The sequence below is a fragment of the Theropithecus gelada genome, chromosome 16 (genome assembly GCF_003255815.1).
Source record: "Theropithecus gelada isolate Dixy chromosome 16, Tgel_1.0, whole genome shotgun sequence".
NCBI classification, from domain to species: domain Eukaryota; kingdom Metazoa; phylum Chordata; class Mammalia; order Primates; family Cercopithecidae; genus Theropithecus; species Theropithecus gelada.
This window is the reverse complement of record NC_037684.1, coordinates 34,134,053-34,247,579: the sequence shown is the minus strand read 5'-3', so window position 1 is coordinate 34,247,579 and position 113,527 is coordinate 34,134,053. Positions and strand designations below refer to the sequence as shown.

The window sequence follows — 113,527 nt, the reverse complement described above, 5'->3', positions numbered from 1 at the left end:
TTTTTTGAGACGGAGTCTCGCTCTGTAGCCCAGGCTGGAGTGCAGTGGCCGGATCTCTGCTCACTGCAAGCTCCGCCTCCCGGGTTCACGCCATTCTCCGGCCTCAGCCTCCCGAGTAGCTGGGACTACAGGCGCCCGCCATCTCGCCCGGCTATTTTTTGTATTTCTTAGTAGAGACGGGGTTTCACTGTGTTCGCCAGGATGGTCTCGATCTCCTGACCTCGTGATCCGCCCATCTCGGCCTCCCAAAGTGCTGGGATTACAGGCTTGAGCCACCGCGCCCGGCCTTTTTTTTTTTTTTTTTTCTTTTCTGAGACAGAGTCTCGCCCTGTCACCCAGACTGGAGCGCAGTGGTGCGATCTCAGCTCACTGCAACCTCCGTCTTCCAGGTTCAAGCGATTCTCCTCCTGAGTAGCTGGGATTACAGAGGACCACCACGCCTGGCTAATTTTTTTGTATTTTTAATAGAGACAGGGTTTCAACATGTTGGCCAGGCTGGTCTCAAACTCCTGACCCCAAGTGATCCGCCTGACTCAGCCTCCTAAAGTTCTGGGATTACAGACGTGAGCCACTGTGCCTGGCCTCCTCACTGTTTTCTGACCAGGAATGGCCCACTCTGCTCTGCAGAGCCTCACCTCCTCTCCTACTCCCTTCCCTCCTCTCACTGTGTACAACACCCTGTCACCCCACCAGGCCAGGCATGTCCTGGTCAGGTGCTGGGGCACAGGGAATTTCTGTAATTTCTGTCTGCATTCTATTCACATTCATCACAAAAGTAGGAAGGCATTTCTTCTGGGGGAAACACACTTTGTGTAGAAAAGATAAGATCTCTCTCTGGCTGGCATGGTGGCTCACACCTGTAATCTCAGCACTTCAGAATTTTGAGGCAGGGGGATCACCTGAGGCCAGGAGTTTGAGACCAGCCTGGGCAACACAGCGAGACCCTGTCTCTACAAAATACAGAAAAACTAGCTGGGCGTGGTGGTGCACACTTGTAGTCCCAGCTACTGGGGAGACTGATGCAGGAGGATCACTTGAGCCGAGGAGTTCGAGGCTGTAGTAAGCCATGCTTGCACCACTGCACTCCAGCCTGGGCAACAGAGTGAGATCCTGTCTCTTCACAAAACAAAACAACTCTCTCTTACACATACACACACAGAAACAGCAAACACTTAAAGTCAAAAAATTCTAATTCTCTACAAATGGGATGTGTGTTCAACACAAAAGGCAAAATGCCAATGCACATTAGCTCCAGCTAAGGTTCCCCCAGGAATCACCCTGGCTAAGAGAAGGCCCAAATCACCATGGGTGGGAGGAGCTGTCCTCCACACAGAGGGGCTGATGACATCATGGAGCACCTTTATGGGGACACTCAGGCTGTGAATGAAATAAAGAACGCTTTTATAGGTGCGTACCCACGATGAATAAGATAAGGTGGCGTACATTTATTTGGGTAGAGAGTGGCTAATCAGGTAGTGAAGAACTCCACTAATTTCCTCAACTCTGCTCTAAGTAAGGTAGTAAGGGACCCTATTTACTGGGGCACTCAGAGTGGCCATTATTATTACTTTTTGAGACAGAGTCTTGCTCTGCCACCCAGGCTGGAGTGCAATGGTGCCGTCTCGGCTCACCGCAACCTCTGCCTCCCGGGTTCAAGCGATTCTCCTGCCTCAGCCTCCCGAGTAGCTGGGACTATAGGTGCATGCCACCACACCTGGCTAATTTTTGTATTTTTAGTAGAGACAGAGTTTCACTATGTTGGCCAGGCTAGTCGCGAATTCCTGACCACGTGATTTGCCCGCCTCTACCTCCCAAAGTGCTGAGATTACAGGCGGGAGCCACTGCGCCCGGCCAGTGGCCATTATTAATAATAATAATTAACATTTATTGAGCCCTGACTATGTGCCAGTTGCCATGTAAAGCACTTTACATAGAATACATCCTTTAATTTGCCAAAGAACCCAATTTGACGGATGATGACATGGGCTCAGAGAGGCTAAGTGACTTGTCTAAAGTCACACAGCTAGGAAATGGTGGCACTGAGATGGCAAATAAAGCAGTGAGGGCTGAGGGAGGTGGCTCACACCTGCAAATCCAGCATTTTGAGAGGCTGAGGCAGGAGGATCACTTGAGCTCAGATGTTCAAAACCAGCCTGACCAAGAGAGCAAGACCTTGTTTCTACTAAAATTTAAAAAAAAAAAAAAAAAAAAATTAGCTGGGCATGGTGGTGCCCACCTGTAGTCCCAGTTACTTGAGAGGCTGAGTTGGGAGGATTGCTTGAGCCCAGGAGGTCGAGGCTGCAGTGAGCCAAGATCGAGCCATTTTACTCCAGCCTGGGCAACAGAGCGAGACCCTGTCTAAAATAAAAACAAAAATAAATGAGGGGAGACATTTACCAGGACAGGGTTTGTAGGGAGCATGTTCACGGAGGGCTAAGGAGGAAGGGAAGGAAGCACTCAGGTCCTGCTCTGCTGCTCTGGTTGCTGTCGGGGTTAACAACCCCGCAAATTCAAATGCTGGGCTCCCGCCTATCATTCTTTTTACTTTTGAATGTTGGTGCAGATATTCCTCACTGACGGTCCATTTCTTGGGCCAGACAAGGCTGGGGACCAGAGAATTCAAGGTGGCAGAGGGTTAACGAGACCTCTCCCAAGACAACACGCCTAGCAGATGTTGACAAATGTGGGCAAGAGTTCCCGAGCGAGAGGCCAGGGTAGATGACACACATTCCCAGCACCTTCCAGTCTGCAAAGCATTTCCCCACACAGCTTCGCTACAAATCCTCTCAACAGCCCTCAGAGTAGAGATGCCGGCTCCACTTTACCAATGACAGACTGCCATCAGCATCCCATGCTATCGCTACTTTGCCGCTCCGTCCAGACCCCACCCTCTGGAGATAACCAGTTTATTCCAGCAGAGTGCATTTATGCGGCACCTGCTGTGTGTTCTTCACTGAACTAGGCACGACGGGGAGATAACCAAGGCAGTGTCACGCGGTGAAATCTAACAGACAGGCCATGTTCGTAGGGAACAGCAGGAGGTTAGCAAGGGGACAGCCAGCTTATAAACTCTCTGGTGGGAGGGGCGCAGGGGAGAGCAAGTGAAGGAGGACATAGAACAGGAGTGGGGGTGGATAAACCACAAGACCTCAGGGAACTGTGCCCTGAGAGAAAAGGAAGAAGATGGGCATTTCTGGGACATTGATGTCACATAAAACTCTAAAACCCAAGGGACCAAGAAGGAAGGAGGCCAGGGCCTGAGGTCCTGCTGATGAGCTTCGATCTTACCAGCGGTGAAGAGGGGTCACCATCTGTGGGGCTGAAAGAAGCCCAGTCCCTATGTGCAGGCTGGACCCCCCGACAGGACCTGTCAGAGCTGGAAGGAGCCTTGGGGGTCTTCTGACCCAGCCTGCATATTGTACAGGGCTCAGAACTAAGGCCGTCTCACTGGGCTAAGGAGCCAAAGAATGTAGCGAGCTCTGAGAAGGGCTCTTCAAGGCTCAGGCTCTCCTTTGTTTGCAGAACACACTGTACCACCGTGGAGAGGATAAAAATCTAAAATTCAGCACCTTAACCCATTCTCACACCACACTTTCAACAGTCCTATTGGTCTGTAGATGCCTGGGAATTCCCTCCTTTTCCCAGGTCAGGAAGATCTCAACCTCCTTCTACCAGCTTCCCAGGACTTTTTTCTTTTCTCTTTCTTTCCTTTCCTTTTTTTTTTTTCTTTTTTGACAGATTCTTGCTCTGTCGCCCAGGCTGGAGTGCAGAGGTGTGATTTCAGCTCACTGCAACCTCCACCTCCCAGGTTCAAGTGATTCTTGTGCCTCAGCCTCCCAAGTAGCTGGAATTATAAGCACCCACAACCATGCCTGGCTAATTTTTGTATTTTTAGTAGAGACAGGGTTTCACCATGTTGGCCAGGCTGGTCTTGAACTCCTGACCTTAGGTGATCCGCCTGCCTCAGCCTCCCAAAGTGCTGGGATTACAGGTGTAAGCCACCATGCCAGGCCATTCCCAGGACACTTCTGAGACACCTGGTGGGAATTCTTCCCTGCTTACCTCACCTGTGTCCCTCTGAGCCACCATTTTGGCCCTCATTTCCTGCCCTCGGGGGCTGGAGCTGTTCCCTGCCAGGAATGAAGCTCCAGCCTTGTCTGTTCCCCCATAAACACCCTCTGGAATGTGTATCCTAAAACTCCTACCCCACACCAGCGCGTTTGGCCCCTCTACCAACACCCGATGTCTCACTTCCCTGGTGTGGCCAGCAGTGTGGAAAGCAGACAGCTGACTCTGTGACTTCTGGGGCTCCCGTCCGAGGTGGGGAAGAACAGAAGAGCCGGCCTCTGAGGTCTGAGAAGACCTGCCGGCACGTGGGCAAAGGGATGACAGCAAATTCTTCTCCAGTGACCCTCAGTCCCTGATGCCCTGTCTAACCCTCTCAGATGTGAAGCTATGAGCCCTCAGGAACATGTGGCTACCTCTAACCCAGCTCACTTGCCTGGTTAAAAGCAACCGCGGGTGTCCAGCCTGCAAACATTTCCCAGTGCACAGGGCCCTGTGCAAGGGGCAGTGGGTGACGACACCAAGCCCAGTTCCAGGAGTGCCCTGCTGTTCTGCGGCACTGTTGACTCACAAGCAATTCTGTGGCTGTGCAGCCTCAAAGCCAGCCCCACCCGGGGATCTTTGTCTTCCTGGGTCTATCATGAAGGTGGTGGTAACCCCCAGGCCTCTCAGATAACTCCTTCTCCTTCACTTGTGCACTCTTGCTCTCTGTCTCTGTCTCTCTCTCTCACACACACACACATGCGCACACACACACACACACACGTGCGCATACATGTTAAATCCAACCCTGCAGTCCCATGGATTTCCATTTTGTTGAGATGAATAGAGGATTAAAAAAAAGGAACTGATCAGGTTGTCGGCAGGGTAATTATCAGTAAAAAGAAACAGAGGAGCTGTCCCATCCGCAGGTGGTAGGTGGCAGGGGGTAGGTCGCACCCTCCACGCCTGCAGGCCAGGGCTTTGTGATCTGGCTGACCTGAATCCTCATCTTATTGCTACCACCCATTACCACATCTCCTTAGGAGGACTAACAACTTCCTAATGAGGAAAATTCACCCACTTCAAAGAGGCTGTGGGGAGGAATAATGGAAATGATGTAGCTAAAGCTCTTATCACAGTCCCTGGCACGTAGTAGGTGCACAATAAATAGTGGTTGCCATTGTCATAGTGTTAATAAAGACCAATGACACCCTCTGTGCCAGGCACTGTTTGTGTGCTTGCCGCATATTAACTCTGTAATAATTCCTTTAGGAAGGTATGTTATCATCACCCCTCTCTCGGTGGGGAAACTGAGGCAGAGATTGGCCCACATTACCCAGCTAATTAGGGGCACATCTGGTCTGGCTCCAGAGGCTGAAGACTTAACCACAGTGTTCTCCTGCCCCTCTCAGAAGGAATCGGATGAGAGATCCCATCTGTATGTCTCACTCGGGGCACACAGAGAGGCAAGTGCAACTTGGTTCCTGCCCCGCAGGGGCTCCCAGCCTCAATGGGTGACAGATCCTAAAAAACGCAACTACAGGAGGCCTAAGACAAGAGAGTGATTCACCGGCCAGACAGCCCGGTGTCCCCTGGTGCAAGATGAGCGGTGCCTGATCAGTCCCTGGTTCCTGACTGCTGCATAGGAGAGGGGGCTCAGCTGGATGGATGACTGAGTGGCTGACTGCTTCATTCATTCATTCATTCCTGAGTGCATTGGTTCATTCCTTCAACGCAAGCCCCTCCAGAAAGGATGGTCTGGACTGAACGGGTTCACACAGGATGATTACAACAGAAGTCAGAGGACTCTCAGCTCGGTTACCGAGGAAAGTAAGACCACAAAACCAAACTGACTAAAATAGGCAGAAGACTCTTCTCGATCCCATCTTCCAAGTGGGTAATCGTTGTTACTTGTTGGGGGAAAAGGGCTCCGAGGTTAAATACTTTTGGAAAACAAGTTAAACAAATAAAAACGGGTCACACTGGCAGGGCCTCTCAGTGCTGCGACTATGCTAATGAGCTGCTAATATTCAAATGAGCACAGTAAACACCAAGAGGCTCCAAGTTGCCTGTGGCGATTCCTAAATTTATTTGACTCCAGAAGCCTTTCTCAACAGGATTATGTGGGGCTGATGTTATAAGAAACATACTATCTGATGTCCTGCTCTGGCCCAAAAGCTGTCTGGAAAAGCTGTTCCAAAAAGCTGGGAGAGAGTGGAAGTGAGGCTGGGAGGACTCCCAGGAAGATGGCAGCTCCAGGCTGGGTTTTGAAAAATCCTGGGAAGTTCAGGGCCAGGTGGAGGAGGCAAAGGAAAGAGTTTTCCAGTAGGGAACAGGGTCCTGAGAGAAAGATGGTAAAGGCCCAAGGCAGTGGAGTCCTCAGGAGTGGGCTTGCCCCAGGTGGGAAGGAGGGCCTTGGGCTATGGGAAGAGCAATCGCAAAGATGAGAGCACAGATGGACACAAGCTCTTTGGAAAATAATTTGGCATCATCTTGTGAAGTCGAACATTCACGCATCCTGCAACCTAAAGTTCCACGCCTAGGCAGGTACCTCCATGAACACCTTTCCCTGCTGTGCACAGCGAGACGCACATTCATGGCCAGGAGACAAAATAGATAAACTGCATATTCTAATGATGGACTATTATGCCACTGTGAGCATGTGAGAACTACAGCAAGATCCAGGAACAGTCTGAAACTTAGAAACACAAGGCAGAGAGAGAAGAGCTCAACATAGAGGACCACATACAGTATAACACCATTTTTATAATGCTAAAAATATGCAAAATAAAACATTTCATTTAGGCATTATTACCTGGGAAAATCAGTTTTTTTGCTTGTTTTTTTGTTGTTGTTTTTTTGAGACGGGGTCTTGCTCTGTCGCCCAGGCTGGAGTGCAGTGGCGTGATCTCGGCAACCTCTGCCTCCTGGATTCAAGCGATTCTCCTGACTCAGCCTCCCAAGTAGCTGGGACCACAGCCGTGTGCCACCATGCCCAGCTAATTTTTGTATTTTTTAGTAGAGATAGGGTTTCACCATGTTGGCCAGGCTGGTCTCAAACTCCTGACCTCAGGTGATCCTCCCGCCTTGGCCTCCCAAAGTGCTGGGATCACAGGCATGAGCCACCATGCCCAGCCAAAAACCAGTATTTTTAAGTAATGGAATAAATATGTAAAATTCGCCGGGCGCGGTGGCTCAAGCCTGTAATCCCAGCACTTTGGGAGGCTGAGACGGGCGGATCACAAGGTCAGGAGATCGAGACCATCCTGGCTAACACGGTGAAACCCCGTCTCTACTAAAAAATACAAAAAAAAAAAAACTAGCCGGGCGAGGTGGCGGGCGCCTGTGGTCCCAGCTACTCCGGAGGCTGAGGCAGGAGAATGGTGTAAACCCGGAAGGCGGAGCTTGCAGTGAGCTGAGATCTGGCCACTGCACTCCAGCCTGGGTGACAGAGCCAGACTCAGTCTCAAAAGAAAAAAAAAAAAAAATGTAAAATTCAGGATGTGGTCACATCTGGAGGGAGACGGGGAATGGGCTGAGGAGGACCTACAGATAGACACAATGGCCTAGTCACGGTCTGGTCCTTCAGGGATATGGTGAGGCTCAGGTTTTCATTCTGTTATCATACCTAATACATATGATTGCTCTCTTGTATATGTCAAGTATTATGTAATAAAAATATTTTTTATCAGCTTGCAGGAGAACGGCTGGTATCTGCTTAGGCTTGTGCCAGCCGTACCATTGGCACATCAGCCGTTCTTCACCATGAATTCCTTCTCAGAGTTTAGCAGCCCTCTCTCACCTAAAGGTTGGATGCACATAGTGACTGCCAACCCTGGATCAGCCTGCATCCCACCCAGGCCTCCAGCACTTCCAGCCACACTTACTCACTGTGCTTAGCAGGGCTTACACAGTCAGTGCCTCAACCATTAACTAGGGTGATACTAAACCTACACAGACCACTCCTTGGAACCCCCATAAAAACCCCTGATAGGCCAGGCTCAGTGGCTCACGCCTGTAATCCCAGCACTTTGGGAGGCCGAGGCGGGTGGATCACAAGGTCAGGAGATCGACACCATCCTGGCTAACATGGTGAAACCCCATCTCTACTAAAAATACAAAAAATTAGCCAGGCATGGTGGTGCGCGCCTACAGTCCCAGCTACTCAGGAGGCTGAGACAGGAGAATAGCTTGAACCCGGGAGGCGGAGGTTGCAGGGAGTCAAGATCACACCACTGCACTCCAGCCTGGCAACAGAGTGAGACTCCAAAAAAAAAAAAAAATCCCTGATAACTAACCACATTTAATTCACCCTTCCCCTTCCTGAGAACTGGAGGCCTTTGTGAGTATTCTGGCCAAACAGGATACCAGAACACAAGGTCATGCCAGAGTCTGTGTTGCCTTTTGTCCACCGAGTCACAGACTTCTGCCACATGCCTCCTCACCTGCTTCTTTCTTCAGATAGGCTTACTCGTTGGGACAAACCAGCGTAAAGTGTGTGGGATTCCCTGAAGCCAGCCTTTTCTGTTTTGGAAGGAATTCAGATCTTTCTGCCCTAAAGAAGCCTGGCCTGGGATAGAATATTTTTATAACCCTGCTACATTAAATGACCTGTAGAACATCCTTAATTGCTCACCTTCATCTCAGTTTCTATTATTTCTACTTTATTATTTCTACTTTTTTTTTTTTTTTTTTTTTTTTTTTTTGAGATGGAGTCTCACTCTGCTGCCCAGGCTGGAGTGCAGTGGTGTGATCTTGGCTCACTGCAACCTCCGCCTCCCAGGTTCAAGCAATTCTCCCACCTCAGCCTCCTGAGTAGCTGGGATTACAGGTGCCCGCCACCATGCCTGGCTAATTTTTGTATTTTTAGTAGAGACAGCGTTTCACCATGTTGGCCAGGCTGGTCTCGAACTCCTGACCTCAAATTATCTGTCTGCCTTGGCCTCCCAAAAGGTAGGGATTACAGGCATGAACCACTGCGCCTGGCCAGTTTCTGTCTATTATTTCATTTCAACCTCACAACCACCTTGAGATCATATTTTTTATCCCCATTATACAGAGGAAGAGACTGAGACTCAGATTTTTAAAAAACCACCCAAAGCAAAGTTCTAGAGCTATGAGGTGGACATCTGGGATTTACACCACAGGTGCTTCTGTCACAGAGCCTACCCTCTTTCTGGAGTGCTATGTTGCCTCCCCTCACCAAGGTGAGATGCCCAGAGCTGGACTTCCTGGGAGACCACAGAGCGAGGGGAGTGCCCTCCCAGAGGGTGGGGACCAGCTGAGCCTGGACTACAACCTGCTTGGGAAGGAGTCTGATTCCTGGGCCAAGTGCTAACAGAATTCCTATTTATTTATTTATTTATTGGAGATGGAGTCTCACTCTGTCACCCAGGCTGGAGTGCAGTGGCACAATCTCGGCTCACTGCAACCTCCGCCTTCCAGGTTCAAGCGATTCTCCTGCCTTAGTCTCCCGAGTAGCTGGGATTACAGGCACATGCCACCACACCCAGCTCATTTTTGTATTTTTAGTAGAGATGGGATTTTGCCGTGTTGGCCAGGCTGGTCTCGAACTCCTGACCTCAGGTGATCTGCCCACCTCGGCCTCCCAAAGTGCTGGGATTACAAGTGTGAGCCACCATGTCTGGTCTGATAACAGAATTCCTAACCGTGCTCCTGCAACAATCAGGATGATGTGTGAGGCTCGCTAGTGATGCAGAGGCCTACAGAGCAGAATCCCTGCCCTCAGGGGCTGACTCTTGCACTGGGAAGACAAGACAGATGCACATGAAGAGGTATCTGAGAATACAGGAAAATACACAACAAGTATCAGCTGGTCTTCCTGGCAGAGCATCACAGAGGCAATGAGAATCCAGCTGGAGCAGGGAGACAAGAGTCTGGGACCAGCAGGTGACTCTCAACAGTATCCTTTCATCCCACAACCTGTCTTTGAGGATCCACTGTGTGCCCTGTGCTATGTTTGGTGGTGTGGGTTGAAAGATGATGGAGACCCGGTCCTGCCCACAGGTGACTTACAGTCTAGTCCATGAAATAGATGTGCTCAGAAGGGGCTTTGCTGGGGCCGCGGTGCTGAGGGAAGGCTGCACAGAGGAAGTGATGCCTGAACTATGATTTCAAGACTGAACAGGGGTTTGTAGTCATCCCAAGAGAAGGCAGGGGGTAGCGCAGAGGCACGGAGAAGTGAGATGCACACAAGAACAACACAGACTGTAACACAAAATTAATGTCAGCAAAATGTGTGGCTAACTCACTGAGTACACACCTGACCCTGTGCTAGTCTCACATGTGTTATATCCTTTCATCCTCACACTAGCCCTCATTATCCCCATTTTACAGAGAGAAAACCGAGGCTCGGAGAGGTTAAGTCCATCCAGATAAAAAGGCAGAACCTTTTTATCTGAGTCCAGGACTGCTGTACGCAGGCCCACGTGCTTACCCATGTTGGGGCTGGGAGAGGAGCGGGTGCAGGGTGGCAGGGGCCAGGCTGAGGAGTGTACAACGATACAGTCATATCTGCTGCTGCTGCACTCCTAATTAGACTGTTTAAAAATGACCAAAGTGGCCGGGCGCGGTGGTTCACGCCTGTAATGCCAGCACTTTGGGAGGTTGAAGTAGGCATATCACCTAAGGTCAGGAGCTGGAGACCAGCCTGGCCAACATGGTGAAAGCCCGTCTCTACTAAAAATACAAAAATTAGTCGGGCATGGTGGCGGGTGCCTGTAATTCCAGCCACTTAGGAGGCTGAGGCAGGAGAATTGCTTGAACCTGGGACGTGGAGGCTGCAGTGAGCCATGATTGCGCCATTGCACTCCAGCCTGGGCAACAGAGCGAGACTCCATCTTGAAAAACAAATTAGGCCGGGCGCGGTGGCTCAAGCCTGTAATCCCAGCACTTCGGGAGGCCGAGGCGGGTGGATCACGAGGTCAGGAGATCGAGACCATCCTGGCTAACATGGTGAAACCCCGTCTCTACTAAAAATACAAAAAACTAGCCGGGCGTGGTGGTGGGCGCCTGTAGTCCCAGCTACTCGGAGGCTGAGGCAGGAGAATGGCGTGAACCCGGGAGGCGGAGCTTGCAGTGAGCCGAGATCGCACCACTGCACTCCAAGCCTGGGCGACAGAGCGAGACTCTGTCTCAAAAAAAAAAAAAAAAAAAGAAAAACAAATTAAATTAAATTAAATTAAATTAAAATAAGACTGACTAAACTGATCAGAAAAGAAGATCCTTTGGGGCTGAGAAAGGCTAAAACATGGTCCAAGTTTAACAAAAAGGGACTTGGAGGTAAGTGACCACAGCTGTGAGGGAGGGCAGTGCCACTGTGGGTCTGCCGAGGGAGGGATGGAGACGATGCAGCCACGTTAGAGGAGGCAAGCCTTCTTCCCGATGCTGTGCCGGTTGGACCCTGGTGGAACCATTTCCCCGCCACGCCCTAGGGACTCACTGCAGCACGGATCCTGCCTGGAGTGAGACCACGCAATGAAGCCTCATCCACCATGTGCCCAGTACTGAAAAGTTTCATGCCAGGTTCACAAACTGTTAAACGTAAGATATTCTATCCAGCTCATTAAGCTGTACACTGACAGGTTGTGTGCTCGCCTGTACGCATGTTTGTGATATTGTAAAATATATATTTGGTCTTCGACCTAGTTTCCCAGCGTACAACTCCTAAAATCCTTAGAATCTCCAAAGTGATGTCTTTTTGTATGCTAATGAGCTGATGGAGAGCTGGCAGCCCCTAGGGAGCTTCAGGATGGGGGCTGGTTACCCCAAAATACCCAGGCAGGATTAAAGGGTTGGACTTTCTTTTCTTTTCTTTTTTTTTTTTTTTTTAACGGAGTTTGACTCTGTCTCCCTGGCTGGAGTGCAGTGGTGTGATCTCAGCTCACTGCAACCTCCGCCTCCTGGGTTCAAGTGATTCTCCTGCCTCAGCCTCCCCAGTAACTGGGATTACAGGCGCCTGCCACCACGCCCAGCTAATTTTTTTGTATTTTTAGTAGAGATGGGGTTTCACCATGTTGGTCAGGCTGGTCTCGAACTCCTGATCTCAGGTGATCCACCTGCCTCGGCCTCCCAAAGTGCTGCGATTACAGGTGTGAGCCACCACGCCAGGCCAAGATTAGAGGGTTGGACTTTCAACCCCAACCCCAACCCCATCCTTCGGGAAGGGGAGAGGGGCTGAAGGTTAAGTTGATCACTAGTGGCCAATAGTTTAATCAATGATACCTATGGAATGAAGCCCCCATACAAACCCAAAAGGACAGGGTTCAAGTGCTTCCGGATAGTTGAACACATGGAGGTTCCTGGAAGGTGGCGTGCCTGGGGAAGGCATGGAAGCTCAGTGCAGCTTCTCCCAGACCTCGCCCTCTGCACCTCTTCATCTGTATCCTTTATAATAAACCAGTAAACCAGTAATATCCTTTATAATAAACCAGTAAACGTGTGTTCCTGTGTTCTGCGAGCCACTCTAGCAAATTAATGGAGCCCAAGGAGGGAGTCATGGGAACTCTGATTTATAGCAAGTCAGTCAGGACCACACGTAAAGCAGCCTGGGGCGTGGGATTGACACTGGAAGTGGGGGGCTGTCCTGGGGACTAAGACCTCAACCTGTGGGATTAGATACTATGTCCAGGTGGAGAGCGTCAGAATTGAATTAGATTGGAGGACGCTGACTGACGGCAGCCACAGAATTGACGGCTTGCTTGGTATGTGCACGCATTTGGTCACAGAAGTCTTCTGTACTGATTATTGCAGGGTGAAAGCAGAGAAAAGACAGTTTTCATCTTTTCCTATACTTTCATTAAAAAGTTAATCATTCGGCCAGGCGCAGCGGCTCACAGCTGTAATCCCAGCACTTTGGGAGGCCCAGGCAGGTGGATCATCTGAGCTCAGGAGTTTGAGACCAGCCTTGCCAACATGGCAAAACCTTGTCTCTACTAAAAATACAAAACTTAGCCAGGTGTGGCGGCACACGCCTGTGATTCCAGCTACTTAGGAGGCTGAGGCAGGAGAATTGCTTGAACCTGGGAGGCGAGGTTATAGTGAGCCGAGATCAGGTCACTGCAATCCAGCCTGGGCAACAGTGTAAGACTATGTCTTAAAAAAAAAAAAAAAAAAAAAAAAAAGTTAAACAATCATTCTATCCTCCTATCTTGGCAAAAACCGTATTTGCTACCTAGAGGACTAGATTGTCCCATAAAGTTCACGCTAGACAGTGGTGACCTGGGAGATCCAGCCCTGAGCCTGCAGCCTGCCCATCCCTTCTGCATCCCACACTGGACGCCCCAGCCACACCCTCAAACTCCAGCCACAGTCCTTGCAAATGAATCTCCCTGGACCAGCCCTTCGCCACCAGCAGTGTGGCCTGCCCTGGCAGGATGAGCCCCAGGCAGAGGCCTGCAGGGCCCGGAAGCAGGCTCACGGCTGTCTGGGCCAGAAACCCCAGGAGCCTAAATTCTCATGATGCGGCTGAAGAGGGTGGGCATGGGCTGTAGGTGGGCATTTCTCCCTGAGGACCCAGCATGCCTTCTCCTTTCAGGTAAAGCGTGTTTTCCCTTATGTCCTGGCTGTGAGGAAACGCAGGGGAAGCTCCATTCTTAAAGCTCCATCCTTGCACCCGCATTGACCTTGACTTGCATATTTGTCTTCTCCTTGACCTTGATCCTGCTCTTCTGTTTTTGTTATTTATTTTTATTTTTTGAGATGGAGTCTCACTCTGTTGCCCAGGCTGGAGTGCAGTGGTGTGATCTCGGCTCACTGCAACTTCCACCTCCTGAGTTCAAGCAATTCTTCTGCCTCAGCCTCCTGAGTAGCTGGGATTACAGGCATGCATCACTATGCCCAGCTAATTTTTGTTTTTTTAGTAGAGACAGGGTTTCACCATGTTGGCCAGGCTGGTCTCGAACTCCTGACCTCAAGTGATCTGCCTGCCTCGGCCTCCCAAAGTGCTGGGATTACAGGTGCAAGCCACCACAACTAGCCTGTTTTTATTTTGTTATTTAATTTGATGTATTTTCCGTCATAAGCCTCTTGAGGGCAGGCATACTGGATTCCAGACTCCCTGCCCTATGGGGAAGGGAAACGCTGTAAGACACCAGAGGGAAGCTTCTAAATCAGAGAACTGGGGGCAGGCCTCCTCTTTCCCTGATTTAAAGGCAATTATGTGGCTATAGGACTTGCAGGAAGTTGTAGAAAAGCAGGTGAGAGATCAGAAGAGGGAGAACAAGTAGTTAAAGGTGAGTAGAGGATGGGTTGCCTGGGAGAAATTGTTCTAGGGAAGGAATGAGAGTTGAAGCCAGCTGGACTTCCTGGGTCAACTGGGGACTTAGAGAACTTTTCTTACAAGAGGTTTGCAAAATGCACCAATCAGTGCTCTGTAAGAATGCACGAATCAGTGCTCTGTAGCTAGCTAGAGGTTTGTAAAATGGACCAATCAGCACTCTGTAAAATGGACCAATCAGCAGGACGGGGTGGGGGGACAAAAAGGGAATAAAAGCTGCACCCCACCCCACCCCCCAGCAGTAGAAACCTGCTTGTGTCTCCTTCCATGCTGTGGAAGTTTTGTTCTTCCGCTCTTCACAATAACTCTTGCTGTTGCTCACCCTTGGGGTCCTTAAGAGCTGTAACACTCACTGCGAGACCACAAACCCACCGGAAGGAACCAACTCCAGACAGGAAAATTCAGAGATGAGACAAACCCTGGTCCTCAAGTGCAAACTGGAACCATAACCCTGGAATCCCAGCACTTTGGGTGGTTGAGGCAGGAGGATTGTTTGAGCCCAGGAGTTCAAGCAAGAGTAATGTAAGGAGATGCCATCTCTACAAAAAAAAAAAAAAAAAAAAAAAAAGCCAGGCACCGTGGCTCACGCCTGTAATCCCAGCACTTTGGGAGGTCGAGGTGGGCGGGTCACCTGAGGTCAGGAGTTCAGGACCAGCCTGGCCAACATGGTGAAACTCCATCTCTATTAAAAATACAAAAATTAGCCAGGCGTGGTGGCAGGTGGCTATAATCCCAGCTATGTGGGAGGCTGAGGCAGGAGAATCGTTTGAACCCAGGAGGTGGAGGTTGCAGTGAGCTAAGATCTTGCCATTGCACTCCAGACTGGGCGATAAGAGTGAAAACTCTGTCTCAAAAATAAATAAAAATAAAAATTAAAAAAATTAGCCACATACAGTGCTTGCCTGTAGTCTTAGCGATTTGGCAAGCTAAGGCAGGAGGATCACTTGACCCCAGGAGGTTGAGGCTACAGTGGGCTGTGATTGTACCACTGTACTCCAGCCTGGGCAACAGAACAAGATCCTGTCTCAAACCAAACCAAACTGAAACTTGACAGTGATATTCACATCCTCAGGAACAAAACCTGGGTCTGGATTAAGGAAAGACTGAAGCCAGATCTAAGGAAGAACTTCCTGGTTGTGGTGTGGTGTCACTGAAGGGCCTGGCTTTAGGCAGTTTGTCTCTTGTTTAGTGCTCTGGGGTTTACCACTCATGGAGCCTTGGGCAACGGAATGGTGCCTCAGGGCCTTAGTTTCTCATCTGTAGAATGGGGATAACTAGAGTCTCTGCCTCCTGGGGTTGTCGGGAGGATGAGCTAATGTGTGTGCTTTGTTTCCTCAATATATGTGATACCTGGGACATCATAAGCGAGGAATTACTAGCTGCCACTGGAGCCTGCCCACTTGCTTCTGAGCTCCTTACAGCTCCCGGTTGGGTCCTGTGAGTCTCAGTTTTCTTTTATTCTTTTTTTTTTTTTTTTTTTTTTTGAGACAGAGTTTCACTTTTATTGCCCAGGCTGGAGTGCAATGGCCAGATCTCAGCTCACCGCAACTTCCGCCTCTCGGTTGAAGCAATTCTCCTGTCTCAGCCTCCGCAGTAGCTGGGATTAGAGGCACGTGCCACCACATCCGGCTAATTTTGTATTTTTAGTAGAGATGGGGTGTCTCTATGTTGGCCAGGCTGGTCTCGAACTCCTGACCTCAGGTGATCCACCCTCCTTGACCTCCCAAAGTGCTGGGATTACAGGCATGAGCGACCGCACCCTGCTGAGCCTCAGTTTTCTCACAGGTAACTTGGGGATGAAGAGGCTGCTTTCCTGAGGCTGCTTTAGCTTCCAGGACAAGGCAGAGGTCACAGACTCCATCCTTACTGGTAGCAGAGAAGGGCTCCGGAATCCCCTAGAGAAGCTTCAGTTAAGATGGAGGACTACCCAGCCTGAGGCTAGACATTCTCTCCCCTGAAGTCAGGGGCTGGGTGGGGTGACATGCAGATGTGCTGCCCAAGGGCAGAAGCGGAGGGGAGGGGAGAGCCAGTCTGAGTTGTGAGGACACTTCGCTGGATGAATGGGGAGATCCCTGGCCAGTCACTCCCCTCTGCGTCTCCTTGGGGTTCCATCTGCAGACTGGGGCTTGGCCCTCACTAAGGCTGCTGGGGACGGGACCAGCTCCGTTGGAGAGAGGGTGGGTGCCACCTGGGCACTCCGTCACCTGTGGAAAGGTGGCAATAGCACTGTGGGCTTTCAAGGCAAGGGAGGGTGGGAGGAACCAGACTTGAAGGGAGCCAGGGGAAGGGGTGGACACAGTCATTGGCCAGGAACAAGAGACAGTCCCTAGAGGAAGATTAGGAACCAACCTCAGCTTTAGAATGGAGAAGATCATGAAGGAAAGAAAAGAGGCGACTTCTCTGAAGACAAGCTTTTTGTAGACTTGGGGAAAAGCTGACAGTAAAGAAACAGCAAGAAGGCTGGTCATGGTGGCTTATGCCTGTCATCCCAGCACTTTGGGAGGCCGAGGCAGGTGGATCACTTGAGGTCAGGAGTTTGATACCAGCCTGACCAACATGGTGAAACCCTATCTCTACTGAAAATACAAAATTAGCTGGGCGTGGTGGCGCGTGCCTGTAATCCCAGGTACTTGGGAGGCTGAGGCAGGAGAATTGCTTGAACCTGGGAGGTGGAACTTGCAGTGAGCCGAGGTCACACTACTGCACTCCAGCCTGGGCAACAAGAGCGAAACTCTGTCTCTAAATAAATAAATAAATAGAAAAAAAAAGAAACAGAAGTGGACTGGAATTCTCACAACTCAAAACTATCCAGTCAGGACCAACTCCCTCCCAGAGCAATGTTTATTTTGCTTTTTAATTCGCATGTGCCTTGCTTCCTTCCAGAAAGGATTTGAAGAGGTTGACAGCAAATGTGTATCCTAAAGACAAGTCTTTATTGAGGATCCACTATGCCCAGGCCAGGTACAAAGACTCCAACATGCCTGCCCTCAAGAGGCTGATGACGGAAAACACATCAGATTCAATAACAAAATGAAAACGGAAGAGCAGGATCAGGGTCAAGGTCCACCCGGGTGCAAGGATGGGGCTTCAGGTGGACCTCTAAGTTTTCTCACAGCCAGGACATAAAGGGAAGCGTGCTTTATCGGAAAGGAGAAAGCATGCTGGCTCCTCGGGGAGAAATAAAGCTGAAGGTCGAATTGTAAAAGTGAAATGAACAATTGGCTGTGTCAGAGATACCAACACAAGAATTGCACTAGGGCAAGAAAGAAGATTCTGCCCGACTGCTTTCTGGCACTTATGTGATGGAGACCAGATGCAAAGCAGCAAAAAGGACTAAGTAGAAGGAAAGAGCTTAGTGCTGGAAGGAATCTGAGAGGTCATTTACGCTATCCTTTCGGTTTCGCAGATGAGGAAACTGAGGCCCAGGAGGCAGTGATTTGATCAAGGTCGCCCCTTACCCATCCCAGGGGCAACAAAATGCTCACATGGCCACTGCTGTCAGCAACTGTGCAGTCCCAGCTTAAAGACAGTCTGATGACTTGTGGAAAGGTGGCCAGTGAGGAGGGCACATCCCCAAATAAGAGACTTCCCAGACGTTCACAGATAGTATCTATAAGCCCAAAGTATCAGCCTTTGAGTGGAAGGTCAAGTGTAAACTTGCCTCAAAACCATCCTTTGGCGAACAAAGTAGAATATGAACAAGCACATTTTTATGCCAGTAACAAGTCCACAACCGAGCTTGAATGGTGGTAGAAGGAAAAAGGGCTTTAGGTCCACCAGGATGTGGGCTCGGCTTCCCACGCCATACCCAGGCTGCACTATGGGACTCCCTATCAATAAACTGGCAAGAATTAGACTCAGATAGATCATGGCGTCTGTATGGGGACCAGCACGTAGCACACGGTCAACAAACATATTAACCTGTTCCTGGATAGAGAAACAACTTCCGCCAATTGCAATCTTAAAATTAACGACTTAGACACTTAAGCATGGTGTGAGCTGGTGAGCGTGGAGGGGGAAATAGTACACGAATAGGAAACGTTTGCAAATGGAACTGGGATTTAAAAAAAAAGAAAAGAAACCCAGGGGAATTGACACTGGGAGAAAAGGCTCATCTCCGCTTCTGGGACAGCAGCCTGCTCTGGTCGAGGGGCCCGTCCATCTTGGGAGACCCTCTAAGGACCCTTCATAGTTCAGGGCTACGTGACCTAAGCCAAGTGGGGTCCAAGCTAAGCAGCGCAGAGCAGACTGACCCCTGCTCAACAGGCCCCGGGTTGGGCTGCCTTTTAAAGTCAGAGAGAGGAGGTGGAAGTATTTCAATGAACAAGCAAAAACGTGAGTACTCCAGTTGAAGAGGGATGTTGGGGGGAGGTTTGTGAAAGGTACAACTGCGCAGGTGGACAGAAGCAAAATCATAGGGAGCCTCAGTGCCAGATAGGAAGAGGGGAGCCATGGGAGGTTTTAGAGCAGGGGAGTGGCACCCTCAGCAGTCCGCCTTGTGAAGATGATTGGTGGGAGCTGGAGAGGAGGCGGGATGCCTGCTCACTCACGGCACAAGCCCCTATTTGCATTACTAATGAGATTGGTTTTCCTTGCTGGCCCAGCTGGCTCTGGCAGATAAGTGGGACTCTGTGCCCAGGGGCAGGTTTTCCAGAAAGGTCTTCCAGACAGACCTGGGTGCTTGGTCCTTTTGCTCCCATCCCCCTCCCCAACACACATGTACACACACTCAGTCCTCCCAGTTTTTCCAGCCGAGCTGGAGGGAAAGGCTTGTGCCCATCTCCTAGTTTGCTAGGCCTTACCCAGGCCATTAGGATTCCCTGATGACTACAGGCCTCAGCAGAGCCCCTTCCAGCTGGCGGCCCTTTGCCCTTGCCCCCCTCACCTCCACCTACATCTTCCCATGTGTCCCTGGTTGGAAATCTCACTCTGGGTCTGGCCGGTGGTTTTTGCATTAGGCCAGGAGGATAACCAAGCCCCATGGCCTGAGCTGTGAACCTGGGCATGCCCCGTGACCAGTTGGCCTCAGACCTGAGGCCTCTGTGCCCTCTCCCGGGGGCTCTCCATTGAGAATCAGGACCCCTACAGGAAGGAGCTGAGGACTCCCCTGTCCAGCCCCGCTTCTTCCTCTGCTGGAAATATCAGCTCCTCAAGCTCAGAGGCTCAGGGTTCATTCTTAGCACTGTCTGAGCAGGGTGTAGCTCTTATTCCTCTTTTCTTTCTTTCTTTTTTGTTTTTTTGAGACAGAATCTCGGTCTTGTTGCCCAGGCTGGAGTGCAGTGGTGCAATCTCGGCTCACTGCAACCTCCGCCTCCCAGGTTCAAGTGATTCTCCTGCCTCAGCCTCCCGAGTAGCTGGGATTACAGGCACCCACCACCATGCCCAGCTAATCTTTTGTATTTTTAGTAGAGACAGGGTTTCACTATGTTGGCCAGGCTGGTCTGGAACTCCTGACCTCAGGTGATCCACCCCCCTCAGCCTCCCAAAGTGCTGGGATTACAGCCACCACACCCAGCCTTCTTATTCCTCTTTTCTAGGACTCACAATGATAGTTAACTTCTCTGGAAAGAACCTGACACTTCCCAAAGTGCTTTCACAAAGAGTATTCCACCTGAAGTTCTTCACGGCCCTGCAAGCAGGCAGGGCAGGTGGTTGTGTTATTATCATCATCCAATTTGCAGATGAGAAAACTGAAGGAGGGAGGAGACTCATCGACGGTATGACAGCTCTTTGTGTGTAGAGTTTAGGGCTCTGCACGCCCGACCCTTCCCTGAGATCAGCTTTCAGTGACCACCCTCTCCACCAGGCACAGATGGAATAGCTGGGCCACCTGAACGTGGAACACAGCCTGCAGGACTGCAATCTCGGAGCTGGAAGTCCTTGGCCGGCAGCTTACCCAACTCTCCTATTTACTGAGACTCAGAACAGTTAAGGGAGTTGCCTAATATCAAGATGGTGGCAGAGCCAGGTCTCAGGTGCCCTAACTCCCTGCCTGGAAGCCGACCACCTCCTCACACTGGCCCCTCTCACCCCAGAGCCCGCTCCGGCGTCTCCTTCATTCCCTAGATGTATGGGTGTGCCTGACATTTCTGGAATTCACTCCACACACATAATGAGGCCATTTTGAGAAGGCCCGCCTCAGGGGGAACCAGAGAGCTGTCTAGTGTCCCCATCCTGACCCCTGCCAACTCCTCCCGGCTGTACAAGCCAGGCTGCAAACAGATAAATCGACACTACTGGCTTCGGCAAGCCTACCCCTGCTCGCCCTACACCTTTCCAGCCTGAAGAACTAGCAGTGAGGGATTTGGGATTCACCGCTGCCATGCAGGGAACGAAGCGGCCTCAGGTGTCATCAGGCGGGTTGCTGCATGGGTCAGTATTAATGTGGCAAATGCTGATGTCAACTTAGCAGGTATGGAAACAGAATGGGGGCTCCTATCAATGGCGTGGAAGTGATTGTAGCTGCACCCAGTGGCATTGGTGTGACTCTCTGAGATATTAGTTTGACATGAGGGTATGGGGCTGTGCCTGCTGGCAGAACTGTTGTGCACCTGGGGTAGCCGCTGTACTCACGAGAGATAGGCTGCCTAACGCTGAAGAACCGGGTTTCAGCCTCTGAGCGCGGGACCTTCTCTCCAGCCGCCGTGGCCCACTGAGACCCGAGCGACAGAAAAGGAGCAAACGGGCAGGCAGGCCCTCCCAGGCAGCAGCAGGACAGGGTGCCCGAAGGAGAGTGTGGAGTTGCCACTCAAAAGATTCTAGAAACTCTGGTCGGGTGCGGTGGCTCACGCCTGTAATCCCAGCAGTTTGGGAAGCCGAGGCAGGTGGATTACCTGAGGTCAGGAGTTCGAGACCAGCCTGGCCAACATGGTGAAACCCCATCTCTGCTAAAAAATACAAAAATTAGCCAGGCATCGTAGCGCGCACCTGTAATCCCAGCTACTTGGGAGGCTGAGGCAGGAGAATCGCTTGAACTCGGGAGGCAGAGGTTGCAGTGAGCCAAGGTTGTGCCACTGCACTCCAGCCTGGGCAACAGAGCAAGACTCTGTCTCAAACAAAAAGAAACTCAATAAACTCAACTCTGCCCAGGTGCCTTAGCTATTTCCCTGCCCAGAAGCAGGCAGGAGACCGAGTGCTCCTTCCCAGAAGGCCCGTTTTCCAGCGTGTCACCGTCCAGTCTCCCTTGCAGAAGTCCTGGGAGATGGGATCCGGCCTCTTCCCTCTCTTCCCACCTTCTCCACTCCCAGAAGCTATTCCTGCACTCCTGGCATAGCCTCTCATTGAGAGCAGGGAATTCCCTCCCTGGCAGCAGGATAAAGAAGGACCCTGCTTGGAGCTGGGACAGCCAAAGGGAAAGGGCCTGGACGGGGAGGAGGTAGAAGTCTGGCCCCTGCTGCCCCCCGCCCACATACCTCCACCCCCTTACCCCCGCCCCAAGAATGTAATTAAGCAGCAGCTTCTGCCAGGAGCCAAGCTTTCTGCCTTCCGACTATAAATCACCTTCTGAATCATCTCTCAGCTCCTAGAGAAGGAACTTCTGCTCAGGCTGCTCCAGGCGGCCCTGGTGCCACTCCCCCTGGGAAGCCTGCCTCCCTCACCCCTCCTGTGCCCAGCCCCCTGGCTCTAGGTCCTAGCAAGAGTCTGGCAGACTCTGGGGGTCGGGGAAGGATGAGGGGACACTCCAGTAACCTTCTCTACCCTGCCCGCCCCTTCCTGGGCAGGCAAAGAGCTGCAGTGAGGTTAGCCTAGCCCAGCGCCCTCAACTTAAGAATAAAGCTACAGCACTGTGGGGCAAGCAGGCAAAAAGAAGAAAAGGGGAAAACAGAGCCAGGTGTGGCAAATCTGGGAGGGCTTCTTGGAAAAGGCAAGTTTGGCTCCAGGGCTTCAGTGAGCCAATAGCTTGCAGATAGGAGGTGAAAACGGCTAACATCGATATATTTCCTGTACGCAAGGTATCATTCTAAGAAGTATTCACTGAATCATTTTTGAAACCCTATGAAATAGAGGCAATCATTACACTCATTTTACAGATGAGGAAACTGAGGCTTGTAGAGGTTAACTTGCCCTAGGTTACCCAGGTAGTACATGAAAAAGCCAGATGTGAATGCAGACGGCCTGGCTCCAGAAGAGTGGGAGGGTTTGGGGCGAGGTTTGGAAGTGCAAGCAGGTTGGCTTGGCGGGAGTAGGGCAGCCAGCTCTTTGGGATTTAGGTCAGATGGAGTCACAGAAAGAAAGGGGTGGACTGTCTAATACAGGCCCGGAATGTGTGCCATGGAGTGTCATGCTTCACAGCAATGAAGCCAGAACCTGTCATAGCCCTGTGACTCTGAGAGGCAGAAGAGACCCCTCCATATGGTTGACGAAAATGAAGCCCAGAAGGAGGCAGGGACTTGAATGAAGCCCAGAGAAGGGAAGGGACTCATCCTAGGCCAAGGGTCCATTGGTATTGAACTTGGAATTCAGACCTAGGTCTCTCCAACACCCCACTCTCACCATTTTCCAGCATACAGGATAACATGGATGTACAGATGTCACCTCAGGATGGCTCTTTGCAGGGGGTGTGGGTGGGGCTAGGCATGCCTCGTCCCTGCGTTAGGAATGAGGGGTGGAGGATGTCTTGCCCTCCTTGGCAGCTGGAGAAGGTTTCTGTGGCTCCCATCAGGGTGGGTGGAAAAGGTTCTGCTCAACTCCTGGCTCATCACATTCTGAGACCAAAAAAATTTCCTTTTTCCCACTTCTTTTTCCCTTGAAGGGTCTGTTAGCTGCATCCTCCTGTGAGATAAGTCACCTTTCCTGTGCCATCCCCTGGTTTCTTGTCTCCTGCCCAGACTGAGGAGAGACTTCTTCCAATTCTACATCTGCCCAAGTACCATTCATGTTTATTAGCATTAAGTTCTGTAGTGAATAGAATGAGAGATGCTTGCTGGGCTGAGTCCATTCTTTGGAGATTGCTAACCAGAGCCCTCTCTGCCTCAGTTTCTCCACCTTTGTCAGTGACTGAGCATGTACCCAGATGCCAGAGTGTGGGCTCTGGTAGGGCTTGGCTGGGTTTGCCACTGGTGAAGCTGCAGCAAGTACCTCCTAAAGAACTTGGCACCAAAGTCCAGCTCCTGCCTCTTTTGACCTCCTCGCCAAAGGTCTTCCCACCAGGCCAGGATTAATTGCAGGGCAGACATCATAGACCCAAGCCCTCAGATTCCCTGGGGTGGAGGTGGGGGTGATACTCAGACTCCACCCATCACTCACCTCCTGGCCCCGGAGCTGTGGATAAAATGCTCTGAGAGTCTAGAACTTTCCCTGAGAGCGTCCCCTTCCCCCATGCCGTCCCCACACATATTAAAGCAGGTTCTTCTAAGGACATAACTCAGCTCAGGCTCTTGGTATTATTATAACGTTTGACCTGTTTTTTTCTTTTTAAGCCAAATGTGATCCTATCAGAAGAATACCAACAGATCAGCCACCAATTTTGCTCCCTCTGGACTCCGAAGCCCCACCCATGACGGGGGCGGGGTGAGCAGGGGGGCTGTTAACTCACTTCCAAGAGACCTGGACTAATTTCCCCGCCATATCCCCCCAGGGAAAGGTCTGCCCTGGAAGGGAGACCACCCGGTTAAAGCCTGGCCATCCGATCTGGTATCTGCCCATCTGTCTGTCTGTCTGTCTGTGGGATCAACAGCCTCCAGCTAGCTCAGCTCCTCACCAGCCCCAGCCAGCCCAGCCCCAGTGAGCTGTAATTCCTGCCTGTTACAAGTGTTAACACCTGGCCTGGGGCCTTCCTCCCCCGCAGTCTCCAGGTGCCTCCCTGAGCCCAGCCCACTGACCCCCACGGGGTTTGACTGAACATGTTCACAGGCCTCTGAAAGGCGGGTGGAGGTGGGAGTGGGTGGGAGAGGCAGCAGGACATGTGACAGATGGGGAAACTAAGGTAGGTCCTAGGCAGGTGCTCGAGTGGAAGGATGGGTCCCAGGACGATGAGAACTCAGGTGTCCTATTTCCCAGGTCACTGCCCTTGTCCTCTGCAAAACACTTTCACCCAAGCTGTGAGGCAGGGCAGTCTGGGGACCCCTGGGTGAAGTGTAAGGAAGCAGACCCAGATGGGTGGCCACTGGTCCTCAGTCACACAGCGGCAGGGTGAGCTCCTGATCTCCAGCAGGCCCCCTCCATCTGCGTGTCCACCGCTGGAATGTAGCAGGTGCTGGGCTAGGCCCTAATAATATAGGTTCATCCCCCCACCCCACGCCCCCAAGAAGGAGAAGACAGACAAGTTTCTCCAGCAGGAGCTAACTGGGACTGACAAGGGGAATTCGAGAAATCAGTGCTGCTGTTTCCTGTCCCGGCTCTGTCACTACCTGGAGAACATCTCTTCCTCCCAGGGACGTCAGTTTGAGGCCCCTTAGAGCTGTCCCTTCTGGTCAACCTTCTCTCAGGACTGGGGTCTGAGCGGTGCGGGCTCAGGGTGTCGTGCTTGAGGGTCCGCATGGATGGAAATCCCAGCTACATGACTTCCCCTGTAAATCCTTCCTGGGGAATGAGTGAGCTGGGTGGTCCAAAGAGGGCAGGCCAGGATGGGCTTAGATGCTCAAAGTGCTGGAATCTGACTGCCTGGCGGGGGCTAGGTTGGGGAGTGGGGGCAGAAATGGAATCAGGAAGCAGAGGCCCTGATCTACCTACAGCCCCAGCCCTAGCCCTGAGAAGGTGACTCACCCTCCACCCCAGCTCCAAGACCAAAGGAAAACAACCTCAGAGAGAAGGGCCAGTGACTCTAGCGCCTGGACAGACAGGACAAGCTGGTGTCAAGGAATCCTGTGCCCCTGCCTCTCTAGCGTGCCATCCCTGGCCAGCTGTGCCCCCTGAAGCCACCTTGTGAGACTTTTGCTTCCTGTTGGACCTTCCCTCCGGGCCCATGGCTGCCCACCAGACACCCAAGCTCAGGTGTCATTCATACCCACAGGTAGATGTCTGCAAACATATTCACAGCCATTCAGCCCCAGGCCCAGCACCTGGGGACAGGATCACAGGCAGACTCAGACACAGCCCTCACACAGCTATGGACTTGAGTATCGCTCTCCTCCTTACAAGCACAATCAGGTCATGGCCATGAGCACTGATATTCACGCACAAAGACATCTGTGGGGCTTTCCTCACACTGTCATGAAGGCATGCGCGCGCACGTATACACACACACACACACACACACACACACACACTCACTCACATGCCCAGTCATGAACACAGTCAAGCCCAGCGTCACAAGCAGACACAGGCTCTGACCTTTACATGGGCAAAGATACTTCTAGACTTCTCTGTCTCTTACACATGTACATACACACATCACAGCATCAGCCACTTGCTAACACTTGTGTGCAGAGACACAGCACAACCTGTCATGGGCCATGGATTCCCCAACACACCCACACGATTTCATATCCACAGTAGCCCAGTTGCGGGCACAAACACTTTTGCACATACAGACACACTAGTGTATAGAAAACACCTCTCGGGGTCATAGACCCAGAACACATACACACACACAACACACACCCATACATCTCTCTCCTCGGCCTAGACAAAGCAGCATTCCTGTCCCCCACCAAATTCCCAAACAAGCCATGTGTCTAGCATTATGTTAGGGCCAATGTCTTGACCTTCCAGGTTTCCCCAGCGTTTCCTCCTATTGGGTAACCCCTATCTAGATGGTCCCCAAGACACCATCTAACACCAGAATCTCCACCGACTGGAAGAGTGCCCTCTTCTAGCTCATAGGGCTGGAGAGCCTGGGCTCTCTTCCTCAGTCCCTGCCACCTATGGGCTGCCAAGCCTTTCCTTCCTACCCTCCCCCAACCCGCCAGAGTCCCTGCGAAGGCAAGGCAAAAAACGGCATGGCCTTGGCCGGAGAATGGGAAGAGGGGCAGGAATGGCCGGGTGAGGCTAGACTGGTGTTGGCAGCAGTCTTTCCCCAGACTGGCCGAACCTCCTTCCTGAGGTCCCTGGCTGCCCTGGCCACCCCATGGACCTCTTTATGTGCTGGAAGCCTCAGGTGAGCCCAGCCCCACGGAAAAGTGTGGGTTGGGCAGAAGAAAGACTTCCCCTTGGCTGGCTGTCCTGGGAGCAACTCCTAGTACCCTCTAAACAGAGACCGTTGGCCATGTCCCCACCCTCTCTCCCAGGGGCCCCAAACACCCAGACACAAATGCTACCACCCCCAAACAACTGGAAGACTCGGGGTGTGGCCCCCAAATCTCGCTGTCTCTGCTCCTCCTACCCTAGGCTCTGGGTTGGTGAAAGGCAGGGAGTCTGGGGACCTGCAGGCAGTACCGCACCATGGTGGCACTTCTCTCTGACTTTCACCCCAGGGGCCACAGCCCATTTCTCACTCACAGATCCCAAATTCTTCCTCCTCACCTCCCACCCCCAGGCCGAGGCTCTCCTGCATCCAGGAGGGGAAGATTCTTTAATTAAAGTTTTCCGGAATGCAGAGGGCTGGAGACTGGGGAGAGGCGGGGTGTAATTTAGAGAACTGGTTTCAGTGTCTTCCCCTCTGGCCCCTGGGACCTGCAGAGGGTGGGAGAGCGGCGATGGGGCCGCTCTGAAAACAAGGGGACTCCTGGAGCTGGGGCTCCCAAAGGGATGTTTATTCCTCACCCCGGCCCCCCAGACACGCACAGCCCCCCAAGCACTGCGCCCGGCTTCCCAGCCTTATTTACTAAAATGTCTTTTGTATCCGCATTTCTCAGGGACGGAATTCTCCTTTCCCTCTCCCTTTCTCCTCGGTCCTCGGTTTTCCAAAAGGAACAAATGTGACATGGAGAATTGGATTTTTGGTCAAAGAATAACAAGCCTACCCCTCCCAGACAACCCATTTTCAAGGAACCCCCCTTTTGCCAGGGTGGACAAGCAAGAAATGAATAAAATCCGAATTCAATGGCATCCCGGATCAGCAAATACCATATTCACTTCAGAGGCTCAAGATGAATCTAGAGCAGTGGGGAGAATCTGATGAAATACCCCCACCCACTCCCCTGCCCCGGGAGGAGCCCTGAAGCCTTTGGGGTCTGAAATAGGAAGGCAAAGGGGGGTTATTGTGGGGGAATCTCTTGATGGAGGCGCCGGCAGAGGTGGGGTGGCAGTGAAGGAACAGGATGGTTTTGCCCATGAAGACCCCAAAATGGAGAAGAGGAGTGGCTGGGCCCCAGGGACAGTGCTGGATTTCCAGAAACCCAACTGCAAGCAAACGGGGGGTCTTCGGGGGCCTCTAGATTGGGACGGGCAGAGGGTTAGGATCTAAGAATAAGAAACCTTCTGAGATGGGAAAGTCCTCCAGCCCCTGCAGCGGGGAGCAGGGAAAATGGTGATTATCAGAGGAGCCAGGAGTTGGATTCTGAAGGCGACACCAGCAGAAAATCCAGGAGGGGTAGGTGGGTGGGGGGCTGGAGGGAGGCGAGGAGAGGAGCCCCAGCCCTGCCGCGGCCCACCCCCGGCCGGCGCCCCCACCTTCCCCGGACGCGGCGGAGAAACCGGGCCGCGGGCAGACAAGAGGCGAGTCTTACCACCAAATTGGGTAGCCAGCGAGGACCCTGGTGCCACCGAGCAGGAGGCCGAGGAGCAGCCCGAGCAGGTGGGGCTCCATTAGAAGCGGCGCCGAGGAGGAAGTTTGCCCGCGACCATGAAGAGGGGGAGCGACGCCCCCAATAGTTGGAACAAAGTCCACTTGAGATTGGAAATGACTTTCGGGCTTGTCAGAAGCGCACCTCCACCCGCAGCCGCCCCCCTCCCGAGCCCAGCGCGGAGCAGCCGGGTTTGAGGATGTCAGCGAGCAGCCAATCAGCGCCCGCGGCCTAAGGTAAGAGATGAGTCTGTAGTTCAGCCTGTCAATCACGCGCCCCTCCCGCCCGGCCCACAACTCGGGCTCCGGGAAGGGCATCGCCCAGCAAACTTGGGCAAAGCCCGCGCCCCGGACGCCGCGGGGCTTCGGGAGGATGCGGTGGGCCGGACCCTCTGCTACCGCCGCGGCCCCCCGCTGGCCAGGGTTAGGGCGCGGGGGTTCTGACCCGGGCGTTCACATGGCGAGGGCTTGGCGTGGGCATGAACGGGTGGCTCCTCTGCTGGCGGGGACTGTGACCCGTTGGGACGTGGGCCCGCGAGGAATCGAGGGTAGAAAGCACAGGGATGTTTCCAGAAGCCCCTCTCGGGCAGGCCAGGATCAGGGGGTCGGGGAACGCACCCCCTCCCAGCTTCCAGCCTCCCGAGTCCGCCTGCCCGCCGGCCTCTAGTCGTGGCCGCGGGAGGTCGCTTCCCGGGTGTCCGAGGAACGTGCGGAAAAGTCCGCTGAGGCTCGAAGGTCTGGCTGCGGGCGGCGCCGGGGTACGGAGCCGAGTGTCATTTGAGTCTTTTGTCAGGGATCAGATCGGTATCGGGACCTCCTGCTGCCTTTGCATTTCCTGCAACTGACACCAGCGGCCAGTCGCATTTCCTGCTCTCGGAGTCGGGTCACTTTCTCCTCCTTGAGGGGTTCAGGCCCGACCTCTGGCCAGGGTCGGAGGCACGACCCACAGCCTCACTGGGATTCTTGGTTGGACCATCAGGGACCGGTGAAATGCGCAGCTCTGGCCGAGGGCAGCCCAGGTCCTTGGAGGACCTTGCTGCCCTCCGGAGCGCCCCTCACTGCCTGACTGTCCCGCCTGAGACCCCGGTTCTGCTGATAGGGAGCTCCAGACTGGGGTTTGACGATAGAGGCTCTAGCCCTGTGCGGACACCAAATGCTTCCAGATACCCACCCCTCCCCACAGGAAAGGAGTCCTTCCAGGCCCCCTCCGGGCTTGCTTCCTCTCCTCTCCCTCTCCAGAGCGAGGAATTAGGTCTCAGCCCTGGGTGGTATTGACATCGTGGTCAGGCTTTGGGGACTCACGCCCGGTCACCTGGGTGCCTTCCCCTAGGCCCCCTCCCAGACCACCTGAGGCACCAGGGCTCTGCGCAGCCCGCGTCTGGGGTGAAGGAAGCACTGCCGGTGGGGAGCAGGGACCCCTGTGTAGGGAACTGTGGCATAAAGAGCAGAGAATGAGCCGACCCGAGTCCCACAGAGGCCTGGAACGGCGGGCGTTCCACGAGGTGGGGGTCACGGCTGGAGGAAGTCTCATGCCAGGAGGCCAGACATTCTTGGCCTTTGATCTGAGCCCCCGTACCCACAGCTCGAACCTGCTGCCTCTTCTGGTCGCCGAGCCCTCTCCGCACGCGGCTGCTGCCGGCACAGGGAGCGCGGGGAAATGGCCCCGGGGGCACCAAGGGTCGGGAGAGCCGCCTGGGCTTGTCACGGCTTCTGCTGCGTTCCTAGCCCAGTGCTGGACTGGAGGGAGTGGGAGGGGTGGTTGAAAGAGAGGAGGGAAGGGGAGGAAAAGGAGAGACCGAGAGGAGGAGGAGAGAGAGAGGCGCTCAGAGATGAGAGAGATGCTGAGACAGAAACCAAGAAAAGGGTGGCGGGGGAGGCTGAGCCACCGGCCTGGGGAAGAAAGGGGCAGGGGTGAGGCGGAGAGGACCAAGGAGCTGCAAGGCGAAGAAAAATCGTGAACCTGCCCAGGAGTGGTGAACCTGGTGGGGGCTGAAGAGATGGGGATCCCTAGAGATGCTCCTCATGGCGGGGCTGATTCTGGGGCACCCTGTTTCTGATTCACCTGGAAAGGGGATTGCCATTGTCATGAATGCAGAGCCTCAGGAACAAGGCTCTGGGAGTGGAGAGCTTTCCACATACATCCCTCTTGGATGGAGGCCTGCTAGGTCCTACCTGGAGTCCTGTCCCACCCACAGGGCTCCCAGGTGGCTTTCTAATCAGAGGTGCCTGCTGGAGTCCTGCCCAAGTGCTCGGGAGTTCCAGAGCCCCATGACAGGCATGCTGAGAGCTGGAGAGGGCTACCTTCCCTGGCCAGTCAGACACCACTGTGGATGCAGTGTGGTGGGGCGACAGGGCCTGGACTTGATGGCCTCTTGGGGTCATTGCTGGGCCGCAAGACTCCACAGGTGCCAATGCCGTGAGGTGGGGGCAAAAGATCCGGGGCTGTCGGTGGGGGTGTGTGTTGGCTGAGATATGCCCAGCCAGCATCCTGGGTGCTGTGAGCAAGACAATCATTCCCTGAGGGGCCCTGTGTATCTGAATGCCTCCTCCAGGCAGCCTGGAGCACTCAGAGACCCAGGTCATGTGCATCAGGTGGGAAACAAGTGGGTTGTAGGGTGGAATCCAGGAGCTGGCCATGTGCACCTGGGAAGTGACAGAGGAGAGGACTGGAGCCTATCAGTGGCCCTGCGAGGTGCCCTAGAGAATGGAGGTGTGTGTGGGGATTTCCCCCACCTGAAAGCTCATCAGAGGAGAGGAGTCTGAGCCCGTTCCTTTTCGCCAGGTGTCCTTCCTTCAACACAGGTTTAATTTCCTTCCTCCTGCAAGCTTTGCGCTGCCGCCGGTGGAAATGCAGGAATGGTTTCTGTCAGAGGAGGGCGGGTGCCCCTGACCACACGTCACAGATAGAAACACCCTCTCTCTAACAGGTACCCCAAGCCCCAGGGTGGTTTCACTTGGTGGAGAAAGGGTTAAATTCACTCCAAGACCAGGGAGGGTGGCCGGGGTGGAGGCAACAGCCAGTGGACTAGGAGGCCATCGCCCTGAATGGAAGGGTGGTCTCTTGGAAGAGGGCAGAAGAGGCAACAAGGGCCAGGGACGTGGGGACATAGGGTGGCACATGGGAAGCACTTTTTGTTGTGTGTGTGAATGTGTGGGACATTAGACCTGGGAAGGGGACCCCAGCCCCAGCCCAACCCCTCTCTCTAGTTGGCCCTGAGGTTCCTTTTGATGTGTACGCCCCTGGGCTCAGAGTCCTCCGCTGTGTATTCAGCGAGGCTCCACTGGACCCCCTGCAGAGGCACCGTGTAGACAAAGACTCCAGCGGCCAGGCCCCTGCCCGCCCTCATGCGGCTACCCATCTGTCGCGGGGAGGGAGGAGGAAATCTCTGATCCAGGCACTGTGCAATTCATTTTTGCTTGAAACAGGTATTGGGGCTGCCAGGCGGAGTCAGGAGCCAGACCAACCTGGGGGGATAAAGGGAGAGGAGAAGTCATTGCAGCGGGGAAGCAGGCGGGGAAGTGCCAAGGGCCAAAGGCCTGACACCACAGGGCTTATGGAGGAACAGTGCGAAGGGAGCACATAGGGGGCTCCAAGGCCTCTGACCTGGAGAGGAGGGCGTTTAACTTTCTCCTAGGAGCTGTAGGAACCGCAGAGTGGTTTTAGGCGAGCTCCCTAGAGGCCACTGGAAGGCTGGACAGCAGAGCCTGGAAGCAGGAAGGCCCTAGCCGGGGTGGCGGGCGCAGGAGTAAATCTGATTTCTTTCTATTGCCCAGCTCAGTTTGCTGGCATAGAGGCTGCATCCTGGAAATGCAGGAAGCCCCTGACCTGCACCGGGTAAGCGCAGAGTAGGTAAGCACCAGGTGTTAATCTAACACACAAAGGAGCGCAGGTGCACGCGGAGGTCGGCTCAGAGACCAGCGGCGCGGGCGCGCCCCCTGGCGGCAGTGCTGATAGCAAGGCGGGAGGTCAGCAGGCGAGGAAGGGGTCCCGCCTGGTCCCACTCCGTTTCCTGCGGGCCCAGCATACTCAGTCGTTGCTGGTGAGCAGCCCGGATTTCGGAGGATCTTGGTTAAGTAGGTGTCCTCCTGAGTGAATGCCCTTAATCTACCTCGCAATCCCGGAGCTTTGCTGGGGATAAAGGGTGCCATGGCTTCAGGCTCCCCTCTCCTCCCCAGACAGGCGGAGGGCGAGCGGGCCCAGGTGATACCGGTCCAGGGCTCACTGGGGCACCGCCAGATCCACCCTGTGGATGCCTCCCCCTTTTGCTGACATATGGGAGGCTGCCACCAGCAGGTCTTCCTGGACCCCGAGATCACAGGGGCCGCTGTGGGCACGTGAGAGGTTCTCCCTGTGGCAGTAGTTCCTCCTGTCTTAGCTCTAGCTCCCCAGAGCATTTAATTTTATGTATTTGTATGTATGTATGTGTGTGTGTGTGTATGTGTATATATACACACATATATGTATATATATACATGCATATATATACGTGTGTGTGTATATATATACACACATAGAGAGAGAGAGAGAGAGGTGGAGTTTCGTTCTTGTTGCCCAGGCTGTAGTGCAATGGCATGGTCTCAACTCACTGCAACCCCTGCCTCTCAGGTTCAAGCGATTCTCCTGTCTCAGCCTCCCAAGCAGCTGGGATTACATGTACCTGCCACCACGCCTGACTAATTTTTTGTATTTTTAGTAGAGACAGGGTTTCACCATGTTGGCCAGGCTGGTCTCAAACTCCTGACCTATATTTTTAAGACAGAGTCTCACTGTGTCACCCAGGCTGGAGTGCAGTGGTGCAATCTCGGCTCACTGCACCCTCCACCTCCCCATATTCAAGTGATTCTCCTGCCTCAGTCGCTCAAGTTGCTGGGATTACAAGCATGCACCACCCTATCCAGCTAATTTGTGTTTTTTTGGGAGAGACGGGGTTTCACCATGTTAGCCAAGCTGGTCTTGAACTCCCGACCTCAAGTGACCCTCCCGTCTTGGTCTCCCAAAGTGCTGGGATTACAGGTGCAAGCCACCATGCCCGGCCTCCCCAGAGCATTTTGGAAAGCGATTTGGGGTGAAAGTCCTTTAGGAGGGAGGGAATGGGGTGGGGTGAGGCACTGGTCAGTTGCCTGTCATCTCTGAGCCCCCTGCTTCAGTTGTGGCTTGGAGATAACACTTTCCACCTCGTAGGGAGCTGTCAGCGTTAAATGAGAATGGTGCTGATGGAATGCCAGACCGCGGATGGTGAATACGAAATACTGGGTTTCTTTCTTCTCTTGAGGCGTGGAATAAGCCTCTCCCTCAGGTCTCTCCTCCTGCCCCGGTCAGTGTCCGCTAAGCAGTCCCCTTTCAGGAGCTCAGGAGCCCTCTCCAGAAGGATTTATCCAGGAAAATGTCTGATGTCCCCTTCCGAGACCCACTTCAAAATATCCACTTCAGAGAGGTCCCTCCAGACCCCTCGCCACTCCCCAGCCCTGTCCTGTTAGGCTTCTTATTCAGCTTTATTTTCCAGCATAGCCCTGACACTGATGTGATTAATATGTGATTACACATATTATTATTTTTTTGAGACGGTGTCTTGCTCTGTCGCCCAGGCTGGAGTGCAGTGGCGCAATCTCGGCTCACTGCAACATCCACCTCCTGGGTTCAAGCGATTATCTTGCCTCAGCCTCCCAAGCAGCTGGGGTTACAGGCTCCCACCACCATGCCTGGCTAATTTTTGTATTTTTAGTAGAGACATGTTGGCCAGGCTGGTCTTGAACTCCTGACCTCAGGTGGTCCGCCCACCTCGGCCTCTCAAAGTGCTGGGATTACAGGCGTAAGCCCCCGTGCCCGGCTGATTATACATATCACATCTTCAGTTGCTTGCATATGTTGTCCGTCTCCAACTGTAAAATCTCCACAAAGAAACTCCCTCCATGAGACTGCTGAACCCCCAGTGGTGTGGGGTCCAGCACTTAGCAGCCCCTCAAAAACACTGTTGATGATGGGCCCAGAAGAGACGGAACAGGCAGGGCTGAGGTCTCAGATGGAAGGGCCACTGACTCAAGTCTGGGCTCCCTCAGGGTCCTCAGTGCCCCTATCTTGAGTGGCCCTAGCCCCTACAACTCCAGCCCACCCCAGCTACCCAGGTCTGTTGCTTGATTCCTGTGTCCCCTTCATAGGACCCTGTGCTGCCTCCAGTGGGATGAGATTAAGGGTGGGCAGCCTGTTGGGAAATCACTGCCACATGGGGGCATCTGGGGCTTGGTGGCCCCTCGTGCTGCCCCTCCAGCTGTGTGCCACACCTCTCTCTCCTTCCCTTTCTTTCTCCTCTTCAGCCTCCCTCCATGCCCCTTTATTCTGCCTTTGCCTCAGAACCCTGAGCCCCATCCCTGGACATGGCTGGCCTGCCTGAGCCTTTTGGGGCTCTAACCCAAGGCCAGCTCCTGGCATGGGTGTGATCCTGCCTGAGGAGTTAGAGCCAGACCTCTGTGTGTGGCTGCCATGGTTTCTCTCAGTCACCTGGAACTAGAGCTCCTGGGTTTTCCTTCCACTCCCCTGTGTATGGGACATAAGCAGGGAGGGAAGGGGAGAGAGTCCTGGTCGCAACCCAAGAGGGGCTTGGAGCCATCTTTGGTCTCTTCTGTCTCCAACCTTAGTCACGATGGGCCCCCACCTTCCACCTGGGCTCTGAGGGTGGAAAGTGTCTGTATTTTTCATCGCAGACGTTGACTGCATGCCTGCTGTGGACAAGGCTCCACAAGGAATGGGACTACCCTCAAGGAGCCTGCCTTCTTCCTTATAACCCAGAGCCGGCTGATGAACACAGTAGGTGCTCTGTGAATTTGACCTGGTCCATTTTTTCAATGCATCTTCATGGAGCAACTCTGTGTGCAGCTGCCCCTTGGCAGCTGAGCACTGATGGGCAAAAGCAGCCCAGGTTTTGGCCTGCAAGGAATTTGCCATCTGCTGGGGACAGTCATTCATCAGAGGACCCAATACGTAAATGTTTGCTTAAAAAACAAAACCAGGCAGGGCGTGGTGGCTCATGCCTATAATCCCAGCATTTTGGGAGGCCAAGGCGGGTGGATCACCTGAGGTCAGGGGTTTGAAACCAGCCTGGTCAACATTGCAAAACCCTGTCTCTACTAAAAATACAAAATTAGCCGGGCCTCGTGGTGCACGCCTGAAATCCCAGCTACTTGGGAGGCTGAGGCAGGAGAATCACTGGAACCTGTGAGGCAGAGGTTACAGTGAGCCGAGATCATGCCATTGTACTCCAGCTTTGGCAACAAGAGCGAAACTCTGTTTCAAGAAAACAAAACAAAACAGAGGTGTGGAAGTTCTTTCCATCTCAGGGGTCTTGCGGGGAAGACTTTTGTGGGGGCACATTAGGGAGACAAAATAGAACAAGCCTGATAATATTCTTGGAGATGGTGAAGAAATTTCTATTGAGGTCCTGGCTTGCACCTTCCAGAACTCTGCCAACTAACAACCTTCTCCACAGACTAATATGACCAGTAGTGGTCATTGCTGGGACCTCAGGGTGGCCAGCTATGAGCCCTGAGTCCTGGGAGCCTAATCACATGGATGGAGGCCCAGTGGGCTGGGAATGGGGTCACAGCTGCCTCACTGGCAGGGGCCTAGGCACAGCTGGCACAGATGTGGGAGGGCCCTTGGGCAAACCAGGGCCATCTGCCTGGCATTGCCCACATCCCAGCAGGACCCACCTCCTATGCACCTTCGTCTTGGCTTCCAGGTAAGGCCTGAATGGGGATTCACATGTCTGGCTGGGAAATCCTCTCTGAGTGGTTGCCTTAGAGCCCAGGTCTACCACAACCCCAGTGAATCCCAGCTCTGCCTCTTACTATGTGACACTGAGCATATTATGTAACCTCTCTGTACCTGCTTCAACTGCAAAATGGGTATAATAACACTTGTCTCAAAAGACGATTGCCTGTTCAGCAGAGTGATAGCTGCTGTGTTTGAAATGGCACCTGGGACGTGTAAAATGACCAGTGAGCATCCACTCCTCCCTCTGTGGCAATCAGCTGCTTTTTTTTTTTTTTTTTTTTTTTTTTGAGACGGAGTCTTGCTCTATCACCCAGGCTGGAGTGATCCCAGCTCACTGCAACCTTTGCCTCCTGGGTTCAAGTGATTCTTCTGCCTCAGTCCTCCTAGCTGGGACTACAGATGCAAGCTACCACGCCTGACTAATTTTGGTATTTTTAGTAGAGACGGAATTTCACCATGTTGGCCAGGCTGGTCTTGAACTGCTGACCTCAAATGATCCGCCCACCTCAGCCTCCCGGAGTGTTGGGATTACAGGCATGAGCCACCGTGCCCAGCCTCAGCTGCTGTTTTTGAACTTCTGGAAGACAAAGGCTTCTGTTAAGCTTTGGTGTAGCTCACACTGCTGGTGGTGCCTTCCTCCAGGATGGCAGAGGCCCCCAGTTTGTTCTGGTCTTCACCCCTCTCCTACCTTACTCAGAGATAAATCGTGACTGATCTAAGCCAGTCTTGGGGACCCATTCTGCTTGCCAGGGACTGGCCTAAACTGGGTGACATGAGCCTGAGGGAGGTCTGCTGAAGGGTGCAAGAGGGTTTCTGGGAAGAGTTTTGGGGGCTCTTAAAATGACACACAGTAAGAAATATCTTTTACCTGCTTTTGGACATTGTTGTTTTGGGTTGGGATACCTGGAGCTGCGGCAACCATTCTGTGACTATGAGGAAAGTTGCCTAAAGATGAAGCTGACTGGCAGAGGAAGACAGAGCAAAGAGAGAGAAACAAACTCCATTTCTGACATCATTGCTGAGACATTAACTGCCTTCAGAAGAGTCCTGCTTTGGAACTTCTTGTGATATGAAATAATACATTTTCCTTGTTGGTTAGCCCACTTGAGGCTGTTACTTGTAGTCAAAGGCCTCCTAACTGATATCTGTATCCTCCTCACCCATCATGTCCAGTGTAGGGTAGTTGCATTAAATGTTGAGATTAACTTACAAGGTGAGTTGCTTTTACTTAAGGTTAGGTGAGTGTTAGGATTTCTTTTACTTTTCTCTTTTTTGAGACAGAAATTTCTTTTTCTTTTTCTTTTCTTTTCTCTCTTTTTTTTTCTTTTCCTTTCTTTTTTTTTTAGGATTTCTTTTTATTTTCTCTTTTTTTTGAGACAGAGTCTCACTCTGTCACTCAGGCTGGAGTGCAGCAGCACAATTTTGGCTCACGGCAACCTCCATCTCCCAGGGTCTAACGATCCTCTCACCTCAGCTTCCCGAGGAGCTGGGACTACAGGCATATACCACCACACCAAGCTAATTTTTTAAAATTTTTGGTAGAGATGGGGTTTCATCATGTTGCCCAGCCAGGGTGGTCTTGAACTGAGCTCAAGTGATCCAACCACCTCAGCCTCCCACAGTGCTGGGATTACAGGCATGAGTCACCACACCTTGCCAGGGCTTCTTTTTCTTGATTTGAGGGTTTAGTCTAGGTGGGGGTGAGATTGCAACTGGAGCCTGGAGCTGGGAGCCTCATTCTGAGATGACTTCTCGGGAAAAAGGAAACAACAAAAGTCAGGGTGTAGGGCTAAAGTGAGGTTTAAGATGCATCCAGAATATAGTTCTGCCCAGGTTGGACATGGTGGCTCATGCCTGTATTTCCAGCACTTTGGGAGGCCAAGGCAGGCAGATCGCTTTGAGCTCAGGAGTTCGAGACCAGACTGGGCAACTTGGTGAAACCCCATCTCTACAAAAAAAAAAAAAAGCCAGGTGTTGGTGGCTTGTGCCTGTAGTCCCAGCTTACACAGGAGGCTGAGGCTGAAGAATTGCTTGAACCCAAGAGGCAGAGGTTGCAGTGAGCCACTGCACTCCAACCTGTGTAACAGAGTGAGACCCCATCTCAAAAAGAAAACAAACAAACAAAAAGAATGCAGTTCTGCCCAGCACTGCCTCTGCATTTTCCTTAAGAGGCTGCAACTTGGCTGCTGATGGGTTTGAGGTACATGAAAATGTTTTGGAATTAGTGGTGAAGGTTCCACAACTTATGCTACTGAATTGTCCACTTTAAAATGGTGATTTTTTTATGGTGTGCAAATTTTATTTATTTATTTATTTATTTATTTATTTAATTTTATTTTTTTTTTTGAGGTAGAGTTTCACTCTTGTCACCCAGGCTGGAGTGCAATGGAGCAATCTTGGCCCACCGTAACCTCAGCCTCCTGGATTCAAGCAATTTTCCTGCCTCAGCCTCCCTAGTAGCTGGGACTACAGACATGAGTCACTATGCCTGGCTCTTTTTGTTGTTGTTGTTGAGATGGAGATTTACTCTTGTTGCCAGGCTGGAGTGCAATGGTGCAATCTCGGCTTACCGCATCCTCTGCCTCCCAGGTTCAGGTGATTCTCCTGCCTCAGCCACCCGAGTAGCTGGGATTACAGGCATGTGCCACCACACCCGGCTAATTTTGTATTTTTAGTAGAGATGGAGTTTTACCATGTTGCCAAGGTTGATCTCAAACTCCTGATCTCAGGTCATCCACCCGCCTGGGCCTCCTAAAGTGCTGGGATTATTGTGTAAGCCACTGCGCCTGGCCTCAATTTTTTAAAAAGAGAAAAAGCAGCAGCCCAGCCACCTGCCTCCTGCAGTCTTCCCTCTGCCCGTCATTCTCAGGGTGTCTGGGAGCCATTCTCGGGCTCCCTGGGTGTGTGTTGGGGGTGGACGGGCGCAGCCCCACCAGCCGTGCCACATGGGGGCACTTCCTAAAGTCTCTGCTGGGAGGGGCTGGTGGAAGGCTTGCCTGGGGACACTGGGACTCACTCTTTCACCTGAGGGGACGGTTAGCTCCTAAGGTCTGGTCCTCACTGGCCAATAGCCTCAGGTTGGGGTGGGAGTTGGGGGTGGGGGCAAAGTAATGCTGTGGTGGGGCTGGGGGAGCATGGACTCTGTCATCAGACAGAACAAGTTCACATCCTGGCTCCCTGCTGCTGAGCTGTGACTTAGGGCACGTTATCTAGATCTCTCTGTGGCCGCTTCTTATCTGGCAAATGGGTATACTAATTCCACCCTTGGCAGGTTTAAATGGCATAATTTACCAAAAAGCTCAGGGCATCTAGTAGATAACACAGGCTGACTTCCTAAGACCTGTTATTATCATGAGACCCAACATAATGGCAGAATCCTGACCAGGCTGTCTTAGTGATTGAGGACTGATGGTGACGAGATGTTCCCAGCTCTCCTGCTTTTCTCAGACTGCTCAAAAGCCTTCCTCCCCTCATCCTCATCACCCACCCCTGCCTTGGCCTACCACAGCCTCCCCACCCCCACCCCCAGCCTTTTGCTATGCACATCAGAAAGTGTGGTAATGTGGGAAATCATATTTCCTTTCTTTTTTTTGAGACAAGGTCTCGCTCTGTCACCCAGGCTACAGTGCCATGGCACAAACATGGCTCACTGCAGCCTTGACCTCCTGGGCTCAAGTGATCCTCCCACCTCAGCCTCCTGAGTGGCTGGGACCACAGACATGCACCACCGCACCTGCTAACTTTTTATTATTTGTAGAGATAGTGTCTTCTTCCTACGTTGCCCAGGCTGATCTCCAACTCCTGGGCTCAGGAGATCCTCCCCTCTCAAAGTGCTGGAATTACAGGCATGAGCCACCACGCCTGGCCAGAAATCATATTTTCTGAATCCCAAATCAGAGTACATGGCATAACCAAAATATTTGTTCTTTTACTTTATTTTATTTTTTCTCCAGAATTTAAGAAAATCCGAAATGTAGTTTGGTCAAAGGTTGGACTTTTGGGAACATTTTGATGGCTAGTGTTGATATTTATCACAGCTAGAGAGGGCCGGAGGTGCTCCAGAAGGTGAGGCATGGGTTAAATCACTTTGAATCACACGGGGAGAAAGCTCATGTATTCACACCCCCTGTTCCATTCTCCTTCACTCCTCCTGAGGATCCTCAAAGAGAAAGTCTGTTTGGTCCTAATATGACTTCAGCACCTCTCCAACACTTGCTAAGATCCTTTTCTAATAAAGAGAGAAAGTCACACATTCAGAGCCTTTGCAGGGCCATAATGTCTGGTTAGAATGAAATCTCATTGTTGAAAATGAGTAAATCTAAAGTCTCCTTTTCAGTTGATGTTATTAAGAACAATGCACATCAGTGTAAAGAAAAGTGTTCAGAAAATAGCAGAACAGGTCGCATGCAGCTACAGAGTGGAGGTGGCATGGAAATCCCTGGAGTCTGGAAAACACCGGAACACGGGACAGCAGAGCTGTGGGCTTGCAGTCAGGGTGCCCTGCAAGTGCCAGTCTGTGTAGTCAGAGCATCTTGGTTGGCCAGAGACCCTGTGGGTGAGCGAGGCTAGAGCTGGCAGAACCCCAGAGCTGCACCTGGAAGCCACCTGGCTATGAGCTGAGATGACCCCCAGTGTCTGCTCTGCCTCAAGGTTCCGGATAGGCCATCTGGGGTGGCCCATCCAGCCTTAAGAGTGGGTTGGATGACAGAGGAGCCCAGCACTAGGCCCCTGTGACTCAGATACTGACGTTGGAGGTAGAGGTGGAGGAGGAAGCGTAACTGTCTTCCAGTTGTCCAGAAAGACTGGGCAAGGTCCTGGGTCACCTCTCTGTTCTAGGCCCGTCAGAGGCTTTCTTCAGGGTCTGGGAGAAGACGGGGGAGCCCCGGAGTGGTGGGATCAAGTTCAGACACCCCTGAGCACTGCTCTTGAGTCAGGCAGGTCAGGCCCAAAAGGTGCGTGGGCCTCAGGGAGCCACTTGTTCCCCTCCGGTTCCCGTCCAGTGAAGAGCAGCAGAGGAGGGGACTGGGAAACCAGGGTTCCAGCTTCAGCTTTCTCCTGACTGACTGTGTGTCCCTGGACAAGGCACTCACCCCCTCTGGGTCTCAGTGTCCCTCCAGGTTGAAACTGCCAAATGAGTTCTTTGGGTTCTGTAGGCATTGATTGGATGCTCTGCCTCCCCGTGATCCCTGAGGCCAACACCCTTTCTGTTCCTGTCCCCTTTCAGGGCAGAGCAGGACACGTGTGCCAGAGCTGGCTGCAGGCCTCTGGCTACCCCAGCCTTCAGCAGAGGCTTGTCCTCCTAGGTGAAGGGCTGTCCATGCCCAGCCTCGTGAGGCCTGCATGGTTTTGGGCAGTGCCCAGTGGCACTATTGGCAGGCTCCAGGCACTAAAGGAAGAGGCCAAGACCCTGAAAGATGGGGGAGGAAGACAGGGAAGGAAGAGGTGCCTGCAGAGAGGGTGCCGGTGGCTGCCCCTCACGAATGTGCCAAAGGTTGCCAACTTGAGTTTAAGCCTTGGTTCCAGAACACAAAGGCCCCTCTCTGGGGGCCTTAACCCCTCGGAGCCCCCACCCCTGGGCTGGCTGAGCTGCCCCAAGGGAACTAGTCCCAGAAGGGCCTGGTTGTTGGCTGCGAAGTGGCTGGGAGGGAAGTTTTAATGATACACAACACAAGACACAGGGGGGAAAAGAGAGAGGGGGTGGTGGAGGAGAGAAGGGAGGCTGGGGGGAGAAAGAAAGGCCTCCTGCCAGGCGTGTTGCCAGGAGACGGCCAGGCAGCCAGAATCAGCCCTGCTCTTTTCACAGTTGGCTTTAAGCACCGAGAGAAAGCCCGGGCCATAAAGGGGGACATGTGTTGCTGGGTGTGTAAGGCTAGCCTCTGCAGTTAGGGGAGCCCCTGCCCCCGCCCCTGCCGCTGCACCGAGAGAGCCCCTTGCGCCCCCAGCCCTGCCCCCGCGCCTGGGGGTTATGGATGAACGATAGAGCTGCCGAGCAATGGAAAAGGCAGGGGTGGCCCTGGTCTTCCAATGTCGCAGTCACTTTGGGGGTGAAACTCACCAGCTGGGGCCCCAGGGAGCTGGCAGGGGCTGGCAGGGCGGGGAGGCCTGGGATTCCAACATGGCATGTCCACAGAAAAGTATTCCTATTGGCTCAGGACGGCCCATCCAGGTGGGGGCTGGGGGTGGGGGTGTCTGCATTTCTAGGAATCCTCAACAGGGCACTCAGAAGGGAGCTGACAAGTCCCAGAAACCTGCATTCTGGCTCCTGGTTCTTGTCACGGATGCCATAGTGGGAACAGCCCCCTTTAGGCTGCACCTTGGCACTTGGGTACTGTCCCTGCAGCGCAGTGACCGCTGTGTCCCTGAAGAGTCCACCACACAGCCAGGAAAGAGCAGAAAGAGGGGGAGGGTTGTTGACAAAACAAGGACTCAAGGATCCTAGGCCCTGGCTGCCTATCCAGAGAGATGTCAGTTGAAGAGTGACATGGTACTCTCAATACAGAGGACGTCAGCAAACGGGGAAGCAGCGTGTACGTGGAAGCTGGGCCTAAGCCCTGACGGTTCAAGTGAGCTCCCTGGGTGATGGCTCCTTCCATGTGTTCTTACATCCCACTGGAAGCAAGCTGCAATTTCTGTTGCTTCTTGTATCAATTGCATGAAAGGAAGGGCAGTTTCTTTTGATCCTCTGGCATGCCAAGGCCTGAGTGCCAGTCCTGGGAGCCTTACCAGCCCTCTAGGAAGAATCAGAGGCGAGTGTTAGGGAGGAAGGGACAGCCAACACACCCCGATTCCCCACCTGGTCACCTGGCCGCCTGACTTCTCTTTGAGCTTTCGGAGGCACTGCTGGAGGCCGACCTGAGCTCAAACTCAAACCCCAGTCTCCTGCTCGGTGTGGTGGGCAGCCCTGCTTCCCCGGCTCACGGAGTGAATGAGAGTGTGTGTGAGCCAGTTCTGAACAAAATCAGGAAATCACTGTGTCTTCCAAGAAATCTTTGACTCTGTGCCTATGTGTGCACTGAGCTGTCTCCCAAGTGAGTGAGCGTCCTGGAAAACAGGCCTCCCTGGGGAAGAAGTGAGCCAGCCTGCCTGCTGGAAACGGCTGGGGGCTCCTGATCCAGAGGCTTACTTTTCCTCCAACTTCCTTCACCTCTTTTTTCTGGCTGGAGTGTGTGGTTCTGCTAGTTCTGGAGTCTTTCCTGTCCCCATTCTGGACCATGTCCCACCCCAGGTATCAAGAATGGCTCATACCTGTAATCCCAGCATCTTGGGAGGCTGAGGCAGGAGGATCACTTGAGGCCAAGAGTTTGAGACCAACCTGGGCAGCATAGTGAGACCCTGTCTCTGCAAAAAATTTAAAACTAAGCCAGGTGTGGTGGCATGTGTCTGCAATCTCCGCTACTCGGGAGGCTGAGGGGAGAGGATCGCTTGAGCCCAGGGATTTGAGGCGGCAGTGAGCTAGGATGGCACCACTACACTCAAGCCTGGTTGATGGAGTGAGACTCTGTTTCAAAAAATAAAAAAAGAAAATGACTTACTTCCAGAGGGGCCGAATCTCCATGAGGTGGTAACCAAAAGGGTAGATTTGCCGACCCTTAGGGGGAAGTGGTGTCCCGGGCAGTGACTGGAGAAGCAGGTGGTGCCTGGGTCTGACTGCAGGAGGGAGGCCTTCCGGGTTCTGCCTCCGGGAGAGGGCAGGCTGCTGGGGAGGGTGCGCATTAGGAGATGGAGAGATAGGCCACCAAGGAGCCCACTAGGGCACCGGGCAAGTTCTGCTAGGCCCGCCGAGGCATGGCTGGGCTTTACAACAGGGGGTACGGAGCTCCTTGAGTGGAAAGCTCCTCTCGCTGGCTTGCCCCTGATTTCATCCCAAGAACGGTCAACTCTAGCAAGCACATATACCTGCTGGGCTGTAGGCAAAGGCTCAATCCGGTCCCTGAGGCTGGGCACAGGCTTGGTCCTTCTCGCCTGTCCTCCCCTTCCCTGTCCTCTGTCATACCCCTCCCCCATGCAGGGGAACCAGTTTTAACCCGGAAGGCTCCCTGTGCCCTCTCACAACTCAGCACCCCTGTTATTCCTTCAGAACCCCTGGCCAGCTCCCAAGGGCTTCTTCCCCCCCACCCTCATATACTCTTAGAGTCTGTGGCTTCTGTTTCTCTAGCTTGTTCAGGGAAGAGTCCCTGGAGGCCCACCTTACTGCCAGAAGCACTCCAAAAAATGGCCTCCCCCAGGCAGCACCAAACTCCCCAGATTGACCCTCAGTCTCCCTTCTTCTTCTTCTTTTTTTTGGAGACAGGATCTTGCTCTGTTGTCTAGGCTGCGGTGCAGTAGTGCCATCAGCGCTCACCGTAGCCTCCATCTCCTGGGCTCAAGTGATCCTACCACCTCAGCCTCCTGAGTAGCTGGCACTACAGGCACACACCACCACACCTGGCTAATTTTTTTGATTTTTAGTAGACAGATGAGGTCTTGCCATGTTTTCCAGGCTGGTCTCAAACTCCTGAGCTCGAGCAATGCTCCCACCTTGGCCTACCAAAATGTTGGGATTAAGGCATGAGCCACCTCACCCAGCTCAGTCTCCCTTATTCTTAATGAGGGGACCATGAGTTAATCTCTCAGGTCCACCCTCACCTCCTCCAGGAGGCCTCCCTAATTTACACCCCTCCCTCTTTGTGCCTTCTAGCTTCTCATCAGTGTTGTCATTCCTGACCTAGAGTGGCCTTCAGCAGTTGCCAAGATTTGTCCCCAAAGCTCAGGGCTGGTGGTCAGGTGGGTTAGGGATGAGTTGTCAGGGGTTGGGAGAGTACCTCTCCTAATGCAATGAGGAACAGATCCAGCTGGGTTGGAGGGAAGGGAGGAGGGCCTGGGCCCCCTTAGCCCCCTTCACTCCTCACCTCTGCACCCCTGCCTAGACTCTTGACCAGGAAGTTGAGCTAAAGGAGAGTGGAGACAGGAGACAGGGCCCTTCTCTCTGGGATAGGACTCTCCCCATGGGGCTCTTCAGAGGTGGGGCCCCTGGGAGTCCCTGGACCTTAAAGGTATTGTGCCCACACATTCTGGATGGGGCCTGCGAAGATGGTCAGGGTCATAGTGCCACCTGCTGGGGCTCCCGGGAACAACAGCTGGAGAGACGCTGACATACGTGTGTGTGTGTGTGTGTGTGTGTGTGTGTGTGTGTGTGTGTGTGTCTCTCTCTCTCTCTCTCTCTCTCTCGGTTGTGGTGGTGGTGGGGTAATTAATAACACCTCACCACAGATCTTAAAATTCACCTGATATTGAACCCTCACCCCCTTTCCAAGGAAGCAGCCAAAAGAGCGCAGAGGAAATGATACTGGAATTCAACTGGGGCTCCCAGGGAAAGCCAGGGCCACAGGGACGTGATTGCATGCCTTGGAACTAGTGTTTTTTGAACTTCATTCACAAAGCCTGGTTTCTAGGGATGGTTTATCTTTTCATGGACCTAGAAGGAAAGTGGAGATTGTTCTTTGTGCTTCTATGTGAAATGGGGTTTCAAGGGCAAAAAACAAATAAGCACTTTGGATATCTTTGTGTTTTATTACATTGATAAGAGGAAGAAAAGCATGTTACATTGTAAATGTCGATGATTAGAAACAGTCCAAGGTGATCATTGTAATGTCAATTTCTGAAGCAGATGGGAGAAATAAGTAGGATAATGAAATGAATAAGCACGGTGCCTCTCACTTGCTAAATACTCTGCATGTTGGGAAATTCATTGATAAAATGAAACCCACTGTAGAGAAAGTGATTGGCCTTCTTGGCAAGCCAGGCTGGAGGTGAGCAGGGTTGGCCAGGGTCATGGGGTGATGTCTTGGTTGGAAGCCACCAGGTGCCCTGTGTCCTGCTGAGACACAAGTATGCTGCTCAGTAACTCCCTGGGATTATCTTTAAAAAGCTAGATGTGTGAATAAAGAATTTGGGGGATTACATTTTTGGTTTGTAAATGAAACCTTTGCTTTAGGAAGAACGCAGCATAGGACCCTTGCAAGTATTTCTTTTTTCTTTTTCTTTTTTTTTTGAGACAGAGTCTCGCTCTGTCACCTAGGCTGGAGTGCAGTGGCGCGATCTCGGCTCACTGCAACCTCCACCTCCCGGTTCTAAGCAATTCTCCTGCCTCAGCCTCCCAAGTAGCTGGGACTACAGGTGCCCACCACCACGCCTGGCTAATTTTTGTATTTTTAGTAGAGATGGGGTTTCACCATGTTGGCCAGACTGGTCTTGATCTCTTGACCTCATGATCTGCCCGCCTTGGCCTCCCAAAGTGCTGGGATTACAGGCATGAGCCACCGTGCCTGGCTGCACCTTGCAAGTATTTCACATGACATTTGTTTTGCCCCCTTCATCCCTTTACTTATATAACCAAACTCCACCTGCAGTGACAAGGCTGGCCTGATAACCTACTCATGTAGCCAAATGCAGATGCTTCTTAGGCAGAATTTGGAGAATAAATGGGAGAATATTTGGGGGGCTGAAGAGTGGGACTGATGTTGGGGAATCAGCAAGCACCAGGCCACCATCTTGGTGTATGACATTTGTTTCCCCATCGAATCCTCACTAGAACCCTACACAAGAGCTGCCGCTTCCACCCTCGTTTTACAAATAAGGGACTTGTGGCCCAAGCAGGCTGTGTGACCTGTCTGAGGTCAGAGTCCTGATAAAGGCTAGAACTGGGATGTGAACCCAGAGAATCTGGGGTGACTCCAAAGGGCTGAGGCTGGGAACATAGGAAGGTGGTGATGCCCCTGCTGGGAATGTGCCTGGGGGAAGGTTTGGAGGGATGGCTCATGGTCAGTGGGATTTAGTTTCCCACTCACCAGGCAGAGGACTGACCTGGTATGTGCTTTCAGGGCTGACATGCACAATTGTGCATGTTGTGCACTGCAAAAGGTTACCCCACATATGAGGACACTGTGCACATCACAGCCATATTTGCAGTGACTGTTTTCTGACAGTTGGAAATAAAGTGCCTGGAAGAGGAGGGACCTCTTTCTAAATCACTTAGAGGGGCTTCATGGGTGGGCGGCCTTTTCCACATGTATATCACCATCTTCCTCCACCCAAGGGAGTGAGCAGGTACTGGGGCAACTTCAGTCCATTGCTCCAACCCCTGTGTTGAGGGGGCGGAGGAAACTTTTGCATTTTCTGCTCCCTCCTCACTTCTCCCAGAGGTCATGGGAGGAGCAACAGACAGCAAAAGCCTTCTCTGTGTCACTGGCCCTGCTGTTTTTTTTCTCTCTGAGGCATCTGGATGAAGATTCAGGCTCTTGCCATCCCTGCAGGAACAGGATTGCATAAGTGGGGAGGGAAGGAAGGAGAAGAGAGGAAGAGTCCAGTGGGTCAGCAGGTCAGAAGAGATAGAACAGGGACTGCCTTAAAAAAAGAAAATCATAGACCAAGTGTGGTGGCTCATGCTTGTAATCCCAAGTCTTTGGAAGGCCAAGGCAGGAGGATCACCTGAACCCAGGAGTTCAAGACCAGCCTAGGGAACATACTGAGACCCCATTTTACAAAAAATGAAAACATTAGCCAGGCATGGTGGTACTTGCCTGTAATCCCAGCTTCTCAGGAGGCTAAGGCAGGAGGATCGCTTGAGCCTAGGAGGTCAAGGCTGTAGTGAGCCATGATGGTGCCACTGCACTCCAGCCTGGGCAACAGAGCGAGACCCTGTCTCAAAGTAAATAAATTAATTTAAAAAATTAAAAATAAAATGTAAAAAGTACATATACACACACATCCACTTATATGTAAAATGTCATAGATCATTTGGGTTGTTGTAACAAGCATGTAAGTATATCAAGTATATCAGCCTTCAAGCAGATGCAGTCCATAAAAATCTGGGTTTACAAAAACAGATAGTTTGGCATAGAGGCCTGGGCAGAGAGAGGGGATTAGTCACCATATAAAATGGTTTCCAGGGAGTCGTTTTCTTTTCTAAATAATTTTGTTTTGTTTTTTGAGATGAGTCTCACTCTGTCGCCCAGGCTGGAGTGCAGTGGAGTGATCTCGGCTCACTGCAACCTCCACCTCCCGAGTTCAAGCCATTCTCCTGCCTCAGCCTCCTGAATAGCTGGGATTACAGGTGCCCACCACACCCAGCTAATTTTTGTATTTTTAGTAGAGACAGGCTTTCACCATGTTGGCCAGGCTGGTCTCGAACTCCTGACCTCAGGTGATTCACTTGCCTCGGCCTCCCAAAATGCTGGGATTACAGGTGTGAGCCACCGCACCTGGCCTCTAAATAATTTTTTTTTTTTTTTTTTTTTTTTTTGAGGCAGAGTCTTGCTTTGTTGCCCAGGCTGGAGTGCAGTGGCCGGATCTCAGCTCACTGCAAGCTCCGCCTCCCGGGTTCACGCCATTCTCCTGCCTCAGCCTCCTGAGTAGCTGGGACTACAGGCACCCGCCACCTTGCCCGGCTGGTTTTTTGTATTTTTTAGTAGAGACAGGGTTTCACTGTGTCAGCCAGGATGGTCTCGATCTCCTGACCTTGTGATCCGCCCGTCTCGGCCTCCCAGAGTGCTGGGATTACAGGCTTGAGCCACCGCGCCTGGCGCCTCTAAAGAATTTTAAGTGAATTTCCAAGAGTTTCAAATATGATTGTTACGTTTATGGAATGCTTATTCTATTAGCTCTGAGCTCATGCTAGTATGTCTGTGGCATGTGACCCAGCATACACTCTGTCCTTGTGGCCACTGCCAATGGGCTAGCTGTGGGTACCTGACCCTTGGCACCCTTAGCCCTGGGCGGGTCCAGCTAGCACTGGTGTGGTGTCCCCTTTGTTCTCAGACACTTGCATCAGGAGGTATGGCAGATGCCACTGGGCCCCAAAGCCGTATGACTGTAGCACAACACAGGCATCAAGGCAGCCATTACTGCCATGAACCGGCTGTAAATTCTTGATATATATAAAATATATGTATATATTTTTTATTATACCTTAAGTTCTAGGGTACATGTGCACAATGTGCAGGTTTGTTACATAGGTATACATGTGCCATGTTGATGTGCTGCACCCATCAACTTATCATTTACACTAGGCATTTCTCCCAGTGCTCTCCCTCCCCCAGTCCCCCAGCCTCCAAGAGGCCCCGGTGTGTGATGTTCCCTGCCCGTGTCCATGTGTTCTGATTGTTCAGTTCCCACCTATGAGAACATGCAGTGTTTGGTTTTCTGTCCTTGTGATAGTTTGCTGAGAATGATGGTTTCCAGCTTCATCCATGTCCCTGCAAAGGACATGAACTCATCCTTTTCATGGCTGCATAGTATTCCATGGTGTATATGTGCCACATTTTCTTTTCTTTTCTTTTCTTTTTTTCTTTTTTTTGATATGGAGTCTCACTCTGTCACCAAGGCTGGAGTACAGGGGCATGATCTCGGCTCACTGCAAGCTCTGCCTCCCGGGTTCATGCCATTCTCCTGCCTCAGCCTCCTGAGTAGCTGGGACTATAGGTGCCTGCCACCATGCCCAGCTAATTTTTTATATTTTTAGCGGAGATGGGGTTTCACCGTGTTAGCCAGGATAGTCTTGATCTCCTGACCCCGTGATCCGCCCGCCTCGGCCTCCCAAAGCGCTGGGATTATAGGCATGAGCCACCATGCCCGGCCCATTTTCTTAATCCAGTCTATCATTGATGGACATTTGGGTTGGTTCCAAGTCCTTGCTATTGCGAATAGTACCACGATAAACATACGTGTGCATGTGTCTTTATAGTAGCATGATTTATAATCCTTTGGGTATATACTCAGCAATGAGATTGCTGGGTCAAATGGTATTTCTAGTTCTAGATCCTTGAGGAATCGCCACACTGTCTTTCACAATGGTTGAACTAATTTACACTCCCACCAACAGTGTAAAAGCATTCCTATTTCTCCTCATCCTCTCCAGCATCTGTTGTTTCCTGACTTTTTAATGATCGCCATTCTAACTGGCATGAGCTGGTATCTCATTGTGGTTTTGATTTGCATTTCTCTGATGACCAGTGATGATAAGCACTTCTTCATGTCTGTTGGCTGCATAAATGTCTTCTTTTGAGAAGTATCTGTTCATATCCTTTGCCCACATTTTGATGGGGTTGTTTATTTCTTGTAAATTTGTTCAAGTTCTTTGTAGATTCTGGATATTAGCCCTTTGCAGGCTGTAAATTCTAAGCCTCAGGAAGTGGGTGTGAGTAGAAGTGGAGGAAGAAAGCAGCCGGTTCTGTTTTCCAACTGCATTCTCCTTTCCTGTGCCCCTGTGTAATCACCATGGAACCCCTTTCCCGAGGCTACTTCCAACAGGAGGCAGAGGGTGGGAGAATTCAGGTCAGAAGGCTCATCCCTAGGAAAGAGGGTGCCGACAGACAAGTCTCCTTGGAGGCCTGACAAATCAAATTTACCATTTATTGAGCACCTACTATGTGCCAGGAACACTACACACAAGATTTCATTTAATCTTCACAAGCAGCCCAAAGAGCAGCTTTCTCCCTATGTACATTCGGAGAAACGGAGGCTCTGAGAGATTGTAAGGGACTTTCCCAAGGTCACTCAGCCAGGAAGGAAAGCCAAAAGGCCAGCCTAGGTATCCTGGCAGTCCAGGACCAGAGACACTGCTGCGAGGCTTCCCAGTGGGAAGAAGAAAAGTCAGGCATCAATATTCATCCCCGAGTGAGAGTTAAGAGTTCAGCCCTGTCCCAGGCACCTCTGGGCGGGAGGGTGGAGAATCCGAAAGAAAGAGGCCCCTCCCTGGTCCTCAAGGTCGTGCCAACAGGCCAACTAAGCCATGTTCCAAATTGAGAGTGGGTTAAGCAACAGGGCTTCGGAGAAGGGAGTGCCGGGGGCTGCAATGCCAGAGGGTTCCTTGAGGAGACGGGGCTGGTGGGGTGTTTAGGGGCTGGCTGGGAGCAGGACCGGGAGGAAAGGACCCCCTGGACTCGGGAGTGCGGGGTAGATGGAGGCAGGGGAGATGGAGGCTCTGCAGTGTGAGGCAGGTGGACGGGGAAGCCCGCATCCAGCTGAGAGACCTTGAGCAACCACGTCCTCCTCTGAGCTCCGCGTTTGCCGTGTGCAAAGTGAAGGGGTAGGCCGACCTCGCAGGGCCCTTCTTGCTCTCCTCTGCGGTGTGTGGGGGGGTCTCTGGTCCGCGGGAGGACAGCCCCTGCTGCGCCGAGCGTCCTCCAACGTCCGCGGCCACCGCAAGCAGCGCTGACCGGCAGGGGGCGCTCCTGCAGAAGGCTGGCGGCGGTGGCGCCATCGGAACGGCCTGGGCTGGCCTGGGGACCCGGGAGGCCTCCCCCTCCATCCCTCCCGGTCCGCTCCCACCACTTGCCTTCTGACACCGCCCCTTCCCACTCCATGTTCTGGGATTATAGGCTTGGGAAGTTGCTGGTATCTAGGTCCTTGGGCAGGTCACTTCGCCTCTCTGTGCCTCAGTTTCTTCAGGCACAAACTGGGTTGTGTGAGGAAGAGATGAGTTATTGGTCAGGAGAGCCTTCCAGCCGCAGGTGAGGTAGATACACCACTGTTGCACGCCCCAATATCATTCCCAGGGCAGGGGCTGCGGCTCTACCACCTCAGGGTTACAGTTTGCTTTAAATATTTATTTATTTGTTTTGTTTGTTTTTTCAGACAGGGTCTCCCTCTGTCGCCCAGGCTGGAGTGCAGTGGCGCGATCACGGCTCACTGCAGCCTCAAACTCCTGAGCTCAAACCATCCTCCTGCCTCAGCCTTCTGAGTAGCTGGGACCAGAGGTGCATACCACCATGCCCAGCTATTAAATTTTTTTGTAGAGATGGGATCTTGCTATGGTGCCCCAGGCTGGTCTCGAACTCCTGGGCTCAAGCAATCCTCCTGTCTCAGTCTCCCAAAGTGCTGGGATTACAGGCGTGAGCCACGGTACCCTGCTTTGAACTTTTATTCAAACTCCTTTCATGCAAAGATAGAAATAATTCCTGGATCCCACAGATGGCCTGGCATGGTGAGTGATGCTCAAAACGTAGCTGTGGAATGATTAGTTTTTTGAAATCATCTGGACAGAAGCTAATAGAAAATCAGACAGTGCACCTCTTCTGAATCACACCAGAAGATGTCCACATTCATCTTCACATTTCTCACCACTGTTCTGTGACGAAGACAGACAGTTTGTATCCATTTTATGGATGAGGAAACCGAGGTCGCAGAGGAAGCCAGAGACAAGATTTTAAGTTAGGACCCAGAGTTCTCTTCATGCAACCTCAGGTAAATGATCCTGTTGTTGCCAGTGACTCCTATTGGAGACATGTGGTATTGCAACCAGGCCACATTAGACACTGAAGGCCCCTCATGAGGAAGAAGATGGGCACATCCTGGGTGACAAGATCAGAGAGGAAGAAACTAGGGTAGATATTAATATTGGAGCTGGGGGGGATGAAAATGATATTTCAGAATCAATAGCAGATTGGAAAGGCTTAGCTAGCTTAAAAAACGTTCCCTATTCTTTTTTTTTTTTTTTTTTTTGGAGAGGGAGTCTCACTCTGTCACCCAGGCTGGAGTGCAGTGGCATGATCTCGGCTCACTGCAAGCTCCCCCTCCCTGGTTCACACCATTCTCCCACCTCAGCCTCCCGAGTTGCTGGGACTACGCCACCATGCCTGGCTGATTTTTTTGTATTTTTAGCAGAGGCAGGGTTTCCCCATGTTAGCCAGGATGGTCTCGATCTCCTGACTTCTTGATGCGCCCGCCTTGGCCTCCCAAAGTGCTGGGATTACAGGCGTGAGCCACTGCACCTGGTAAAACATTCTCTATCCTTAAGCTCCCAACACTTTTTCAACCTCCTCTCACACCAAAGTAGACCTTAATATAGCAAAGGCATGCTTTCTTGGGTGAACCCATATAATTATAATGACAGCCAGTGGGAGAACTTGGGTTCTTTTCAAACATTTGTGTGGCTAATTAGGAGGGACTATTCCATCCGTTAAAGTGAAGAAAGAAGGACTGAAAAAAAAATCACTCTGCAAAATCTAGCTCAAACATTGTTGCATCTCAGTCGCTATTGTCTTAGCTACCTGTTACCTGGAACAATGAATTGATTGTCCTCTTTCCTGGGTTCCTGCCTTATTTGGTACTTTCTTCTCTTTACTGCTGCACAGTGGTTAAATATGTGTCTTTGGTACCAGCTCCCTGGGTTCTAATCCCGGTTCTAAGCTTACTAGCTGGCCAATTACTTGACTTCTCTGTGCCCATTTCCTCATTTGTAAAATGTTGTGAAGATTAAATGGGTTAGCAGTTTTATAGGACTTAGAACAATGCCTGGTGCAATGTAAGTGCTCAATAACTAGTTCACACTTATATAGAAATGTCAGAATGCTCTCTGTATTTATTTGTCTTTCCCAACAAACTGTGTGCTCCTCAAGGACAAGAACTGACTTCATTATCTCTTACTCCAGGGTTTAGCACCAGATGCTTATTCAAAGTATGTTAAATTGAATATTATATATTCATACTTTATCATTATGTTTTCTAAGACAGGGTTCTTGCTGTGTTGCACAGGCTAGAGTGCAGTGGTGGCGTCATGGCTGACTGCAGTCTCAACTTGCCATGCTCAAGCAATCCTCCCATCTCAGCCTCCAGGGTAGCTGGGACTACAGGCAGGTGCTACAATGCCTGACAAACGTTTTTTTCTTTTTTGTATTAGCAGGGTCTCACTGTGTTGCCGAGGCTGGTCTTGAACTCCTGGCCTCAAGCAATCCTCCTGCCTCAGTCTTCCAGAATGCTAGGATTATAAGCATAAGCCACTGTATCCAGCCTTATACTTTATATAAAATGGAAAATAAGCAGTGAGGTGGAGTTAGCCACTTTTTTTTTTTTTTTTTTTTTAATAAGTTAACACTCAGCTCACTGCTTCCCAGAGATAAACCAAGGTTCGAGTCTCTCTTTTGTTTAAAGAAAAACATCTGGCTGGGCCACTGCAGTCCTACCCTGAGTTCAGGAAAACACGCTGTGGTCCAACTGTCTACTAGTCAGGACATGGTTAATGAGCACTTCCTGCAAACTTATTTGTACCTGCAGTTCTGATAATATGACCTGGAGGAAATGGTCTGGTGGTGGCTGACTCCTAAAACTAACTGCAAAGGAATTGCATTCCTCCAGGCACCTACGAACTTCAAGATGGGACCCCTTTCCTCTCATCCTTCCTTTTAGAGAGCAAGAACTAACCCAGATGAAAACAAACTAAAAAATGTTGAGAATGCCTCTGTGCAGACCCAAATCTATAGGATTTTATTTATAGTAAATTATGGCATTATTTTTTTAACTTCTTTTCCCTAAGAAAGTTGTTTTCTTGCCTCCCTCCTTCCCTTCCTTCCTTCCTTTCTTCTTTTCTTTTCTTTTCTTTTCTTTTTTTTTTTTTGGAGATGGAGTTTTGCTCTTGTTGCCCCAGGGCTAGAATGCAATAGTGGGATCTCTGCTCACTGCAACCTCTGCCTCCCAGGTGCAAGCGATTCTCCTGCCTCAGCCTCCCGAGTAGCCGGGACTACAGGCATGCACTACCACCCCTGGCTAATTTTTTGTATTTTTAGTGGAGACGGGGTTTCACCATGTTGACCAGTCTGGTCTGGAACTCCTGACCTCAGATGATCCACTTGCCTTGGCCTCCCAAAGTGCTTGGATTACAGGTGTAAGCCACAGTGCCTGGCCTCCTTCCTCCTTCTTTTGAGCAGTATCCATAGCTGTGCCCTGTGTGGAACCCTTTTCTGTTGTAAAACACCCCAGTGTAGAGTCTTTCGCTAGTGCTTTGCCCTTAGGGGACTTCACAGTGGTTGAAGACAGAATGGCCTGATGCTCCGTGCCACCTGCCCAGCCATCTCCTGGTCTCCAGGTCAGCTCACTGTGTTCTATGCTCCTAAAAGTGGTAACCAGGGCTGGGGTGGGGATTATATTCATGCTGAGCCCAGTGCCCAAGCAGAGCTTGGACATATATGTCACCTGTGGGGACAGGTGAGTCCACTTATGGGGACAATGTAGTGAGTTATCTGAATTTTTTTTTTTTTGAGACAGAGTCTTGCTCTGTCACCCTGGCTAGAGTGCAGTGGTGCAATCTTGGCTCACTGCAACCTCTGCCTCCCGGGTTCAAACGATTTTCCTTAGCCTCCTGAGTAGCTGGGACTACAAGGTGCCCGCCACCACACCTGGCTAATTTTTGTATTTTTAGTAGAGATGGGTTTCACCATCTTGGCCAGGCTGGTCTCAAACTCCTGACCTCGTGATCCAACCACCTCGGCCTCCCAAAGTGCAGGGATTACAGGCGTGAGCCACAGTGCCGGCCTTTTTTTTTTTTTTTGAGGTCAAGTCTCGCTCTGTCCCCCAGGCTGGAGTGCAGTGGTGCGATGTCCGCTCACTGCAAACTCCGCCTCCTGAGTTCAAGTGATTCTCCTGCTTCAGTCTTCTGAGTAGCTGGGATTACAGGCGCCTGCCACCATGCCCAGCTAATTTTTGTATTTTTAGTAGAGATGGGGTTTCACCATGTTGGCCAGGGTGATCTCAGGTGATCCTGATCTCAGGTGATCCACCCACTTTAGCCTCCCAAAGTGTTGGGATTACAGGCATGAGCCACCACGCCTGATCATGTTATCTGAAATTGAGATTTCCCCTTCAAGTCACTACTTACTTACCTATAACTGCTAGACAGAACTGGACTGCTCAAAGCACTCCTGCTAGTTTCAACCATGTCAGTACAGATGGCTCATCCTGTCTCTCATGAACATTATAAAATCTGGGGCAGTGTTTGTAGCCATCGATAAGTCAGGTCAGACCTTCCAGGGTCCAATGTTTATTCATTCAGTTATTCATTCATTAATTCAGTTATTTAACAATCTTTTTACTGTGGGCTGAAACTCAGTACCACTATGGGAGGATGTGTGGGATAGAAAAGAAACAGGGGACAGGGTCTCAGATCTTGAGGTGTCTACAATCTACACATAGCAGGGATCCTAATCTCCCAAACTCAAGGACAGTGTATATCAACATAGGCACTGGAACAAAGTACAGCTGTGCCAATAAAGGTTGTAGAACCAACGTGGTGAGTGGGCAGAGGCAGGAGTCGTCAGTCAAGGTGGGGTTCCAGCAGAAAGCCAGCTGCCCTTGGCCACAGAAGCATGGCTGGGTGGGGGGACACCAAAGGGCTGCTTCTCTGCATTCAGCCTGCCTTGACTGAACTCAAAGATGCTGCTGGATCAAGGGCTGGAGAATGGCCTTGGACAGGCAAGGGGCAAGAGAAGGTCAGTCCCACACTCTCCCCACAAGACAATTCAAAGTGTTCTGTGAGGAAGAAGAAGGAGGGAGGGAGGAATGAAAGTGAGAAGGCCTCAAACTGGAAGTGCCATGAGGAGTGGTGAGCTCTGCCAGCTCTGGAGTGAGCGCCCCAAGATAGGACAGGGGCGCTTCCTGCAGAAGGACAGATGAGTGAAGGTCACAGAGGACTCCAGTCCGGAAATACTGCCTTGCGCCTCCCAAATACCTTTCCTGCAAATGCTTGAAGTTCCACCATTGGAGATTCATTGTTATGTATTTGTCTCCTCCCGACTTTCAGTAATTTTTTTCATTATGTCAAACGTGCTTGTCATAGAAAACTAGGAAAATGCAAGGAGGATAAAACTGCTTCTTACCCACACTCCCAACCTCCAAGGCAGCCACTGTTAACATTTTGGTGTCCTTCTCTGCCCCCTTTTCTGTCATGTTCAGGCATGGCTGTGAGTTCCCTGGAAGGAATTCTGAAGCCCACTTTTCCCCATTCAGCTTCAGTCCTATTTCAGTCTGGTGTTCCAGAAAAATCAAGTCTCCCATCCAGTGAGAGCCAGTGAGTTCTATGACCTTGAGGAAGTCATTCATCTTTCTGGACTTTAGTGTCCTCATCTGTATGATGGGGAAAATCATGACCCACACATTACCTCGCACTGCTCCAGAGTCAATGCTAGTGGAATGTTGCAAGGGCATTGCCAATACAGTTCAAATATGTGGGGCTAGGACTGATGGGAGTGGTCAGGACAGAGCCAGTTATCATAAGGCTATGGCAAGAAGGCCAGGTCACAGGGAGGATGGTGAAGGACAGGGAGAGGGACAGGTGAGCCCACACCCACACCAGTCCTGTCTGGGCTCCCCAGGACCAGCCCTCCTGGGCAGCTGTGTCTCCGGTCATCATGGGCACCTTCCCTCAGAGCTGCTGGGGCATCATCTGTTCCACTTCCTGTTGGTTCCAGAGTTCATTTCCAGTGCAGTTTGAGGGGATTAGAGGAGAGAGCCAGCCTGGAAAACTGCATTTCCACTTAGGAGGCACAGGAGATCTGGAGCCAACCAAAGACAGATGGTTCCTGAGGGTTTGCTTCAGGCAGGGTGGGCTGGCCCGAGAGCAGGTGCCAGGAAGAAGAAGGAGAGGTCTGCAGACATCCTGGAGCTAGATTTGGTGTGGCCGTAGCAAAGCTTTCAGCCTCATGATGTTTGTGATTTCCAAAGTGTGGTGTGTGTGTGCATGTGCGTGTGTGCACAAGAGGAGGAGGGGGCTCCAGTCCTGAGTGCTGGCTGCCTTGGGCTGGTTAATGGAGACAGGTAGCTGCATGTGGATATCTAAGAATGCTTCTCTTGCATACCTGTGTGAACGTGTGGACCCAGGACCAGCTGTGGGGCTGCCCAGGAATGTAGATATCCATAGGGGAGCAATGGGGGTCTGTGTGTCACCAAATGCCTGGACTTGGGCTGTAGTGTGTGTGCCCCATGGAGCCTGTGTCCGAGCCCAGGAAGGACTGTCTCCATGAGCACACATGTGTTTGTATGATACATCTTTATAGCCATGAAAAGGCCACAAACCAGGGTTATAAGCTGAAAACAACACTTGTTTACTGAGTACCTACTACGTGCTGGGACTTGTGCCAGGCTCTGGAGACACAGAGAGAAGTAAAACTCAGGCCGGCCCTTCAGGAACCCACAAGGCAGAGGGAAGGTGGCAGAGCAACAAATCATTTATGGCACAGGCTGTAGGTCCCAAGGGCTGCTCGCCATGTCTTTCCTCAGGGATCCTGTAATATCACAATTGCAGGGATGATCTGTTTTCACTGCCATCTCCCCCTCCAGGCTATGAGCCCCTTGGGGATGGACACTTAGGAGGTACTCGATGCTTTGTAAGGATGTGTAATGCAAAGGTGTCTGTGAGTCAGGCTGTGTCCGGGCAGTTCTGAGCCAGCCACGGCCAATCATGAGCCACAGTTAGTACTGACAGTACCTCTGGGCTAGGGCTGGGCTCAATTCCTGCCTCCACTACAGCTGGCCCACCTACACCTGCTACGTAAGCTCTCCCAGCCTCTGTTTTTTTCTGTCTGTGCAATGGGGTTATGACTGTCCCAGCTTCCCGGAGGGCTTGAGGCTTTAGTGAGATCGTAAGCCAGGCTGGGCACATGTGCATGTGTGTACACACGTACACACACACACACACCCCTTGGTACACAGGAGCTGTTGTGGAATTATTATTAGCAAGAAGGAGCTATTATCTGGGCAGTTCTGTGCAGCCTTGTTGGCCAAAAAGGCAGAAGCGGAACTCTGAAGCCTTCGTGGGCAAACTGGGTGGACACCCCAGCAGACAGAAACCTGGTACAGTTCTAACATCAGGAGGAGGGAGCCCAAGGATGGGGCCATGCCATTGACTGGCAAGGACTCAAGAGCATCCATCTAAATATTTTCCTCGTGTTCCTCACTCTCCAACCACTGATGTCTCCATTGAGTCTTGGGTGCTTCTTCCAGTCTCTTTGATTCATAGGCTTACCCATCAGACATCAACATGTAACTTTCATGAAATTGTGAAAAGGTGTCACTTTGGGAGAATGTGCCCTGCCTTCTCCATGCACAATCATGCTTGTGTGTGCTTAGGGGCATGAGAACAGGAAGAGCAGCTGGGCAGCCTGAGTCGAACCCACTCCATCCTCACCTGCCTAGGGGGTGTGGCTGGGGCCTGGTGGGGTCTATCTGCCATCCCAGTCCATGGCTGTTCCTTCTCTCTGACTCATACTGGTCCAGCTCAGGCCCCTCATGCTCTAGCTTCTGTGGTCATAGTTCAAAGTCTTTTGTTTGTTTGTTTGTTTGTTTGTTTTTTTGAGACGGAGTCTTGCTCTGTGGCCCAGCCTGGAGTGCAGTGGCGCAATCTCGGCTCACTGCAAGCTCTTCCTCCCAGGTTCACGCCATTCTCCTGCCTCAGCCTCCGGAGCAGCTGGGACTACAGGTGCCCACCACCACGCCTGGCTAATTTTTTTGTATTTTTAGTAGAGACGGCGTTTCACCATGTTAGCCAGGATGGTCTTCATCTCCTGACCTCGTGATCCACCCGCCTCAGCCTCCCAAAGTGCTGAGATTACAGGCTTGAGCCACCGTACCCGGCCCATGGTTCGAAGTCTTACCAGTGATATGCTGGAGTTGGGTCCAGCTGGCCTGCAGGGCTAGCTGTGCACATCTCTTCCTAACTCCAGTGATCAGAAACGATGCCACATTGGTGGCATGAAGTCAGCCATGATGAGAATATTTAAGCCACAGAGATCAATAAATGATACAAATCAGACCACCGTCAACCTTTCTCGAGAACCAGTTGTAAACAGCATCACACCCCGGTCCTGCCTGCAGGTATAACAATCACTGATATTAGGTGCCGGCACCTGCAAGGCGTTTAACATCTTTTCATTTATTTATTTATTTATTTATTTATTTATTTATTTATCTATTTATTTATTTAAGATGGAGTCCCGCTCTGTTGCCCAGGCCTGAGTGCAATGGCATGATTTCGGCTCACTGCAACCTCCTCCTCCCGGGTTCAAGCGATTCTCTTGCCTCAGCCTCCCGAGTAGCTGGGATTACAGGTATGCACCACCACGCCTGGCTAATGTCTTTGTATTTTCAGTAGAGACAGGGTTTCACCATGTTGGCCAGGCTGGTCTCGAATTCCTGACCTCAGGTGATCCTCTCACCTTGGACTCCCAAAGTGCTGGGATTGCAGGCATGAGCCACGGTGCCTGGCTGGCATTGAACATCTTACCTGCACAAAAATCCTGTTAGATATTTCTCATCATCCATATTTCATATGGGGCTCATAACTCACATGATTTGACTCCAGGTCCCTGCACATTACACTGGGCCATGTGGCCTCAATAAATAGAACCATGGAATTTGATAGGGCTGGCAGAGCTGCTAGGAATCATCAGATCATCTAATCACTGTGCTCATTTGACAGAGAAACTGAGCTCAAAGCAGCTCAAAGGGGCGGTGGGGGGGGGACTTCCTCTGTTAATGCCACCTAACACAGTAGCCACCATCTTCCCAACACCTCTCCCAGCCCCCTACCATGCTGGTGTCCACTGAAAAGCCAAGGTCGCTGTCACTTGATGTTCCATATGCATGGCTAATTTTTTGGAAACTTTACATGCAGATCTTGACATTCATTGCAAGTTATATTTTGTTTTGCTTGATTTAACCTAGTGTTCGAGACTCTCAAAAACATTTTAACTCTCACTTGGGTCATTGGTTGTATGTCTGCTTTCTAGACAGGTACCACCCACTGCTTTGATCTCTGCACCTTCGCTGCAGAAATTGGGGTTAAACTTTAAAAAACAATAAGCAAAACAGAACTTTGGGGCCCAACACTTGAAGGTCCCACCCTATCTACCAGAGATTCTGGCATCTACACACCTTGGAAAGTGGGTCCCTCCTCCCGCAGGGCTCTGTCTGCCCCACTGTCCACTCTGGATTTCTGCGCTGGGGAATATCAGCAGCATTTTGTCAAAAGCCCACGGAGGCCCACGCTGTGCACCTCGCCAGTGACAGTCACTCTCCCGTTTAAAAACAGGGCGCCCTTTCCTCTCTCCCCTCTAACCAAGACTCTGCCTGGCAACAGGGTCCTCCGAGCCATTGGACGTGCATTTCCCCCGCTTCCAGAGAGCGGTTCTGCGTCAGGACCTGGCTCTGCCCTGAGTCTGGGGGCTGCGGCGAAGAGACCCATACTCGCTGGGCAGGAGGGCGGACATGACCCGGGTTTTCCACCGACTCCAAATGCGTCCCTCCTCCTCCCCCTCCACCTTCTCTACCTCGGAGAAGCCATTGCGCTTGCCTCCGCCCCACCCCGGAGAGGCAGAATCTCCTCCGTCCCCGCCTCGTACCCTCCTCCCCGCCTCTCCAGGCCCGGGGGGCTTCACGTTCCGCCGCCGCGACCTCGGGCGGGCGCGGCGCCAGGTGAGCGCTCACCTGGGGCCGGAGGGCGGGGCAATGGGGGCGGGGAGGTGGCGGGGTCGGGGCGGTGGCCGCACCCGCGAGGGGGCGGAGCGAGGGCGGCGGGGCCAATGGGGCGGGGGGCTCGCCGCGCGGGGTTGGGGCACCTCCCAATCTCCTCCCTCCCCCAGCGCCGCCTGCCCCGCCCCACCTGGTTTAAAGTCCGGCGGGCGGCTGGTGGCGGCGCTGCGAGCTTGAGCGGCGCGAGGAGATGCTAGAGGGCGCCGCGCCGCCGGCACCATGCGCCCCCCGCCCGCGCTGGCCCTGGCCGGGCTCTGCCTGCTGGCGCTGCCCGCCGCCGCCGCCTCCTACTTCGGGTCAGTGCCCGCCGCGCCCCCCGCCCGCTCCCCGGCCCGCCCGCCTCTCCCTCCTCCACTACAGCTGGGCCAAATTTTCCCTCCCGCTGTCCTTGGCCCCGCCGAGGTCTCGAACTCAGACCCTAGCCTGGCGCGACCCAGCCCACTTCGCAGTCAGAGTTCGCGCCCTGAGCTCGGTCTCCTGCTTCCCCGACTCCGAATCCATCGCCCTGTTCAGTGTCCGAGTCTCTGGTCCCCTCCGCCGCCGCTCTTCTCATCCCGCCGGGTCTTGGACTCTGCGCACGCCTCGGACCCTTGCCCCGTCTGTCTTGGCTCCGCCCGTTCAGGCGTCAGTCCAGCTCTCTGATGCCCTCTCGGGATCCTCACGCGGGTGCCCCGTCTGCCGCCATCCTGGCCTCCGTCGAGCCGTCCTTGCCTCGGACTCCTTCCCCACCCTCCGCCTTCGCCCTGCGGAGCGGAGACCGAGAGGGCTGGGTGGATGGGTGGGGCGGGCTGTTCCCGGTCTCGGGGCAGAGGATCGTGCGCGTGCAGGGGGAATGGGGGAAGCCTCGGACCGTGAGAGCGCCAGCTGGAGACGCAGGAAGGAACCGTGCGCTGGGGAAACCCGACCACATCTCAGACCTGGCATGGGGTGATTTCTCAGGAGAACACCGGAAAGAGTGAGAGGGCCCTGTGTGTGTGTGTGTGTGTCTGTATGTGTGTGTGTACATGGTTGGAAAAGGAGGATCACAGTGGGGGGTGACACCTGGGGAGACAGTGGGGTGGGTGACACCTGGGGAGACAGTGGGGTAGGTGACACTGGGGAGAGAGAGGGACAGGAACTATGAGGGGAATGTTTGGATCAAAAGTTATAGGGCAATTGTTTCCAAGTCCCTTCTTCTCTGACCCTGAATTGCAGGGATTTGGTGAAGGATGGGGGCGGGTATCATGGGTAAGAAGGCACCTTCCCACCCTCCACCCAAAGCCAACTCCAATATGTACAGCCTGTTACTTTAAGCCTTGCCTCCTTTTAAAATCTTCACCCCGAATCAATAGGAGGCTTGCAGTCTGGGTGTATACAGCAAAGGCAAGAAAATACCAAGCAAGTGACCTGCTAGAGGCTGCTTCGAAGAAGTAGCCGGAGAGAGGTGTGTAAAGGTCTGAGAAGTTCTGCACAGGTTGGAGTAAGGGCTGTGGGCTAATTTCCAGGTCATGACCCCTGGTGAAAACATGTCTGGGCTGTGGAGGAGGGTATCATCCCAGACCCTAGCTCTGGGCTCAGCTTGCTAATGACATGGGAAGACCACTCAGTCTTTGGGCCTCACTTTCTACTTTTGTACAAAGAAGAGGCTGAACTTGACATGACTGATCCTTTTGCGATCCATCCGAAGAGCAGTACACAACATGTTTGTTGCCCAAATATTTCAGGCTTGAAGGAATGGTTGTTGCCTTGGCAGGCAGGATGTCATCACTAGGGCACAGACTCTGGGGTCAGTCTTGCCACTTGCTAGGTGTGTGCTCTTGGCCAAGTCACTTAACTTCTCTGTCTCTCAGTCTCTCAATCTGTAAAATGAAGATTATACTGCCTATTTTATAGAGGATTGACCTAGTATGTGTAAAACACTTAGGACAGTGTCTAGCACACAGTAAGTGCTCAACTAATGCTAGTGACTTTTATTTTTATTTTATTTATTTTTTATTATTTTTTTTTAAACAGAGTCTCCCTCTGTCACCCAGGCTGGAGTGCAGTGATGCGATCTCGGTTCACTGCAACCTCCGTCTCCTGGGTTCAAGCGATTCTTCTGCCTCAGCCTCCTGAGTAGCTGGGGCTATAGGTGTGTGCCACCATGCCCAGCTAATTTTTTGTATTTTTAGTAGAGACGGGGTTTCACCATGTTGGCCAGGCTTGTCTCGAACTCCTGACCTCAATCTACCCAACTCAGCCTCCCAATGTGCTGGGATTACAGGTATGAGCCACCGGGCTTGGATAGTTTGTTTTCATTAAGGACACCAGGTATAGAATCTTGATGTCCTGGCCCTAACAGTTTTCTGAGCTGGAATGGAAAGGGATGGGGAAAATGGTACCTATATTCTCTTACACATTGGCTCATTTCCACAATTCATTTGTTTACTTGGTTTTTATGGTTGGAAATGGGGCAAGAGTCAGGTGGGATGAGAGGAGAGGGGTTCCAGGAGGACCACCCTAGCTGCTGTCTTGGAAGGGAAAGGTGTTCTCAGCAGTGCATGCGGTTAGAATTTGAGGTAACTGAACATGGATGGAGCAGCCTTGAAAATGACAGGTGAGATGGTCAAATAGGCCTGGGTTAGAGCTGGGAGGAGTGAGTATCGGAGCCACCTCTTCCAGGTCAGGAGCCCAGCTGGAATGAGCTGACAAAGGACACAAAAGCCGCCACCACCCCAATCTTGGGAGCAGGACAGATGCTCAGAGAATCAGCTAAAACTGGGGCCTCGTGATGTTAAGTGTTTGGTCTCAGGAAACAGACAGGATTCAGCCTGAGCGCTCAGTGAAGAAACCCTCTGGTGACTCAGACCAGGTTTCCCAGCTTCCCATCTGCATTTCCTCTCTGGGAGGAATCTGGTATCAGTCATCTACACTGTAGTGGGAAAGTGAGGCAAAGTGCTTGTTCCTCTGCAGTCATTTGCATTTGATTATAACACGAAGTGCTTTGGCATCCTGATAAGAGAATATGTAAACATCAGGAAGGCAGGTGAGGCCAATCTTCTTGGGCTCTTTGAAATCATAGAATCATAGACTTCAGAGTTGGAAGTGACCCCAGAAGGATCTCTGGTCCAAAACTCACTGCTTCAAGCAGCATGCATTATTATCCCAATTTTTCAGGTGAGGCAACCCCCCAATCCCAAACCACAGTGAGCCAGCTGTTGGTTCTGCTGCTTTTGAGTGAGCCTAGAGCCTAATTCTGTTAATGGTGATTAAAAACAAAACAAAACAAAACCAAAACAACATAACTAGCATTGCAGTTTCCAAATCACTTTTTTTCTTTATTTGAGACGGAGTCTCGGTATGTCACCCAGGCTGGAGTGCAGTGTCATGATCTCGGCTCACTGCAACTGGCACCTCCTGGGCTCAAGCAGTTCTCCTGCCTGAGCCTTCTGAGAGCTGGGATTACTGGTGCCCCCAACCACACCCTGCTAACTTTTGTATTTTTAGCAGAGACGGGGTTTCACCATGTTGGGCAAGCTGGTCTCGAACTCCTGGCCTCAGGTGATCCACTTGCTTGGGCCTCCCAAAGTGCTGGGATTACAGGCATGAGCTACCATGCCCAGCCCAAATCACTTTCTCATACAGCCACCTCTCTCATCTGTTCCTCAGAGCCCTTCCTCCAGAGCCATGTCGGATGGGTGTAAATAATTCCCACTAGGAATCTGAAGGTCAGAAGGGTTCAGTGAGTAACCCAATGTCACACAGCGAATTGGTGGGGGAGGATGAATAGAAACCTTGTCCTGCTTCCAGTCTGGGCCCTTCAACCTACAGGGAACAGCCTCCAGTGCTGAGACAGTATGATTCCTCCAGGGCAGCAGTGGCTGCAGAGAGGCTACAGAGGGTGAGGGTGGAGGGAAGCCTCCCTTCCCTGCTTAATTGACTCTTTTAGACCCTCTTGGCTGTAGTGAGATGGGTAAGGCCATGCATTCTTTTCTGTCCTCAGTAGTGAGACGGGATGCACTGATCCCTGCTAGGCTGTCAGTTTGGCTCACAGAACAGCATGGTGGCAGTGGGACAGGAGGAGGACCAGAGGTCAGGGGCTGAGCTAGTCCTGGCTCTAGGACACTTTCTGTGTTGTCCCTCATCAAATCACTCATCTCCAAGGTCAGTAGCACCTGGAGGTGCTAAGGTTCCCTAACGCTAACAGGGCTGGTCCTGGTTCTGGAAGTCCAGGATTGCCGAAGAGTTTTTATTTTGGCTTTGAATGCCTAGGAATTCCACAAATGTTAACTTCTGTGATGTTGTATAAATGAAAATGCACTGCATTATGTGATGAGCTGGGCACAAGACAGGCCCAGTTACTCAATCCAGTCTATTTATTTATTTATTTATTTAGAGATGGAGTCTTGCTCTGTCACCCAGGCTGGAGTGCAATGGCGCGATATTGGCTCATTGCAACCTCCACCTCCCAAGTTCAAGGGATTCTCCCACCTCAGCTTCCCAAGTAGCTGAGATTACAGGCACGTGCCACCATGCCTGGTTAATTTTTGTATTTTTAATAGAGACCATGTTGATCGCCATGTTGGTCGCTCAAGTGATCCACACACCTCGGCCTCCCAAAGTGCTGGGCTTATAGGTGTGAGCCACCATGCCTGGCCCCCAATCCAGTCTTTAAGTCATCCCAATGTCTTCGTAACTAGAAATAGTTTCTGTGGATGCAACTTTTTAAATCATAGTTAACTTTGGTGATGTTTCTTCAGTGTGTGACCTCTGCACTGGTTGAGTTTCTTTCCTCTCTAGGGACAGTACAGAGAAGTTTATGAAAGCCCAAGACAGTGAACCCCAGCTTTGCCTGTTGCTAACTGTGTGACTTTGGACAACTGTCTTAACCTTGCTGAGCTTTGGGTTAGGAGAATACCAGTCTGAGAGGCGAGCTTGAGGCTTAATTGAAACAATGAATGAAAGGGCTGGATGGGGTGCCTGGCACATACGTGCTAAGTGCTCAGTCCAGGCTCACTCTCAGTGGTTGCTGGGGTTCTAAACACCATCCCAGGTGGTGGAAGTGTCATTACTATAATTCCATTAGAGAAACAAAACATAATCTTTTTTTTTTTTTTTTTTTGAGACAGAGTCTCGCTCTGTCGCCCAGGCTGGAGTGCAGTGGCCAGATCTCAGCTCACTGCAAGCTCCGTCTCCCAGGTTTATGCCATTCTCCTGCCTCAGCCTCCAGAGTAGCTGGGACTACAGGCGTCCGCCACCTCGCCCGGCTAGTTTTTTGGTTTTTTTTAGTAGAGACGGGGTTTCACCGTTTTAGCCAGGATGATCTCGATCTCCTGACCTCGTGATCCGCCCGTCTCGGCCTCCCAAAGTGCTGGGATTACAGGCTTGAGACACCGCGCCCGGCCAACATAATATTTATTTTTCCCCCAAATTGTTGTTATATACAATGAAATGTATGTTTTTTCTTTTCTTTTTTTTTTTTTTTTTTGAGATGGAGTCTCACTATGTTTACCAGGATGCAATGCAGTGGTGCAATCTCGGCTCACTGCAGCCTCCGCCTCCCAGTTTAAGCGATTCTCCTGCCTCAGCCTCTCAAGTAGCTGGGATGACAAGTGTGCACCACCATGCCCAGCTAATTTTTTTATTTTTAGTGAAGACACAGTTTCACCATGTTGGCCAAGCAGGTCTCAAACTCCTGACCTCAGGTGATCCACCTGCCTCAGCCTCCCAAAGTGCTAGAATTATGGGCGTGCACCACCACGGCCAGCCAATGCATGCATTTTAAAGTGCATAGTTTGGGTTTTAACAAATTATACACCTGTATAACACATTTGTGGTGATTCCAATGACTACATGGAACATTTCCACCATCCCAAAGGATCCCTTGTTCCTCTTTGCAATCAACCCTCTCCCACCAGCCCACGGCTACTCCAATTCTCTGCTTTCAGTCACTATATGTTAGTTTTGCCTGTTCTAGAAGTTTATATCAAGAAATCATGCAGTATGTAGCCTCTTATGCTTGGATTATTCTGCTCAGCATAAAGCTTTTGAGATTCATCCATGTCATTGAATATAGCAATAGCTGATTCCTTTTTATGGCTGAGTATTCCTTCGTACGTCTATACCACAAATTGTTTATCCATTCCCCACTTGATAGATATTTGGATTATTTTGGCCAGGCATGGTGGCTGATGCCTACAATCTCAGCACTTTGGGAGGCCGAGGCGGGCAGATCACTTGAGGTCAGGAGTTCGAGACCAGTCTGGCCAACATGATGAACACCTGTCTCTACTAAAAATACAAGAATCAGTTGGGTGTGGTGGTGGTGGTGGTGCATGCCTCTAATTCCAGCTACTCAGGAGGCTGAGGCAGGAGAATCACTTGAACCCAGGAGGCAGAGGTTGCAGTGAGCCAAGATTGTGCCACTGCACTCCAGCCTGGGCAACAGAGCAAGACTCTGTCTCAAAAAAAAAAAAAAAAAAAAAAAAGATATTTGTGTTATTTGCAGTTTTGGACTATTTCAAATAAACCTGGTATAAACATCCATGTATACCTCTTTTTGTGGGTGCATGTTTTCATTTCTCTTGGATAACTGTCTAGGAGTGGATTGTTGGGTCATATGGTTGATATATGCATAACTTATAGAATTGGCATTTTTCAGAGTGGTTTTACCATTTTACACAGTAATGTATGAGAGTTCCAGTTGCTCCATATTCTATGGTCAGCTATCGTCAGTTTTAACTTGTGGCTATTTTCCTAAGTATGTAGTAGTATGTCATTGTGGTTTTAATTTGTGTTTCCCCACTGATGAATGGTATGTTGAACATTTTTCCATGTGTATATTGGTCATTTGAATATCATTTCATTGGGTTATTTGTCTTCTTATTGAATCGTAAGAGTTCTTTATATATTTTGTTGCTGTTGTTGTTGCTGTTGTTTGAGACAGAGTCTCACTTTGTATCCCAGGCTGGAGTGCAATGGCACCATCTCAGCTAACTGCAACCTCCACCTCCTGGGTTCAAGCAATTCTCATGGCTCAGCCTCCCAAGTAGCTGGGACTACAGGCGTGCGCCACCATGCTCAGCTAATTTTTGTATTTTTAGTAGAGATAAGGTTTCATCATGTTGGCCTGACTGGTCTTGAACTCCTGACCTCAGGTGATCCGCCCGCCTCGGCCTCCCAAAGTGCTGGGATTACAGGCGTGGGCCACTTGGCCTAAGAGTTCTTTATATATTTTGGATACAAGTCTTTGTCACAAGTATTGGTAATATTTTATTCCTGCCTGTGACTTGCCGTTTCATTTTCTTATTGGTGTCTTATGAAGAGCAGATGTTTTTAATTTTGATGAAGTCCAGTGTATCAACCTTTTCTTGTATGGTTTGTGCTTTGTTGGTGTCCTACCCAAGAAATCTCTGCCTGCCCAAAAGTTGCAAAGATTGTGCCACTGCACTCCAGCCTGGGCAACAGAGCAAGACTCTTTTCTCCTTTTCTCCTTTTTTTTTTTTTTTTTTTTTTTGAGAATTTCCGTCCTCCAGGCTAGAGTTGCTTCTGCTGCTTTTGAGTGAGCCTGGAGCCTAATTCTGTTGATGGTGATAAAAACATAATAACGAGTATTGCAGTTTACAAATCACTTTCTCATACAGCCCCTTCTCTCACCTGATCCTCAGAGCCGTTCCTCCAGAGCCATGGAGGATGGGTGTAAATAGTTCCCATAAGGAAACTAAATGTGTTACACAATCACAGCTCACTACAGCCTCGACCTTCTGGACTCAAGTGATCCTCCTGCCTCAGCCTCCTGAGTAGCTGGGGCTATAGGCATGCGCCATCATGCCCAGCTGATTTTTTATGTTTTGTAGAGATGGAGTTTTGCTATGTTGCTCAGGCGGGTCTCAAACTCCTGGGCTCAAGCAGTTCTCCTGCCTCGGCCTCTCAAACTGCTGGGATTATAGGCATGAGCCACAGCGCCCGGCCCTGTTTTCTAGAAGCTTCATAATGTTAGCTTTCTTTCTTTTTTCTTTTTTTTTTTGAGACAGAATTTCACTCTTGTTACTCAGGCTGGAGTGCAGTGGCATGATCTTGGCTCACTGCAACCTCCACCTCCTGGGTTCAAGTGATTCTCCTGCCTCAGCCTCCTGAGTAATTGGCAGTACAGACGCCCGCTACCGTGCCTGGCTAATTTTGTATTTTTAGTAGAGATGGGGTTTCACCATGTTGCCCAGGCTCGTCTTGAACTCCTGACCTCAGGTGATCCACCTGCCTCGGCCTCCCAAATTGCTAGGATTACAGGCGTGAGCCACCGCACCCAGCCAATTTTAGCTTTTACGCTTGAGTCTATGGTTCATTTTGGGTTAACTAGTGTGTACAGCATGGAGTAAGGGGCAAGCTTATTATTTTGCATATGAGTGTCCATGTGTTTCAGTGCCATTTGTTGAAATGATGATATTTTCTCCACTGTCATCTTTGTTGCTCATCAATTGATTCAATATCTGTGGGCCTATTTCTGGACACTCTATTCTGTTTCATTAATCTATATGCCTATCCTTATGCCAATACTATACAGCCTTGATTACTGTAATTTAAAAAAATGTTTTTCCCCAATAAGTCTTTTGTATTCCTAGATTACTATAGTTTTATATAAGTCTTGAAACTACTTACTATAAGTTCTCTAACCGTGCACTATTTTTTCAAAATTGCATTGGCTATTCAGGATCATTGTGTTTCAGCATAAATTTTAGTAGTATCTTGTCAATATCCACATGAAAGCCTCCTGGGATTTTGACTGGGATTGCACTGAATCTATACAACCATTTATGGAAGATTGACGCTCTGACAATATTGAGTCTGCTGATTCGCACACAGGCCATATCTTTCTATTTAGAGCTTTTGTAATTTCTCTCAGCAGTGTTTTCTAGTTTTCAGTGTGCAGGCATTGAAAATTTTAAAAAAGAAATTCTTCCTATGCACTCTGTGTATTTGGATGGTATTATTTTTATTTTTTAAACCCCCACATTTTTAGAAATTGAATTGGGGCCTGAGAAAAACACAGTTGGAGGGAAGAAAGGGTAAAAGAAATTTTACTGCTTTGGGGGTGGTAGATTGAAAGCCAAACATCACTGATAAGAATCATTGTGTTTTGGGAAGGAATTTAGGCCAGCTTGTCCCTGGCTGAGCTGTAACCCCTGAGGAGCTGGGCTCCAGAGTTGGGCTAAGAGTCAGCCTAGCCTCTTCAGTGGATGATGGTGGACTTTCTGTGACTGAGAATGGGAAGGAGGAGAGGAGGAAAGCGGGGCTGGCAGACTCCTAGGCTGGAATCTCCTAAGGAAGAAAAGGCCTGGTGCCTTTGGGATTATGTGCTCAGGAGGAAGTTGGGCTCAAGAGGAGGTGGGCCAAGTGCTGTGAGGGTGACTCCCACGCTGGCATCAGCATGAGCAGGATGGGACATGGCCCAAGGCCCTCTTATAGTGTAAGGGGCACTGGGCTTGGGGTCACACAATCAGAGTTCAAATCTCCATCTATCGCTTACTGACTGACCCAGGGCAAGTCAGATAACCATTCTGACCCCAGTTTTCTCATCTGTAAAATGGGCTAATCTTGATCTCCTAGGCTTGTTGTAAGGGTTAAATAAATGTATATGTAAGTATTAAAATGCTATCTCTGTATAAGGATTCTAAGAAATCTAGTGGTCTGCTGTACAGCGTCCCAAGTTAAGAGGAGTCTTTGGTGGTAACATCTGTTCCTTCTCTGTGCCTGTATCCCAGCCACTGTACAATTCAGAACAAACCCAGCGTTTTCTGTGCTCAGCACTTTATGTGTATTACTTCAGCCTCACATTGTAGCAACCCAGGAGGTAGGTGCTGATATAATTCTCATTTATTTTAAAATTTCACTTTTTTAAAAAAAATTTTTTAGAGAGATGGGTTCTTGCTCTGTCACCCAGACTGGAGTACAATGGCATGATCATAGCTCATTGCAGCCCTGAACTCCTGGGCTCAAGCTATCTTCCCACCTCAGCCTCCTGAGTAGCTGGGAATACTGTTGCACACCACCATGCCTGGCTAATTATTATTATTATTTTTTTTTTAAGAGATGAGATCTCACTATGTTGCCCAGGCTGGTCTTGAACTCCTGGCCTCAAGTGGTCCTCCCGCCTCTGCCTTCTGAGTAGCTGAGATTACAGGCACAAGGCATCATACCTGGTCAGTTATCCTCATTTATAGGTGTGCGTGTTGGGGAGAAACTGTCAGAATCCAAGCCAACCTCTTCATCTCTGCCTTATGCTGGCAGTGGAACCCCAATTGGAGGCCTGCCCCCTTAGGGCAGCTCTGTCCCTCTAAGCCCTACCCTGTGGCCCAGGCCCTGCACTTGGCACATGTCCTGGGTATCTCTTGCCCTGTGTGTCTCAAACTCTTGGCTCATTAGCCAATTTTTCAGGTGCTCAGGTCTTCAGTTCACTTGTAGTTTCCTTCAGTAGAGACCTCGGGGCCCTGCTGTTGGCTGAGTCCCACAGTCCCTAGCGTTGCTCCCTGGTCTGCAGTGAATGTCTTGGTGGGCAGTGCCCTCTCCTTTTCACTGGCCCTTCCTTTCCCCTGGAATCTCCCTCTGTGCCCTGTCCCATTCGCTCCTTCATCTTCTGCCTCCATGGGGCTCTCTGGGGCACATACTACCTCACCTAGGCCTGGCCAACTGGGAGCCATGGCCTGGCTTCTGTCACGATGGGAACTGGACACAAAGCAGAGAGCAGAGACTTATCCCCATCGGACTCCAGAAATCAGCCATGCCCACCGCCTCATGGCATGCTGGTAGCAGCAGACATGAGCTGGGGGACAGGGTGGCCTCTTCCACACCCAAGCCCCTCAGCGGAGAGATGAAGGCTGAAGAGGAGGGTAAAGAGTCTTAGGGCCAGAAAGACTTCAACTCCCAAGCTCTGGTCAGTCCTGGAAACTTCCAAGAGGCTGGTTTTAGGGCAAGACCAAAGGGTTTGTTTTTCCTGATGTTACAATCCCTTTGAGGCCAGATGCTGTCAGAATTCAACACTGCTTTTTGAATTTTAGAAAAGCAGGCCAGGTGTGGTGACTCATGCCTGTAATCCCAGCACTTTGGAAGGCTGAGGTAGATGGATCATCTGAGGTCAGTAGTTTGAGACCAGCCTGGCCAACATGGTGAAACCCCATCTCTACTAAAAATACAAAAATAGCTGGGCGTGGTGGCAGCCACTTGTAATCCCAGCTACTTGGGAGGCTGAGGCAGGAGAATCAGTTGAACCTGGGAGGCGGAGTTTGCAGGGAGCCAAGATCGTGCCATTGCACTGAAGCCTGGGCAACAAGAGTGAATCTCCGTCTCAAAAAAAAAAAAAAAGAAAGAAAGAAAAAGAAAGAAAAGTAATATAGGAGGTAGGGGAGGCAGAAAAAAATAAAATTAAAAAATAAAAATTAAGAAACTAAAAGTATAGAAAGGTGATGTATTGTATATTCCGTGGCTAACAGCACCTCTAGCGAGGTCGAGGGCAGCACCTGTCACCAGACTCCATTGTTTTTGCAGGAAGACATCTACAGGTTGGGATAAACAAAGACCATAATATTCTTCCCGATTTGGGTCAGCGCTTGCTGCTGTATGAGTTCACCACAATTGTTAAAAAAAAAAACTTGTGGCCAGGCATGGTGGCTCACTCGTGTAATCCCAGCACTTTGGGAGGCCGAGACGGGCGAATCACAAGGTCAGATCGAGACCATCCTGGCTAACACGGTGAAACCCCGTCTCTACTAAAAAAAAAAACCAAAAAACTGGCCGGGCGAGGTGGTGGACGCCTGTAGTCCCAGCTACTCTGGAGGCTGAGGCAGGAGAATGGCGTAAACCCGGGAGGCGGAGCTTGCAGTGAGCTGAGATCCGGCCACTGCACTCCAGCCTGGGCGACAGAGCGAGACTCCGTCTCAAAAAAAAAAAAAAAAAAAAAAAAACTTGTAGTTTTCTGAGTTTCCTGGAATTTGGAATTGTGGATAAAGGTTTGTGAACCTGTGGCAAACTTTGAGCCCATGTCACCACGAGAGGTTGTGCAAGCTGAGTTTTTTTTGTTTGTTTTGTTTTGTTTTCTTGAGACAGAGTCTTGCTCTGTCGCCCAGGCTGGAGTGCAGTGGCAGGATCTTGGCTCACTACCACCTCTGCTTCCCGGGTTCAAGCAATTCTCCTGCCTCAGCCTCCTGAGTAGCTGGGACAACAGGCGTCTGCCACCACACCTGGCTAATTTTTTGTATTTTTAGTAGAGATGGGGTTTCACCATGTTGGCCAGGCTGGTCTCAAACTCCTGACCTCAAGTGATCTGCCCCCCTCAGCCTCCCAAAGTACTGGGATTACAAGCATAAGCCACTGTGTACCCGGCCTAAACTGAGTTTTAAACAAAGACTCAGGCCAGATGCTTGGCTGGTCCTCGCTGGGTGTCACCAGGCTACCCAAGCACAGTTCTTCCCCAGGAAGTGAGGTTCAAAGGGAACCGGCCTGGGTCTCAGACCCCAAGGCAGAGGTCCCCACAGGGGCTGAGGACCAGGGCCAGATGGCCCCGAGATCTGGCAATGGGGAGAGCATATGCCAGCAATCAGTCACAGGGGAGGGAGGGCGTGGCCACAGTCAGCCTCCTCCAGAGCCACGCCCTCCCAAAGCCCGCCCAGCCTGAGCTTGGGAAGGTTTGGTGGTGGGGTAACGTTAGGTGGTAGCCTCTGCAGCCAGAGAGCAAGACCACAGTGAGGCCAGCAGGGTGGGACTGCAGGGAGGCTGAGGGAGAGCCCCGAGCTGCACTCCTTGCATGGGGTTAGACATCTAAGGGGCATAATATGCAGCCAGCAGGTGTCTGTGGAGCATCTGCTTGGGAGGAGCAGGCATCTGGACTGGGAAAGAATGGATCTCAGGGTATGGAAAACCATGGCGTTTACCAAGGACCTTACAGGATACAGCTTTGAAGTGGAAGAAAGAAGTGTCAGCCATGCAGAACTGATGGCACTATACACACGAAAGTGGGAGAAGACAAAGAAAGAGGATGGTTAGACGGGGATGGGGCTGGCAAGTAAGCAGGGCTTCCTGGAGGAGGCAAACAAACATCACATCATGCTAGAGCTGTGGGGGACCTCAGGATCACCTTTCCCATTCTCTGCATTTTTGAGTCAAGTGTTAAAAAAAGACGTGGCTATAAAAGGTTCCAGGGGATCCATGACGGCTTTTGGATTAGGAGAAGGTATCCCAGGCAGAGGTTACGGCATGGAGGTCGGACCAAGTTAGACATGGCAGAGGACAGGGAGAGACTAGCCTGGCTGAGGGGAGGAGCCCCCTGCTCCAGCCCTGGCTGACTCTGGGTTTAGGACAGTCCTAATGATTCTATTCCCAAGGGAGCTGCTCACAACTACATCCATTCCAGCAGGTGTCCTGGACTACTCTGGGGGTAGATCCTTGATCAGGCAGGGAGGTTCCTGCTGTCCCTAGAGCTGGGCGGAGGGCCATCCGTGGGACCTGTAGGAGAACAAGTGGAATCTGCAGCATGGGACATCTCTGCCTAGAGCCTGTGCAAACAATGGCACTGTCCTCATCATTGAGGGGTCACACACAAGGTATTCCCCAGATGCCTGGCCCTTTCAGGGCCCAAGCCCAGCCTGAGCCTGCCTGTGCATGGGAAGAGGGTGATCAGAGCCCAGGGTGCATTCAAGAGCCTGCCAAACTAGTTAGTTGGTCAACGCATCATGGTTAAATAACTTGGTTGGAGTCACCCAGCCAGAGTCACCCAGTACCCTGGTTGGGTAGGAACTTACCACCAGGAGTGCGGTTTCAGCCATGATTTGCCTTTCCCTGAAGTTCCCACCCACTGCCTCCTCATCCCCACACCAAGCTCCCCCAACTCCTTCTCTTCACATATCAGGCCCTCTCCTTTGATCTTCCCTCTATCTAGCCAAGTGTGTTCTCAAGCACTGGCATTGTATCAGACCCTCACACTTTAGTATGAATAGGTAGGCCATGTAAGCCTGGTTCCTGACTTTTTGTTGAAAAGAGACTGAGTCTCAGACCAGGGAAAGTAGCCTTTAAACAGAGGATCTTTCTCTCCCTTCCTGGGGGCCCACCCTTGGGGCACCCAGGGGGTCAGAGGAGTCCTGACCAGGCTTCCTCCCCTCAAAACCTAGCTGTCTTGCGTTTCCACCACCTTAGATGTTTGCTGTGGTGATGGCCGATTTGGCTTCCCTGACGTGCCGGGTCAGCAAGCAGAAACTGCCAGTCCTGGTGGAAGCAATCAAGAGACCTGGGCCACAGACCCAGCCCTGCTACCAAGCCAGTGGGTCGCCTTGGACGACCAATCTTGCATGAACTTGTGGGGCACCGGAGACCTGCACACTTGGCACACCCTTGCCCTCCTGCTTCCCCGCACAGCCTCCAGGACACCTTCCAGGAGCCAGCAGAGCAAAACTTCTGGGCCTGGTAACCTTAAAGGGTTTCTGCAGTTCTCATGTATAATGATTTGAATGGTGCACGTTTGGACTCAGCATAGGAACTGGGGGAGATGTTTATAGTCACAGACTTGTAGAGGTGATGGATCCTTCTTTGCAGGAATGACTTTGGGGACCCTCCGCAGCCACTGTGACACTTGACGCACGCGTGCCAGGGACAAAGGCTTCCTCTCCTTGGCTTCAGCCCGAGCCTGAGTGGAGGGGGAGAGAGAGAGGAGGAAGAAGAGGAAGCATTTCCTTCACAGATGTTGAACTCGCCACACTCTAAATGCCGGGGATTGTTGAGATGCAAAGCATGCTCGCTGTGCGAGCTGCTCACTACCCGCTTAGCCCCTGAACACATCTCCCTGATGCCATCCCTTGCAGGCAGCCCAGTCTGTGGCTGTGAGACAGGAAGTGGGGCTGTGCTTGGAGAGACAAAGCCCACAGCTGGACCCGGCTCTTTCCTTTCTGAGTCAGGGATGGGTGGGGGACGAAGCTGTGGGGTGGGCTCCAGCGGGGAGGTGTGGCCAGATTCAGTCCTCAGGGTGGGTTCATGGGGATGGAGGGTGAGAGCTGGGGAGGGAAGGAAGGCTGGATTCAGGGGTGAGGGTGGGGGAGCCAGACAGGAGGAACAAGTGGTGTCAAGGTCTGTGGGTGGGAAGGGCACAAAGCTGATGCTCAGAAAAGTCCTTTTTGGTGTGTGTGACAGGGTCTCACTGTCGCCCAGGCTGGAGTGCAGTGGTGCAATCATGGCACACTGCAGCCTTGACCTCCTGGGCTCAAGCGATCCTCCTAGCCTGTAGCTGGAACCACAGGCACGTGTCACCATGCCCAGCTAATTTTTAAATTTTTTCTTTTGTAGAGACAGGGTCTCACTTACATTGCCCAGGCTGGTTTCAAACTCCTAGGCTCAAGTGATTCACCTGCCTTGGCTTCCCAAAGTGCTGGTACTACAGGTGCGTGCCACCACGCCCGACCAAAAAATCCTTTATAGTTGTACTTTTGTTTATTGATACGCAGTTAATAGAGGTATAAATGAATGAGCGAGTAAGTGAAAAGAGGGGGTGGAGAGAGTTGGGCATAAAGGTAGGAAGGTAGGAAACCGTAGCTTCCGAATGTGCCTGGCTGCAGGACGTCATGGAGGAGGTGCAAGGTGGCATTGGCTGCTGTAGAAGAGAAAGGCGTCCGGAAGGTGGAGGAGAGGGTGTGCTCATAGTAGGGGAAATCTGGGGCCTCCCAGTGTAAAAGCAGGAGGGGAGAGAAGCCTGGAGTTGGTGTTGAGCAGCCACCCTCACAGAAGGGCTGCCCAGGGCCATGGTGCCCTCTCTTACTGGGCCAGGCACTGCCCTCACTGAACTCCCCGCTGCTGGGAAGAGGTCAGGAGTGGAGAGCAGGGGAGGGGCTAGATGTGTGTGTGTGTGTGTGTGTGAGAGTGACTGTGTATGTGTGTGAGAATGTGTGTGTGTATGTGTGAGTGTGTGTGAGAGAGTATGTGTGAGTGTAGGTGTGTGTGTGTATGAGTGTGAATGTGTGTGAGAGCAAGTGTGAGTGTGTGTGTGTATTTGTGTGTGTAGGGGGATCAGTGAGGGCCAGGAGACGTAGATTGAGACGTCTGAGATGAAAGCACAAAGGGCGCACTCACCATGCAAATGGCCCTGCAGCGGAAGCCTGTTATCAGGAGCATCTGATGGGGTTTTTCAGGGTGGAGGCCAGCACCCCGGGCAGCACAGGTTTTCCTGGTTCCCAGGCAGCTGCCTGCAGTTGACATGGCCCTGGTGTAATGCACCACTCCTGGGCCCTCCAGCTAAGAGTCCAAACACACTGGCATTACCCGGTGCCCTGGAAACCACCTGCCTTGTCCTGTGCCACCCACCCACCACATCCTGGGGATAGCCTCTGCCAAAGGCATCAGACCCTCTCAAGCAGAAACTAGGATGGGAGTAGGTGGAAGAACAGGGCCTGGAGCACTCTCAGGTGATAAGCCAAGCTCTCCACCCACCGGGTCTTCCCCACACAGCCTGGAGTGCTCCCTGAGAGCTTCCCCGTGCCTCGTCCTCACCCCCAGGCCTCCTACAGGCAGGATGGGACAGGTCAGGATCAAGTTCTCACCCGCATGGTGCCAGGAGTTCTGATCTGGGTCCCTGAGCAGCTACTGGTGTTTCCTCAAGGAGCCAGGCCAGTTCAAAGCTTTCTCTTCCTTCCCCTTCTTGGGGCCTTGAGAGACTTTGGAGGACTCCTGAATCCAACAAACTTCCCTCCAGACGGTGATCTTCTTGAGGGCAGGACTGTGTCCCAGTTGTACCTGGCACATGGCAGGTGCTCAATAATGACAAATACTTATCTGGAGCTTACTGTATGCCAGGCACTGCTCTTAGAGCACAGAGAGGTAAAGCACCTTGCCCAAGGTAGCACAACTAGGAAGAGGTAGAGGTGGGATTTGAACCCAGGCAGTCTGGCTCCAGCCATGCCCTCCCATGAGTTAAGATGTATTTGTTTGATGGAATGAGCTCAGTTGGTGAGGGGGCAACCCTGAGGTCACCTCTGAGTGAGTTGGACCTGGCACCAGACTACCCAGGCCAGAACTGCCTTGAGGCACGAGATCCTTGGGCCCCACTCTCCAGGCTGGGGGTGGGTGATTATTGAAGGGTGAGGTCCCTGGGGTCCTGCTGATGGTGGACAGAGCAGTCTCCTGGGAGGCTTTCACCAAAACCTGGGAGAGCCATCTTCTGCTTCCTTCAAGGTCACCCCAGTAGGGCAGCTTTAGCCACAATTGTGGGTGGGGTGTGTGCTGGAGAGTGTGAAAGGAGGTGCGGCAGGAGGTTTCAGGAGGGTTGGAAGAGATCTGAGGGTGGGAGTGTGTGTGAGATGAAGCCCTGAGGGGCACCCTTGACTTCTCCCACTCTAGAGAAAGACAGGCTGGTCTGTCAAGTGGTTGGGGGTACCCTGGGGTCCAAGCCAGAGGTCATTGTATGTGTGGAGGTGGGGGCTCTGGTCTTATGATCAACCTGACCACCAAGGACCATGGGGTGAGGGTGCAGAGAGCAGAGGGACACAGACTGGGGGCAGCGAGGGGAGGGGGCCGCTGTTCACTTGGGGTCATAGCTTTCTTAATAGGAAAAGAGAGGCTGGAAGTCAGCCTGGGGGAGCCTGAGACAGACAGGAATAGTGGAGGTAGCTGGGCCAGAGCAGGTGCAGCCTGATAAGAGTGGTAGCCCCAGGAGGCTCAGGAGCAGCTGAGCCAGGCAGTAGCCCCCAGCCCAGAAGAGCAATTAGCAGGTTGGCAAATAACCGTTCCTCTGCCCTTTAGTTCAGAACCCTGGTTACTTGTTTCATCTGATAGCATCTGACTGGCCACAAGGCAGCGTCTTCATTAAGACCCCCGTATTTGGCTGGGTGTGGTGGCTCATGCCTGTAATCCCAGCACTTTGGGAGGCCGAGGTGGGCAGATTACATGAGGTCAGAAGTTTGAGACCAACCTAGCCAACATGGCGAAATCCCATCTCTACTAAAAACACACAAAAAAACTAGCTAGGCCTGGTGGTGCATGCCTGTAATCCCAGCTACTTGGGAGGCTGAGGCAGGAGAATCGCTTGAACCCGGGAGGCAGAGGTTGCAGTGAGCCAAGATCTCGCCACTGCACTCCAGCCTGGGTGACAGACTGAGACTCCATAAAAAACAAAACAAAACAAAACACCAAAATAAACACTTTTTTTTTTCTGGGTTCATAAGACTAAGGAAGCCCACTCAAATTTCTCCAGTTGTCCATCTTACCCCCTCAGCACTCAGCTAACTGTGGGTAATTGAGATTTCACAGAAGGACCCAGTGAGCGGTGTCTGCAGGCCTGGGATGCCAAAGAGTATGACTTCTTCCAGGGGATGACATGGTGCCTGCTGACCTCTGAGCAGGCTGGAGCCTGCCACAGCCAGAATTATTATGGGGTCTAGGAAGATACCTTCCCAGCAGAAGCCATGAGCTGAGCAGGTGTAGGATAATTCACTGTTTAGGAAAATAGATGGTCATTTTCTACATGTGATGCCATGGTACTATTTCTTCAAAGGAAATATGATCTCAAACAGCAACATAGAAAACAAACAGAGGGGAACTGGGTCTTTGGGCCTCCCGGGCTGTCTTCATGGGCCCCGTGGGGTTCCCAAGGCCGTGCCAGAGCCTTTTTTGAGAGCAGCCCTGGGCAGACCAGGGCCCAATGTGGCCTGAGGCCTCTGTGCGGTTGGCTGCCTTTCCTGGTCATTAATCGCTACTAAGTGTCATTACCACTAATAAAATTAACCGACTTGATACTGGACTCTCTGAGCCATCAATCTCAGGGTCCATTAGATGAAATTTAAAAAACAGATGCCTCTGGGGTGGGGCCTGGGGATTTGCATTCCACCGAGCTCCCAACAACGCTGGCCATGCAGAGCTGGGCACTGTTTGAGACCCACTGCCCCCTCCAGGGTCTCTTCCCCTGGGCATTGTGGACACCGTGGTGGGGTGAGGCCGTTCTGGGCACTGCAGGGTGCTGGGCAGCATCCCTGGCCTCTACCCACTCCATGCCAGAAACACCAAAAACAAAAACAAACAAACCAACCAACAAAAACCAGATGCCTGTTGAATGAGTGGAGGGGTTTGCTGGGTCTGGCTCCCAAGTGCAGCCTAGGGAATTCTGGCACTCTTCAGATGTCAGAGGTCAGAATCAAGGATGATGCCTTTAGTTAGACAAACCAACTCTGAGCCTTCACCCCACACTTTAGGGGAGTCCCAGACAAGAACATAGCTTGGGCAGGGTGCAGTGGCTCACGCCTGTAATTCCAGCACTCTGGGAGGCTGAGGCAGGTGGGTCACTTGAAGTCAGGAGTTCAAAACCAGCCTGGCTAACATGGTGAAACCCCGTCTCTACTAAAAATATGAAAATTAGCCTGGCATGGTGGCGCACACCTGTAGTCCCAGCTACTTGGGAGGCTGAGGAAGGAGAATTGCTTGAACCCAGGAAGTAGAGGTTACAGTGAGCTGAGATCACGCCACTGCACTCCAGTCTGGACCACACAGCAAGACTGTCTCAAAAAATAATCATCATATGTTATGTATCATGTCATATCATATGACATATAATGTAGCTATAATGATGTAATAATCATAGCTATTCTTCTTCTTTTTTTTTTTTTTAGACGGAGTCTCGCTCTGTCACCCAGGCTGGAGTGCGGTGGCCAGATCTCAGCTCACTGCAAGCTCCACCTCCCAGGTTTATGCCATTCTCCTGCCTCAGCCTCCCGAGTAGCTGGGACTACAGGTGCCCACCACCACGCCCGGCTAGTTTTTTGTATTTTTTAGTAGAGACGGGGTTTCACCGTGTTAGCCAGGATGGTCTTGATCTCCTAACCTCGTGATCCGCCCGCCTCGGCCTCCCAAAGTGCTGGGATTACAGGCTTGAGCCACCGCGCCCGACTGGCTATGATTCTTAAAATGGCATATGAGGCAGGTCTTGAAGGATATGCAGCTTCATTGGCCAAAATTTCCATTACTCCCTGCTCGCTCTCCCCTCTGTCAATCAGCTGCTACCAGAGAGGTCCAGTTTCTGAAACACAGGAATTGTGTGAGCAAAAGTCGCCGCTCACACCAGCCCTCAGTGTGAGGAGGAGGACATTTGAGGGCAAGGTAGCTGCAGCCCCCAAGCTGCCCTCCACACTGGAAGCCAGTCAAGGTGTGGCCTCTTCAGCTACAGTTGACATCCAGTTCTGCTCTGGACCTGCGAAGGCTCTGAGGGCTTCCTGCCAGGCTGCAGGGAGGGGTTTGGGTGTAGAGCTGGTGGACTGGAAAATTACCCATTTGCCCCCAGATTAATGATTAACGGGTCCCTGCCCTCACCCTGTCTGGGAGAGGAGCCCAGGGCCAGGCTGGCCAGGGGGAGCCCGATAGCATCTGTCTCTGCTCGGAGGTTTCGGAGATATGCTCCATGGTGGGCTGACTGCACCTGATGGGTGTGGAATCTACGGGTGATTTCTGAGGGCACCTGGGGCCTGGCCAGGCCACATACCCTCCAGTGAGGCTTCCGACTCCTGGGGCACACAGAGAGGGCGTGGCATCCAGTCAGACGTCCTGATTAAGGCAGGTGGCTCCAAACAGGAGAGCTGTGCCCTTGGCTCAGAGGAACGTGGGCTTCTCTGACCCCTCCTGGTTGACCACAGGACTTACCTTGGCCAGTGGCACATCAGCAACAGTGGCAAGTGCCACATCCAAGCAGGAGCTCTAAGAGCCATTGCCTGCTTCCACCTTTGCTTTTTTTTTTTTTCTTTTTTGAGATAGGGTCTTGCTCTGTTGCCCAGGCTGGAGTGCAGTGATGCGATCTCAGCTCACTGCAGCCTCCACCTCCCAGGATCAAGCTATCCTTCCACCTCAGCCTCCCAAGTAGCTGAGACTACAGGCTTGTGCCACCATGCCCACCTTATGTTTCTATTTTTAGTAGAGACAGGGTTTTGCTCTCACCCAGGCTGCTCTCAAACTCCTGGACTCAAGCGATCCATCTGCTCGGCCTCCCAAAGTGTGGGATTACAGACGCGAGCCACTGTACCCAGCCCACCTTTGATCTTTTACCCTGGCTATGAGGCCAGGATGTCCCAGAACGGGGTTACTTCTTTTGGGCTGGGTCCTGGAATGATGTATATTCCACCCACACTGGGGGCGCCAGGGTATAGGACAGCAAACATTTTGAACCAGCAGAGCCATCTCACAGAGAGCTTCTGGGAAGAGGGAAGGTGAACTCTAATTCGAATTCCCACCCTGCTCCTGATCTGTTGTATGACCAGGCCAGTTACTGCCTCCTCATAAATCCTTCGTTTCCTCATCTGGACAAAGGGGAGACTCTGCTTAGCTGGAGAGGAAAGCATCTTGCAAAATGAGAGAAGTTTGGGAAGCTCCAGCTAGTAGGAAGGTAGGCCTGCATGTCCCAGGCACTGTGGTTAGTCCATGTCATATAATCCTCCCAGCAACCCTAGGAGGTAGAGAAGATTATGCTGCCCAGTTTCCAGAAGGGAAAAAACCAAGGTGTCAAGATTGCATAGCCACAATGTCAGCCTTAGAATTGGGCAGCTTGGCTCTAGAATTGATGAACTTTCAATCCAGGAGAACAAGAAGTCTGGGATTGATGGCCTGATGGGAATTCAGCTCCTTCACCTTCATCTAGCCATCCATCAGTCCTTCCTTCCTTCCTTCCCTTCTCTTTCCTTCCATCCCCTTGTCTCTCCAGGCATCTATTTGTTCCAGGCACCGAGTGGTCGGATGGTTGAAGATCTATCTGGGAATTACGGAAACATGTTAGATTGGTATGGCATTACTTGGGCAGCAGCATAATGTAAGGGAGAGAGGGATGTCAGGGGACCTTGGCTGGGTGTCCGCTCGATGTCCACATCCCCTCTGCCTGCCCCCTCTTAGGAATGTGGCTCTCCTGGCCAGGCAGTCACCAGTACTCTGTGCATCATTTCCCAGACTTCCCAGATCACAAAAGCTGCCCAGGGACTGTGGTAAATATACAGATTCCCAGGCCCAATTCCAAACCAACAGACCCAGAATTGCCCAGCATGGATCCTGGGAAAGCATATTTTTAATAAGCACCCCAGATGATTTTTCTAACTGGCCCAGTTTGGGAAATAGGGTGGATAAGAAGAGCAGAGACTGGAATCTGGAAAACAGGATTAAAGTCCTGCAGCAACCCTTGTTACATGAACCTTGGTTTCCTGTAAAATGGGGACGGGACCTCCAGGGGGTCAACCTGCCACCCAGAAGGGCAGTAAATGAAGCCCCTGAGGAGGCCCCTTCCCTTCACTTGCCCGTCACCACCATCCCCAAGGCTCACCCGTCTCCCTCCTCTTGCTCTCTCTAGCCTGACCGGGCGGGAGGTCCTGACGCCCTTCCCAGGACTGGGCACTGCAGCGGCCCCGGCACAGGGCGGGGCCCACCTGAAGCAGTGCGACCTGCTGAAGCTGTCCCGGCGGCAGAAGCAGCTCTGCCGGAGGGAGCCTGGCCTGGCTGAGACCCTGCGGGACGCTGCGCACCTCGGCCTGCTTGAGTGCCAGTTCCAGTTCCGGCATGAGCGCTGGAACTGTAGCCTGGAGGGCAGGACGGGCCTGCTCAAGAGAGGTGGGGAGGAGGGCCAGGGGAGGAGGAGGGCTGGGGGAAGAAGGCTTCAGGGAGGAGGAGGCTGGGAGAGGTTGCCCTTTCCTTTTTCCTGGCTCCTGTGTCCAGGCCACACTGCCCTTCCTGCCCTAGCACAGTCCCAAATGAGAAGAGTCCTGGGAGTTAATGAGGGACAGTTGAAGGCCAGGTGTGGCCCAGCCTCAGGTTTGGGGGAGCAGAGGAGCAAGGAAGATCCAAGAGAGAAGGAGACACAAGCCTATTCCTGGAGGAGCCCACAGATGAGATGGGGGTCCCCCAGTTGTCTCCCTGTGCCCACCCCTCCCCCCCACACACACACAACAAGGCACATGAAGACGTGAGGATGGGCGGCAGCTGGTTCCAGGCCCGATGACACGAGCCAGGCCATGCATTTGTTCACTCCTTTATCTGTCCCTTTGTTCATCACATCCATCGATCCATCAGTCCCTCCTTCCCTTCCACTCCCATTCTACCTCCCTCCCACCTCCACCCACCCACTAAGCATCTGTGGAGGCTTATAGTGAGCCAGGCACTGTGCCAGATCCTGAACAAGACCCCAGCTGCCCTCGGGAACCATACAGTCTGGAAGGGAGAACACAGATCACCATGTGACTCCCTCGCCAAGGGGAAAGGACTTTTGAAGGGGAAGGACGAGGGAATGTGGCTTGAGGACACAGCTCTGGGTGGGTCTCCCTGTCAATTGCCCCTTAAACTCTGACTGCAAGTTGCCATTTTAAATGGAACTTCCAGGCTGGGTACAGTGGCTTGTGCCTCTAATCCCAACACTTTGGGAGGCTGAGGCGGGTGGATCACTTGAGGTCAGGAGTTCAAGACCAGTCTGGCCAATATGGTGAAACCCCGTCTCTACTAAAAATACAAACATTTAAAAACTGCAGTTGGCCAGTTGCCGTGACTCACACCTGTAATCCCAGCACTTTGGGAGGCCAAGGTCAGGAGTTTGTAACCAGCCTGGTCAAAATGGTGAAACCCCATCTGTACCAAAATACAAAAATTAGCTGGCATGGTGGCAGGTGCCTATAATCCCAGCTACTCGGGAGGCTGAGGCAGGAGAATTGCTTGACCTGGGAGGTGGAGGTTGCAGTGAGCCAAGATCGCACCACTGTACTCCAGCCTGGGAGACAGAACGAGACTCTGTCTCAAAAAAAAAAGCAGTGATGCTGTACAGGGCACCCATGCCCCTCCTAGGCTAGCTGCTCTCCACAGTCTGCAGCCAAGCTAATGGCCTCTCTCTGTCTCTCTTATGGGACGTCACCAGCACCCAGATGCACTGGAGGGCAGGTAGGAAGTAGTGAGCTGGTGGGAGGCCAGCTTTGGGCCACACCCAGCAGAGAGGAGAGCAGTGGTCCTGGAGTGGGTGGGATGGTCAGTCTGGGGCAAGTCAGCCAGGAGACTCAAGGTCACTCTGTCATTGGGTCTATTCCACAGTGGGTAGCAGAGAATGACATTTGAGAACCATCATGCCTCACAGGAAGCCCCCGGGGCTTATCTCAGGGGCCTCAGATATAGACTGGTCTAAATGGTCACACACTGACTCGGAGTCAAAATGGCAAGTTTAGCCCCAACTGTGACTGCACCAGTTTTCTGAGTAGCTTCTCTTTGCATCTCAGTGTTCTGAGAGGTGGAGGCCGTAGCCCCTGGCCTGCTGCCCTCTGGAAATCTGGGCACATACTCCATAGTGAATTTGTAAGTTCCATTTATTTATTTATAAATTAAAAAATTTTTTTTGACATAAGGTCTCCCTCTGTCACCCAGGCTGGAGTGCAATGGCACAATCTCAGCTCACTGCAGCCTCCACCTTCCAGGTTCAAGTGATTCTCCTGCGTCAGCCTCCTGAGTAGCTGGGAGTATAGGCCTGTGCCACCATGCCCAGCTGATTTTTGTATTTTTAGTGGAGACGGGGTTTCACCATATTGGTCAGACTAGTCTTGAACTCCTGACCTCAAATGATCCGCCCGCCTTGGCCTCCTAAAGTGCTGGGATTAGAGGCACGAGCCACTGCGCCCAGCCTGGAAGTTCCATTTAAATGGCAACTTGCAGTCAGAATTTAAGGGGCAGTTGACAGGGAGACCCACCCGGAGCTGTGTCCTCAAGCCACATTCCCTTGTCCTGCCCATCATGGCACTGCCACCACCGCCTCCTGCCCTCAGAGGGCAGCAGGCAGCCTCTAAGCTTTCTCCTTCCCTCTCTTCCCCCTTTCCTCCCTCCCTATACCCCTGGGTGCCCGATCCAGGCTTCAAAGAGACAGCTTTCCTGTATGCGGTGTCCTCTGCCGCCCTAACCCACACCCTGGCCCGGGCCTGCAGTGCTGGGCGCATGGAGCGCTGCACCTGTGATGACTCTCCGGGGCTGGAGAGCCGGCAGGCCTGGCAGTGGGGCGTGTGTGGTGACAACCTCAAGTACAGCACCAAGTTTCTGAGCAACTTCCTGGGGTCCAAGAGAGGAAACAAGGACCTGCGGGCACGGGCAGATGCCCACAACACCCACGTGGGCATCAAGGTGAGCATGTCCCCAGCTGCCCACAGTGCCTTCCCACCAGGGTGGAGAGCCAGGGAGCAAGGCTTGAAGAAGGCCAGCACCCCACCCCCCAAAACAGATGAAGAGCCATGAACTTCATGAAGGCAGGATGAACTTCACGTCTTCAACCAACATTCCCTTGGCATCTACTCTGGGCCATGACTGGGTGCCAGGAACACAGCGGAAATAGGGAAGGGTCATGAGTGTCATCGGTGGGAGCAGTGGTCAGCAGTAGGAGCCAGGCTTAGGACTAGGTCTTGGTGAAGCAGGTAGATGTTTGGAGAGGGGTCTCCATTCTAAGGACCGGGCCTTCCTGGAGGTCCTAGAAGCCAACATTGTTTGATAACCTCCATCTAGAGCAACCTCACTCCTCCTCCATTTTATGGGTGGGAAGATAGAAGTGGCCCAGAGAAGGGAAGGGGCTGAGGTACACAGTAGTGGGAGGCCTGGAGGGTGAAAAGTATCTTGGTCTATTGAGGCGAGGAGGCTGGGAGACGCCAGTGCTTTAGCTGTTTACGAGATTAAGTTCTGAGTTGTCATCACTGAGTTGTGAACCAGGACTGCTGTGTTCAATCACTGAGTTGGTGTGAACCAGGGCTGCTGTGTTCAATCACTGAGTTGGTGTGAACCAGGGCTGCTGTGTTCAGTCACTGAGTTGGTGTGAACTGGGGCCACTGTGTTCAATCACTGAGTTGGTGTGAACCGGGGCCGCTGTGTTCAGTCACTGAGTTGGTGTGAACCAGGACCACTATGTTTAATCACTGAGTTGGTGTGAACTGGGGCCACTGTGTTCAAGCACTGAGTTGGTGTGAACTGGCGCTGCTGTGTTCAGTCACTGAGTTGGTGTGAACCTAGGCCACTGTGTTCAATCACTGAGTTGGTGTGAACTGGGACTGCTGTGTTCAATCACTGAGTTGGTGTGAACCGGGGCCGCTGTGTTCAGTCACTCAGTTGGTGTGAACCGGGGCTGCTGTGTTCAGTTGCATAAATGGTCTATTCCACAAGAACTCCAGGCCAACGGGAGGAGCTGGGACTGAGACCTGGCCCACTCTGTTGTCACCAAGGCATGCACATTGGCACAGTACAGGGCTGTCTCTGCCAAGGGGAAGGGAGTCTTTTACTATTAATAGTTTGCACGAAGGTGCCTCATGGCTAGCTTGGGTTCTCTCTTTCCCCCTCATGGGAACCTTCCTCTGTCTCTTTCCCATTCGCCTGCCGCTGCCTTGCTGGGGTTGGTGCTCTAGGGGCAGGCTCTGGCTGCTGGGCCCAGGCCTCTGACCACACCTCTGTTCTCCCTCCCCCCACAGGCTGTGAAGAGTGGCCTCAGGACGACGTGTAAGTGCCACGGCGTGTCAGGCTCCTGTGCCGTGCGCACCTGCTGGAAGCAGCTCTCCCCGTTCCGTGAGACGGGCCAGGTGCTGAAACTGCGCTATGACTCGGCTGTCAAGGTGTCCAGTGCCACCAATGAGGCCTTGGGCCGCCTAGAGCTGTGGGCCCCTTCCAGGCAGGGCAGCCCCACCAAAGGCCTGGCCCCAAGGTCTGGGGACCTGGTCTACATGGAGGACTCGCCCAGCTTCTGCCGGCCCAGCAAGTACTCGCCTGGCACGGCAGGTAGGGTGTGCTCCCGGGAGGCCAGCTGCAGCAGCCTGTGCTGCGGGCGGGGCTATGACACCCAGAGCCGCCTGGTGGCCTTCTCCTGCCACTGCCAGGTGCAGTGGTGCTGCTACGTGGAGTGCCAGCAATGTGTGCAGGAGGAGCTTGTGTACACCTGCAAGCACTAGGCCTACTGCCCAGCAAGCCAGTCTGGCACTGCCAGGACCTCCCGTGGCACCCTTCCAGCTGCCCAGCCGGCCTGCTGGGCAGGCAGTCATCACATACGTGCATAAACCGGCATGTGTGCCAATGCACACAAGTGTGCTGCTCACCACCACTCCTTGGCCAGCCTTTTGCCTCCCTTGATACTCAACAAAGAGAAGCAAAGCGTCATCCCTGAACCCAAGCATCTCCAACCTTGTTGAGGACTTGGAGAGGAGGGCAGAGTGAGAAAGATGTGGAGGGAAATAAGGGAGACCAAGAGCACACCAGGACTGAAGTTTTGGAGGGGAGAGAGGGGCTATTCCATCTTGCTTCCTGGGATGAATGGCTTGGAGCCAGCATGTTCTTGGAAGGTGAACTGCTGGGCTGGGAATGCCAAGGCAGGCAGTGCCAGCTGGAAGTGAAGGTGGGATCCTGGCTGGGATGGGCCAGTTGGGTCCTATGGCCCCGCTCAGGTGCAGTGAGCTCCAGGTGTCACACACCTCCACCACTCCCCTGGTTTTGCTGTGCCAGAGATGGGGAGAAAGCCCAAGCAGTAGAAGCCATCCATTCAGAGAAAGGAGAGCTTTCTGCGCTTGAGTGAACCCAAGTGAGATCTGTGCCCTGGAGCCCTGTGTCCTTGTTTTGGCTTTTCAAATATGCCTCGCCTGAGGCCTTATTCTTGTCTTGAGAGCTGGGTTATGCACACTCACCCAGATGTGCTCAAAATGACCACCAGTGCAGGTAAGGCAGGTGGGAGAATCAGTCACCAAGGCGGGACTCAGTGACCTGAGGTTGAACAGGGAGACAGTGGCCCCTCCCTGTGTTCCTTCCTGGTCAAAGGAATCTTTACTCCCAACCCAGAGGAGGAGGGCGACAGCTTCCTGGTGCCTGGCAGTGACGTGGCAAGCTCAGTTTCTCAGCTGGCTCTTGAGACAGCTTTGATGACTTCCTGTGGCTGGGGCCTGCCTGGTCTGTGATGCCCCCACACCAGCTGAGTTCACAATACTGAAGACCAGCAGGCTCAGGAGCTATGACTTGAAGTTACATTTCTATTCTTGCGGCTGCTCATCTGAGGCTTTTGCCCTGGCTGGGGTTATAGGTGCTTGAGTCCTTGCTAAGCCTGGCTCCTGGGTAGCCTCCTTCAGTGCCTAATGGCCTCTCACTTGGCCCTCACTTTGGCTCTTACTTGAGGAGACGTGACTTTGATCATTTCCTCAGATCCTGTGGACATTTTCAGCAACACCTGCCAAGGCCCTCTGTGAGAAGAGGAGAGACTGGCACCTCCGCACAGGCACACATGGATGCACAGCCCCTGAACCAAACTGGGGGTTCCTATTGCACACGCCTCTCTGGTTCAGGATGAAGACCTTGCAGGGGTCACCTTGCTGGAGGCATTGTACTTCCCCAGAGTGGGGCCCGATGCCAGCCAGGAGGAAGTAACTTCTTTCGGGAAGCCCTTGGCCACTTTGCTGGCCCTGCCACGCCCCTCTGTCAGCTTCCTTTCTCCCTAAACCTAGAATTGCTGACCCTTCACCGACACAGGAAACTTCAGAATCAGCTGAATGCTCAGAAACCTCTCCTGTGCCAGCTCCAGGACAAAGGCCCACTCCCTGGGCCCCGGCCGACTCCCTGAGACCTCCAAGGGCGAAGAGGAGCTGCCCAGTCTTCAGTGGATCAGGGCAGTCTGGTGGATGCTGGAAGGATTTTCGACTGCAGAGGCTCAGCCGAGAAGCCAAACTGACCTGCGCCCCTCTCGTTAAAATGACGTTGCTGACCCAAGCACCTGGCCCACACCTTGGCAGACGGAAAATGGGGAGAGGGCTGGTTCTCTTGTTTCTTCCGCTTTCCCACAGCATGGAGAGACTTTCTCTGCCTTCCCAATCCATCTTGCTCCTCTGAGACCCCAACTCTGCCTCCACCCAGGCTAGGTGCTGGGTATAAGGCAGGCTAGGTGCTGGGTATAAGGGACCTCACTGGCAGAACAGGGGGCCTGGGAGCAACTTGGGGGCCAGAGCACCCTGATCCACCAACACGCCACCCACATTCTGACTTCATGACTGGCAGTGCCAGGGTCGCGGGAGGGCAAAGGGCAGGCTCTAAGGCATCTAGGCAGTGGCTGGCTGCTGACATGGACACCCCAAGTCAATGGCACAGTGCAGGTTCTGAGGGCTCCTTGGCTTGTGGGGTCTTCTCTGTCTGTCTCTCTCCCTCTCTTCTCCTTCCTTGCTCTCATCCCTTTCTTTTCCAGTTACCCCTAAAGACCCACCTCTGCCCTCTTGGGGCCCCTGGGGACTAGAGTGACCACTGACCCCTCATTCTACAGCTTTAAGGGAAATGCTCACAGGGTATTTTTGTCTACCTCAAATATATAGTTTTTAGAGCAAAGGAGAATAATTTATGTAGCTAAGATATATGAGAAAGTATTTATATTATTTATATAGTTGCTATATTTCATGGACAGCACAGGTGGGGTTTTTGTGTTTTCCCAGAAACCCTCTGGGGAGATACAGCCTGACCTGACCGGGTCCGCCACTGAGCAGGAGGCCAGGTGGCCGGGAAGGAGGTCGAGCCTGTATCCCATGACTGGGTCTGTCTCAGAGCTGGTGAGCACATGTCCCCTCTGTGACGAGCCCTGGTAGGCTCCATCCAGACCCTCCTTGTGATGTTTTAATAGATTTTCTGCTCTTCTGGGTCCAGGCCCCCTTCTTCTGCTCTGGCAAAAGTGTCTTGCTCATAATAATAATGACAACTAGAATGCCCACACCTGGCATTTGTAAAGCACTTTGCTGTTCAGAAACAAAAACTTTTACCCCTTTCATCTCACTTGATTTCTCCGTTATCTCTGTGAGGTAGGTGGGGCCACATTACCGTGGCCATTTTGTAGATGAGGCCCAGAGACGGAGAGCTGTGCTCAAAGTCACAATGAAGAGACTTGTTCAGTGAATATTTACGGAACATCTCCATAGACCAGGCACTGTGGGCTAACTTCTCTGAGCCCAGGAGTCCCAAAGCCTGGATACCACTGTGAGTCCAAGAACTCAGGGAAGCAGTTCCTTCCCGGGCTGTGATCCCGGCCTTTCGGATCTGGATGGCATGTTGGCACTTCCTCCAAGTGGAGTCCCATGTCTCAGGGGCTGAGGCTGCCTGAGAAGGCTGGAGAGACCGGAACCCCACGGAGGCCACTCCAAGGGGTCCTTCTGCCCACATCGCCCAAGAAGGTTGGGCTACACCACCGGGCCCCTCCCAACCTACAGATGAAATTTGTGTGCTCTCATTTGCATTTTGCTTGTAAACATTCTTGTTTTCCACTGGATTTCTGGCTGCTTTAGCAAAAGTTAGCTGCACTGGCAGACTGGGCCTGCATTTCCTCCTGGCCACAGGCAGCTAGGGCGAGGGAGCCTGTTAGACAGGATGCCCCGAGTGCCCCATCGCTCATGGATGCTCCTGCCTGCCTCTCAAGAGCACATAGTCCTGTCCCCTCGTCTAGATAAGCCCAGCTTTCCTGGTACCCTTCATCCCCTGGCAGACAGACGGCCCTGTGCCAACCCTGGAGATTACTTGCTTTTGAACCTTTCCTTTCTCAAAAACCATGAACTTCCAATGCTTTTTGTCTCAGGACACTTTAGAATAACAATGGAAACCATCACTTATTGAGCGCCCTTTATGTCCATTTATTCAACCAATGATTATTTAGGGATCTCTTATTGAGTGCCAGGCAGCATCCCGGGTGCTTGGTACAGCAAGGAACAGGACCAAGTCTCTGCCTCATGGGGCTGACATCCTAGTGGGTGAGAAAGACAATAAACCAATAAATGACATGCCAGTTATTTGCATTGACTTTGTCTCAATTTATTGCAATAACTTTGCACACTGGACATGTTCCCTGTAATGGCGAAGGAAATGGAGGTTGTGAGATGAGAAGCCTCCTCATTGCAACTGGCAGGCAGTGGGGCCAGGATTGGAACACAGATCTCCCAGCCTCCAAAGTATGGGATTTTTCCTCTGTACACTGGTATAGGTCGGGCAGGGATGGATCGCCCCATTTTATGGATTCTGGGTAAACTGAGGCCTAGAGGAAGGAAGTAACCCATCCTGGATTACACACCAACTCAGACCAGAGCCTGGGTCCTTCCTGGAGGTGATAAGCGTTTCCAGAGCCCTCATGCTGTGGCAAGCAGCGTGGGTCAGGGTGGGGTGGGATGAAGCCAAGCAGGGGCCTTCAGGGACCTACAGTCTAACAGGAGAAATGAGAAGCACAGCCATGCAGTGGTTTGGGTCATTTACACATGAACCCTGTGTCCCATTTCTGGCCACAGTGCCTTCCCAACATGCTTTGGGAGGCCTCACCCATCAGGATCCTCCTGGGGGTCTGAGGGGAGAGGAGGCCTCTTTCTGAGCCAAGCACAACAGAGTGTGCCTGTCTCCTGGCTCAGGCCTGCCCTGCCCCAGTTCTTCAGCCCTGCTGGGGTCCACATTGCCTTACCTGGCTCCCCAGGGCGGAAGGCAGTCCAGCTTGCAGGGGCCTACATTTCCACTAGCATCCCTGTCCTAACATGCTCCTTCTACCCAGTGTTCCTGGGCCCGGAGACCAGCTGGCTCTGAGTAATGACAGACACGTCCGCATGCAGCAGCAGGCTCCAGTTTATCAAGGGATTTCTCATCTGTTTCCTCTCTTGAATCTCACAAGCTGGACACCCCTCTTCTTTTTTTACAGGTAGGGGAATTGAGACACAAAATGGTTAAGTGACTTACCAAAGGCTACATTGCTAACAAGTGGATCCAGGCCTTTTGCCTCCAAACCCCATATTCTTTCTACCATACACCATCCTCACCTCCTGTTGTCCCCATCTGAGCCTTACCTTGTTCCTACTCATAAACTGGTTCCCAAACAGGCCCGCAGACCTCTCCACCTCCAGCTGCTCAGTGCCACCATCTTCCAGGAGAACCAGGGCTTGTGGAGACAATCACTAGGTGGGTACCCTACCCACAATATCCCCCTCCTTTAAAAACAGCCACATGTGCTATCTCTCTTCGCATATGCAATATCTATCTTGTTGAATCATTTGTGAGACCTTTGCAGACACCGAGATACTTACATACTTTATCATGTATCTCCTAAGGACGAGAACATTCTCCGACAGAACCACAAGGCCATCACCACATCTAAGAGCTGTAACATTGACACAAATTATCTACTACATAGTCCACATTCAGATTTCCCCAATTGTCTCTCAAAATGTCCTTTATAACATTATTTTCTGGCCAGGTGCAGTTCATATCCATAATCCCAGCAATTGGAGAGGCCTAGGCAGGAAGATCACTTGAGCCCAGGAGTTTGAGGCTATAGTGAGCTGTGATTGCACTACTGCCTTCCCACCTGAGCGACAGAGCAAGACCCTGTCTCTAAAAAATTAAAATTAAAAACATTTTAAAACATGTTTTCCTGGCCCAGGATCTACTCAAGAATTAGGCAATGCACATTGTTGTTATGTCTCTCCACCTCCCTGTAATCTAGAATAATCCCCTGCTTTCTTTGCTTTCATAATAGCGATAGTTTGAAGAGTTCAGGCTGCACGTCTCATAGAACACCTCTCAACTGAGATTTGCCTGATCGTTTCCTTATACTTGGATTCAGGTTAAACATTTCGGTAAGAAGCTGCTTGGTTGATGTGTATCCTATTCTGTGCATGCTGTTAGGAGCCACAGGATGTTTCACTCTTGTCACCCAGGCTGGAGTGCAGTGGCGCAATCTCGGCTCACTGCAACCTCCACCTCCTGGGTTCAAGCGATTCTCCTGCCTCACCCTTTAGAGTAGCTGGGATTACAGGCTCACCCATGATGGGGACGGGGACATTCTGGAGGAGAGGCACTGGGGGGAAGCATCCTATATGCCTGCCCCCACCCTCCCCATTTCTTTCCCATTCTTGACTTCACCCCATCTCTCACCAGTTCCTTCTTGCAACCGATCATGCAGCAGACACTGACTGGTGGCCTACGGTGCACGAGGCACATGACGGGGTCCTAGACGCCATGGTAATGAGACTAAGTCCAGGCTTCAGGGAGGTCCCAGACAAGGGGAGAGACAAGCAAATAGATGGCTGGCATGCACGGTGTCCAGAACTCCAGTAGCTGGCTCTGTGCAGGCTCCACTCCACACAGGCACTCCTGTGCGGGCCATTTCCTCACATTCCCCTCTGGGCAACCCCAGAGGTCCCCAGGGGTCCATACAACCATGAGCCCCATTTTTTTTTTTTTTTTTTTTTTTGAGACGGAGTCTCCCTCTGTCTTCCAGGCTGGAGTGCAGTGGCATGATCTCAGCCCACTGCAAGCTCTGCCTCCTGGGTTCACGCCATTCTCCTGCCTCAGCCTCCCAAGTAGCTGGGACTACAGGTGCCCGCCACCACGCCCGGCTAATTTTGTTTTTGTATTTTTAGTAGAGACAGGGTTTCACCGTGTTAGCCGGGATGGTCTTGATCTCCTGACCCCGTGATCCGCCCACCTCGGCCTCCCAAAGTGCTGGGATTACAGGCATGAGCCACTGCGCCCAGCATTGTTTTTTGTTGTTGTTGTTTTTGTTTTTTTGAGATGGAGTCTTGCTTTTGTCATCCAGGCTGGAGTGCAGTGGCATGACCTTGGCTCACTACAACCTCCGCCTCCCGGGTTCAAGTGATTCTCCTGCCTCAGCCTCTAGAGTAGCTGTGATTACAGGCGCCTGCCACCACGCCCGGCCTTATTTTTGTATTTTTAGTAGAGACAGGGTTTCACCATGTTGGCCAGGCTGGTCTCGAACTCCTGACCTCAGGTGATCAACCCACCTTAGCCTTCCAAAGTGCTGGGATTACAGGTATGAGCCACTGCGCCTGGCCTATGATCCCCATTTTATAGATGAGGAAACTAAAGCGCAGAGAGGCTCCCTGGCCACGCAGTAAGTAGCAGGGCTGGAAATGAAACAGCTTCGTCACTGTCTCTTCCGGGGAGTGCAGGGCATGGCCTGGGGACAGACAGAAGGGGTATGAGGGAGTTGCAAGGATTCAGGGTGACTGGTGGCATCTTCTAATCCTGCTGCTTGGTCCTCCTTGTCTTCTCCTCTCTCTCTTTCTCCCCACCCTGCATACCTGTGGAGAGGAGGCTGATGCCTCTTGCCCGTCTTATCCCCCCACTCCCATCCCTCCTCAAGTCCCCAGGGGCTGTGGGGCCCACATTCCTCGCTGGCTCTCTTGGGCCCATTAGTGTGTTTATGCTGGAGCTGTCTCAGGGGAGCTGAGCCCCTACCCCTGCCCCACCGTCCTCCCGCCATGGAGAGTGGGCAGTGGAGTGGTGGAGGCCGGGCAGAGGCGCGGGAGAACCTGACTCAGCGTCCGAATTCCTGCCCCCACGTCTCAACAAGTCCAGGGTGGCCAGAAGCCTGGGGAGCAACGATAGCCCCCCGGACCCCCACCTCTTCCCACACAGCCCCTCCAGAGCCTGACAGGCTCTAATCTCAGCTGTCTTCATGCAGCCAGCCCTCCGAGCCCGGGGTCACCTGACGCCGACACATTTTAATTCAGAAGCTGATTTCTGCTTGTTGGCAACATGTCATTTCTGAAATTGCTTTCTCTGCCCAGAGGCGGGAGATGTCAGAGCTGTGCAGGTGTTGCAGTGGTGCCGCCCCCGCCCCACACCCAGCCCCCTCCCCAAGTTCAGGAAGGATTAAGGGGCGTGAGGGGGCACACAGGAGATCCTCAAGCTCTGCTTCTCATGTTTCCCCAAGGGCTGGGGGCCAGGGATGGGGGATGCCTGGAATGGCCTCTGCTTTCCTTTCCAGGCTGATGACAGAGGCCCAGGGTTTGGTAAATGGAGTTGCTGCTCTGCCAGTACTGAAAACAGCCACAGTAGTTGTTTTGCGCAGGCTGCATACAGGTACCAAGTGCTCTGCAGAGCGCCTCTCACGTGCATTGTTGTATTCGGATCTTATGACAACCCTCCAATTTGGTGTCATCCCTCCTTTGCAGCTGAGAAAACTGGGGCTCAGAGAGGTTCGATCACTTATCTGAGGTCACACAGCAAGTATGTGGCAGGGCCAGCGTTCAGACCCAGGGAGGGCAACAGCTGGACTGGGATTGGGAGGTCTGGGAAGGGAGAGGCCATGGAGCTGGGAGGACTATGGCCTGGCTTCTCCTATATTTGCTTCCTGACTTGGTTTGAATATCTCCAGTGAAATTTGTGAACTCCCCCAACTTCCCAACTCCTGCAACCCATCAAATACTTATTTGCTCCCTCTTTTATATTTCCTTAGCTTTTTATTTTAGATGAAGTCTTGTTCTTGTTGCGCAGGCTGGAGTGCAGTGGCAAGATCTCGGCTCACCGCAACCTCCACCTCCCGGATTTGAGCGATTCTCCTGTCTCAGCCGCCTGAGTAGCTGGGATTACAGGCATGCGCCACCACACCTGGCTAATTTTGTATTTTCGGCTAATTTTATTTTATTTTATTTTATTTTATTTTATTTTATTTTATTTTATTTTTTTTTGAGACGGAGTCTCGCTCTGTCACCCGGGCTGGAGTGCAGTGGCCGGATCTCAGCTCACTGCAAGCTCCGCCTCCCGGGTTCACGCCATTCTCCGGCCTCAGCCTCCCAAGTAGCTGGGACTACAGGCACCCGCCACCTCGCCCGGCTAGTTTTTTTGTATTTAATAGAGACGGGGTTTCACCGTGTTAGCCAGGATGGTCTCGATCTCCTGACCTCGTGATCCGCCCGTCTCGGCCTCCCAAAGTGCTGGGATTACAGGCTTGAGCCACCGCGCCCGGCCTAATTTTATATTTTTAGTAGAGGTAGGGTTTCTCCATATTGGTCAGGCTGGTCTCGAACTCCTGACCTCAGGTGATCCGCCTGTCTCGGCCTCCCAAAGTGCTGGTGTGATTACTGGTGTGAACCACTGCGCCTGGCCAGCATTTGTTTTTTTTTTTTTTTTTTTCTCTGAGACAGAGTCTCGGTCTGTCACCCAGGCTGGAGTGCACTGGCGTGATCTCTGCTCACTGCCACCTCCACCTCCCAGGTTCAAGCGACTCTCTTGGCTCAGCCTCCCAAGTAACTGGGACAACAGGAGTGCACCACCACGCCCAGCTAATTTTTGTATTTTCAGTAGAGATGGGTTTTCACCATGTTGGCCAGGCTGGTCTCAAATTCCTGGTCTCAAGTGATCCGCTGGCCTCAGCCTCCCAGGGGTGCTGGGATTACAGGTGTGAGCCACCGTGCCTGGCCACCTTAGCATGTTGTGTATGTCTTGAGTGACAGTCATTTGTCAATATTGGCATCCTTTGTTTTATTGGATGAATGAATGAACAAATGAGTTTATAAATCTTGTTCTCCATATTGTTTACCCATCCTTATTTCCCTCACTGGCAGTGCCCTGCCATAGCAGGCTTCCTGGTGTAGCTGGCACCACATCCCTCCCTGACACACGGGCTCCTTATTGCCCATGCTACCTACCCTTTTCTCTTCTCCCTTTCCTTCCCTTCATTCCCCCTGGCTTCCCCTTCCCAACTCTCAGAATCCCTGGCTGCCTCAACCATAAGAACAAAGCTGTGCAGAAGGCTGAACCTGGAGCTTCTGCAAGATGAGGTGGGGAGTGAGCTAACCCAGCTAGAAAGCAGCCTGCTGGTCCCTGGGAGAGACGGCGCTTGGGCCAACCCACCCTCCCAAAGGTGGTCCCCCCCGTCTCAGCTCCACCCGCTTCCCCAGACGAACTTCTTTCTCTCCCTCCAGCACTTCAGAGGACACACAGCTGTGTGTACTTGACCCTGGGCCTGGGCTAGTGCTGGGGACATAGCCAGTCTGGCTGATATGGAGCCCAGGACAGAAAGCCATCCTCACCCACTTCATGCACTAGTTGCGTTGGTAACAAGCATTAACTTTATAACTATCCCATTTACTGCAGGCATCAACCTATATCAATTGGTGGGGGTGGAGGTTAAACTAGAGAAGACATCAAAGATGCATAGAATTATTGGGCCCCTTCCAATTATTAAGATTTGTAGGAGGCCATTAGTTTGTACTGTGCTCCTGTAATGGACCCAACAGACCAAACAAATATGGACTCACTCATGCTAAATGCAATTAACTTAGGAGTATACTCCTAAGTTGCAAAAAGTTGTAACAAATCTCTGAGTTTTGGGGCAGTTACAGCAGCTGAGCATTTGTCAATGTAGGTGGCCAGGTGATTCAATTAAGGATGCTGAGCTATAACCAGTTAAGCTGTATCTACATCTCACTTCTGTTTTCTGTCCATAAATACTGCCTGATCATGTTGCTGGTTGGAGTTCTTTGAATATGCTGCGGTTCAGAGGGCTGCCCAATTCTAGAATCACGAATAAAAGCCAGTTAAGATCTTTAAACAAAATTTGTTGTCATTTTGTCTTTTGACACCATTTTACAGGTGGGCAAAGTGAGGCCAGGTGAGCAACAGCATCTGTTTTTTTGTTGTTGTTGTTTGTTTTTTGTTTTTCGTTTTTTGTTTTTGAGACCGAGTCTCACTCTGTGGCCCAGGTTGGAGTGCAGTGGTGCGATCTCAGTTCACTGCAAACTGCATCTCCTGGGTTCAAGCAATTATCCTGCCTCAGACTCCCAAGTAGCTGGGGTTACAGGCATGCACCACTATACCTGGCTAATTTTTGTGTTTTTAGTAGAGATGGGGTTTCACCATGTTGCCCAGGCTGGTCTCGAACTCCTGGGCTCAAGCGATCCACCTGCTTTGGCCTCCCAAAGTGCTGTGATTACAGGCATGAGCCACGGCGCCCGGCCAGCAATAACATCCTTAACACAAAGTTGGAGTGGTGGTAAAATGAGGTCAGGATTGGGCAGGCACCAATGGGACTTTGGGAGTATAGCATTGCTCTATTTCCTGATAATTAATGAAGGATACTGTTTATGTTCCCATTTAAAAATAAGCCTGAAAAATTGAAATCAGGATCCATTTCACAGAGGATGGTCAAATGTCCAAGAAGAAGGGACAGGTGGTCATTAAAATTCAGATAAACAGAGTCCCCAGTGAGCACTGTCTTGGGAGTTAGAACTAAGCAGGCAAAGTCACCTTTCTTCTCTGAGCCTCATTCATTGAAAAAAAATCTCCATATAGATATCTTTCTACAGAAATCTCTCAGAGAATGCCAGGTGTGGTGGTTCAAGCCTGTAATCCCAACACTTTGGGAGGCTGAGGCAGGTGGATCATCTGAGGTCAGGAGTTCGAGACCAGCTTGGCCAACATGGTGAAACCCCCGTCTCTACTAAATACAAAAAATTAGCCGGGCATGGTAGCATATGCCTGTAATACCAGACACTTGGGAGGCTGAGGCAGGAGAATCACTTGAACCCAGGAGGTGAAGGTTGCAGTGAGCCAAGATCACCCCACTGCACTCCAGCCTGGGCGACAGAGCGAGACTCCCTCTCCAAAAAAAAAAAAAAAAAAGAAAGAAATCTCTCAGAGAGATAGATAACACATGTAGCACTCCTACTACGTGCCAGCCACTGTGTTGGACCCCAGGGATGAAGCAATTAGTGAGACAGGCAGAGTCCCTGCTCTTAAAGCACAGAAGACAGATAAACAAGTCATCATTATTCAGTGTGATGAAACTGACAACCCTACTCACCCTGGGCAGCCAAACTCAGCGGCTGGGAACTGGAGATAGGCAGAGCAGACAGACTTTTTACTCCATTTCTTGTTGTTTTTGAATTCTGAACCATGTGGATGTATTCTTGATCCAAAATAAATAAAAATAAAATGTGATGAGTTTTCACAAGTGGGACGTAGAGTGTGCTTATGGGAACATCAGCAGGGAGAAGGGATACTTAACTGGCCTAGGGGATGTCAGAGAAAGCTTCCCAGAGAAGTGAGAGCCCAGCTACAGCCTGAACCTTAGGGAGGTGTGGGTCAGGTGGGGAGTTGGAGGGAGAGGGATGCAGGTGTCAGTGGGAGTTTATGGTGCTGGGTGACAAACGCGAACCTTGCAGGTCACTGGGAGGATTAAAGGTGTCCCCAGAAAGTGCCTGGCACACAGGATGTGCTTACTGTATGGTAGCTATTTTTATTCCTCAATTACGGTTGCTGTCATTGACAGAGGCTAGGGAGAGGGGACCCTAAGGCTGCCACTCACTCTACTGATATATTCCTGGGCCTCTGAAAGGCCCTTGGTGACCGGAACTCCTAACACTGCTGCTGCATTTTACAGTTTACACTAATCCAATCCTGGGTACAGGAGGGCAGAGAGAAGTTTGAAGCTCAGGGTGGTCCAGTGAGGGGGGTTCTTGGCTCTTCTAGAATCAGCTCCCTGTCAAGCACAGGACCAAAACAACCCACATTGTCTGGTTTCTCATCTTATGTCACAGACCAAGAAATTTCCCCATTTCTAGGAAGACCAAGAAATTTCCCCATGCCAGACCCAAGGCAGCAGCATACTGTTCGTAGCAATGAAAACCAGTGTTTCCAAGCACCACCGATGCACCTGGTGCTGTGCAAAATGCTTTACTTGGATTTGATTAAATCCTTGACCTCACAACCACCCTACCAGGAGCCAGCTACTGTAATCACTACCCCCATTTTACCAATGAAGAAACTGAGGCATGTAAAGGTTAAGTAACCTGCATGAGGTCGTATTGTCAAGCTTTGACTCCAGGTGCCTCTTAGCCCCTTCCTGACCCTAAAGCAGAGCTCTCATATCTAAAATTTCCTCTGCTTGCCTGCTCAGCTCTTCCCTGCAGCAGGAAGAGAACCATTTCTCCTGATTCTGCCCAGCCTACTAAGTACAACTCAATCTTTATTCGTGTCCTAGACTTAGAACCCGTGGTGGCATCAATATGATTTTGAAAATCTGATTTCCAGTGGGGGCAGATGGTCAGGAGTTGACTATGTCTAGATGCAGGATGGGGAGGGAATGAACCACTCACTCAGAGATGTCCCCTTCAGAATCAGGACCTCTGGGTGTGACTGCCTTAGCCAGGCAGGAAGTGCCTCCCTGGGCGTGGCAGGGGTGGCTCAGCACGTCTGACCCTCGGAGAGCTGTGGGGCCAGCTAACCACAGGCAAGCAGAGCTGGAGACCAAGTCCCCTCTGTCCTTTCTTGGAAGAACATGGAAGTCATGTATTAACCCATAGCTTCATCATGGCCTTAGTGGAGACCAGCCAGCTGTCAGGGGTCGTGGCCATCAGCCCCCGCTGGGATAAATGGACCTCTGAGTCCTAAAAGGCTAATTAAGACCTCTGACTTCTGTGTTCTTGGTCCCCCATCACCCATACCTGTGCTGTGATTATTAGAGTATGCCTTTTCTTCCCTCCAAACCCTGGATGGAGGGGTCCACACAGCCCTCCCTCACCCTCCTCGCCACAGACCCCAAGCACTTGTTCATTCTGAAAGTGTCAGTTGCATTTCACGGACTCCTAAGTGGGACCTTTGACTTTTGACCTCTAGAGGACAGAAGGCAGCTTCTACTAGCAACCAGACCCCAGCCTTGCGCGCAGGACTGACATTCTTTATCGATGGACCTCTCCATGCCTTTATTTCTATATCATCTGTAAAATGAGGATCGAGATACTAACACCTACATTGCAAGGATCACATTTGTTAATACAAGTGCTTAGAACAGTGCCTGGCACATGGTCAGCTCTAAATAAGCATTCTCTGCAATTACTACCACCACCGTAAATATTATCCTAAGTAGCCCCTCCCATGTCACCATTTCAGCCCGGCCTGCATCTCCACCCCTGAGGCTCTGCCTCATTCTTGGGTCTGCTCTATGTCTTTTTGTCCCTCGTCCCTCCTCCTCCTTGCTCCTCTTCCCTCCCTGCCAGTGCCCCACTGCTCCTGCAGTCTTGTGCCGACTAATCATGCTGCTGTCAGTTCAGATTAGAGCCCATTACGTTCCTTCATCTCAGCTTAAAATTTTTGTGGTTTCCCAACTCTGCCTAAAGTGCTCCATGAGGGACAAGGGCTGCCCAGCTGGAGGGTGCTTCAGGAGGAAGAATCCGGGTCTGTGAGTCCCCTGGTGGGTTTTCCTCCTTCCTGCCAATTCGAGAAGAGGCTGGATGGTGGGGAGTGGGCAAAGGGGAGCAGTCCCTCCTGGACTTCCATCAGGAGCTCAGGCCCCGAGACCAGGGAGTGGGAGGTCTTGGCATCCCAGCATCACTGCCTCCGGGCAGACTCATACTGGTGTCGTGTGACAGCACTGCTCTGGGACCACGTTTTGGTCACTCCATTTGAGAGTTCCCAGGGCTGTGAAATTTTGCAACTGAGAGACTCCTGGCAAAACCACTGTGCTCAGCCCTTGCCCTGGGGTCTATCTCCTTCAGCCACAGGCATGGCCTCTCTTTGGGATGGCATTGTCCATAGTAACCCTTGGACCTTGTCACAAGCTTCCTTCCAAAGGCCCAAGCTCCAAGGATCTCACTGACCAGAGGGTCCCTCAGGAACCCTGGGCAAGGCTCTCAGGAAGAGACAAAAGCAGGAGCAAGAGGCACGGGCGGGGGTTGGATGCCAGGAAGGAAGGAAGCCAAGAACCACCCGTTTTAATGCTCATGTTCAGTGGGCCTGGCATTGAGCCAGGACTTTGCCCGCCTCATCCTGTTTCATTTCCATGACAGCCCCCGAGGTAGGTGCACCTATCACCCCTTGACAGTTGAGGAAACTGAGGCACAGAGAAATGAAGGGCCCTTGCCTGAGGGCCTTGCCCAAGGCTGGAAAGGGGAAGAGTAGGATTTTGAATTCAGGTTGCAAAGCACCTGATGGGGAGAGACAGGAGGGGGACCCCTGGCAGCCTCAGGGCTCTCTGGCTAGTCCCAGCCTCTAGAAAATTTGGTCCGGACCCTGAAATTCTGTGTCTGGGTCTTCCCTGTCCTGTGACTTGGGTATTACGTGTTGATAATCCTATTTAACCTTTGTGTAGCGCATTCCTGTTTACAAAGCGTCTTCTGTGGCCGTTCGTTTTGAGCCTCACCATAGCCCACAGGGCAGGCAGGCGTGCCTTATCGTCCCCTTTTGCAGATGAGCAAACTGAGGCTCAGAGAGACGAAGCCTCTTGCCAAGGTCACAGATGGAAGATGCCTCAGCCAGAACCCAAAGCAAGGTCACCAGGGCCCAGCTGTGCAGTGAGGACACCGCACTCTGACCTCTGTGATGGATGGTAGGCGTTCCCCACACCATCTGCAGCGTCCTCAGTTGGGCCAAGAGCTGAGAGGCTTCCAGGGGGTACCCAGCCAGGGGCTCTCATGTGGGCCCCTCAAACCTTCCCCCTTCCAAGGCTATCACTTCAGCTGGGAGGATGTCAGTTTGTCTGTACAGAACACCAGGGAGAAAATGATCACCGCCATGAAATGCCTCCCGGTCCACCCGACCTGACAGCCTTCCAGCCGGAAACATCCCTGCATGTGGCCCAGTCTCATCCTCCCACTAGGTCTGGTCCTTCTTTATCCTCTGACCAGAGGACTTCCCTCTGCAGGGGCTTCACGAACCCTGGAACTTTCTTGGCTCCAGACTAAACAGTCCGTGTTTCTAGTGAATGTTAATGGCAGTCCTTAGAGTTTCCAAGTTCCTCCCTTTACTCTTCTTTTCTTTTCTTTCTTTTCTTTCTTTTTTTTTTTTTAAATGGAGTCTTGCTCTGTCACCCAGCCTGGAGTGCAGTGGTGCGATCTCGGCTCAGTGCAACTTCCATCTCCTGGGTTCATGTGATTCTCCTGCCTCAGCTCTGGAGTAGCTGGGATTACAGGCGCATGCCACCACGTCCAGCTAATTTTTGTATTTTTAGTAGAGAGGGGGTTTCACCATGTTGGCCAGACTGGTCTCGAACTCCTGACCTCAAGTGATCCACCTGCCTCAGCCTCCCCAAGTGCTGAGATTACAGGCGTGAACCACTGTGCCGGCCTCCTCCCTTTACCCTTGGTGGCTGGAAATGTCACACCCCTGCCTAAAAACCCCAGGTAAGTCCCTCAGCTCTTCCCCACCATCCAGCCCACCTTCCCAGACCCACACCTCCAATGCCCCTCAAGGTACACCATAGCCCCATCCCCTGAGCCAAATCATCTGTCTCTGAATGCCGACTACATGTTCCCTGCTCTGTGCCTTTGTATGTGCCAGTCCTACTGACAATGACTTTCCTGCCTTTGTCCATCCAACTCACTCCTGCTCAGCCTTGAAGACTCAAGCCGTAGAAAATGTCCAAACTCTCCCCTGAATCACTTCCTCTTCTGAGCTTCCACCATCAGACTGTTTTTCCCTTTATGCCTGCACTAGCATTGTAGGTGTCTGTCCATCTGTCCATCTCTTTCTCTCCCCGCACTGGACTGTGAGCTTTCTATGAGCAAGAAGTGGCTCTCAGTCACCTCAATTCCTGAAAAAATTCTTGCCCTTCTTTCTTTCCTTCCTCCTCTCCTCTCTCCTTCAATAAATATTTAGACAGTCCTGCAAAGTGCCAGGCCAGGTACTGGGGGCTCAGGGATGGACAAAAAAAGACATGGTCCTAGTTTTCACGGATGTTCAATCTAGTGGCTGATGTACATCATCAAATATACATACAATTGATCAGAAGATTCATCACCACTGTGTAAGTGTCTGTTGAAGAACTGTAGAGTGCTGGCTTATGCAGCCCAGAACTACCTGACCTTTCTCTTTCTTTCTTTCCTTTTTTTTTTTTGTTGAGGTGGAGTCTCACTCTGTTGCCCAGGCTGAAGTGCAGTGGCGTGATCTTGGCTCAATGCAACCTCTGCTCCCAGGTTCAAGAATTCTTGTGGCTCAGCCTCCCGAGTAGCTGGGATTACAGGAGCGCACCACCATGCCTGGCTAATTTTTGTATTGTTGGTAGAGTTGGCTTTTCACCATGTTGGCCGGAATGTTCTCAAACTTCTGACATCAAGTGATCTACCTGCCTCGGCCTCCAAAAGTGCTAGGATTAGAGACATAAGCCCCCTTGCTTGGCTACCTGAACTTTCTTAAGAAATACCTGGTTCTGAGGAGTAGGTTCCTGTATTTAAATCTTTCACAGCAATCCAGCATCATGTTGGCTGGCCTCTTAGACACTGGCCACTGTAGTTTCAGCTTGAGGTCCTTTATGGACTTCTGATCCTTTTTATCTATCTTTGCTCAAACTCATTTATTCTCATGTGGCCAGTGTAGCTACAGCTTGGGGTCCTTTATGGACCTCAGACGCTTTTTATCTGTTTTTGTCCAGACTCTTTCATTCTCCCAGCCAGGCATTTATGGGGCTCTCCTAGAGCAGTCTAGCCCAGAGCATTTTGGGTGGAGGGTGTCTGCCTATGGGACAGTGTATATGAGCAGAGTAGGGGAGGCCAGGACCCCCTTGACTTGAGTATCTACATGTCACCTGTGGAATCTCCTCACCATGGGGAGATGTAAGAACAGCCATGGAGTTCCAAGCTGAGGTTGGAATCCTGAAAACAACAAACTGGAAGGCCCTGGCTTCTAGAGGCATCTAGAAAGATTGCAAGTGTCGGCAAGAGAAAGAAGCAAAGAGCCCAATTAATTCTCCTGAGCTAGGGCAGAGCCCGGGAAGAGCCAAGGTAGCCAGGGGCTGAGGGTCCCTGGTGGGGCCAGAGAGTGGATGCCATGCTTCAAGTGGGCGTGGAGGTGTCTTGGTGGACATCTTCATCAGGACACAAACAATGATGCTGGGCATGATGGGGTTAGCACAGCTGGCTCACCCATGGCTTGGTTTGTAACTCCAGACCAGGACACTCATCCTCTATTTGCAGCCAGTGAATTCGCCCCAAGATTTGGAGAATGCCTACTGTGACCACTTAGGTGCCACCCTGATCACAGCCAACAAACACCCATGAAACACCTCGGACACCCAAAACCCTGTTGGGTTGCGACGGTATAACAAAGTCATCCTGGCCTGGTTCTGAGCTAGTTGCCCTGTTCTTTAATCTCAATACCTTAGGTATAAAGGCCAGTGCTGAAGATGCCGCCGAGTCCTCGATGGACTTGCAGCTTCACGGGACTAACTTCACAGCGGGCAATGTGATTGACTGAGTCCCCTTCTCTGGGCCTTGGGTTCTTGCTCTGTAATAACAAGGGGGATCAGCCTACCCAACCTTGAGGTTTGCCAGGCCTCATAAGATTCCAATGTAGGTTTACACAGAAGGTCACTGCGTGATGTGCAGGGGTCATTAAGTCCCCCAAGACAGGTGCCAGGAAACCTACCAATTGGATAATTAGGCTTGCCCCGACCCTTCAGCCCTTGAGGGAGCAAAGGTGGACTCCAGCTGCCCTCCCCATGGGGCGGAAGTGCCGGCACTGCGGGGTCCCCTGGTGGAATGTGGCTGTGGTGGGTGCTGGGACAGAGGGCTTGGCTGACAGATCTAAGGCTGCCGCCTGCCACCAGGTCTCCGTGGGGCCGCCTGCCGGCCCCCCTCCTGTGGAATGACGAGCTCACTCCCCCCACCTGGCGTTTAATCTTTAATGCAGTCCCAGCTGCCCTCGGGCAGGACCCATCAACCCACCCGCTCTGATAAAAGCGATAATTAGCTCTTTTTCAACTTTTCACTTCTCCCCCCTCTACTCTGATGTGTGAGCATTGGGAGGATTCCAGCTAATGGGCCTGCCCACAGCCAATTCCCGGGCCGGGCCGTGCAGGCCGGAATGCACGGGGTCATTAGCGGGGCCTCCCGGGCAGGGGCCTGTGCTCGAGACGTGCTTGCCTGCCCGCTCTGGGGCATCCCAGCCACTGGAGAGCCAGCCGGGTCTCGGCAGAGCAGACCTGCCCAGACAGGTCGGATCCCACCTTCCTTGGTAGTGGCCTCTGCCCGCACCGCAGCAGAGACCACAGGAAGGTGGCCTTAGGCCCTTGCAGCGCCCAGCTGAGAGGACACAGGGCCATCCGTCTCCAGGCATCGCCCTGCTCCCAGGGCAGACAGCCCAGCCTGGGTTCAGCCACCGGTCAGTGCGGAGGCTGCTGGCTGGGATCCCCCACCCCGGCCCCACAAGTGACTTATAATAACTAACTTGTACACGGAACCTTACGAAGTGCTTCCAGTTCTGATATAGCTGCAGCCCAAGGCTTAACCAGGCAGGCTCAGGAGCTGGGTTGTAGGAGTCAAATCCTAACTTCCCCATTTGTGTTACGAGGATGGAACCTCCCTGTGCCACAGCTCTCTTACCTGTGAGGTGGGGACAGTGGCCGTGGTGCCTACCATGGAGGCTGAAGATTGAGATGATGCAGTGAAGTGCTTGACACGGTGCCTGGCCTGTCTGAGCATTCTGCCCCCACCATTGTCACTATTTGGTTCTCTCAATAGGCCTCTAGATAATTGCTGTTACCCTGTCTTGCAGAGGTTCAGAAAGATTGTGCCTGGGAATTTCCCAGGTTTTATTTTCTTAATGATAATTGACTTGACCAGTCCTCACAGCAACGTTGCATGGCAGGTCCTGTTACTCCCATTTTGCAGAGAAGCAGTTTCCCCATGGCTCCGTGCTGGTATATGGTGGGTGCAGAAATATTTTCTGCTACTCAAGAACCTTGCCTTGTTTGGAACCATCTGCTGCTGGGCAAGCCCCTGGTTCTACTGCAGGTGCCTGAGGATCCAGGAGATGAGTGGGGGCAGGGCCTGATCTGAGCTTGAGGGGCGGGAGCCTGGTGTTGGGCAGGGTCTTGAAGGGGAAGTTGGTGGGGTAGAGGAGGTTCCATCTGGGGATTAAGAAAGACCAAGGCCAGGCCGGGCATGGTGGCTCATGCCTGTAATCCCAGCACTTTGGGAGGCTGAGGAGGACAGATCATGAGGTCAGGAGATCAAGACTATCCTGGCTAATATGGTGAAACCCCGTCTCTACTAAAAAAAACAAAACCAAAAAAAAACCAAAAAGACAAAAAAAATTAGCTGGACCTGGTGGCAGATGCCTGTAATCCCAGCTACCCAGGAGGCTGAGGCAGCAGAATCGCTTGAACCTGGGAGGTGGAGATTGCAGCGAGCCAAGATCGTGCCATTGCACTCCAGCCTGGGTGACAGAGTGAGACAGAAAAGAAAAAGAAAGGAAGGAAGGAAGGAAGGAAGGAAGAGAGAAAGAGAGAAAGAGAGAAAGAGAGAAAGAAGGAAAGAAAGAAGGAAAGAAAGAAGGAAAGAAAGAAAGGAAGGAAGGAAGGAAGGAAGGAAAGAAGGAAGGAAGGAAGAAAGGAAGAAAGAAAGAGAGAGAGAGAGAAAGAAAGGAGGAAGGAAGGAAGGAAGAAAGGAAGAAAGGAAGAAAGAAAGAAGGAAGGAAGGAAGGAAAGGAAGGAAGGAAGGAAGGAAGGAGGGAGGGAGGGAGGAAGGAAGAAAGGAAGGAAGGAGAAGGAAGGAGAAGGAAGGAGACCAAGGCCAGGCACTGTGTCAGCTCATGCCTGTAATCCCAGAACTTTGGGAGGCTGAGACAGGATGATCACTTGAGCCCAGGAGTTTGGGACCAGCCTAGGTGACAGAGTGAGACCCTGTCTCAAACAAACACATTTTAAAAAGACCAAGGTTAGTGCACAGGTCATGAACTGGTCAAGCTCCGTCATGGTCACTCTCAAGGCAAAGCGACAGCTTGGCCATGCCTATTTCCCTCCATTCGCAGCTATGTGCTGCTTTCTAATGACGTCCTTCCCACCACAAGGCAGTCCTTGCCACTCACTGTCCCCTATTCCTCCTGGATTCCAGTGCCCAAGCAGGAGGGGAGTGTGTGGGGAGAAAGTCACACAGCATGGGCCTGGGCCCCTGAGGGCATCTAGGGCTGGACACCCCCTACCAGCGTCCAGGCCAAAAGAAGTCCCCAAGTCAACACTATTGGGTCTTACTAGGGCTTTGCAGCTTCAAGTCAAATGCTATAGATGGTGACTCTCCCATAGGTTCCTGAGGGGACTACAGAAGAGCCACAAGCTAGTGGGTGTGCCCCTGGAGGAGGTCGCTAGATAAACAGAAAGAGAAGAACTTCAGAAGAGAAAGAACCTGCTGCAACTGCTCGAGTACCAGGAATGCTTGCGCAGCTGCTCAGCAGCACGAGGCCGACTCTGGCTTGGCGCCTCTTCCTTTCTTTCTGACCAGCTGCGGCCAATGCTTACAGGCTTGAGACCTAGTTTCAGAAGGCGGCCAGCACCTGGAGCTGTGGAGCCTCCATCAGTAATGCCCAGGAACACCAGCACCCAGATTTCCCATGGCTACTAAAGTCTAGGGCCGCTGTCTCCAATAGTCATTAACAGGACCATCAACGCCTAGAACCCGATGCTACCATTAGCCAAGATCACCTTCCCCTGGGGCTGTTGACACCTGGAACCGCTTGGACCACAGGACATAGGACCTAGAACCCTGGAGGAGCCCACCCAGGGTTGCCATAAACTAGAACTCTAAGTCACCATGAGCCAGTGTTGGGGGCCATAGGGTCACTGATGTGGAGTCCATCCTTGGACTCACACTGGATTGAGAAGCTTCCTGGGGGGGCAGTGATCATGCTTGATGAATGGCTTTTCTTGTGCAGGCTCTGGGTGCACCTTTTTTTACTTTATTTTTTGTTTTTTATTTTTTATTTTTGTAGAGATGGAGCCTCACCATCATGTTGCCTAGGCTGGTCTCGAATTCCTGGGCTCAAGCAATCCTCCTACCCCAGCTTCCCCAAGTGCTGGGATTGTAGGTATGAGCCACCGTGCTGGCCACCTTTCTTTATTGACTCTGCTCCATAACAAAATATCATGGAGACTCCTGAACCCCTTGCTTCTTGCCTACCTGGGTCCTGGGTTCTGGCTGTGAACTTTCCAAAGAGGAAACAAGAGGTGTCACGTGGGTGGGTCCTGCACACCCAGGACCCAGGTGAGGACTGCTCAGGGAGAGAGGGGGTACATGGACTCTAATGTGGTCTCCTCTTTTTCTGGAAAATACACTGGGAAGTAGGCCAAAGGATGTCCTGGAGGAGGCTGTATGAATGTTCTAGAGACAGAGCAGAGCATTACTGGTGGATCACGGGGCCTGGGCCATCCTAATTGCATCCCCTCCATCCCACTCACCCAAGGGCCAACCTTTCTCCACATTTTTCAGCGTTGGGCACTACTGTGACCTTGCTGAGATACCCCAGGGAAAATGTGGGAAAGAACTTTTCTCTTTCCACCTCCCACCCTCCCCCAGCCAACAAATAGATGGCCTCAGAGCCTCAAAAATGTGCAGAAAAAGTTCAAACTGTTCACAACTGAAATCTTAGTAACATCAACAAATAAATGTTGTACATTTAAAATAATTCCCGTGGGATACCTTGGCCTGCTACCCCAAGGGTTTCCATTGCCAAGTTCAAGGTTGCCCCAGGAAGGGGGCTGCTCGGCTGTTCTCTGCCCGCCCTGGCCATGGCCTCTTCTTATGAGACCTGGCCTCATCTCTGGCCTGCCACTATACGTGAGGAGGGCACAGGTAAGACCTGGAGAAGGAAATCAAACTTGGTGATGGAGAAGAGTTAGAGACTAGGGCCAGGAGGAAAGATAGGAAGCAGAGGACGAGGAACGACAGCTGAACAAAAAATGAAAGTCACGCTGGTAATTCTTGCCTTGGGAATCCTCGAGTTTCGGGTGGGATCTTTGCCTAATGGAGCCAGATTCAACAGACAGTCAGATAATCGCATATTTCAACAGTAATAATAACCAGTCATAATAACAGCACCTAGCCTCCCTCATACATTGTAACACTGGTCCATTGCCGGTGGGAATGTAAATTGGTGTAATGTCTTTGGAAAACAGTCTGGCAGTTCCCTAAAATGTTAAACATAGAGTTACCATATGACCCAGCAATTGCATTCCTAGGTATTTACCCAAGGGAGTTGAAACAAATGTCCATGCAAGAACTTCCATATGAATGTTCACAGCGGCATTATTCATGATAAGGAAAAGGTGGAAACAACCCAAATGTCCATGCACTGGTAGACAGATAAACAAATCGTGGTATAGCCACACAATGGAATACTATTTGACCATAAAAAGGAATGAAGTACTGACATACGGCTGGGTGCAGTGGCTCACACTTATAATCACAGCACTAAGGGAGGCTGAGGCGGGCAAATCACTTGAGCTTAGGAGTTGGAGACCAGCCTGGCCAATGTGGTGAAAACCCCCCCCCACTAAAAATACAAAATAATAACAACAATAATAATAACAATAATAATAATAACAACAATAATAATAATAATAATAGCCAGGCATGGTGTCATGTGCCTGTGGTCCCAGATACTTAGGAGGCTGAGGTGGGAGGATAGCTTGAGCCTGGGGGACAGAGGTTGCAGTGAGCCAATATTATGCCACCGCACTCCAGCCTGGGTGACAGAGTGAGACCTTGTCTCAAAAAAAAAAGTACTGACATTGACACACAGACAACATAAATGAGCCTTGAGAACATAATGCTAAGTGAAAAAAGCCAGACACAAAACACTACATATTGTGTGATTCCATTTATATGAAATGTCCAGAATAGAAAAATCCATAGACAGAGAAAACAGATTAGTGGTTGCCTAGGACTAAGGGGAGGAGGGAATGAGAGTGATTGCTAATAGGTATGGGTTTTGGGAGGAGGTAATGAAAAATGCTCTGGAATTAGTGGTGATGGTTGCACAACTCTGTGAATATACACTGAGTATGTACAACCCACTGAATTGTATATTTTAATAGGGTGAACTGTATATGAATTGTGTCCGCATAGAACTGTTACTTAGAATATGCTAGGAAATTGTGTGAGGCAGGTTGATTGCTATTGCATTTCATTCTTACAGTGACCCCACATGGAATTAAGGAGATATATAGTGGGGGTAGTTAAGGGCACAGACTCTCCAGTCAAAATATAGGGGTACAGCCTCTGCTCATTCCCTTCTAGTTCAGGGACCTTGGACAAGTCACTCAACCTCCATGAGTCTCAGAGTCCTCATCTGTAGAATGGGCACAAGGATCTGTATCTTATCCACACAGCACAGTGCCTGGGACACAGGGAGTGCACAGGCATCGGTACTGTTAGATGTAGTAGGAATTAAACAGTAGTACGATTTCACCACCTCCTCCCATCCTTTTCTATTTCTTTTTTTTTTTTTTTTTTGAGATGGAGTCTCGCTCTGTCACCCAGGCTGGAATGCAGTCACGTGATCTTGGCTCACTGCAGCCTCTGCCTTCCAGGTTCAAGAGATTCTCCTGTCTCAGCCTCCTGAGTAGCTGGGACTACAGGCGTGTATCACCACACCCAGCTAATTTTGTATTTTTAGTAGAGATGAGGTTTCACCATGTTGGCCAGGCTGGTTTCCAACTCCTGACCTCAGGTGATCCACACGCCTTGGCCTCCCAAAGTGCTGGGACTGCCAGTGTGAGGCACGGCACCTGACCCTTTTCTATTTCTTGAGCCCCCTGGAAGTACAATCACCCTTAGAGGATGAGGATGGTGAAAAGTAAGGAGAAGGAGCAGCATTTAGGAAAGAGTCTATTCCTGCTTCTCGCATTCAACTCACTCCACTGTGTTCAGCAGTACAGTACAAGGTAGGGTGGGGAGACTATAATACTAGTTAATCTCTATTAGGCACTTTGGCAGCAGATGTACGTGGTTTTTTTTTTTTTTTTTTTCTTTCCATGTCATCCCAGAAAGGTGGTTTGGCCTGGAGACACCATTAACTTATTCATTACTGAACACCATCTACAAGCTAAACTCTGTGCTCTGGGCCCTAAAACAAAGTGGGGATCAAGACAGTCAGGGTCTGGTGCTCGGAGGCTTACATTCTAGTGGGGAGGGGAGGCAGATAAGAAATAAATAAACGAAAAACAATGTATTTCCCAATCAGCTGTAATGCCATGGAAATTAATCAAATAAAGGAGGAAGGACTGCCCTATATAGGCATTAAAGGAAGATTTCTCTGAAAAACTGGCTTCTGAGCTAAGATAGGAGGAAGATATTTGAGGTAGAGGGAACTGAAGTGAAAATAAGCCCAGCACATTTATTTATTTATTTATTTATTTATTTATTTTTATTATTTATTTATATTTTAGATGGAGTCTCACTCTGTCGCCCAGGCTGAAATGCAGTGGTGCAATCTCAGCTCACTGCAACCTCTGCCTCCTAGGTTCAAGCGATTCTCCTGTCTCAGCCTCCCAGGTAGCTGAAATTACAGACGTGCACCACCACGCCCGGCTAATTTTTCTGTTTTTAGTAGAGATGGAGTTTCACCATATTGGCTAGGCTGGTCTTTAACTCCCCACCTCAGATGATCCTCCTGCCTCAGCCTCCCAAAGTTCTAGGATTACAGCTGTGAGCCACCGTGCCCAGCCCAGCACATTTAAAGAACAGCAAGAGAGTCAGTGCAGCTGGAGCTGGGGCAACCAGAGAGAGTGACACCAGATAAGACCCATGAGGGAGCCAGAGCCCTGTTACACAGAGCAAGCAGGTGTGCGTGAGGGACTTGACTTCTGTATTCAGTGTAGTAGGTGGCATAGGAAAGTTCTCCAGCTTTCTAATGGGAAAGAAGCTGAAGAGAACATCAGAATCCCAAGCAATAGGTCTAGTCTGATGTCTCTTCATGCTTAAGGCAATTGAGTCCCTTGCAACAAATTCTTTGGTTTCCCCCACAATGTCAGCTGCCTTGGACTGTCTCTGGGCTAGATGGAGCAAGCCTTTTTTTTTTTTTTTTTTTTTTTTTTTTTTTTTTTTTTTTTTTTTTTTTTTTT

At 51.7% G+C, this 113,527-nt stretch overlaps 2 protein-coding genes and 1 long non-coding RNA gene across 3 annotated transcripts in view; 1 reads left to right on the top strand and 2 right to left on the bottom strand.

The window, feature by feature from the left end:
- The window catches only part of WNT3 (Wnt family member 3), a 55,401-nt gene extending 27,273 nt beyond the window's left edge, over positions 1 to 28,128 (bottom strand). Inside the window, exon 1 of the mRNA XM_025362607.1 lies at positions 27,892 to 28,128. Coding sequence (XP_025218392.1) covers positions 27,892 to 27,971 — 80 coding nt within the window. The 5' untranslated portion in view covers positions 27,972 to 28,128. The remainder of the gene's footprint in view (positions 1 to 27,891) is intronic.
- An 11,504-nt stretch (positions 28,129 to 39,632) lies between these two features.
- LOC112610316 lies at positions 39,633 to 42,104 on the bottom strand. Its single transcript, XR_003116308.1, has 3 exons — positions 41,771 to 42,104; positions 40,463 to 40,576; positions 39,633 to 39,943 (listed from the first exon to the last, which is right to left on the bottom strand). It is a non-coding gene; the product is annotated as an uncharacterized LOC112610316 (long non-coding RNA).
- A 19,045-nt stretch (positions 42,105 to 61,149) lies between these two features.
- Positions 61,150 to 91,712, top strand: WNT9B (Wnt family member 9B). The gene is made up of 4 exons (XM_025363126.1): positions 61,150 to 61,283; positions 83,276 to 83,532; positions 85,799 to 86,064; positions 87,390 to 91,712. Exons 1-4 carry the CDS (start codon positions 61,207 to 61,209, stop codon positions 87,861 to 87,863), a joined length of 1,074 nt encoding a protein of 357 aa, XP_025218911.1. The 5' UTR covers positions 61,150 to 61,206; the 3' UTR covers positions 87,864 to 91,712.
- Positions 91,713 to 113,527: the final 21,815 nt, after the last annotated feature.

Bases quoted from the DNA above. Each gene is read 5' to 3' on its own strand.
- WNT9B (XM_025363126.1), top strand. From the start codon at position 61,207: ATGCGCCCCCCGCCCGCGCTGGCCCTGGCCGGGCTCTGCCTGCTGGCG. The intron at 61,284-83,275 runs GTCAGTGCCCGC...TGCTCTCTCTAG, and splicing joins GCCGCCGCCTCCTACTTCGG to CCTGACCGGGCGGGAGGTCC. The intron at 83,533-85,798 runs GTGGGGAGGAGG...TGCCCGATCCAG, and splicing joins GACGGGCCTGCTCAAGAGAG to GCTTCAAAGAGACAGCTTTC.